Source organism: Juglans regia, chromosome 5, assembly GCF_001411555.2.
Source record: "Juglans regia cultivar Chandler chromosome 5, Walnut 2.0, whole genome shotgun sequence".
In the NCBI taxonomy this organism is placed as follows: Eukaryota; Viridiplantae; Streptophyta; class Magnoliopsida; order Fagales; family Juglandaceae; genus Juglans; species Juglans regia.
In genome coordinates, this window is record NC_049905.1 from 18,183,963 (window position 1) to 18,328,141 (window position 144,179).

Consider the following 144,179-nt stretch of genomic DNA (forward strand, 5'->3'; position numbering starts at 1 on the left):
GTCTATAATCATATTTGGTCTATTTTTATAAGATCATAATAGTTAATTCCTAGTTATATTTCAGTTGTGTTATATATTTAAGTGTATAACTCAGCCATAGTCTCACTGAAAACCATAAGATTCATTATTAGAAAAATAAAAAACTTCTTATAATACATGCTGATTCCCTTGAGGAGAACATGAATGGAAATCTCTAGACAAACTCTAGAGATTTCCATTGATCCAGTTATTTTCCCAAATATGTTATTATTATAAAAAAAACGGAAAGAGTCATAACTTCTACGAATATATTTGCTTGTTAACACATAAAAATAGACCTAATAACTTAAAATAAAAAAAGCAAAGGTAAACAACATCTAACTGTAATTTAGTGGAACTCTCTGCTCATCTATTGGCAACATCTAGAAAATAGAGTTTTCCCTTTATATTAGTTATAATCGATCTGCAATCTTAGCTATGGTTATGGTATATATAACCAGCCTAATTTGCACAAAGTGGACATTGATATTTAATCTGTAAAATTAACATGTAGGATATTCATGAGACAGACTTAGGCTTTCAGTACCTGTATAAATATGGCTATATATTTTTATTATATCCTTGCTATCTAGCTCTCTCTTTCTCTCTCTCTCTCTCTCTCTCTCTCTCTCTCTCTCTCCCTATATATATATATATATTACATGCATGCATGGTTAATTAAATCAACTATTAGACAATGCACTTCGATCTTCCCATTTGCTGATCATGTTTTCTGGATGGAGTATTGGTTTCTGATATAACAATATGCAGCATGCTATATATCTAATTTAAGATTCTAGCCAAACAACTTTACATGTAATGTCAATATATGTATATGTATGTATGTATATTTCCATACATGCTATAAATCACCGCGAAATAGACTCCATACCTTTTCCGAATACATAGGATCATCCCTTACAACTTGATGTGGGCTATATGTTCGTCTATGCCTTCCATATCACCCTCATTCATCACATTTGTTGGGGATATCAATGCCCAGGCAACCTTCAAGTAACATATATATTAGCCCCGAAGCAATCAATAGCTGAGTACTACTTATCCAATAGGTAGATAAAGTAGTGATATGCATAAATGGAGGCTGGTCATATATCATTTTTACTTGACCATTAATTTTCATTTTTTCGATTATAAACACATGCAATCACATGGTTTTAGTGTAATTATATAAATAATTGGAATACACTAAATACTTACTTATATTCTAATATATATATATATATATATATATATATATATTATCTCATGGATATTGCCGATAATTGATATATATATACTACTTATCCATGCTAGTCACATATTAATTGAAGAATATAATTAACTCTACCCAACATATTAGATATTGGTATTAAGTAATAATACCAACTTGTTACTACTGCAATGGATAATATGGCCAAAAATGGCATATATTTAGAGCCCCCCCCCCAAACCAAAAAAAATATTTATAGAATAACTACTCAGAAAACACATATCCAGCATATACAACACATATTGAATGAACATTCTGGGACTGCTCATATTCCAGGATGATACTAAGTATGCCCATTTGAGCCTTCAACAAGTGCCTCCCCTCAACCATCCCATCCTACGTACATAAACCTTCATAAGCCTCTTCATACACAGCAAGTTTCCATCAATCTAGTTTAAGGGCTTTTGCTTGACTGTTTTTAAGTAAAAATGCAGAAAGCTAACATCTTCAAGGTATGTAATAGTCATTTAAGATTTAATCTCTGTATGGAGTTCAAATAACTATATTCAGTTCTAGCTATTCTTCAAAAGGTCCCACTCGAGTTGAACCCTAAAATCATTTTTTATGAAGAATAAGAAGAAAATATACCTATAGCACAAAACCTACAAAAATTAAAATGCATTTGTCTATATATGATATTAATGTTTGTAATACCAACATAATGTTAATAGCATGCTAACTTGAAAGCAGTTTCACCCAATTTCTTTATCATAATGTCGTGTGGTTGAGATTTGGTAAAAGTTATTTGTGTTTTGGGAACTTTTAAATCGAAATTATAAAAATTTGATGTTTAGCCCTTGGTATTTTTTGTAGCCTATGAGCCGAGCTCATGAATGGAAACTAGCTAGCCTACTTTGTACCATCTAAACATTTGCTTCCAAATTGCTATTTCAGTTGAAATGAAACTACACTACATAAATCATTCAAAACAATACTACATCAATTTAATGAAAGGGAGGAAGTCAAGCACACTATGTCTTCCAAGTATATATCTTTCATGTAGATAACTCACTGGGATTTCTTGGACAGCAAACATGCAAATGCATTCATTTTAAAAACTATATTTATAATGCTTGGTGTTTACTTTTAATTTTTCAATGTTTGGCTTAGTGCTAAGTATGGATAGAAGTTAAATGGTTTGATGTTGTATATAAATGTTGACTTTCCCTAATTGAAAAGGATGTAAGGAAAGTGGTTTGTACTTTAAATGGTTTAGTAAGTTTATGCAGTTAATATTGTGATTAAAATCATTACTCCTATAACTCAATGCTTTTATTTGTATACGTTTTTTTGTATTGATTTTGTTTCATATATATTCTGGTATTGAGATTGAAAGGTTTTGAAAATAAATTGGATTGTTGGGTGCAGATTGTAGCTTCTGGAATTGAGTGCTTTTGATTGGGCAGCACGTGACTGAGGCGGGCGGGCTTGTTAGTGAGCCCTTTGAAGGTTGTGGTTAGCTGAAATTCTTTCAGACTCCAAATTGAAGGTAATGAATACCCATGCCTAATTATCTCCCATAATTTGAAAATCATTGATTTAGCTTAGCTATGCCTTTTTGTTTGTAAAATGAAGGTGTGGACAATGTCCAGTGTTAACATCATGTTTCGTATGCTTTTGGACCAAACTCTAACAACTTAGGTCTTCGAAAATGGGTCTGCAAAAGATAGAAAAGACTGTGGCTTTGAGAGGGAGGCCTAGATGCCGAGTAACCTCTGATGCCAAAGTTAGTAAATATTCTTGAAAGTTTATAAATAATTAAAGGAGTCTAGGGATTAGAGAGATATTCTCGTACCTGAGATCTGCTATTTATACTATATGTCTGGGGAGCAGACTGTGCCTGCTCCCATAAAGTCCGCGTTTCTCGTACTGTTCATTGTGTCAGAACCTTTAAATGTGGCATGTCTCTGTGACAGCTTCATAAATGTGGTATGTTGGCCAGGTGGTTGAGTCATTAATGTGGTGTGGTTCTCCGACCTTCTTCTTTCAGTTTGTCTCACCTCTGGTCCATTTATGCCTTCTTTGTCAGTAGATCAAATATGACTCCCCGTATATCATGCTTGTTGTGAGGGAAGGTACTTGAGGACTGAACACTACTCGAGGGGTCTTCAAACCGATGAGTCTCATCCCTTGCAGCACCACTCTTCCTACAAGTTGTGTTCAGAGAGCTTTCCCATGGACCGGTTTAGGGACTATTTATCCTGGACTAGGCTTTTGATCTTGCTTTTCTTTTATGCACAGGCTTTTTGGGCTTGGGTGCCAGGGGGGAATCCCCTTACATCCCGATTAAATATTGAAAATGAATAATTCGATAAAGGTGCATATGTTTCAGGTAACATTATATATATATATATATAAATATATATATGTATATATATATATATATATATGAAAGAATTGAAGATTTTTAATTAAAATATTATAAAGTTAAAAAATTATTTTAATATTATTTTTGTTTTAAAATATGAAAAGTAATATTTTTTTGTGTTTTATTTGTGAGTTTAAGAAAATTGTAAATATTAGGTAATGATTAGATGAAAAAATTAAAAATTAAAAATTAAAAAGTGTTTTGTGTTTGAGTGATGTTTAAGAAGAAAATATCTTAATTAAAATACTTGAAAATAATTGTGTTGCCAAACGAATCATCTTCATAGTTATCCCGAAGAAAAAGATAGGCTCAAACAAAAATAATTAGATAACGTGGAGAGCACGTAGACATGCCCACAAAGATGATGTTTAACCGGAATTGTTCCACTATGATTGAAAAGATGCATTATGTTTGTTTTTTTCTGCTCGATCGTCATATTCCACTAGTACTATTTGCTTAGGATCGAGGAAGGCTCAAAAAACCTTGCCACTCAAGTACTGGAGTACTCCTTTCATGATTTTTAGGTGAAATGGGGGATCACTTCATGAGATTTAGAGTATATATATAAATTAAGAATAATGATATATATAAGTCCAAAATATATAAATCTGGCGTATGCTTTTTATAAAATAGTAGACCATATTATAAAAAAAACGTGTAAAAAATTCAATTTTTCTTGATAGGCCCACATTTTTATAAAAAAAAACTTAATGCAAAATTTATATTTAGAACATATCCTAGAGTTATTTGTAAATTCGTGGGAAAAGAATTCAGATCGTTTACGTTTGCATGCAGTAGAATATTGTGCTTTGACGTACCGTACCTATAATTTTATATTAGTGCATGTATATATATATATATATATATATACATATCTGAAAGATCAGATCAAACCATAAGGAAAGATATCTTTGACAGCGGGATGCATACACACATCATAATACATTCAGGTCTTATTTGTTTTAAGAAAACATCTCATCTCATTTCATTTTATCTCATCTAATCATTACAATTTTTCCAACTTTCAATACAAAATAAAATAAACAATTCAACTTTTTCAAATCTTAAAATAAAAATAATATTAAAAAATATACTCTAACAATATTTTATTCAACTTTTTAACTTTAATCTCATCTTATCTTCGAAAACAAACGAGCTCTCAGTTGCGTACACATCTGTATATGTCTCCTTCCAATAAAAAAAAAAACAAATCTGTATATATCTCTGTGTGTATGTGTGTGTATATATATACACACCACCAGAATTCTAGGAAACACCAAAACAGAGTACAAAGTCACTCTGCCTACAAGACAAAGCTGGATGATAAATAGCCCATAAAAGCCTCCACGTCAAATATACTCTGCATGCTCTTTATTAGGAAAGACCAGTCGTGTATATTCTGTTTTGGTGTTGCTAGAATTCTGGTGGTCCAAATATACATATAGGATTGTTGGGGTTGGGGAAGGGTTTTCATGGAGTACTGCTCGCATCTCTTTGTGTCTCCAAGAATGGAGGTTCTCTGCTTCACTTCTTCACCTGGTTTTCCTTTATCTCGCAGCAAACCCCACCACTCTCCCTTCCCACCCATGATCAGAACGTTAACCCTAAACAAATACCACAAAACCCGACCCTCCAATGTTGTTACTGCAACGTTGACAAACCCTGCGCTGCAGAACTCCCACAAGCCCTTAGGGCTCACTCCTCTAATCAGTACTACGCCACCTGAGACCTCAGATCATATGCCACCCCAGTTAATGAAAGTCTCGGCTGAGTCTTTAGTGTATGAGAGTGGCTTTCTTGGTGTTGCGCCTGAAAAGTTGGCGGCGGCCGCCGGAGATGGCGGGTATGGGTTCCAGCATGCCATCGGTTACTTGCCCAAGATATTGTCGTCTAAGGTTTATGATGTTGCGGTCGAGACACCAATGGAATATGCTTCAAAGCTCTCTGAGAGGCTTGGTGTCCATATTTGGCTCAAGAGAGAGGATCTTCAACCTGGAGTATGTTCTCAGAAACAGATTCTCAAAGGCTTCTCATAGACCTGTTGACCCATTCATTTTCGTCTTTCTGAACAATAAAATGAAATGGAAACAAGAGAAGAAATTCAAATAATAAACTGACTAAAAAACTCAATAGCAAATCTTCACAATTACTAGGAGAACCGAGAAAACCTTCTTTATATCTTTTTTGTTTGTGGGTCTCCTTTTTTAATGTTTCGAAAGTAAATATGTACAAAACTGGCTAGCTAGCAACTATGATTCACACCTTACGAGTTGGGCTAGCATTACAAAGAGATTTACAGAGTAAAGTTTCTAACTAATACAAATGAAACCAGTTCTAGAAATTTCAATCATCAGGATTCATTTTGGTCTTTTCAAAGGATTCATTTATCGGAAAGTGCTTTTAGAAATTGCCCTTAATTCCTTTTTTTTGGTCTTCCACGTTTTCAGAACAGAAAATGCTTTGTGCACTGACACTAGAAAACACAGCTAATGTCTTCGAAGTTTCAAATTGCTAGGTGTTCTCCTTCAAGCTGAGGGGAGCTTATAACATGATGGCCAAGCTTTCAAGGGAACAGTTGGATAGGGGAGTCATTTGTTCATCAGCAGGGAACCATGCCCAAGGTGTTGCGTTATCTGCACAAAAGTTGGGTTGTGATGCTGTAGTTGCGATGCCCGTTACAACTTCTGAAATCAAAGTTGATGGCCCTTTCCCCTTCTGAACAAAAGCTTTTGTTTTGTCTGTTTTTTTTTTTTTTTTTTTAATTTTCGTAATCTCAATTTCTTTTGGTATTACACATGTTTAGCTGAAGACGGTGGAGAGGTTAGGTGCTAAAGCTGTACTTGTTGGCGACTGCTATGCTGACGCACAACAATATGCAAAACAGCGGGCCAAAGAAGAAGGCCGAACATTTGTACCTGGTTTTGATCACCCGGATGTCATAGCGGGGCAAGGGACTGTAGGAATGGAGATCGTGCGTCAAATGCCAACTCCATTACATGCAGTCTTTGTGCCTGTTGGAGGTGGTGGGCTGATAGCTGGAATTGCTGCCTATGTGAAGACAGTTTGCCCTGAGGTATGTGACTTGATTTCCTTGAGATTCAACGAAGCAATGTATTTGGGCTAGTACTTCAGTGGAATGCCTGAGAAACTTAAAAAGTGAAAACATAACATACTTCTTGGGTTCAAGCACCCAAGTCAAACTTTGAGTTCATGACATTTGGGCACTTTGTCTTTATGTAACACTTTCAAATAAGAAATGTGACATAATGGAAAACTTCGTTTAATCTAACCTATCAATGCATTGATATCAAAAGGATGAACAAAAAATATTATTCCTGGGTTTTGGCTTGTAGACTGCTCAAAGTTTTCTGCTATGCCATAAGAAATTGGGGTGATGCATGACAAGCTTTTTATTCTGTCTATGTACTAACATCATATATGATAACTAACTAGTATTACTCCAGTACAACATATTGTGTGAAATAAATTTGATGATTCACTTTTCTGTTTGATGGTGTGATTCAACTGAGGAGTGACTTAACTGTTGAGTACATTCCTCTTTTCCAAAGCTGGTCCTCAGCGTTTCTAAACAGACAGATAGCTCTCTTCTACTGACCTGTATTCTGTTTCAAATCTTATTTTCTTGAAGATTCTATTTTTTATATCATTTATTTGTTAGATGTACTATTCAAGACCAAATTCTTGGTTTATTTATTCATTTATTTCAAATGCTTCAGTTCCAGTCTCCTTAGTGATCAGGGATACTGAGTTACGGGCCTATAGAACAAATCCTGCTTAAGTAAAGTCATGGATTCTTGGAATTCATCGTTGTATTTATTCAATTTTTGTCCCACTTACCATGTGATACTTTTCCTCCCATTTATTTTGGCCGGTGTGTGGATCTTCTATTTACATGTGAGTAAGACCATAATAATCGCTGTCAGTAACATCTTACATGTAGGTCAAGATTATTGGGGTGGAGCCATATGATGCAAATTCAATGGCACTGTCACTTTTCCATGGGCAGCGAATTATGCTTGATAATATAGGAGGATTTGCAGATGGAGTTGCTATGGAAGTGGTTGGGGAAGAAACTTTCAAGTTGTGCAGAGAACTCATGGATGGAGTAGTTCTTGTAAACCAGGATGCTATCTGTGCAACAATAAAGGTGCCTCTCTTCCAACTCTTATATCACATGCTTTTGCATGACAATTTTCCATTGATTTTACGGTGTATTTAGTTTCTGTTGTTTTTAATATTAATGAGAGACAACATAAATTTCCTGATAACATGCTACTGAGGGCCACTGTTACCTGATATCTAAACCTGATTCAAGGTTTCAAAAATCAAGATGAACATTTAATACTTGCCTAATACATGATGGACCCAAAAATTTTTTTTGTTGAGATAAGCTCAAGTGAGCCGTGTGAATGTGATTTGCTTTTGGAACAATGTCTGTTAAAGGGTTAATACTACTTGATATGACTCATACATTGGCCAGAAAAGACAAAGAATGTTAGTAATTCTATTGAGAAAACGGAAAGAAAAAACTGAACATTTTAGCTAGTGTGCCTACAACATATCACACTTCAACTTTTGGCATTTGGCCTCCTTATTCATACAAGCATGGAGTCAATTTCTTGATTTCCATCCCTGCCACCAACCCCCCCTTCCCCCAAAAGAAAGGAAGAACGAAAAGATAAGACTAAATCAGCTTGCTAAATTTCTGGAGATATTGTAGCAACGGCATTATACAATTTCGCATACCAAAAATTATCATGGGAGATTTTGCTGCAGGACATGTTTGAGGAAAAAAGAAGCATACTTGAACCAGCAGGAGCCCTTGCCATTGCTGGTGCAGAAGCATATTGCAAATATTATGGCCTGAAGGGTGAAAATGTTGTAGCAATAACCAGTGGAGCAAACATGACCTTTAATAGACTAAGTTTGGTATCCCAACATGCTGATGTTGGTAGGCGGCAAGAGTCTGTCCCTGCTACATATGTTCCAGAGAAGTGGGGAAAGTTCAAACAGTTCTGTGAACCGGTATGCAGACAAAATAATTTTTATGTGTGATCTAGAAGCCAATTATACTATTATCTTTTAGTTCCATGGGATTTTCTGAACATAAGATCATCGGCTTCGTTTGTCTGTTTTTACAATCACCCTCAAGCAAATATTAAATAAGCTGCAATTATTGGTCTGCAATATTTAAATGATCTTGTTCGGCAAGCTGTCAACTAAATAATAGGAACCAAGATTCAATACAAACCTCTTTAGGCAAAATAAAAGTTGAAAGAAAGAGGACAGAACTTTTTGTTCCACATTTCAACTTAATCTGTTTGTCATCTTTACTGGCAGTGTCAGATTCCCGAGTCCTCCAATTTGTTGTCTATCTACTCTGGGAGTGGGAATCTCATTTGGTTGCGGTTCACACAAGTACAGACCTGATTAAAATTGTAATGTCTCTCAGAATTGAGGTTCATGGTTTGGGGGTTTGTTTACTTAGCCAGATATTTTATTGATTGAACTAATGATAATAGCCTCTTGATTCTTATCTTGTTTTGCTCTACTCTTAGTTTCGTTGTCAAGATAGAACTCTTATTAGATTCCATAGCCTCTATTTTATTTACTTTCCCGTAGAAAAAATACCACCCCCTTCTCATCCAATCATCTAAAGTTTGTCATTTCATAGGTTAGAGTTCTGAACCACCCTTTTTCGAATTTTCAGGCAGGTGATGGATCAAGCATTGAAAATGAGATTCTCTGTCGGTTTTTCATCCCTGAGAGACCAGGTGCTCTAATGAAATTACTGGATGCCTTTAGTGGCCGTTGGAATATCAGCATGTTGAATTACCAAAGACAGGTTGTGCTTAACATTCCTTTAGCTCATTGGCTTCTCAATTATACAAAAGCTCACTTGTATTTTAATAATATTCTCCAAAATGATTTGGTTTCACTCGACTGTTGTTTCTCACTAAAATTTACTTCTAAGAAGAGCATAACGAGTATATTGTGTCTGACCTCCTTGCAGGGCCAGATTGGTGGAGATTTGTTGGTTGGTCTCAAAATTTTAAGCTCTGAGATGGATGAATTCAAAGCTTTGGCTAACAGTCTAGGATCTGATTATGCATTTGAAATAAGCGATGAAACTTTACCTCTACTGTTGAATCAGTAGATATTGCACATTTACTTAAAAGAGTGCTGCTGCATGCATGTTTCATGAAGAAATCGATCTGAACTGTTATACAAAGGGAAATTAGGAACCAAGGAATGTCATTACTATCGTAAAAAATCTGTGACAAGAATTAGACAATGTAGTCGTTATTGTCGGAGGTCTAGTCTCATTCGTAATATGATGAAAATTTACCATGAAGCTTAAGATTAATACTTGAGTTGGAGATGAGCATGTTACATTTGTGGTCTTTACTCAAAAGAATGTATGAAACAGTTATTGGTCTTCCCAATTTGTTTTCATATGCCACCATAATAGTACATCAGATTCTTCATAGATGTTCTCTTGGATGTTTCTTTATTGCTCCATCTCTACTAAAATACCTCAGCATAGAGTTTGTTAACTGGCTTCAATTAATTACATTTGGAAACGTCATATATCACACTCTTCCAATCTTTCTCAATTCTATTCCATTCCATTTGAATATAAAACACACAAAAGATTATTTGGATTTACTATAGTGAGTTGGCAGTAGTTTAGATTTAGCAAACTCAAAAATCATTGTACCAATGTGGGTGGAGAGGGTAAAAAGGCCCAGTCCAAGCGGCCAAAATCCCACGATCCAAAGGAAGGGCCATCGGTCTGGTAAAGTGAAGATGACGGCCTTTAGTGGGCTTGTCCCACCAAGTGAGAGGTCTGTTTGGCCCGGCCCAAGAACAATGAGGAGTCGACAGAGGTGGCCAGGGGTGACATACACCGACCTATTAGTCGCCTTGAATCATCACCAGCACGTGGATACTAAGAAGTGTGCGGGGGAAGCTACAACCCCCAATCACTAGGGAAAAGGAAGGTGGGTGACACAAGGAAAGGCCGAGGGGATGCAAACTCTTCAAGTTCCTAGAAAATAGCTACAAGGAAGCGTGCAAAAGAGGTAACCACAACTCATTCACTGAGGAAAGAAAGGTGGGTACCGCTGTAGCAGGTTGAGAAGCAACCGAAGTGACGGTTGTGAAACAGTAGCTGTGGGAATGCATGCCGAAAGAGCAACCATGGCTCTCGCCGCAAAGGGAGAGAGATGGACTTGTCGACCCTGACTAAGAAGGCGCTAAAATGTGAGTTAGAGCTTAACACTGCATTAATTATTTCCCTTAGGGTATCACGCCCCTTGACTGGTTCACGTGCATGAGGCATGAGACACGATGGGACAACTTCTTGGGATGAAAGCAACATAACTCCAAACTACCTAATATAAAAAGCCTAATCAAGGTATGGTCAAAGACACGGAAGTTTAAGGCAAAGTAAACATTTCCTAAAAAAGGAAAATTGACTTAAGCATCGGAGGGTCCCCTGGCCGCCCCCGAGCTCCCTTCTTTACTTGTATATTAGTAGGTCCCTTGGTCCACCTCCCAGCTATCCGAGGAGTCCTCCTGGTACGTACGAAACACGTCCAAAACAGTGGGGATAATTTTAAATGTTCTAGGCAAAATTAAGCTAAAAGTCTAATAATGCTTGATACAATGCCCAACTGGTTAAGAAGACATTCATGGCTACTAAAGTTTATGGTTTTAGTGCCATATACTACTAGTACTGTTAAAAATGGAGCTTGAAGAAAAGAAGCTAGATATCCGAAAAATTGAAAAAAAAAATTGTGTTGCGGACGGCATTTAATCTATACATATGAGAGGCGTATGTACATTCAAACAAAGTCAGACTCAAGCTTTAACTGTTGATGTTTTATCAATGAATATGCCAAAATAATACATGAACACACATATGCCAACATATAATAATCAAGTAGCTCAACAAGCATGTACTATACTAACATGATCAATTTGATTAATTATAGGTATTTTTGAGGCTAGGGCAGGAAGGCTTGCTAGAAACACATGAACATTTCCCGCCATCTCCCAATAAAAACACTTGCATGTACGTATGATCATTTCTATGCTTTGGTCTTCATCTGATCTACTTTGAGTGATGAGTGAAATCACCACTTATTTCAAAAACTTAAACTGATGGGAAGTAATATATTTTATTATTTATTTTATATCTTAACATTCTCTTTCAGTAAGTGGACTCGACATGTGGAATATTTAATTAAATGTGATAAAGTATAGAGTCAGGATTGGAACTTAAGACTTTGCTCTAATACGATGTGATATCACTACTTATTTAAAAAACTTAAGCTGATGGAAATAGGTAAATTTTATTATTTATTTTATATATTACCACTTTGTTTGGGTGTTTGGTTTGCTAGCATGTCTGTATCATTAGATCTCATAATACACACACATGTATACATATCGTGTGGTTATTGTGTCATTATCTTTACATCTAGTTTCTTGAATTTGTGTATCGGGCGGTATAGAAAATAAGAAACACTCTATATGGTGAGTTGTATTGTGGTTACTTCTCTCTAATTTATGCCACCAGCATTCCAACAATAATGGATTAAGCTTATTAGCCTCAAAGGCTACTTTTGGTTTCAACATTTTTTCAAAAATCTTTTAGAAAATTTTTCAACTTCAATTTAAACATAAAACTTTCTATTTTTTTAAAATCGTCAAATCATTTACTTCTGTATCATGAAAAGAGAAAACACAAAAATAACACAATTTTTAGACGAAAAAAAAAACTCATACAAACTTTATCGAAACAACTTTAAATTTGGTAACAAATCTTCTTGAAAATGTAAGATGGAAGGGACCTCTCTTATGGGCAAACCCCTCCTATGCCGTAACGGCATGTAACGCGTGGCTTAAAGGCTGGCCTTTAAGGCCAACCATGTGAGATGCACAGAAAGATAGCCCCCCTCAAATGATTCTCTGACATTCCAAAAAGTACAGAATCTCTCTCTTTTTGTTCTCTCTTAAGAAAGTATCTAGGTTGTGGATGTGTTGTGTGTTACTCTAATTTATTCTACCTAGTACACTTTACCACCAAGATGAAATGCTTGAGGCTTGTTGGATGATTTGTTCAAGCTGGATAGACTTGTGGAGCAACTCAATAAGCTGTGCTTGAGGTATTCTGTTGTGTTCTCTAACATTGGTATCAAAGCATGTTTTTTAGTTGTTTCCAGTTTACCAAAAGCTTTTTTTTGCATATAGTTTTATCTACAATAGGTGCCATTCTTTTTGTTTTGCTTGAGTTTTTGGGAGAACTTCAACCATGAGGTTGCGCAGATTGACTATGAAGGTTTGACTCTTATAAGATGCGCTCTGACCACACGATGAAGCAATATCTTAGGGTAACGTTGACCATGATCCGCGAACTCAAGACGGCAAGAAACAACTTGACTGATGAGCAACAAGTCTACACAATGATACATTCACTACCAAATTTTTGGGAGACAATGGGCCAGAATCTAATGCACAATGAGAACATCAAAGACTTTGATGATGTCTCGCGTCACTTGGAGCTTGAGGCCGAGCGCCTAGAGGCTGCTAAGCCCAAACATTTGGCCTATATGGCTGAGTCTGGTTCACACAAGGCATCTAGGCCTAAGCGCAAGAAGTCCAAGATAGGGATAGCTACTGGACAAGTGAAGAAAGTGTCAGGAACTTCTCAGGACACGAGAGAGGCAAGCGCGGGAAGAACAAGTCAAAGTTAGAGTGCTTCAACTGCGAAAAGAAATGTCACTTCACTCGTGACTGCACTGAGCTGAAAAAGGTACACTCTGACTATTCTCGCATTGTTTTTGTAATTAGTCATGTGATGGTTGCTCATTCATATCTTGTGTGGACTGTTGATTCATTAGCGACCGAGTGCATAACACGAGATCGAGTCAATTTTGTGGAGTATCACTAGATTCTAGCTAGGAGTTGTAATATCAAGGTGGGGAATGGAGCTAGCATGGAGGTGCTGGGACTTGGTACCTACAAGCTGGACTTGCGGGGTGGCCGCACTTTATTTCTCCATGATGTGCTATACACTCTCGAGATCTGACGAAACTTACTTTCTGTAGTTACTTTATTAAGACTTGGTTCTGGGATTGTATTTGAAAATAATGGTGTTTTCTTATGTTTGGATAATGTCTTTTATAGTTGTGTTTTTCTATTAGACGGTTTTATGATAATGAGTTTGGATTATTCAAGTATGAATGAATCTATTGCTTTTTCTTTCTGCATCTGGTAATTTGGATTCATATAAATGACATGCTAGGCTTGGCCATATAGGGTAAGAAAGAATGACTAGGTTAACTAGAGAATGCCTAATAGGCAATCTCGTTAAGGTCACGTTACCCACATGTGAACATTGTCTTATGGAAAAAGTTAAGAGAAAACCGTTTGGAAAAGCCACTAGGGCATTTTATCCATTGTAATTAGTCCACTCAGACATCCGTGGTCCAATGAATATGAGGGCAAGACACGGAAGTGTTTACTTCATCACATTTATAGATGATTTTTCACGTTATGGTCATATCTACTTAATCTCCCATAAGTTTGAAGCATTTGAGTGCTTTAGTTGATATCTTATAATGGTTAAAAACTTTGAGGACTGACCCCGGACGTGACTATCTCTCTGAGTAATTTAAAAAGCTCTGTGATGGAAAATAAATAAAATGACAGTTGACGATACCAAGTATGCCACAACAAAATAGAGTGGCAGAAATAAGAAATTGAACACTGCTTGAGATTGCTAGGTCAATAATGACGCAAGCAAACCTATCAATTTCATTTTGGAGGATGCACTTTTGACTACAGTCTACATTCTTAACCGAGTGCCTCCAAATCAGTATGTTCCACCACATATGAACTATGGACTAATGAGAAATCCAATTTGAGTAACTTGCGGCCATGGGGTTCAACGGGTTTTGTTCACAATATTTCTCATAAATATGGAAAGTTAGATCCTAGAAAGAAATGTATCTTTATAAAGTATTCAGAACACTCAAAAGAGTATTTGCTAATAGGTGAATAATCTGATGGAACTATTATTGAGATTGAGTCACGAGATGTGGATTTCATAGAGGATGAGTTCCCACATAGGGGTGAGGTTGATAGGAGTTTGGAACTCCATGAGATTATAGTCAAGAGAAGGCGCTCCAAGAGGTTTAGTTGAGAATGAGGAATAAATTTCTCAAGCTCCAACAAATTGTGAGAGTGACTTATCTCCGAGTGGGAGCACACCACTTGTAAATCAACCACAACAACTTTGGTTGAGTAGAAGCATGCGTGAAAGTATTCCCCGTCATCGTTTTGAGATTGAAGGGAAAACTTTTACGATAGCTCTGCAAGATGATGATGAGCCTAGCAAAATTCATGAAGCTCTCTCGTCTTCTACTAAAAATAAGTGGATGAAAGTACTAAATGATGAGATAGGGTCTATGATGACTAACCAGGTCTGGGATCTGGTAGACCTGCCGTCATGGCGCAAGGCTATTGGGAAAAAATAGGTTATAAAGGTGAAGTGCAACTCGGATAGATCAATAGAAAGGTACAAAACTCGCTTAGTGGCGAAATGATATACCCAACAAGAGGGTATAAACTATGAGGAAACGTTTTCACCAGTGGTGAGGTTTGCCTCAATTCGCATGATTCTATCTATAGTAGCTTACATAGATTTGGAACTCTATTAGATGAATGTTAAGACAATATTTCTCAATGGAGAACTAGATGAGGAAATCTATATGGATCAATCCATGGGCTTTGTAGTCAAAGGTCAAGAGCACAAGGTGTGCAAGCTCAAATGATCTATATATGGCCTAAAGCAATCATCTAGACAATGGTGTCTCAAATTCCATCGAGTCATTTTCTCGAATGGGTTTACGATGATAATGGAGGACCATTGTTTCTATGTCAAAAGGTCCAAGGAAGAGCTTCATTATGTTTTCATTGTATGATGACGGCATACTACTGACTGGAAATGACAAATGGTTGATAGTCGCCACAAAAGAGTGATTATCTTTCAATTTTGAGATAATGGATACGGTTTAGGCAGAATACATTTTAGGAGTTAAGATCTACAGAGATCGATCAAAGACACTTCTGAGAAAGCTGTTCGACCAAAGTTGAATGACATGAGGGCAAATGGAAAACTATTCGACATCGTATCTTCAATGATGTTTGCCGACATCGAATTGTGACGCTACACATTGGTAGCAGCTAAGGTTGTAAACATATCGAAATGATTTGGAGGTAGTCAAGCATTGTTCTGAGTTTTTTTGAACTCAAGAGGATTCAAAAATGCTTGATCTGATGCTATCGAATAAGTTTAGGACATGACAATACACTTTAGGGATGTTGCTATATTGGTATTCTCTGTGAGAGATTTGGTATAGTGCTCCCATATTCCTTTTTGCAGGTGTGTTTGGTGTTCGTATAGTCTATTTGCTTGTATGAACAAAATTGAGAACGTTAGAGAGATGGAGGTCTAGGGTCATACCCACTATGTGCAAGTGGCATACATAAGATGGAGGGGTGCCCACATGGGCAAACCCCTCCAATGCCGTAACGGCATGTTACGCATGGCTTAATGGTCATGCATTATACGCATAAGAATAGAAGTGGCAATTTGCCACTTTATTTCATGGCTTAAAGGTTGGCCTTTAAGGCTAGCCATATGAGATGCACAGGGAGGTTTATATATAAATCCCCTCGGATGATTTTTTGACATTTCAAAAAGTATAGAATTTCTCTCTTTTTATTCTCTCTTAAGAAAGTATCTAGGTTGTAGATGTGTTAAGTGTTACTTTGGTTTATTCTACGTAATACACTTCACCACAAGAAGAAATGGTTGAAGCTTGTTGGATTATTTGTTCAGACTGAATAGACTTGTAGAGCAACTCAATAAGATGTGCTTAAGGTATTTTGTTGTATTCTCTAACATAAAAGTTTCTCGAAATTTTCTTACTCTTAATACAAACATATTTACATTAAAAAAATCTCAATTATTAAAGCATCTTATTTTGATTTTCTTAAGAATAAAAAACTCTCTCAAAAAACTCGATAACTCTTCACAAAAAGTTTCTTCTTATTCATATTTTTAATGGACCCCATCATTTTTATCAAACCCTAATAAAAATACATCTCAAAAACTTTCTCATTTTCATAATAGGTTAATACCCATCTTTAAAGAGTTATTCAATAGTTTAAGAAAATTTTCAAGAACATCTTAGGAAGAAATATCATCTTGAATTATAATCGAGAATACTACTCTTTATTCATTACTTTTTCATTCCAATTTTATTAATAAATATAGTATATTTTAAATAAAAAAAAATTCTATTTGAAAGTATGCTTACAAAGCACACACTTTATTTTATTAACGTGGCAAAACTTGATTTACTAGATAAGTTATTTTACTCATCATCATTGCACTATATATTTACTAAGAAAAGAAAATTAAAAATAAGCATTAATGTATGGATGATGAGTAAATAATTTTAAAATTAAAATTTCTTGTAATTAAATAAAATAGAGGGCCTAATCTACCAACTATGTAAAAAGAAGTCTTTTAAATAATTTTATAAATCAACGGCTTAAATAAAAGGTTAGAAGTTAGAAGTTAGAACGATCAACATTTCTCGGTGTCTGCCCGGAAATGGACTACAGGCTAGCAGCGCTGAAGCTGCTGTGCGCTCAGTTGAAAGACGCTAAGGAAATGGCGTCGCAGAACGCCATGTCTCTCGGCAACATACTCTTCCAACGCGCCTGGTTACAGGTCTACTTTCCCTCTATTCTTCTTCTTCTTCTTTTCTCTCTCTTCCCCAAAACGATGTCCCCTTTTTCCCATTATTCCATCTTCTCTCCCATTTGATTATGCATTTTTCTATTCTAGTAAGACCCAAAAATCAACAACATCCGTGTCTCAGGGCGTTCTGGTCTCGGCCTCAGACGAAAATGACCACGTAGGGGCCCCGTTACTTCTCGACGACGGCACCGGCGTTGTCCAGCTCGCACTCTCCTCCGCAGACTTCCGTCTCCGCCCTTGGAAGACCGGTACCTATGCCTGCCAATTTTGACCCATTTTCATTCTTCCGACGGAGCATTTTAGCATTTGTTACCCCCCTCTGTCTCTCTCTGTATCTTTCTTTCTTTGTACCACAGGGATGTATGTAATGGTTGTTGGAGGATTCATGGCACGTGCAGCTGAGCCCCCAATTATCAAGGTACCGTATGTATGATATCAGAAATGTTTTTGATCAGTATGATATCATTATTGTATATTATATATGCGTATATACAAAGTATTGCTTGAGAACTTGTATTATTTGAGATTATATAAAGAAGCATATCTTTGAATTTTGTATTATTTGGTGTGGTGGGCATTGTATTTGTATGCGTCTGTTAGAACAAACTATTCTCAGAATATTAAGAGTGCAAATGTTGCTGATCACTATGTTTAGACTCTGTCAATACTTCATATTATTTTTACCTTTATCCAACCAAATACATAATTTATGCCTGCTAGTATTGTGGATATTGCTACCGAGGTTATAGTTATTATTACTTTTTTATCCTCATACTTCATATAAAAGATGTGATTTTATGTCTAAAATTTTTCTTCTTGTTTTCTGTAAGAGAGACATTGATGTTTTGAACTTGATTTTACTGGTAGTCTTTGCTAGAAATCTTCAAGTCTACATAGTTATTCATTGGATCCTCAAGATTCTGGCAAAGTTCAATTTGATGAGAGTTGTTAACCATCGAGTTTTAGCTTGCATGAGTTTTCTCATCTGCATCCATATACAAATGAAGTCACAAATTTGTCCTGATATGCACATGAGTTGTTGGTTTTATGACTCCAATGAATGTTTATTTAAACCAGAAGAGATGTTGAACTGTTAGTATTACGATCAGGTATGATGACAGTTTGGTACCAGGTTCACTTAACCATACTAATGATATGCGTAGTGTTAGAATGCTTTCGTGCCATATATTTTAAAGCATACCTGTGATATGTGTGTGTATATATAAATATATTTGACTACTACCAGTGATATAATTATCCTAGAATAACTGATCTACATCCAAGTTTTCATCTTTTGTTACAGACTAAAAAAACAAAAAAGAGTCGCTTACTTCGTATGGTGGAACTTTTTATTTTGGTTGAAAAATGTTGTGCATAATGTTCAAGAATCTGGTGTTTAGCTCTTTAGCAGTCCCCATTAAAAGCATGAAGAAATATGAGTGAAATGGAAGACAAAAGCCCCATTGCTTTTGTTTCAAACACAAATTTCACCATGATGGCCATTGTTTAATTGGTTGATATGAAATACATGTATTTCAAGTTCACTTGAAAAGCCTTTACCTTGTCCTAACATCAGGTTCACTACTTAGTTTTAGAACACTTTTGACACTGGTCAGCACCCATCTGTTCTTCAAACTTTAGTTTTCAGGAATTCTTTAACCTCTTTTGTTCTCTCTTATTAGGCGTATCTATTGCGTACTCCCTATGCACCTAAATTCACTCATTAATAAAATATTCTGTGTCAAAAAAACAAATATCAGGTGCACAAGATTGTTGATCTTTCACAGTTCCCGGATCGAGAGGCAATGTGGTATCTTGAAGTTATGGAGGCGTATAAACTATTCTATAGGCCCTTAATTGAAGAACTTGAATGATTATGTTCGGATCATCTCGCAGAGATACAGCAAGCTTTTTTTTTTTCTTTTTTTTTTTCAAAGAGTTTGATGTTCTAGAGCGGAACTGATCAGCTTCTCACCTGATAGAATGATGGGTCCAAATCTGGCTAACAGCTAAAGTAATTACACAGGGCTCTGAATCATAGAAGAAGTGTATTATTGCTGCAAGTCCGAGACACATAATAAAAAGGGAAAAGAAGAAGCTCATCAAAGACTTTGAAGTAGTTTCAAGGTCTCATCGATATGCTTTTCGGGTTGGAACTGATTGTTGTAGACGAGCTGAACCACCCCTTCCTTGTCAAGAACGTAAGTCTGTCTCCCAGGCAGTGTTCCAAACAGATCTGCAGGCACTCCCCAATCTTTCCTCACCTTATTTCCCTCGTCACTAAGCAAAGTGAAAGGAAGCCTATATTTCTTTGCAAAAGCCTTGTGAGACGATGAATCATCACCACTAATCCCAACAACCTCAGCTCCTGCTTTCTTAAATTTCTCATAAGAATCCCTGAAAGCACAAGCCTGTTTTGTGCAGCTAGGGGACTCATCTGCAGGGTAGAAATAGACAACCACTGGCTTGCCTTTGAATTCGGAGAGACTCACAGTCCTTCCATCCTGATCTTTCAATGTGAACGATGGTGGGACCGTACCTTTGTTCACCTTGGCAAAAATGGAACCCTTCAACGAAGAAAATGAGGGAATTGGAAGAGAGGAAGAATAAGAGACCTGGAGGCCATAAAACTGAGATTGTGATGACTTGGAGAGTATTGGGAAGTTATGAGACAATGGGTGTGTGGGACTTTGAGTGGGGAGCAGAGAGGGAATAGAATGCTTTGGGAGACCGAGTGTAGCCATGGGTATAGAGAGCGCAATGAAAGGTTCTGCGATATGCCACTTCGTTTTTGTTCCCTTTATATTTTAACAATTTGTGTCGGTGTTTAGTTGGGAAAGATGGGGATGCGGATGGGGATGGGGATGGCTTGTGTCGTGGAAGATTGCTGACCCTAACCTCGGATGATCACTGAGGCACCTATTCCAGCTAGCCCAGCCGTAACTGCAAACCGCTTCGTAATTAGTTAGGGAACTCTCCATCTCCTACCAAAAGGTATTTTAAGTTTTTTTTATTTTTTTATTATTATTTTTAAATATTTTTTTAACATCCTTAATCACTAACAAAAATTAAAAAAATATATAACTTTATTAATACACACTTTCTTAATCATTAAGTAAAATAAAAAAATTTTAAAAAAAATCAAATACAAAAAGAGTAGTAATAGAATAGTAACTCTATCATTATTTTTAGTTATAACTCGGATGCTTATATATATATTATAAAAGGAGGAGAAGATCTCTCATTATTATTAAAAGGCCTCACTTTTGGTAGAAGAATACCTTATACAAACTATGCTCCAACTGACTTATTCCAAAAGAATTGAACCACTATGTACCAAGAAACCGTATACCCTACACCTAAAAAATACTCCTCTCTTGCTTTCTTAAGTAAGGCAAGCCAAGTCGGTTAGTTCTAAGAATATCTTTAAGCTGGAAAGGAAGTTGTTCAACCGAAAACCAAACATTATTGCAGCCAATTCCTCCCAAACGAGCCATACAGTCCGCTGCAGTATTAGCTTCCCTGAAGATATGGTGAAACCGAATGTTACAATCCGCACCTGACATTTTATTTCTTCCCAAAAATCTTCCAAATACCATAAACTACACATACCCTCCCTCAACCAGGTAAGCATTAGCATGGAGTCCATTTCAACAATTACATTATAACAACCTGGCTCCTTGCATTTTCGAAGCCCAAGCAGTAAAGCCATCATTTCTGCTTTGTTATTAAAACCAATTCCAATATTAGCAACAAAAGCAAATTGCAACAAACCTTTATCATTTCGCAATACACCACCTACACCCAAGTCCCCTGAATTCCCTTTACTACTACCATAAACATTTAATTTAGACCATCCCGAATTGGGTTTTTGCCATGAGATTGCAATAATCTTTTTCTATTTGGGCTGCATAATTGGTACCTGCAACATGTTCAAGATTGCCACATCTCTTCTAAGTAATTTAGAAACAGCCTTAAGTTTAATACCCACCCAGCTTATCCAATAAACAATTGCCTCATCATGTATAGCTTCCAGAGAAGAAAGAACCCAACCATCACTCATGTGCATATCAATTATAGCCTTATGCTTCATCGCCTGCAAAGTTCAAAAAAAGAAGAAAAATTAATTTCACCATAATCGACCCAAGATTGCTCAACTTGTTTAGCAATACGGGTCTCTTCCCTTTTTAACTAAGCAGAAAGCTCTAGCTTAGAGGCCAAAACCTCATTCTCAACCTCCTCCAAAAATCCTTCATGAAGCCATGTATCACCATCCTCTACTCTCGCTTCCAACCTTCTAATATGCTTCCCAATCCACCCAAAAACCTCCTTATTCCAGTTCCTAAGAACCACTTTGAGTCTTTTTAATTTAAAGGCAGGCTTCAAAAGACCCGAACCACTAGTAACCTCCTGCCAAGACTTCGAGACACACCTCCAAAAATTCTCATGAGATGTCCACATTTGTTGGAACTTGAAGGAGCTCGAGCCATACCTCAGCGATATGTCAGACATCCCAAGAATCATCGGAGCATGATCCGAGGTTCTACGGCCTAAATACTTAATTTCACAATATGGATAAAGGTCCAAACATTTGGAATTACAAAAATCCATATCCAAACGGGCCCAACTACTGCCAAACCCCATTGCCCATTACACCAAGAGAACTTATTGCCACTAAAAGGAAGATCAATAAAACCTCTAGCATAAATAAAATTGCAGAAATCCTCCATTGCACAAGGCAACCTCGGATTGCCTCCCCTTCTCTCTCTATCATCACTAATAATATTGAAATTTCCAAGAATTATCCATGGTAATTGAAGAGCACCGAAAGATAAAATCTTTGACCCTAGACACCATCGTTCCAAATATAAACACTTTGCATAAATAGTTATAACCACGAATGAAGCATCAATCAACAACGAAATCTATTGATTAGAGAACCTAAGAACAGTAACCTTCACTTCTTTTTCCCAAAAAATCCACAATTTCCCGTCTTTAATACCATTCAAAAAACACTCACCAAACCGTAAAATGTGTTGCCAATGTAAAAGCTTACATTCATCTCTAAAATGCTCTGCCACAATCAATATTTTTGGTTTATGCTTTTTCAGCAATGATCTAAGTCTACTCCTTGAGGTCTTAAGGCCTCGGACGCAATCGTGAATTCAATCGAGAAGGCATGCTAGGAGCACTAGACGAATTGTGTAACACTTGCACTTGCCAGGAACCACATCCTTCTTGAACAGTTTTGAATAAGAAAATTCATCAATTTCCTTTCCTAAATTAAGAAGCTCACCTTCACCCTCATAAATTGAGCCAGCTTTATCTCCCTCCCTAGAAAAAACAACAACTTGCAACTCATGCTCATGACCCGACAAAACCCCCGACACATCCCCCACAGACAGAGCATGTGCTAACACCAACTCTGCAGTACCTGGTTCCAGAGACCCACTAAAAAATTGTCAACAATCAGAGCCCCATCATCTTGAGCCCCATTAGATTCCCCATGCACAAAACCACTCCCCTTGCACGTGGTGAAAAGTAGATTCTCTTGGACATCATGCATATCATGCACGTTCTCAGACACCAAAACAGAGCCTAGCTCGACTTCTAAACCTCCCTTACCAACTAAGAGTTCTTTGCCAAATCCCCCATCAGACTTAGGATTTTCATTAGCATGCAAGTCCTCCAATTCCCCTCCCTTAGAAACCCCTTGAACAATGTCTTTATTAGCCTGAACCTCAAGTCTTTTTGGAACCCAAACACATCCTGACTTGCCATTTTCTTTCTTTTTCTTAACTCTTTCGATCTACTGTTTACAAGTACCTTGATTATGACCTTGCACTTTGCAACACATGCAAAATGCAGGCAAAGTTTCATAAACCACTTGTTGACAAATACTCGTGGGATGTTTTGGCGTACCAATCCAAAAGGATTGAATCAGATCAACGGAGATATTCATCAAGATGCAGACCATTTGTCCTTGTCGCACATCGCGTGGCATTATCCCTTTTCAAATACGTACCAATAGGAGCCGTGATACTTTTTAGAAAGGCTTCGTGATAGAAATTTGGTGGAAGACCAAGAAGTGTAATCCAAACTGGGGGCCCTAATCGGTTCAGACTCCTTTATAAAATCTGTAGACCACTAAAATATTCGGTAACTCACACGATCGATGTTGCAGCTCTCTCTAGTCATAGTCTTCAGAAAATACTCCTCATTCGAGAACCGAACGAACACGTTCTAGGGCCTCAACATCCCTAACACCACGGGCTGAAATCTTAATCCCCAGCGCCCATGAATGAAACCTCTGATCCTGTCTAGCGATGGCCTTTGCTGCAAAAATTTCAACACAACTACATATCGAAAAGGCTCTGTAGACCTTTCCACTTCTTCCTTTGAGAATTGAACAAAAACTTCTCCTTCCAGGACTTTCGGCTGCCTAAAAGGGACAATCACCTCAGGGATGTCTTAAGGAGATTGAGAGACAAGATCTACGAAAGACTGAGACTTGCCTGCCAACGTCGAGGAGTCAAGGGAATCCCTGACGACAGTCATACGAACGATTGCACCAAGAACACCCTAGCAGAGAAAAAAACCCTTATGAGGGAGATCAAGGGAGGAGATACAACAAGCTTAGTAACCACTATGTCAACTTCAAACACAAGATGGTGACTGGAATGACCTGACAGAACATCCCCTATATTTTTCCCTCTTGCCCAAATGATTTAACTGATTTATAAATCTCAAACATGCAATCACATTGATTTTTTGTTCTTATTCACCAGTTCTTTGTAAACTATCAGTGTCATAGATAGTTGAAGTCGTTCATAATATATTTACCCTTTGTTTAGATGTAGCAGCAGTGAAGTTTTCCTTTTATCTGGAGCATTAGCATTGGATTCATCATTTTCATCTTCAAAATTTGATGAAAAGTACATATTTTTTATAAATTCAAAACTTCTCTATCTATAACCCTACATTAGATTAGCAATTGGATTCATCAAAATAATAATATAATATTATTTTGTTAATAAAAATATTTTTAATTTATTTTTTTTCATATTTTACAATTACACTAACTATATGTTAATTAATAATTTAATTTGATACTTCAATTATTATTTCCCAACTTAAATATATGGTGGCTAAAAATTGGAAAACAATAATTTAAGTAAATAAAATAATGGTTATAGAATGTAAATAGTGAGTCTTCAAATTTAAAGATGGATGAAAATGTACTGTAGTTAAAAACTTGATATTTGTGCATATGGTGAATCCAATGCCATGATTTTAAAACTAAAATCATCAAATTTTGAAGATTAGACTCATTTAATGAATCTAATGCTAGAGCATTGGCATTGCTTTCATCAAATTCATCTTCAAAATTTGATGAAAAGTACATATTTTTTATAAATCTAAAACTTCCATATCCTTAACTTCACATTGAATTAGCCATTAGATTCATCAAAATAATAATATAATATTATTTTTTTAATAATAATATTTTTAATTTTTTCTTTCATATTTTACAATTACACTAACTATATGTTAATAATTTAATTTGATACTTAAATTATTATTTTCCAATTAATTTTTTTCCTTAACCTAATTATCCAATAAATACATTTTGCCAACTCTTCTTCTACCCAACAATCATATATACAAATTATAATGCACAATTTTTATATAATTTTGTAATTTTTATTCATGTTTAGACTTAATATATTTATTTGAGACGTAGAAAAATATTAAGTTTATAAAGAGAATTGTATAAAAAACTATGAATTCATGTGATTTTTTTTATAAGAATTCATGTGATTTGAGCAACAATATAATGAACAATTTTCTATTTGGTTTTGTTTTTAGCTTCATGTATGAAAACGACAATGTTTAGCTAGGCTCAATACATTCATTGATGTGGTCCAGCTGTTAATGTCATTCAAATAAGTATAAAATAATCTGGATAGTTATGAACAGTAAATCTTTAAATTTGAAAATAAAGATGAAAGTCCTGTAGCTCAAAGTTTAAAATTTGTGTATATGATGAATCCAATGCAATAATTTTGTAGTTAAATTTATCAAAATTTAAAGATTGATGAATCTAATACTAATGCTATAAAGGCAGTCAATGATATTAGTCATATGTGTATATTCCTTTTATCCATTCTGCATGGTAGTTGAGCATGAGTTCGGACGAGACATAGCGGCACTATGTCAAATAGACCTGTGCTCGATTACCTCAGCCTGGTGAATACTGGCCAGGTCCCTGTCTCCCATGTTCATTCGGAAAATGAGGAGCTTACAATTAATCCAAACTAGTTTATTACTTTTATTTAAAATGAAGGATGGTTAAGTAAAATTAAAATTATCTTTTAATGAAGTGTCATAATTATATTGGTTGATTTAAAATGAATTGTAAACTAATTGTAAACTAGTTAGAGGTGTATCATTATCCTATTCATTCTATAACCCTGGGGAAATGATGTAAACACATTTATAATTAAATTTCTAATAAATTATTATTATTATTATTATTATTTCTAAATAAAAAATGGTAAGAGGAAGGAGGCAATTGAAAGTGGTTTCTAGAATTTTATATGAGGTAATGTTATATAAAATCGTGAAATGCATAAGCGTAGTACAATTATTTTGAAAAATAGTATAATATATTATTAAAAAATTATTTTTTTTTTTTTATGTAGATCTCGTATTTATTAATTTTTTTTTAAAATAATTACACGATACTTACACACTCACAACTGCAATTATTATTTCTCTTTTATATGACATTTCTTTTTCAAAATAAATTCTATCCAGTCTTGGATGTGTTAGCAGAGCTACCCATCTAAGGACATATTTGTCTTTTACTAGGGGAAAGTTCTGATGATTTGGAGGAAACAGAGTTGTGTTGAAAAGCATGGTTCTTTTTTACCAGTTGTGTATGTCTACAACAAATATAATTTTTAAAGTTGGAACTTTGCACTTGTTGAGCCATCTTATCTAATTTTTTTTTATATTAGATGTCCATAAATTTGGTAATTTAAGCTAAAACAATTTGAAAGGTTGTGTTAATAAATATAATGCAATTTTATATTTTAAATATTTAAGGCATTTCCACTTCTTTTATATATAACTTACTAATTTCTTTCTTCTACATTTGATTATTACAATTAGTAATTGAAAAAGGTTGCATTAAACTACTCCACAATCAACCATGTATTGCATGAATGCACGACTATATATATATTTTTTTTTACCATTATCATGTGATAGTGCACACTGCACTTCATCAAATAGTCTTTTTTTTTATTTGAATTTCAAATTGTACACAACCACCCTCCATTTAAAACAAAGTTACGAAAAAAAAATAAAAAAATGTGTATCATTACTCTAAGACAACTTAATTATCCACCTTTCCCTTTGCACAGTGTTTTTTTGTTTTTTGTCCAAACCCAAGTGAAATGATCTCTGCTGTGTAATCAATCTACACAGACAAGGGCAGCAAATTATCCCGCCTTTCACAACTCCCTCCAACCTCCTTCCTTCGCTACAACGTATAATGCATTACACTAATCAAGCAGGTTTTTCAGATACCATGCTTCTGCCCTTTATCTCTATATCCAATTGTCCCAAGGTCGTTTCAAAGATCTACTTTCACTCCAATTCTACCATCAAAACTGACAAGGTAAAAAACTGGGGCCGCTTGGGCTTATCTGGCCACAATTTCAATGAATCTCTGGCAATCTTGTCCTCAGCTGAAATTACATGTTCCTTGCAGGATCTAGTGTTCCTCCGGGCAGTATTCTGTAAAGGAGTTTTCTCCGGTGTAGCTGTATGAGGATGTATCTCAAGACCAGGACACAAGGATGACACCTTTAGCAAATATCAATCCATGAAGCATGATGCATCATTACATCTGTCATTTAAGATCAAATATTAGCAGGTGCCTATTAGTTCAAAACTACTTTCCAAACAGAATGGTAAAATGGGCAAAAGTTAAATGGCAATGCATTTCAGAATAAATAAGAGTTTTTCTTATGAGAAAAATTTAATCAAGGCAAAAAAAGGGTATAACCCAAAGTGAAATGAAGTATACAAGAGATTCTCGTAACTGGGAAAAGTGCTAAAAGATCTTGAACAGTAGAAACATAAGAAGCTACACTATTTTGGACCATTGTACAATGAAAGAGATGACTTGAGCTCAAGTATACAGATGACTTGAGCTCCAACACTAAATTTGCGTAACCTTAAAAGCTATGCGCATTCCTTTCTCTCCAAATATATCGTAGTAAGCAAGATGGGGCCATCCACCATGATACAGAGTATTGATGGCTATCGGGTTTCCCTTCTCAACATATTGTACATTCACCACTCAGGAAGGCATAACCCAATCTATCCCAAATAGGCCAAAAACCATGTTCCATATGCTATCAACCTCGCAATGCAACAAAAGATGACCCAATGTTTCCGTGTTCTTCCTCAATATGGAATATGAAGAAGCAGCTCTACTCGTTTGGCTTCCTTACCATGTAAATAAATACCAAATTTCCAGATTAAGAAATGAAGTCACCATTGGCATGACTGGAAACCAATACAGGTACCAAAAAACACAGCAGAAAGATGGAGAAAAGTAGTCATAGCCAAAGTAAGTATTTTTTTTATAAGTAAATGATTTTATTGATGATGATAGGCATAGTCCAAGTATACAAGATGGTATACAAGAGATAAGACCTATCTAGGTTGCAGTAATGGAAACAAGAAAGTCATGAAAGTCTAGACCATTAAAATCTATAGCTATGGCCCATAGAAATAAGGTTCTAAAAAAGAAGGATCAAAGTTCCTCTATTGTCCGCTCCTTATCTTCAATTGTCCGATCGTTGCGCTCCTGCCATATGCACCACATAATGCAAATAGGGACCATCTTCCACATAGCTTTGATTTGTGGAAAGCCTCTAGGAAGTGTCCAGCTGGCCAAAAACTCAACAATGTGGCAGGCATTACCCAGGCTAACTCTATTCGGCTGAACACTTCAATCCACAAAGCTTGAGCTATCTAGCAATGTAGTAAGAGATGGTCCACCATTTCACTTGATTTCTTGCACATGCAGCACTAATCTAGTATAATTACCCTGCGCTTCCTCATATTATCTGTTGTCAAAATCTTTTCCAGTGAAGCTGTCCAAGCAAAGAAGGTTGCTTTGGGGGGCGCCTTATTCCTCCAAATTCTTCTCCATGAGAACTGATTATTTAGTGAGTGTGTGAGGGATTTGTAGAAGGATCGAACCGAGAATGTACCCTTACCTACAAGTACCCACCACAACTTGTCCGCTTGTTGTCCATTCGGTTTCTTAGAATACAATAGGCTAAAGAATTCTTCAAAGTTGCCTACTTCCCAATCTTGTGCCGCCCTATTGAAAGTGATGTTCCATTGGACTTGATCCTCCAATAACATCATGAGATCCGCTACTGAACCTTCTTGATCACATGCCACCCGGAAAACTAAGGGAAACGAATCCTTTAGGGCAATATTCTCACACCATATGTATTTTATTCTAGATCCTGAACCCAGCACAAGTTTAGTATGGCGAGTGAAAACCCCCCACCCTCGTCTAATGTATTTCCAAACTCCCACTCCATAAGCCTCATTCACCTCTTTAGTACACCAGCCATCCCACAAACTTCCATACTTGCAGTCAACCACCGACTTCCTTAGGGCTTTCGGCTCCATATTATATCTCCATAACCATTTTCCAAATAAGGCCCGATTGAAAGGAAAAAAAAAAAAAAAAAAGGCCAAGGCCCGATTGAAAGTTCTCATATTTTTAATTCCCAACCCACCAGAGGAGATTGGCCTACATACCTTGTCCCAACTGACTAGATGGAATTTAAATTCATCCCCCACACCATTCCATAAGAAATCACAATAAAGTTTTTCAATCCGGGCTGCTACGCTAGCTGGAATTGGGAATAGAGACAGAAAATATATTGGTAAGTTAGAGAGAGTACTCTAAAAGAACCCCCCATGAGAGGAAGATCCACCAAATTCAAATAAAAAATACAATCTGAAAATTCTGTCATTGCTCGGTGCAGCCTGTTGTCTCCAGATCGTTCGCTTAGGAATCTTATAACATTAAAATCCTCACCCATGCACTATGGAAGATTTGATCAGCTATGTACTCCAGCAAGTTCTTCCCATAATAGTCATCTGATATTGTCTACATTCGGCCCATATATACCTGCAAATGCCCACAAGAAATTATCTTCCACACTTTTAAAAGAACAAGCCACTGTATACTCCCCTATGAAGTCTTCCATTTTCTCCACCACTCTTTTGTCCCACATCACTAAGATTCCACCCGATGCCCTATTCGAAGCAAGATCCACCCAATCCACATAGGGACAGCTCCAAATACTTCACACAATTTTCCTTAAAATAAATTTAAGCTTAATTTCTTGTAAGCAAACTATGTCTACCTTCCACTCACGAAGCAAATTTTTTATACGAAGAAGCTTATTTGCCTCATTAAGCCCACGGATATTCCAAGACATAATTTTAGGCTTCATTTTTTTTTTTGATAAGTAAAAATATTGTATATATCAAAAGGAGAAACCAGTTACACTGAGTGTAAACAAGAAAACACCTTACCCAAAATGACCCAACAAGCCCCTAATGACCCAACAAGCCCATAAAAAACTAACCCAAAGTACATCAGACCCGACCCCAAACCTTGTTTCCCGTAGAACTAAAACTCTACCCGAACACCAACCCCAACACCTTGATACCTGTCTTCACAATACCCTCCCTTTAGACTTCCCTCTAGTTGAACTACCACCCTTAGCATCGTAATTGATTGTCGAAAAGAGACGCTGTAACTTCCTGCTTTTCTTGAAGCTTGATTTGGTTTCAAGTGTGCGGCTTACCTCAATCGTAGTAATTAGTTCGTTAAATTTGTCTTCACATCCTCCATGTGAAATTCCCACGAATTGCTGAATCTCGTTAACTTTAGGCAGGATCCAATCTGCTATTGTAGGAAGAGAGACCAGGGGAGCCACAATGTCCCCATCAACCTGCACTCCCGACTTTAGACAATCCTCTACACAAGGCACCAATTCCAAACCCATTGGTTCTCCAATAACTCCATTGGTTCTCTCCAATGGTACCGGGGTTCCCATTGAAGATTCTGGGGTGACAATAAGTCCCTTCACCTCTGGGATAATGGCGGATCCTACTTCTCCTTCAGACCTCGGCAGTACACCTTTTTCCTTCAACTCCGATCTATCCTGTGTAGCACGAGGTGAATGACATTCCATTATTGATGTCTCTATGCCAATACCCGATGTAGACCCCACCTCAAATAACCCAGATTTCCTTTTGACCCGCCATACTCTCCTGGCTCTGGTTATAGGGACAGGGCCGAATCCGATTTTCCGTTTTCTTTTTTCTAAGCTTAAAGGATTTGGGCCTATCATGTTTCTTACCACCCTGTTGCCTCCAGCTGAAAGCCGATCTATTTTCGTAGACATGAGAGTTATTGCTATCTTCAACTCGACAAGTTGGGTTTCCATCTCCTTTAGAGACTTGTGCATTTCGAGAAGCTGGTCTTGAGGTGTGATTGGCAAACCCTCCACTCTCTGATCCCCCGAAGCATGTCCAGTCTTTAGAGCTGCCGCATAGGATTGCCTCGCCACCGGGGATGTACTTGGGTCTTTCTCCAAGTTCTCCCTCCCTACCACACCACCTTGTCCTTCCAAGCCGTCACTCCCTCTCTTACCGAAGGAAAAATGTCGCAGCACCTCCCCCATCGTTCTCCAACCACTGCCCCCCTCTTCAGGAATGAAAATAAAATTCCTCCTCCCCCCACCACCATACTCCTCCACCGCCATATAACGTCCTCGAGCATTCGAGCACCGATGCGCTGTGAAACTACGTCGACCTTCCCGAACAGTGGAGAAAAAATCTTGTTTCTTATCCTTAGTACACGCTTCTATGGCCTTAGTCAGCCACTGCACTGTTGTCGAACCCAGAACCAACTTAGATATCACCCTTCGACTCCTTTCAGTAATGGCCAACATGCTCCCCTCCTTTACCAAAGTAAAGGATTTAGATTCTATAACCAGCTCCATAGAAGAACCCATACTGACCCACTCTCCTTCCTCAACAACCATTCATCATCTCAGAGATGAATCTAAAACCTTTGGGAACTGCAAGCACTACGAACAGTTCGTGCTCACTGCAAGCACTGCAGAGATGCTGCAAAACGTGCTCACAGAAGACGCCGGAGCACTCGCCGGAGCCTTCAGGGTCGACGGCACGCCCAACAGAGTTCGGGAGGTCGCCGGAATGCTCTGAGATGCAAAAACAGCGATATCAACGTCGCCGGAGGATGAACCGACGCCGGACGGCCCTCAGCGTAGTCGCCGAGGTCCGTCGGCTTTATCTGTGCCGACGGCGCAGAGTCTCGCCGGCACAGGGTGGGTGGCGGCAGATCTGGTTCTTTTGCGCTTCGTAGTGTTTTCTCTCTCCTCTGGGCCAACGCCGGACGGCCCTCAGGTAAGTCGCCCGGGCCCGTCGGCTTTGTCTGTGGCGACGGTGAGAGGTCACTCGCCGGCTAGGTGGTGCCGGCGTCCTTAGGGTTTTACTTCCTTAGGGTTTTCTCTCTCCTCGCGAAAAAAGCTAGGGCTATTAAAACAGAAGGACCAGACACAATATTCTTTTTGAAATTTTTTGAGGAAGGTCAAGAGATTTTGAAATTTTTTTTTCAAATACGAGATTTTTTTCAAATTTTTTTTTAGGCTTCATATACGAGATATTATCCCCTTCCCTTTGGATCTATCTCAACTTGACCTACCTTCATAGTTCAATGACCACGTAAGTCTCTTTAGCTCCCACTGTTTCTTGGTCCTAGATTTCTTGAACTGAGTGTGACCCACCTCTATGGCAGTAAGTAAAACCATAAATTGTTCCTCAAAGCCCTCACACTCCATCCCCACACAATGTTGAATCTGCTTTACCTTGAGTAGCACCCAATCAGAGACACTAGACTCATTTGGTAGCATACAATTCAGGGGTATGGGCTCCCCTTCTCTAAAAGCCCACTGAGAGTTCAATGGCGTCCCCATCTCTTCCTCCCCGAACATATTTCTGCCTTCCCACTAATAGTTCCCTCATCACTTCCAGAGAAGAGAAAAGGCATATGTGATCCAGTACTAGTGCCCTCGTCACCTCCAAACAAAGGAACAGTCATCTATGGAGGCTCCTCTACAGTTCCCTCGGAATTCACCTCGACAACTCCCACAGAGTGACCTTGCCTTGCTACCCGAGCCTCAAAATGCTCCACAGAATGTTGTAGAGCCTCTGTCGTAATGGATGGGCCTTCCTTGCTGTTCATCGGCATCTTCTGGCCACAAAACGCCGAAATTACAGCGCACGGTGGTGGAAAGGAGTTCATTACCTTATCCCACGCTACTTTCGTCAGGTCCACCACCGTTGTCGGCACCTTCTGGACCTCCATCGGCGACTTCTGGAACATAGTCGATAGTCCCTCAGCTGACCGTGGTGTTCTTGCCACCTGTTTTGGCGAGATTACGAGATTCCCATCGGTGGTGGGCCAATGGTCACCCCCCTTTCGGACTCTCCACACGGGCTGGGGCCCGAGAGCCTCCTTTCCCCCTTTTTTCCCCACGGGCTGAAGCCGAATCTGGTTACCCACTCTACTTGGCCCATCTGGTCAGCTCTGTCCCTCCTCTATAGTGCCCAAATTTTTACCAGATACCGGGCCTAGGCCCTTAATACGCGGCCCATCTGTTTTCTTCATTAAGTCTGTTGCTCCTTCTCCCAAGCCCCCACTAGGCCCACCTCATTCCAGGCCCACCCCCATATCTCCATTAGCTTCAACGCACCGTATTAACCAATCAACCTCCTTCTGCAGCGTGCTCAACTGTGTTTTTACGTCCAGCAATGTACTATGCACGTCCCCTATTGCTAGGGATGATAAACAGTCTGGTCGGACCGAACGGACCAACCGTTTTGGTCCACATTTTAGAGGACCGAAAAATTTCGGTCCAATCCACGGTCTAGGGTTTTTCCGGACCGGACCGAATGAAAAATAAAAAATATATATTTTTTAAATATAATAATTATACAATTAACAATATAAATTTTTAAATATATTATTAATACTTGTTAATATTCTATAAATTAACAATATTTTTTATATATCTTCATCTAACCTATCACTATTAACAATATAAAATTTTAAATATGTTATTAACACTTGTTAATATTCTATGAATTAACTAATATATAATATCAATTAATTAATTATATAGTAATTATATAAATTAATAATATAATTTTCATCTAATTTATTATCATTGACCATATAAAATATATTTTTATTGAGTTTGTTACATAATCTACATTAATAAGTCATTTAATTTAATTTAGTATTTTAAATAAATTTTTTTATTAATTATTTAAAAAATAAAAAATTAGGCCTAACCGATTGGACCGGACCGATAGCTGGTCCGGTCCCTTTGGGTGTCCAGTCAAGTCCGGTCCGGAAAAATGATGGACCGAAAATATTTGGTCCATCGCCGGACAGGACCGGACCATTTGCAGCCCTACCCATTGCCATGCTGACAACAAGCTTGCCACCGCCACCCTACCACTGTACAATACGAGGAACTGTGCCAGTGCTATGTCCGTTACCCTTCCTTGCAGTTGCTCCTCTCTGCAATTCCATGCCAACGCCCCCCTTTCAAATTTCCCAGGGTTGTTCCGCCAGCAACGCCTCCCTGTATGTGCGAATTTGCAGCTGGATCCTCACTACCGATGGTCTCATCAGTGCTACTCCTCTGTAGGTGTTTCTCCCTTTGTAGATGAACTCCCACAATGCCTCCACCATCCTTCTCCACCCACTACCCTCCTTCTCTTCAAGAACAAATATAAAATTCCGTCTTCCACCCCCACCATATTCCACCAACGTCGTGTAGCGGCTGCGACCATTGGAGCACCTCTGCACTATGAAGCTACAGTTGCCTTCCCAGACCATGGTGAAAAAATCTTTCTTTTGTCCCTTCAAATAGTCCTCTAATGCTTTTGCCAACCATCGCACAGTAAGAGACCCCAGTAGCAGCTTAGTCACCACCCTCCAACTCCTCTCTATAATAACCAAGAAACCTCCATCTTTCACAAGGGAAAAATATTTCGACTCTATCACTACATCTTTTGAAAACCCCATCCTAATCACACCAACACACCAATACCCCAACATTAGTCTTGATCCCGCCCGCCGTCATAGGCCGCCCAATCTCATCAGAGATAACAAATAATTGTTTAACTCTTTTTCAAAGTTAAGAGTATATAATCATAGGTACATTGAAACTAGCCCCAGCCAATATAGAGATTTCTAATAATTGATCAGATTTTGACATAAATCTAAGATGCTTTTATTGAAACTAGCCCTAGCAAATCTACCCCGAGATCGTGCTCTTTCATCCCATTAAGTTTCTTTTCGATTTCAACTGCACAGTTGAGTGACTTAACATTACTCAAAACATGGGGGGTCCATCAAACAAAAAATGAGCTTGATGCTCAAGGTAAAATCAGCTAATATCTGGTTCATTCTCTGAAAGAAACTAATTACCAGGCACTGGATCACACCTTTCATCCTCTCACTCTTTGTCCATGAGTGACCTGGCACCTTTGTGTTTATTGTATCACCAACTTCAAACTAAAGTTACATGAAACTGATATGTAATAAATCGCTAAGAAAACTGTTGTTCCACAAGATAATTGTTCAAGCAAAGCTTGGAATATTTCGCTTGAAAACTGATATGTAATAAATGGCAAAAATAAATCAGCATTAAAAGAAATAGAAGCTGTGTATTTAACTTGAAGCATCGCAACAAACAATATTATCAAATAATGATAGAGAGAGACAGCGTACTTGGATGATTTCCGACAGCAATCAAGCAATCTATTCACACTGACATTATCTGGATGAAGTTCACCTGCCATATTGTTCTCTTCAGCAGAATCCTTTGAAACAATCCACTGGTCTAAAATACTGATTAACCTTCTAATCTGTCACAAAGGTCAAGAGAAACAAAATATTGCAAAATAAGGCAGTTTCAGTAAGTACAAGACATGGCAATCAATATAAGAAAGATAACCTAAAGATGCATATAGTAAAACAAAAGATAGGTTATTCCAACACATAATAGGATACAGCTGTAGTTTTAGCATTTGATTTTGTGCAAGAAGTGGTCATGCCCTTGTCTTTGTCGCTGCAGTCATCTAATTGGTAATCGAGAAGAATGTCTTCAATCAGATCAGATTTGCTTGCAAGAACTGAAACATACTGAGATAGACTTGATTGACTCATCTCATTTTCTCGAACATGAAGGAGTAACCTTGCAATGATGTTCCAGAGTGCACTTTGTGCTTCTAGATCATCTGAAGCAAAAGGAAATATATCAAGGAGCCCCTGCAAAAAAGGCAAATCTGGACAGATTGAAAGTGTCAATTCTAATTCTAACAGAAGTTAAAAATCACCAGGAAATACACACACACACACACACACACACACACACACACCACACACAAAAGACAACAGCATTAGGGAAAACTTGCAGAGAAAAGACAAATTAATTACCCTGTGATATCTCTGATGCTAAATCAGTTGCGTCAGAGAGAATATTTGCAATAAGTACTGCAACAGTAACGCAAGAGTTGGCAACCTGCAGGAAAATCAATCAACTTAATTAGTTCATCACAAAATTTTCGCAATTTTCATCAGGAGAGAGAGTTAGCGTCAATAGGTATTCACTTCAATTTGCATGATACTTCTCATAGTTGCCAATTATAACTATCTTACCCATCCAAAAAAAAAAAAAAAAACCCTTCCCATATAGCCAATTATTTTCTGTAGTAAGAACTGAGTCCAAAAGTTCTCAAGAATTTTATTTTGGTGGGAAAAGACAATGAATAGTTGATACCTCAAACAATAAGCGCATTAACAATTATCAAAATACTTGAAAAGAATTAAATGACATGGAACCACAAAATACACTTATCCAGTGCTAGTATTTTTACAAATTTCAGCAAGCTATAATGTACCTCAACTTTGTCAGTGAGTTTGACCATGTCACAAGCTAATATAAAAAGTTCCTTATTTGAACAGATTTCATGAGAATGACCATCTAAAGCAGAAAGAGCTTCAATTGCACGGAGAACTACATCAAGAACTGAATACCTGAAAATTGTACGAAAATAAAGTCAAATGCAGGAAAGAAATGACTATCCCAAAAAAATCAAAACTAGTCATCAGCGTGTTTGGGATGGGGAAACTGCACATGCCCAGACATTAATTAGGTACTCAAAGACCTCCTTGACACCTCATTAGTGAAAAAAATAGTATCACTGATTATCTCACTAAAAGAATCAGGGGACAATATAAATCACATATGGCATGAATTGCAGAGAGGAGTACATATAAATCCAAGTTACAAAAATCATGTAAGACATTAGTATCTCATTGACAAAATTTGAGTATATTTGTATCAGAAAATCATATATTAAAGGATGACTAATCATCAAACACCCACTGTTTACATACCAGCAACTAGGCTGAGAAACTTAACCCTTGTAAATTGGATTATTAGACAAACTTTATTGTTGAATACATTTAAACAGAAACTCAAAACCATCATATGTCATACACAGTGCTTAAGGTACTACATGCAGATTGTGTAACGTAGATCTCGATTGTTAGTTATTGGGCATGTGCAGAAAGCCAATGGCCAGTTAAGCCATCCAGAATTGGCTCCACGCTATTGCAATTGAATTTTCTCTGTTCAGTCCACATGGTAAATTCAAATTATCAATAACAATAGCCAACTGCGCCAGATAACTTCACTATAGGTCATTTTGAAAGGCAAATTTATTCAAAGCGCAAAGGGACGTAACCCAAGTGCACTAGAAATATACAATAGGGAACACCCAATGTGATACCTCATATTAAGTAGTGACTGTAAGTGGTGCATGTGATCCCACATAGATTGGGAGAGAAAAGTTCTTGCTCTTTATAATGATTCCAATGGGGCTCCAATTGTACCATTAACTAGTCATTTTGGAGTATGGCCTAGATGTGGCTTGGTCCCTACCTTGGGGCATTATACCCAACAATAGGGATGAAGAAAATACCACAATTGCATAAATTCTAAAAATCTATAGGAGCAGAAACTATTGTGTGCAGCCACCCATATATAAACAGAGTCAAATAAAGGGCTCTACATCACTTCACTACAGTTATATATGGTAATATCCACCATGAAGGGGAATGGTTGTGGCGGTATCATCAAGAAGGGGAGTCACCGTGGAGGGAGGTAATTGACTTCAAGTATGGTAGTGCTAGGGGTGTTGGTGCTCTAACGAAGTGAGGGGTGGGCATGGTATGGGTTTATGGAAAAAAAACAGAAGGAATGGTTGTGAGGGTTTTTCCAGTCTTATTAGTTTTGCGGTTCGAGAGGGTTCTAAGATCAGATTTTGGCATGATACTTGGTGTGGTAATCTTGCTCTCGAGGTGGTGTTTCCTTCACAATATCAAATTGCTTCTAACCGGGAGGCTTCAATGTTGGATCTTTCAGACAGCTCTAATGGCCTTTATCAACGGAATGTCCATTTTATTAGAGTTGCCCAGGATCGGGAAATTGGAGCTGTTTCGGAGTTTTTAAGCTTATTATACACTGCAGTTATTGGTACTTTGAGGAGGATAGGATGCTTTGGAAGCATACTGGGAGTAAGAAGTTCACTATTCAGTCATTGTACAAGGTTTTGTAAACTCAGGGTCATCTCTTTTTTCCTTTGAAGTGTATTTGGAGGAGTAAGGTGCCTTCCAAAGTTGCTTTCGGTTGGACTGCCTCCCTTGGAAAAATCTTGACCATGGACAATTTGAGGAAGTGTGGACTTATTGTCATAAATTGGTGCTACGTGTAAGAAGAATGGTGAATCTGTGGATCATCTATCATTGTATTATGAGGTGGCAAGGGCATTATGGGACAAGATATTTAGTAGGACTGGACTTGCGTAGTTGATGCCTAGGAGGTTGGTGGTTCTTCTAGCTTGCTGGAAAGGTCTTCAAGAAAGCCCCCACGGGGCTGCTGTTTGGAGAATGATTCCTTTATATCTTATCCGAGGTATTGGCTAGGAAGGAATCATAGGAGTTTTGATTTTTGAAGACGCGGGGAGTGCTCTTTGGATGAACATAGAAATTTCTTTTACACACCTTATGTTATTGGTTTTCTGCTATTGTACTCGATGGAATTAGCGTTCATAACTTTCTTGTATTATTTTCTAGTTTGTGTACTGTAATTAGGTGTTTTCTTTTGTATACTCCATGTGTACTTGAGCAATGCCTTTTTACACGTTTCAAACTTTATCTTACCAATAAAAAAAAATATCAATTATGAATTGGACAAAGACAACAAATTTACAAACACCAGTTGAGATACGTGCCATTAAGTTATCACTTAACCTCTAGATCCCTAGTTATGAACCTCTAGATCCCTAGTTATGTTCTTTTACAGGTATTTAGCATTATTCAGGGAGAATATTATTATTATTTTGTTCTCCCATATCTTATGTGTGCTTAATTGTGATTTTTTTTTATAAGTAATACGAGATTTTATTAATGCAAGTAAATAGGCATAGCCAAAGTACATAGGAAGTATACAAGCGGAAACACCTAAACACAAGCTAGGGACTAGGAACTAGTAAAGTCTGAAAATATAGTAACTGAAGGATAAACTGAGAAGAAATTACTAATACAATGAAGTAATTGCTTGACCAAACAATTGCATGATACAAATGTGTCACCCATTTGGGGGGAGAGAGAGCGAGAGCGAGGGGGGGGGGGGGTTTAATGTAGCCCTTGTGTCACCCATTTGGAAACAGAGTGAATAAGTACCTTTCAGGAATTCTTTCACTTGTTAATTTGCCCATCTCAAAAGTCAAGAGATTAATCAATATGCTCGGTAAACTCAGCTTCATCAAAGGTGGAAGGAGAACATGCACAACTTCCAGCTGACCTTCAATGATGGCTAATAATAGTCCAACACTCTGTTAAGAAAAGGAAGCCTCTTTCAGCCAGTGAAAGGTTTATTCAAAAGGAAATCTCTAACTCATTGAAAAGTGTATAAACTGTATGTTGAGCAATGTTTATTCCTCCAAAGCATTGTAGTTTCTAATCGACCCATAAATTCAATCTAGAAAGCTAGCTTTTCTGAGCAATCTCCAGAAAACACTTTCATATGTAGCTTAGAGGAATTAAAATGGTAGTTAAATTTTCTATGGTGTGATTTCGGGTAATATTTTGTTAGTCATCTCGTGTTGGAAATCATATGCAGTTAAATGCTTATCTTTTGACAATTGGTTAAGATTTAGAAAGTTTAAAAGAGACAAGTGTTCAAGAATTTTAAAAATTACTTTTAAAGCATGGAAAACTCTGTTTGTCTATTTGTATATGCAATTTATTGAAGAATGACCTAAAAGAATTATAAAACCCAGAAACCAACACCATTATCCAAGTTATTCAACCTGTTTTTAACTTCTTCTTTTTTAATCAGTTCAACCTGTTTTAACTTATTGTTGGGTTCCAATAAAACAAGTACTGGTAAACAGGGGAAAATTAAGGATTAAATAAAAATAATACCACAACATGTTAGGCCAAGAACTCTAAAAGTAAATTTCAGCAATTTTAATTTTTCTTTCTTTTTTTTTTATGACGGGGGAACCACCCCACGGCAGAGCCCTCAGGACTCACCCATAAAACCTAAACCCCCAAGGAGACTAGCACAACAACCCCCAGGGAGACTAAACCTAAAGATATCATACGTTACTAAGTTAGCATACCCAGAACCATTTTATTATTTTTTTAATAAACAATACAACTTTAACGAAAGAGTAGAGGGGTGCACAATCTTGGTGCACAAGAAGTACACAAAATGAAACCTCCAATAAGCAAAAAGAAGAAAAAGAGAAAAAGTCTTTGAAATCTAGAAAGCTAAGGGTTGGGAACTAATATGAGCAGCCATCCAAAGATAGAGAGTGCTTAATACTGAAGCTCTTAATTTTGTCGCCATCCCTCCCTTCACGGTCCTCAAAAGTTTGGTCATTACGTTCTTGCCAAATGTACCACCTTAAGCACAAAGGGACCATCTTCCAAACTTATAAATTTCTATGACTTCCACAAGGACATCACTAAGATGCGAACAACTTCACTCGCTGTGGCATGAGACCCACTCGACCAAAAGTGCCGGACAATGCTGACCATAATTCTCAAGAGAACCCACAATGTAACAAAAGGTGATCCATGTTTTCCCCCTTTTGCTTGCACATAGGGCACTAATCTACTGTTACAATGTTCTTCTTCAAATTGTTCATTGTGAGAATTTGTCCCAATGCGACCACCAAAAAATAAAAACTACCCTCAAAGGCGTCCTGTTTCTCCAAATACATTTCCAAATAATTGGAGAACCAACAGTAGGGATGAGTGCATTAAAGAAATATCTCCTTCTTTTTTACAAGTACGCAAATTTATTAAACCACATAATTAGGCATAGCCCAAGTACACAACGAGGATACAAGAGAAAACACCTAATTACAAACTAGGACCGGGAAAAAGGCAGCATAGAAATCATGAAAACAAATCCCATCCAATACAATAGCCGATGCCCAAAGTAACAATGTATGGAAAAAAAAATACTAAACCCTCCCAATGAATGTTCTCTATTTTCAAAACAATGTCCGTTCCTCTCATTTCATATACACCACATAAGACATAATGGCACCATCTTCCAAACAACGGCAATTTGACGATTACCCTGGATTCCTCTCCGACAAGCCAATAGATTCACCACCCTTTTAGGCATCACCCATGCAAAATACCAAGCCTATAAAAAATCTCATCCCACAGAACTTTTACCACTTCACAATAGAGAAGAAGGTGGTCCACCGATTCACCATTCCTTTTGCACATAAAGCACCAATCCATGAGAAGTATACCACGCTTTCTCAAATTCTCTATAGCCAGAATTTTCCCATGAGCTGCCAACCAACCGAAAATAACAACCAAAGAAATATCTGATCTCAAAGATCTGCCTTTTGGATGGGATCAAACATATTTGGTCCTCACCACCGATTTCTCCACCTAAAGGGAACAACTTGGCAAAGAACGAAGAGAAAAAATTTTTTTTTTTTATAAGTAAGAATGAAGAGAAAACCTTCATCTCCCAATGTTGGACTGATCTACTAAAGTTAACATTCCAGTTGAGCAATAAAAAACATGCATGTGCTTGTAATCGAAGCCTCCCTCCATTGTAATAGACAGAACAATATAATATGAATTTGTTTTGCTCTATCCCTTTACTCTTTTTCTATGTTACTGGTGACAAACTTCACAAACTTAGCTCGAGTGGAAAGAAAGACCAAGAGCCCTTTATCTTGTGCGTCGAACTAACCATGGTCATCAGAAGTCTTAACTTATAATCTCTTAACTTTCTCCAAAATTCAGTAACCTTAAAAGCTTCCACAATTCTCGATGAGTGGGTTTTCTCTCTCCTTATTTTTCTCTCCGTACACATGAGGAAAATGTTGTGTTTTCCCATTGGTTTTCTGTTGTCGTTGGTTGAGACCAGCATTTGTTAGCCTAGAGTTTCCAGGATTTTATGAGTAGTTGTATTGTGATGGGGTCGAGTAGGAATGTTGTTATTGATAAGAAATGTTTTGAGTTTATGAAGATGAAAGCAAGGTGGTGGAGAATCACTGAGAACAGTTGTCGCGCTGTGAATCATATCTTCATTGAGCAAGACTCCTTGGGGTGGCTGGCTGGCATGGTGGAGGAAGGTATAGTTTCAGAGGGTCCCTCTGTTTTCATCAGGTCGCGTAGAATTGGCTCTCAGGTGTTGGTGATTCAGAGACAACGCAACTCTTATGGGAGTTTCTTCTCCTTATCAGAGTTCGGTCAAGAGAAACAGAACGGCTTACTAGTGATTCCGGACGAGAGGAAAGGTGTTGGTTGTAGGAATTTTGGTGAGTTGTTGAAGGAAATTGCTGCAACTGCAACTTCCTTTGTTTTGGGAAGGGATAACAGAGGGAACCATCCATGAACGCTGCCTCCTCTGCTAACATAGGGGCATGAATTTTTTTCTTCGTACAAGGAGGCTCTGTCTCGAGCTCCAAAACTTGCAGAGGGGTCAGGTCCCTTGGTGAAGACGCGGCCCTGTGAAGAAGCAAGTGTACGCAAGCCTTTGTCGGGGCCAAGTTTGGACTCTTTGTTGCTGGCTTTGGCAGAGATGGAGACGCAAGTGGGTGGTTTAATACTTAATATGGGTGTATTAAAACGCTGCGTTGAGGAGGGACTTCAGGGGGAAAAGATTTTTGTGGGGGGCCAGGGTGAAGGCTTCCTTAATGGGCCCGTGTATGAGTCTGGGCTTGAGGGGAAAGGAATTGTTTCTGGTGGGCCTCAATTGCAGGCCAATTCCCCTATTCTCCAGCAGCCCAATGAGTTGGCAAATCCCGTAGCCCAAGGCTCGAAGCCTGTGTGGAGACACAAGGATGCCCACAGAGAAAGCCCAGTGTCGTCACTACCATTGATGGTGGGTCAGGTCTCCTCGTCGGTGGTGGCGAGTTCGACAGTGGTGGTTGTGGGCTCGCCGGTGAGTTATGGGATGCCTAAGGTGGTGTCGGTAGGCTTTAGAGTTGATGATCCGATTCTAAGTACCGCCGGAATCCCTGCGTCGGCGACTCAAACATCGGCATCCCTGAAACAAAACCCGACGGCTTCCCTAGCGTCGGCAACTAAAACTCCAGCAGCCACTGATATGCCATCTCATTCTACGGAAGCTCTCGATGAAGCCAACGGCCCTGCGCAAGCTTCATTGGAACAAGGGGGGGCTTTCGGATGGGCCGCCACCTTTCGTGGTGGCACAGAATTCGCCGCCAACATGTTATGGCCTAGTTCCCGACCCTCTGGTGACAAAGACTCTACCGGTGTTGTCCCAAAATCATTTGTTGGATGTGTTTGAACTTTCGGGCCTAGCAGTGGCACAGACAGAGCCGCCAGCTCCTTCTAGGCTGATTTCAGCTCCCTTGGCTGCGAAGGCAATAGCCCTTGCGTCGGAACAGGTGGTAGAAGAACCCTGTTTTTTAGAAAATACTGGTTCTTTGATTCTGTTTACGGCTAACATGGATGGAGAGGATGAATCTACTCCACTTTATTCCTTTCATCACAATGTGTCAGATTGGGTTATTCGAAGAGCAATGGACATTAAGCACATGATAGGAATTTCTTATGGAGATTTTGAAGCTGAATTTATAGCCTTACTTACAGCTGTAGAGGCTATGAATGCCCAAGCGAAGTCCGATCAATCCTTGGCTTCGGCCAAAAAAAGGGAAAGAGAACTCAAAAGGCTAGATTGGGCAATGAAAGAGGATGGAGGTGAGAAGAGTTCTACTCGGGAGCATAGTAAGGGGAGAGGTAAGATGGTTGTCCCATGAAGCCAAAAATAATTTCATGGAATGTGAGGGGGCTGCATGATCCTAATAAGCGGCTCCAAGTTAGAAATTTACTTTGCCAGTGGAAAGGGGACATCATATGCTTACAAGAGACTAAGTTGGAAGTTATTACTAGACAAGTAATTCGCAGTTTATGGAGAGGACAACATATTGGGTGGTCCTACCTACCATCAAAAGGTGCTTACGAGGGAGTTTTAATTATGTTTGACACAAGGGTGGTGGAAAGGGTGGAGGAGTATGTGGGTGAATTCTTGGTGTCATGTTCTTTTGTTAATTTAGAAGATGGCTTTACGTGGGCTTTTGCTGGGATTTATGGCCCTAATATTGATTTAGAGAGAGATTTTTGTGGGAAGAACTGGCGGGAGTCACTAATTGGTGGGGGCTACTGAGTTGCATAGGGGGGACTTTAATACTTCTCGCTTTCCAAGCGAGAGGTCCGGAACTTCTTGCATCACTCCAGCTATGAGAGATTTCTCTGACTTTATTTCAGAACAGGAGCTCATGGACATTCCACTATTATGAGGCACTTTTACCTGGTCCAACAACCGTGATTGCCCATCATGGTCAAGGATCGATAGATTTTTGCTAACACCCGATTGGGAGTCACACTTTCCGGATGTGGCTCAAAGAAGATTACCCCGTTTATGTTCTGATCACTTCCCCATCATTTTAGATTGTGGAGGCATCCATGGGGGTAGAAGGTATTTTAAATTTGAACATATGTGGCTTAAAACTGACGGTTTTGTAGACAGGGTCAGACATTGGTGGACTTCCTATAGTTTCCAAGGCTCTCCAAGTTTCATTATGGCTAAAAAGCTGAAAGCGCTAAAACAGGACCTGAAGCAGTGGAATAAACAAGTTTTTGGAAATCTGTTTCAGCAAAAGTACTCTCTTTTAGAGGAATTACAAGGCTTGGAAGGTGAGGAGGAGGCCAGATCCCTTTCTGATCCTGACAAAATCCGAAAGAACCAGATAGTTTCTGATCTTGAAAGGGTTACTTTGATGAAGGAGATTTCATGGAGACAGAAATCAAGGGTACTCAGGCTTAAGGAGGGGGACAAATGCATGAAATTCTTCCATAGGATGGCTAACTCTCACAGGAGGAACAATGCTATTGATACACTGATGGTAGATGGGGCAGCTTCTTTGGATCAGACAGTTATCAAAAACCACATTGAACAATACTATCAACAATTATTATCGGAAGAGCATAATTGGAGACCGAGAGTGGGTGGTTTGTCTTTTTCCACATTAGACCAGCACAGTGCAGGGTGGTTAGAAAGGCCATTTACAGAAGAGGAAGTGGGCAATGTTATCAGAAGTATGGCAAGTGATAAGGCTCCCAGTCCAGATGGGTTTACCCTAGGTTTCTTTCAAACTTGTTGGGAGGTGGTCAAGGAAGATAGTATGCAAGTCTTTCATGAATTTCATTCTAATGCTAGATTTGAAAAGAGTCTCAATGCCACCTTTTTAGCCCTCATTCCTAAAAAGGTGGGATCTAGGGATGTGAGGGACTATCGTCCCATTAGTCTTGTGAATGGGATGTACAAGATTCTATCCAAAATTTTAGCAAATAGACTATGCTCGGTGGTGGAAAAACTAATCTCAAAGCCGCAAAATGCATTTGTCAAAGGTAGACAAATCCTTGACTCGGTTCTTATTGCAAATGAAGTATTGGATGGTCGACTTAAGTCTAGAGAGCCTGGGCTACTTTGTAAGTTAGACATGGAGAAAGCTTATGATCATGTCAACTAGAAGTTCCTTCTTTATTTACTTGAAAGATGTGATTTTGGGGGAAAATGGTAGAAATGGGTAAAATTTTGTATCTCTTCAGCTCGTTTCTCCATCTTGGTAAATGGCTCTCCGGTGGGTTTCTTCAACTCCTCTCGTGGCCTGGGACAGGGAGATCCGCTCTCTCCTCTACTTATTTTATTTGTCATATAAGCTCTCAATAAGATGATTGAGGGGATGGTGGATGGCAGGTTACTCCATGGTTTTTCAATAGGGAATGGTGATCTTAACATTTCACATTTGTTATTTGCTAATGACACGCTTATTTTTTGTAGTGCACACCTCAGTCAAGTCCAAGACTTGAGGGCGTTACTCCTTTACTTTGCAGTTGTGTCAGGATTGAGCATTAACCTCGCTAAGTCGGAAATGGTACCAGTGGGGGCCGCCCCCGATGTGGAGATTTTTGCTTCTACCTTGGGATGCAAGATATCTTCGCTTCCTATGAAGTATCTTGGTTTACCGTTGGGTGCTTCTTTTAAATCTGAAAGGATTTTGAATAATGTAGTCGAAATGATAGAGTGCAGATTGGCTGCTTGGAAGAGGCTTTACTTGTCGAAAGGTGGTAGGTTGACTTTAATTAAAAACACTCTTTCTAACTTACCCACCTATTTCTTGTCTTTGTTCCCGCTTCCTACAAAGGTGGCTAACCGAATTGAGAAGTTACAAAGGGATTTCTTATGGAGTGGATTGGGGGATGAGTTTAGATTCCACCTGGTTAATTGGTCTACAGTTTGTATCCCAATCTCAGGGGGAGGTTTGGGGATTCACCACTTACCAAAATTCAATCAAGCTCTCTTGGGTAAATGGTTGTGGAGGTACCAAAATGAAAGGGAGGCTTTTTGGAAGGCGGTTATAGATTCTCAGTTTGGGGAAGCTTGGGGAGGATGGTGCTCGAATGAGGTATGAAACACTTATGGAGTGGGTTTATAGAAAAACATTAGGAGTCTTTGGGGGACATTCCGAGAACATGAACATTTTGTTGTGGGCAATGGTTCGCGTGTCCGTTTTTGGTTTGATACATGGTGTGGTAACCATTGTCTACGAGATACCTTCCCTGCCATCTTTGTCCTTGCAAGAGTTAAGGAGGCATCGATTGCCTTTCTTCATTCTTCAGTAAATGGCGCCCCTCAATGGAATATTGACTTCATTAGGGCAGCCCATGACTGGGAATTGGAGTCTTTTTCGGAGTTCTTTGTGGCTTTATATTCCGCAAGTATTCCAAAGGGCTCCGGAGACAAGTTGCATTGGAATCATTCTAAGAAAGGTATCTTCTCGGTCAATACTTTTTATCAAAAGCTTACGAACTCCGATTTGTCTATATTCCCGTGGAAGAGTATATGGAAGACGAAAGCTCCTTCTAAAACAGCCTTCTTTGTCAGGACAGCGTCTTTGGACAAGATTCTCACCATAAATAATTTGAGGAAACGACAGGTCATTGTCCTAGATTGGTGTTGTATGTGTAAGAAGCAGGGAGAGTCGGTTGATCATCTGCTTTTACATTGCAAGGTGGCTAAGGCTATATGGGATGATGTCTTCTCAAGAGTTGGACTGTCTTGGGTTATGCCTTGGAGATTGGTGGATTTCCTCGCAAGCTGGTCAGGACTACACGGAGATTCTCAGGTAGCAACAATTTGGAGATTGGTACCAATATGCTTGTGTTGGTGCATTTGGAGGGAGAGAAATGCTAGATGTTTTGATGATCAAGAGAGAACAAGGGACGAGCTTAAAGTTTTCTTCTTTCCATGATCTCCTTCTTCCATGATCTCCTATGGGCGGGGGCTATAGTTTGTAACAGACATAGTGTCCATGATCTTCTTCTTTCTATTGTATCCTCTAGCTAGGCATGTTTTCATGTATACTTCATGTGTATCCGCCTATTTCTATGAATATATTATCTTTGATTACTGATCAAAAAAAAAAAAAACCTTTATGAAACTATTGGTGACGAAACTAAAAAGGTATGAGTTGAGAAAATAAAAAAGACGTTAGAAAAAATATAAGATACAACTAATTTTAGATGAACAATGGAGGGAGCTCTGGCAAGGAGGGAGATGCTGCCACTACTCTGAAAGTCATTATTAGCTAAGTAGAAAAAAAAATCATTTAATAGCTCTAACTATCATTTCCTATATGATTTATTTTTCAAATAAAGTAATATACTATGGAGGAGTGGATGATGTACCTAAACAAGAGCAAAGCTCCTTGTTTCTAAACTATATATCATAGTAGATGCAGAAATGCACACACATTTACCAAAATGTCTCTAGGAAAATAAATCACAGACAATTTGCTACCTTTTCGATGAGCTGTAAATTTAAGGTATTTTCTGCAATCCATAAAATACGGCATAAAATATGTTCCGACTGCAATGCTTCAGCCCAAGGAATAGGTTCACAACTTTGAAGACCCAAAGTCAACAGCCTGCACAAGAATATTACCATAAGAAAAGTATACATATTTAAACAAAATAGAATATTTTACATGCTAGGGTGACATGTAGCTATGTAACACTGACTAACAATATTATAGGGTGTGAGTAAGGGCTTCATGACTAAATTACTGTAGAAAAATAGATGATTCGTATGACAGTGCCAAACAATATTTCAAGGTCTGATTAAGCACTTTGGCATCATCCACATGGGAAAGAAGAAGGATATAATGTGGGTCTCAAAACCATTATAGTTAAACATATGAAAAATATTTGATATGATTGATGCAACACGTAAGAAGTGACTCAAATACCGCCACCTGCGGAAGATTGAAAAGAAGACGTAGGAAAAAATAAAGATTATTTTCATTAAATAAATGTTATTTTAAAAACAAAAGAGAGAGAGAGAGAGAGAGAGAGAGAGAGATGAATATTTTTTTTTTTCATTTTTATGAAGAGGAACCCGGAGACCGTGTACATATGTGTCTTATACCCCGTTAAACCCACAAACCATGCAAAAAGAGGCATATAATCTTCCAATAAAATGTGGGAAACCAGTGAGTACTAATATGCACTTCTATGTTTTGTCAATCAATCGAGAACAAAGGCTGTTTCAAATTTTTCACCAGAAGATATAATGAATGCCAAGGAAAAGAAAATTCAAGAGAGGCATAAGACACTGATGCACATTGGCCACAAGTTACAGCGTAATACATAGAAGTCCAGGTAATTACAACTTCATACCAAACCGAAATGAAGCATTATGGCACAAAATATGCAAGTTGATACCAAAAATGGTACTAAAACCAAAATCTGAAAATATTCAAATCAAAAGACTAACTATGGTAATTACAAGTGTATATGACTATATATTACCGGCAAGCTTCGCATAGGCATTGAGTGTCATCTAAAAATAATTGATCCACAAGTATCTCAACCAATCCATTTGTAGACACTACATGTTTCAGCGGAACTTCATGGCAGGCAAGGTTTCCAATAATTCCAAGACTGATCTCCTGGAGCATTAAAATCAAGGATATCCACATGAAGCAAATTTTTAAAATTCCAAGGCTAACAGTTGACCCAAACACAGAAGCCAAGTTAAAAGAGGGAAGTCAATGACATTAATGAATCACGCAAAAAGGGTTTTGCAACAAAGTTGATGTGTGGTTTACCTTAACTCGCACAGATTGGGAAACTAAAAGGTTGGCTAAAAGTACTTCAAGTACAAGATTTTCTACCTGCACAAATAGCATACTAGATTATGGCAGGAACGAATTCATAGTTACATCTCTAGCAAAACGTTAAACCACAGTTCAGAAGCCTATTTCAACAAAAATTAATAATTTGTGGGATTCTTGCGAAAGAGAAGGGTGGTGGGAGGTGGATATATCAATACAATTCACCACATCTTTGGGTAAGATTTTTAATGACCATCATCATCACCTCATAATCACAAGCACAATCAAGAGTCCAAGACTTTCGAGGAGTCACAAGGCCAGGCGCTAGATTGTACTTATAACTAGCTAGTTCTTTAAATCAAGTTTTATTTGTTTAGCACCATGGATGAAGGTAATAATGACGTGACATGTAATCAGAAAATAGAAGGAAAAAAACATCACGATTAGTTAACAGGAGAAGGTGAAACTTGAGTACCATGAGTTCTGCATTAGTTTTACTTGCAGCAAGATCCCACAAAATGCAACCATACTCTTCCCAAGCTTCTTCTCCTACCGAATTACTAGGCAGATTAAACCCATGGCATGACTCTTCATTTTCTCCTTCTGTTCGAGCATTTTTATCATAATCCTGAACAATGTTCATGCTCTCAGACGTATTGTTTGATGAGTTCAGAACTTCATCTCCATATAGAGAAGCTGAACTTTCTTCCACGTGATCATTACCGGCTACTTTACTATCAACACATGCATCAACGCCATGAGAAGTGTGGTTATCACTTGCATTGGTTGGTAAAAGTTTCCGTATCAGAGAGATTATATAACCAGGATCAACTGTAGTCGAGATCTCGAATAACTGCATAATAGAAAGAGAAAGGAATCAGGGTTTGAATCTGAAACATTGTTCACCAAGGTTGATTTTGACGCTCTTAAAGTGAATTTATATTCTACAGAAATTTAAGGGCTGATAAATATGGGTGATTATGTATTGGCAACATCCATATCATCTCATTTAGAACTTTTTTTTTTTTTTATAAGTGCGGAGTAACTCTAGTACACAGGGTCTTATCATCTCATTAAGTTGGAGTGCCAAATAGTACTACAGTTAGTCTCACAATCAAGGGTTCCAATTTCAGATTTCAGCCAAGTTGAATGCATACGGAAAAATTCATGCGAGCATGTGAGCTTTAATCACAATGTACTGGTATGTCATGCACCAAACGTCAGGCAAATGACATCATATTAGAACCAGCATATAAATCTAAGCTGCAAATAGATTTTAATAATGAATATTTTAGACAAACACCAGGTACTCACATCATAGAATGCCCTCTACAACTCGTTTATACAGCAAGTAAAGCACAATTACGAGCAAAAACAAAGGGGCAAGAACAGTGAGGTTCGCTGGAAACGTTAACCACAACCGTCATCTATAAACTTTTGTGAGAAATGAACCAATGAAACCCTATTTACAGACTCTAAAGCCTTTAAGAAAGAGGGGAAAAACTAAAACACGAAGAATAGCAAAATTCAACAAACAAAAAAAGGAACCGAGTGAAATCAGATTTTTACCTCATCAAGCGGAGCAGACGGGTGATGTGCCGGTGCATCAAGTCGTGGTTCCCATTCTTCTTCATCGATTTCTTCTTGCTCTTCTATAGCGGCTGGTACCGTGTCGAGCGCCATGGAGCTTATGGTTATGCAAAATACCGACCAATTTTACTTTCTCAAAATGACGCGACCTTCACTTTCTGACGTGTGTCTGGCGCATTTATATTTACGGGTAAGAATATAAAATATATATTATTTCTATAAAAAATAGTTTTATTGAGAGGAGAATATTAAAACAAGGCTACATTCTTTTAAAAAAAAAAAAAAGAAGCTATAAAAGATGTTGGATTAAAAACGGTCAGATATCTAATCGTTTTTTAGTGAATTTTTTGAATCCTTCGCTGAATCGGTTCAATTAATTGATTGATTAAGACCAATTCAGTTGACTGATTTAAACCGATTCAAAATTATATTTATTTTTAAATTATCTAACAACTGAATTTTTTATTTTAATTTTTTGTACAAAATATAATAGAACTAAATATTTATTAACTTTTTCATCATTGTATTCAATAAAAATCGAAAAAAAAATTTACAATTGAGGTTAAATATATAAATTACATGTTTATTGAAACTATTTAGATTCATATCATATTTTTATTGAAACTAGTCAATAAATTTATATTTTATACATTATATTAAATGCTTGAATTTCATTATATGAATTTTAATACATTTTTATCAACATTAAAATAACCGATTCAGAATTGTCATGAATTATTTGATTCAATTTATTGAATCACCCGATCCATTGAATCGGTCCTTTCTCGATTCTGAATTCAACCCCGATTTTTCTAGCCTTGGAGTAAAACTAGATTGCAGTGAATTTTTACGTTCATTTCATTTTGGTAAATTTTTCTTTCTCTTCTTGGATGTTTGGATGAGATTTTGAAAGCATTGATCAAATTAAAACTAATTTCAATTATTAATTTAAATATTACTCTCCGATTAGGATTTGTTATAAGTTTTATCCCGAATAATATATTATACAATTCGTAGATAAACAAACATAAGATGTGGACAATACTAAATGCAATGTAATTCACATCTTATGTCTATCTTTATATGAATTATAGAAAGTCTTTTGGACAAAAAATTATAAGAAATGTCAATTTTATCTCACTTTCTTTCTACAGTCATCCTCTTCCCTTATTTCAATAGTGTAGAGCCAATGTATTTGAAAAGGCTATAAAATTTAGAGATGTCATGTTTTGGAAGGAAGCCATTGATGAAGAGATTAAAGCCATTATGTCTTAAAATATGATGATCAACAAAATTTGTCAACATATTATATCAAATGTCTAATTTATCATAGATTAAGGACAATAAATTTCAAAGTTGTTTGTAGACTTTAATTGAAGTTCTATGTGCATCAATTTAATCGTATGTACTAAAGTTAAAGTAAATACAATTCTATCACTATTTTAACTTTTAGGGAAGTCTCCTCTTTGTTTTTCTCTTGAGTGAATATAGTTGGAGTTTTCAGGAAAAATACATTGCCTCCCCCATGGAGTAAGAGTGTCAAAAGTCTCTAATTAGGACGGGTGATTACTAAGGAAGGGATGGAGGGATTGGAAGAACTATAGGCCCTATTGAGGCTAACAGAAGAGGAAAATACGACAATAATATTAAATGGAGGAATAGTGGAAGAAGCACAAAAGAAGGGAGATATGAGTCTGTTGGGCAAGTTGTGTCTGAATTGGTCAATACGAAAAGAGGTGATAGCTTCGACTATTGCAAAAATATGGAAGATTAAGATGAGTAGACCGGCAGTCTTCCACGAATTTGGTCCAAACGTTTTAATAACTTTAGTTATTCATGGCAATAAACAGAGGGTGATGGAGGGTCATCCATGGCTATCTGATAAAGTCTTTTCTTCATAAAATTGTTCAACGGTTTTACTCAACCAAACAAGATGAGTTTTGATCGTGAATCTTTATGGGTTCAACTTCATGATTTAGCCCTGGCATGCATGAATAGGGACTGTGGGGAGCGGATCAGAGGCACAATTGGCAAGGTAGTTGAGGTGGATGTTCCAGAGGATGGAATCTGTTGGGGCCAATACCATAGAGTTAAGATTGAAATGTCTCTTTTGAATGTGAACGAGATTAAGATCTAGGTTCCACTAAAATATGAAAAGTTTCTAGGATGTGCTTCAAATGTGGTTGCATTCTACATTGTGAATGAGGATGTCAAAATAAGGGCCAAAGGGGTGATACATCAGATGAAAGTTTTAAACAGTTCAAAACATAGCTACGCACAAATACAAATGAGCTAGACAAAACAATCAAAAGAGAAAGATGAATGGTGGTTGGGTCAAAGAAACCGCTAGAGAGGGGGGGGAGGGAGGTAGCAAATCGAAAACCAATATCGGGTCAATGGTGGTGGTTGACAGGATCAGAAAACTGGAAAGAGAAAGTGCAAAGGATGGGACGAGAATCATGAAAGTATGGAAGGTATGATGGACATATTGAATTTTGGGGAGGGAATGAAGGAATTGTTACCTATTAAAGATTTAGAGTATATTACGAAAGAAGGCCAGGCGACAATGGAGGAACAGATAGGAAAAATCTTTGAAGGAGCATGTGGAAGAGATTTGTGGGCGAGAATTAAGGAAGTAATGCAAATGTGGGCCGGGGAGATGGAAGGCCCATAAACAAAACAAACAAGTTAGTGAAAGGAAGTAGGCCAAAAAAAAATCAACTATTGAAACAGAAGGTGCAGTGGAGAGGAAGATGGAGAAGAATGAGAAGGAAACTCAAACTGCTCATGATCAACAAAATGAGCTGATTGTACATAACAGAGGTAGCTAGAAGTAAAGAGCCAGAGAAAAAGGTACAACTTTTGTGACTGTGAAAAATTGCTTTGCAAAGGAGACATTTGATTGATGAAGATAATGATAAACTATTACTAGAAATGTCTAAGAATACTAGATTGGGAATGGGGAAAGAGGATAGCAATGGTACTAAGATATTGGCGGGGGTTGTTAGTCAACCTCACCAAAAGCAATGAAATCTTTAGTTGGAACTGTCGGGGGAGTGGGAACTCCCAGATAGTTTAAAACAACTCCCAGATAGTTCAAGACCTTCATCAGTTAGTGAAGGATAAGAAGCTCAACTTAGTTTTTCTCATGGAAGCTAAGATTAAAGCATGTAGATGAGTGTTTCTAAAAAAAGACTGGAATTTGATGGGTATTTTGTAGTTGAGCCTATAGGAAAAAGTAGAGGTCTAATCTTCTTATGGAGGTAGGATGAAAGTGTTGCTATTTTGAATTATTCAAGCATACATATCAATACGTGGATCAATGATGAAACAGATGGATCAAAATGGCTTTTCACAGTATTCATTGGGCACCCTGATGCAAGTAAAAGAAGAGACACTTGGAAATTATTATCATCTTTCAAGCCTTCAAACCAAATGGGATGGTGTGTGATTGGGATTTTAATGAGATTGCATCTCATGGGAAAAAACAAGGTGGTAGACCTAGAAATGAAGCTCAAATAAAATATTTTTGAAGGGCTTGGGAGGATGGAGAATTATATGATCTGGGGTGGAGATGGGCAACATATACATGCAGTAACAAACATAGTGATGTGTCTTTTACTAAAAAAAGGTTGGATAGAGAGATTGAAAACACTTGGTGGTTTGAAATGTACAAGGAAGTGTGGGTGGAAGGTTTGGTTGCTAGAAGCTCGGATCATAGACTACTTATTCTTTTATGTAGCAATAGGGGTGTAACCGGTCTAGTTCGGTCACATTTTGGACATATTTTAGAATTGAACCGGTATATGCCGGTTTTGAGATTTGAAGAATCAATATCGTACCGGACCCCTATTTTACCGGTTTTGGACATATCTATATGCACAACAGATTTGTAGCATACCAATTAGTAAGTTGGGGGATGAAGATAGACTGATATGGGGTCATACAAAGGATGAGAGGTTTTCTGTTAGGAGTGCCTATTGTGTGGATCAAACCATAAGAAAGTCAAGACAGGGGGAAACTTTAAGGGAATGTGAACAGGAATAGAAGTGGAACAAAACATGGGAGCCGAATGTACCAAGGGCAATGAAGCAATTTCTACGAAAAACAGGAAATAGTATCCTTCCGACCAGATTAAATCTAAACAACAAAAAGATTATTGATAATCCTCTTCGCCTCATCTGTCAAATCAAAGATGAATATATTTTTCATGCTCTCTAGTCTTGCCCTACAAAAAGTGATATGTGGGCTGAAAAGGTAAACCCAGTTCAAAAGTGGTCGAGCAAATATGAGGATTTTTTACCACTTTGGGAGAGGATGTACCAAAACTTACAAAAAGACAAGTTGGAAGAGATATCATCTATCCTAAGAATGATTTGGACAAGAAGAAATCAATTCATTTTTTTAAATAAGTTTGAAAGCCCAAATAAGGTGGTGCAGTCTGCTTTAACAAGCTTAGAAGAGTTTCCATCGGACGCAATTCATGCAACAAGGGTAGCAAGCTTTAGAGGGGCAAGCAGAATTGGAGACCACTAGAGAGGGAAACTATTAAAGTAAACTTTGATGTAGCTTTAGATACAAAAAAACAGAAATTGAGAATTCGAATCATAGCAAGAGACTACAAGGGGAAATTCTAGTGTCCCTTTGTGCATAAAATACTTTGTAGGTCAACTTATTTTAGCTAAATGCAATGCATTGTGGAGGGCATTGGAGTTGTGCCAAGAATTAGGTTTCAAGGATGTTGTCTTTGAAGGAGATGCTCAAGTCTTAATCATAGCCTTACATAGCAAAGAAGATAACTGGTCTTGGCTTGGGCAGGTCATTGAGGATATGAAATGTGTTCTCCTGAACAGACTAGACTGGACAACTCACTTTATTCATAAAGAATGTAACGTGTAGCTCATAAATTAGCAAAGCTGGCTATACAAAAGAAATGGGAGCAATGTTGGATTGAAGAATGACTAGTAGCTATACAAAGTCTTGTATTAAGTGACATTGCTTGTAATGATTGATCTTGATGAAACGAAATGATATTGTTTTAAAAAAAAAAAAGTAAATACAATTATGAGCGATGTTAATCGAATGACGAATTTTTTTAATAAGTAAGAACGAAGTTTTATTAAATCAAATAAATAGGTGTGGACTAAGTATACAACAAGTATACAAAAGTGAACACCTAATTATAATTTAGGAACTATAAAAGATATAAGGAAATCATAAACACTAGTCCCTTTGAATCCAATAGTTGAAACCCATAGAAATAAGATGTGTAAAAAGAAACTTCTTAATTCATCTGAAGAGCGTTCTCGATCTTCAAAGCTTCAAGCGTTTCTTTCAATCCAAATGCACAACATGAGACATAAAGGAATCAAATTTCATACAGTAATAGTATGAGAATCATCCTAGAGATCTTTCTAACAAGCAAAAAGATCCACAACTCTCTAACCAACACCCAAGCCAACTTACTCCTTTTAAAAATTTCATTCCTAACCATATTTTTAAATTCAGCTCCGGTGTAGTACCCAGTACACTATACATCATTGTTCCATTCTATTCCAGATTTCGGTTGAAATTTGCATTCCAGACCAAATTCCATTTCAAACTGTTTGAATGGCAATTTTATAATTTTCTTAAGTTTGTATAACATTTTTATAAATTTCAAATATATATAGAATTCATATAATTTTAAAATCTAAAAGGCATTTTTATAGTTTTGATTTCTTTGTAACTTTAAATATGCTCCCTCATTCTCTATTTCTTTAAATCTCATGATTTTTAATAATTTTTCAACTTTTTCTTTTTGTGTCTCAAATTAAATTTCTGATTTTTTAATATTATCTTTTAATACCAATATCTCTATATTTTTTGTTTAGTGTTTTCAACTTATATTCATTTTATGTACACCGGAACACGCCGACATTAAAATATTTCATTCTAATGCTTCAATTTGAATAATCACCGAAACAAAATTTAAAATATTTGCCGATAACACCCTTGCTACCTCGCAATGAATTAATAAATGAACCATCAATTCACCACATTCTTTTTGCATATAGCATCGATCCATAAACAATAAGCTCATGCTTCCTACTTTCTAGAGTTGTCAATAATTAGGATTTCCCCAAGGAAGATTGTTGAAACCAAAGAAAGCAACTATGGAAAGCATTTTACACCTCCAAATATGCTTTCAAGGAAAAGAATTACAATGTGGACAAGATAAAACTATGTACATGGATTTAAGAGTGAACTTGTTCCTAGAATAGGTCCAAATCATCTTATTCACCTCAACCCTGTCAATACATGTTGCATAAATAAAGAAATTGATTCCCAACATAAATCTCAAATAACAAAACAAATTTATGATTAAAATAAAATGTCAACATAATTTGATTTTCAAGACATTTATCATAACTAGAATGATATAATTAGAGGGCTTATATACGGTGGTTCATCTTCACCTTTCCTTTTCCTTTTCTTTTATATATATATAATGATGCACTAAATTAAAGACAAAGATGCAAGAGAAGGGAGTGAGTTGCCTAGTATAAAAATGTTATTTTATAATTGTAGTGCTAGGAGGGAGAGGGGGTAAAACAAAAAGAAACGAGCAATACACCATAGATTCGGGGCCATACTCTTTGGCTAAACCATAGAGGGAACAACAAAAAAAGATTTGATTTGAGCCAACAAGTGGATTAATTGGTTGCGACATTAAATAACAACTAGTAGAAAGACATTGCAATCGACTATTATGCATTCTGTAGGAGAACTCCACTTTCACTACCTCTATGTTCTTATTTGGATAAAACAATAATATAGTGAGATAACTAGAGATAAACTGTAACAATCATCGACAACACCATAGGAGGACTGACCACTATATGGGTGTGTGGGGCATCAGCAAGAATGGGGTATGGAGAGGATATCTCGACCGGTTAGCCCCCAAAGTGGGCCTGGGCCCTTACCAATAATCAAAGCCTGTATCATTACCGAGAAGCCCAGCTCAATACCAAGGGAACCCAACCCATAGCCAATACCGACTGGACAACTATCCAGTTGGTGACAAAAGATAGAAAAGGCTATCATTCAAATCTGCTAAGAGATGAACCATCATCTCTTAGTTTGAATTCAAATAAAAGATAACTTTATTCGAAAAGAGAACAAAGATAACTCATGAAGCTCTATATAAAGGAGGGATCCAGGTAAGTAAAGGGATGGAATTACTGTTGTTATTATTATTATTATCTTGAAGTCACTGACTTAGACATCATAGATGTTCCCTCGAACCCCAAGCTCTCTACTCTTTGGTTGCTGGTAACCGTGAGGTGGTGGCGGTGAAACACGTCCACAACAAGGTAGGTCTGGAACAATCTGAAATTTGACCTATGAATTTGCCAGTATTGCACGTATAGTCGTTGAAATATCATAATAGCAGTGACGCATGGAGCTCACATGTGGTTGGGGCGGCAACATTTCTTGGCCCATATTAAAGATTGATTCCTATAAGGAGTGTAGTTTCTAAATGTGAATGTTATGTACGAGGTTGTTTGGAAAATCAGGATCATGTCCTGGCCATAGGTACTTTAGCAGCAGAAATTTGACGCAGAGCATCTTTGAGTTTGGGGATGCCTTATAACCCATCCAGGCCTTGGAAGAATACTATGGAGCTTTGGTTTCGACGGGACTCACATTCATCCCAAAAAGGTATGTTGCTTGGTTTGATTCCCATTATTTTAATGTTGTCTCTTTGGGTGTGGGGGTGTAAGGCTCGTATGGAAGGGAAACATGGTTATGTGCAGTCGTTGTGGAGTGCGATCAAAGCTGAAATTGCATGGGTAGGATTACGTCTGAGGGCGAGTAAAAACTTAGATAATGGTGACGCTAGAATATTGGAGGCCTTCTCAATTCCGCTTAAATCTCCTTTACGTAAGCCGGTTTGTTTGGTAAAGTGGTGTAAGCCAAATAAAGGGTAATTTATGTTGAATGTTGATGGGAGTTCGTCAGGCAATTCGGGTTGCATGGGGGCGGGGGGCCTTATTCGAGATGATTGAGGCTATTTGAGGTTGGCTTTTGCTAAGGAGTTGGCTCATGACTCTAATAACGAAATGGAACTATTAGCTCTTTATTATGGGCTGAAACGCTACAAGGAGTTGGGTTTGCAAAGAATTGAGATTGAGCTTGACTCTTTACTTGTTGTTAATTGGCTGGCAAAAGGGAGATGTGTCATGCGGTATCTTGAAGACTATTGGGATGAAATCCAAGAGGTCTTGTCGAGTTTGCAAGTCAAGATCAACCATGTTTATAGAGAAAGAAATTCAGGAGCTGATTTTCTTGCTCGTATGGCTTTGAATCATTAGTCTGGTACGTGGATAAATTTTGATGATGTTTCGTAGAAGTTCAAAGGTATTTTACAGGTGGATAGATTAGGTCTTCCTTCTTTGAGGTCTTAGGTCTTCAGAATAAGCTGCGTTTACGCTGATTTGCACTCACGTTGCATTCACGTTGGTCAGCAATGTTTGCATTCACAATGATTTGCGTCACGTTGATTCACAGCTTCACTTTACATTGAGTTTAGGCTTGTTTAGTTTTTTTTTTTTTTTTTTTTGGCTTAGGCTTGTTAGAATTTGTTTTGGTTTTGGCTTATTTTGACACTTGGTTTTTGGTTAGTTTATAGAGCTTTATCCTGTAAGCCCCCAAGTGTAATGATGTTACCATAGTTCATCCGCCATAAGTGAGGGCTTATTAATAAACTTGAGACGATACCGCTATGTGTGTGGCTACCGGTTCTTCCAAAAAAAAAAAAAAAGTGTGGTGGTGTGGTGCATGTATGGATTTGGTTGCTAGAAGGCACTATCAAGCATTTTTTGACCTAGTAGAGAAAAAAAAAATTAAAAAAATAAAGAAAATACTATGAATATAGAGAGTATAATGGGAGATGGAGAAGAGAGTAGAGGGGGGAGGAGGTTCCTCAGTCCCCCAAACCGAAGAGGAGGCTTTTGGATTTTTAGGGATAAGATGGAAGAAATTATTTAGAGATTAGTTAGAGAGAGAGAGAGAGAGAGAGAGAGAGAGAGAAGGGGTCTTGACCATTTTATTCATGTCTTAAAAAAATTGAAATACTTGACGCATTGGATGAAATATTGAAGGATGGAATCATATATATTGACTAGTATAATCAAATGTTGAAACGTCATTCATGTCTCTTTCCTAATGTCATTAAAATTTTTCTCTCATTGTCCTCGAGTTTGGTATAGGCATCACATCATGTTTTCATTTAAATTTTTGAAAAAACTCGACAATTGGCTATAACTCCGATGGAGCAGTTCTTTTTCTTCTTAAAACTTCAATGAGAAATGATTAGTCCACAACAAATTTCACAAAGGATATATGGACTAAGTAAAAAATCTTTTACTAAAAATCAATTTAAGTGAAACATCTCGTATTTGCAGTAGGACTCAACTTCAAAACTCCAATTTCTATCTTCATCTTGGCCATTGAAGGATTCAAACCTGAACATGCATGAGAACTCTATGATGCTCCATTTGATGCTTTTGTTGTTGGCAACCAAGCGTGGTGGTGGTTCTTATCGATGTTGACGGCACATCCATGCTTGAAATGCTTGGTGTAGATTAGGAGGAGAAACTTGATTCCCATTAGATAAAAAGTGAAGGTGATCATAAGTAGGGTTATGCATAAAGGGCCTTGGCCCGATCGGTCGGAGAGACCCAAATTTTCCAACCCGAAAAAACACGGGTTCATCGGGTTAAAAATTAATACCGGGTTTTATACAAACAACCCGTTGAATCCGTCGAAACTGAACATTGACGAAGACTCGAAAATGAAAACATCATCTCAGACTCTTTTCCCCACTGCAACCCTAGTCACTGTCGTCGTTCTCTATCGCCGTTCGCCATCACTGTCTTCTATCATTGCATAAGTGTGTTCTCTCTCTCTCTCTCTCTCTCTCTCTCTCTCGGTAAGATTTAGGTTTTCTGCTCTTGGGTAGCCCGTGGGTCGAAGAGGGAGTGGTGGGGCTGAGGATGTGTTTGAGACTTTGGGTCTGTTGCAGGATGAAGGGAAAGAACATGGTGGGTGTTTTGGCCGGTCTCTCTAAAAACAATTACTCGGTGTTTTTTGTTTAGAACAAGCTCGTTAGGATTTACAAAGAATTTATATTTTCCCCCAATGTTTTCAATATGATCTTGAAGGATTTATAGGGTCAGATGTTGCACTTCAAGGCCATTTTAGCTAGGAAATATTCATTTTCACTACAACCATCAATGCAGCAAATTTCTCACCACCAATGTAGCCATTTCCTCAGGCTAGCGTGGTTCTTCAGCCTACTCAACGGCAAAGCAAAATAAAGTTGACCAATGTTGGAACAGAATACTCGAGTTGAAACTATGGAGATCGAATGTTGGAACCCTAGATCTGGGAACAAAAGACTCAAAATTGAAGATGATGAATTGGAGAAGGCAACCGGGTTGAGGTCGTGGGCTTTGTTGCAATGTCTGTTGTAGGCTGGGCAGGGAACTGTGGGCTTTATTTGCTAAATGTCGGGTCATACGGGTTTGACCCGGATCTATTTTATCCGGGTTGGATCGAATGGAGTTGCTGCCTTAATTCGGGTCGGGTCGGGTCGGGTCCTACATAAAGTCTAGTAAGAGACTTATATACTTAAAACTTATACAAATTATTAATCTTTGAAATTATAGATAAAAAAAAATGTATCTTAGAGTTACATGCTATTGCTATTTAAAAGAGAGAAAAAAATATATGAAAGGATGACATGTCAACATCTCACTAGGTGGTGCGAAATTTGGATTTGCACTCGCAATGATTTTATGCGGTTGTTTTTTTTGTTCCCTCGAGTTTCATTGATAATTTGATAGAGAATAATCAATCGAATTGGCAATTTAGGTATCTAATGTTGAGTTGAGATGGAAGTTAGAAATTGAATAAAATCTTGTTAGAATATTATTTTTTAATATTATTATTATTTTAAAATTTTAAAAAATTGAATTGTTTATTATATTTTGTGTGAGAATTTAATGAATTTATAATGATGAGATGAGTAGGTATGTTCATCTTGATCTAGTTTTTTCCAACCCAGTCTTGAAACCGGATAACCGAGTTTCGATTACGGGTTGCGCCCCGGAACAAACCCGAGCCAGTTTCTGCATAGCAAAATCTGGATATACCATAACCGGATACCGAAATTTAAAACCCGGTATCAGGTTTTTTTTTTTTTAAATACCCAGTAAACGACGGGTCCCCTCCCTCCCTCCCTCCCCCCTCTCTCTCTCTCTGGTTTCAAAGAAGCCCTAGCCTCCCTCTCTCAGTGCCGATCGAAGAAACCATGTCATCCTTGTAATCCCATCATCCTCATCGCCGACTCGCCGTCGTCCTCGTGACTCCAATGTTTGTTCTCTACATTTTATTTTGATTTGGGTATGTTTAATTCTTAAATTTCATGATTGAGCTTGCAAATGTTTGAGACATTTTATTTCGGTTTGGGTCTGTTTTATAAGGCCAATAGAAATGCTTGTTTGTGCCACTACTAATCATTAAACTTGACTCACACCGATTTTGTTTATTAAATAGATTTGTTCTTGAATATGAATTTATGATTGATTATTAAATAATACAACTTACATAATACTCTACGTAATTCAATTAATATTTGTGACTAAGTTCGTATAAAACTTGGCTTGACCAAAAAGCTCGCCCGTATATATTATAACACATAATTTCGTGTGTATTGCAATATATAAATGTAGGTATTATATGTGCATTATATCATATATATATATCGAGTAACAATATATATTAAAAATATCCATTAAACATCTATGTGTGTATGCATATTCATATATACATTCATATATATATATATATATTAGCTATAAATATGATTATAAGTACAACTTATGATATTGTATTAGTATAAATCTTGGTCTTTGACTAATACATATAATTCATAATTTTGATTAATTTTATTTATTATCTCATTTATTTATTCGTGTATTTTTATACAGTTTTTAGCTATCATTTTTAAATTGAGAAAATAAGAAACTTCAAAAAGAATATTTTGGTCTAGTTTGTTTTGATACATTGGGGGAGGGGTCGAATCTATGATCTCTATTTTGAAGATGTGGGTCTTTGTGGGATCAGACCACAGGCCGTTGGCAATACTTTGGTCTAGTTGAACCAAGCTGGTTTCGATTAAGCACTCAGCCTGATTACAATTCGAATTTCTAGTCGAGTTTAAGTTGGATTTTCTATAAATTGAGTTGAACTCGACCTGAATTTTTGAACCGGACTCTCATGCAAGCTGAGCATGAGCTGAATTTTAAGATGTTTGAACCGAGCTTGAACAAACTTAACTTGTTTAGGGGAAGTTTGGATAGTGAGTTGAGTTGAATTGAGTTGAGATGAAAGTCGAAAGTTAAACAAAATATTCTTTAAATATAATTTTTGTTTTAGGATTTGAAAAAGTTAAATTATTTATTGTATTTTATTTTGAAGTTTGTGAAAATTATAATGATGATATAAGATGAGTTACAAGACTTTTTGTATCCAAAACTCCCTTAAATTTGACTCGAATATAATTTTATTTAGAATTAATGAGAGATTTGGATAGTTAGTTGAGTTAAAAATTGAATAAAATATTATTAAAATATTATTTTTAATATTATTATTATTTTAAAATTTAAAAAAATAAAATTATTTATTATATTTTATATAAAAATTTAAAAAAATTATAATAATTAGATAAAATGAGTTTGAAAACTTTTATATCTAAATCGGGCTTAAGAAAGCTAGTGTTTGTTTGGAATGCTTGACCCAAGCAATGCCGTCAATGCCTAGGACGCACGGGCTGCACTTTTTTTTTTTTTGGGTTGAATAAAAAACAATCTTGTTCATAACTTATGCATTACAATGTTTTCCAAAATTAATACATTGCATAATCAATTCAGGACCCTCTTCGATTCACACAATCTCTTGTTCACAAGATAGGTTAACTTTGATAGTTGATGTGCAGCTTGACTACCCTCTCTTTGAACATGTTGGATTCTCCACATCTCTCTGCCATGGAAATTGGAAAAGAGCCTTAATTGTTGTATCAAAACCATCCATTTATACACACCCAAACACAAGTAGAGATTCTATATAAGCGGTTCAGCAATTTGCCTACGTCTACTATAGCGAAAACAATATATTTCAAGGTATTTTTTCAAAATATACAAACTCTAACAAAACTATCTCTACACTGCAAATGGCTTCTTCTTTGGCTTTCCCACACGCTAGTTTCGTTTACAACTGATCTCCTTTTATAGGAGAAAGCTTAGGAGACAAACTAATCTACAGCCATCGCCATTGACAATTGAGGCATTGTTGGGAGACAATTCTGATATTTTGAAGACACACTTAAATGCTTGAGGACAAGCTTAATTTATGGGGCAGCTATACAAGATAATTTCACATTCATATTCACACTTTGGGTTGATATTTAACATTAATATATTCTATAATCTTGAGCAATCCTCTTCATTCCTCGGGCAGCGCCTATTTTGTTATTTTTATTTTTATATTATTTTAAAAATAATTTCTTCCTCTTATGTCATTGGTCTAAAATTATGAAATTATGAAAGTAGAAAACACATAAAGTAAAAGAAAATGACAGATATATTATATGTAATACTTTTTATAATCTTTTATACAAGTATGTTTTAAATGATAAGTATTTTTGTAAAACAATTTATAACAATAACATCATGTTACATAAATATCTTCATTTTAAATAGTTGTATAAAGGAAAATGATACTATGCCGCTTAAGTTTGTCTCTCCAATCTAATTGCTCAACTATTTTCTTTTAATTTTTTTTATTTAATAGTTAAGGAAGTAATAGTGTGTTGATATTTTTTTTTATTTTTTTAAGATGTTTAAAAAATATTTAAAAAAAAATAAAAAATATATAATTTACACTAAAGGCACATTCAGTGAACAAACTTGGATGACATAATAGAACTACCCTTATTTTAATATATATTCTTAAAAAATTAGTTATTATCCTCCGTCGTTACGGGTATCAAAATGATTCGTACTCGAAGGAATTATAATGAGAAGAATATATAAATTTTATATCTAAAGGAAAGAAAAATTAAAAAAAAAAAAAAAAAAACCGAAGAATACACGTGAGGTCTGTAGAGGCGCGAGCACGAAGCAAAATCTGAGCCACGAAATAACGGTCACTTATTCCTGATGCCTTTTTTTTATTTTTTTTCAAAAAAATAATAACTTAATCGCCGTGTGATCGTTACAGAATCAGAGATCCAATCTCCATGACCGTGCAATGGCTCTGACTCCTTCATCCCCCTATCTCCTCCATTTTCCCCTTCACTCTCCATCCGCAACAACTCACCACCTCCTCTTCTCCGACCTCGCTTCCAGCTCCAGCTTCTTCCAGTCCCCATGGGCGCCGTCGCACAAGAGCAAGGTCTCTGCGATTTCTCCGATTGTGATCAAGGAGGCCTCTTTGTCCAGGGTGAAATGCATATCGAAATCAACGGCGGAGGAGGACCGGTTGATCGAACGGGAAACCATAACCAGTTCTGGCGACGGCGACGACCCGAAGGCCCCGCACCAGAGTTCAGTGCCGACCACTGGATCGATTGGTCCTCAGAAGGTGTCCACTTCGCTTAGTGAATCTCTTTCTCTCGGGATTCGCGAGCCAGTTTACGAGGTATTGTTCTTTCCAGCCTTCCTCTTGTCTTTTGCTTCTCCTTTATTTAATCATGCTTACAATAATAAAGAATGCTTACGCAACTAACAGTTATCTTACCTGTCCATATACGAGAATCTTTCCAATGATTTCAGGAAGAGTGTTGAAGAACTAAATGTATGGCTTAAAATGAAGCGTTATCTAAAGGAATACTAAGAAAGATGAGCAGAAAGGAAAATTATTAGGTGCTTTCCTAGTATGGACGACATGACCTACTATATCAAAATTATAACCCAAAGAATAGATTTATGTGGTACGGTACCCAAATAATGCTATAAGTTTTGAAAACAACGCTTTTCCTAGAAATCACCTAACAACTTCAAAGCTCAAAGCGCATAGTCAGAATGTAGTTCACCACCCATGCACTAAAATTCAAACAGAACTGCATAGGTGAAATTGCAAAGAACACATTTTTTAAGACATTGATTAATTTACAGTATAATCTCCAAATCTTGATATAGCTACCAAAACAAGTTTAAATGCTAGAAACAATTTATATGCCTCAAGGCTCAAAATTCGAAGTTAGGCCACAGTCCCCTTCACTTAGAAATTAATATAGAATTATTCTATTATCAAGCCGATGTGAAGAGCACATCATTCACATTACTCAAATGGTAAGATTTGATTGGTAAGATTCAAATTTCAAAATTTGTCTTCCAAATCAAATTATGCTACGTAAGCAGTATGTAGTGTAGAGGTCTTAGAATAACAGTACTCATTAATATATAGTAGCAGAGTAGAAAGGTATGCTTGCCAAGATATTGACATGTTCATGCTGTGATACATGACATGGATGAATATTAAAACAGCGGATTACTGCAACTTGAAGGAAATCTAAAATCAAATATGTGTAGCTCAGAATTTTTAGACACCAAAAGAAAATGTAATACTCAGGAACACTTGACTGAAGGTAACACCATTCCCATTGACGTTACGATGATACAGACATAGACTATAGTTCTCAAAAAGAAATCTTCTGAAAGTGCTTTGAACCAAACCAAAAGAATGAAATATGAGAACTAAGCATTGGATGCATATAATATTAGGAAGAGGATACATCCAGCAGTCTGTGGTTTGTACGTTTCCAAGAATCAAGGTATTATCTACTTAAACTGTCAAACACACATAGGTACATAATCTTTTTTCTGATAAGTAAGATAAATTTTATTAATATGAAGTGTTTATCCCAGTATGCAAGAAGTATACATTTTTTTGATAAGTTAAGAGGAAGGAATAAATACATTACTCACTCAACCAGCAAAAGGGATGTCTATACCTTTCATGCATGCAAACCATATTAAATCAATTTGTGTCTCGTATTTTTCCTGCATTAGTACTAGCTTTATCTTCTTGGTTTTGTTTATTTTATTATGTATATTTCACTTTGAGCACCATGTTAATTTTCTCAATTTATGATGTTTATTAATGTAAAAAGTATTTTTTTCTCAATGACTGGTCATTCTTCATCATATTGCATAGCTCCTAGTATTTGTTTTTGATAAATAATTCAAGTTAAAGGGGCATAATGTAAGTACACAAGGTGTATATGATAGAAAGCACCCGATTAGGAAGGAAGAAAACGATAGCTAGGAGAGCCTGATCTACTATGAGCCAACATCCATACACAACATTTTTAGAACTGAGTTAAGCCCATCCACTGTCTTCTTGCAATCTTTGAAGTTCTGTACAGTTTGTTCCATCCTCAAGCACCACGTCAGACATGAAGAAACAAGCTTACAAGCTTCCGCACTTCAGTAACTCATGTTCTTTGGCTGGTTGGAATACCTGGGCCTACCGGTGGGGCTGCCCCAAGGACTGCAACAATATGGGATACGGTGATTGAGAGGATTGAACGTAGATTGGCTGGTTGGAAGAGATTGTACTTGTCAAAAGGGGGTAGGATCACTTTAACCAAAAGTACTCTCTCTAATCTACCAACTTATTTTCTATCTCTTTTCCCTATTCCATCAAGCATGGGGACCCGAATTGAGAAACTGTATAGGGAATTCCTTTGGAATGGCATGGTGACCGAATTTAAATTCCACCTTGTCAATTGGAATAAGGCATGTTCCCCACTTCCCTTGGGAGGGTTGGGTATTAGAAACCTAAAGATTTTCAAAAGGGCATTACCTGGGAAATGGTTGTGGTGCTATAACACAGAACCGGAAGCCTTATGGAAATCAGTAATTGACCACAAATGTGGAAGTGTGTGGGGTGTTGGTGTAGTAGAGAGGTAAATGGGCCCCAAAAATTGGGGACTTGGAAGTACATTAGTAGGGGATGGGAGGTGTTTGTTCGTCACACTAGATTAGTGCTGGGAGATGGTTCTAAAATAAAATTCTAGAGTGATATATGGTGTGGAAACAATAGACTAGAAGATTTATTCCTTTCAATTTTCAGGATTGCATGTGAGAAAGAAGCTTCAATGGTGGACTTTATGGTGATTAGTACAGTGGAACATTGTTTTTAGTAGGGCGGTCCAAGACTGGGAAGTTGGTAGCATTGAAGAGTTCTTTCAATTGTTGTATTCCGTGAAACCGAGCCTCCAAGGAAATAACAAGTTGTGGTGGGTACCGGCTGGTAAAGGCATATTTTCTGTTCGCTCGTTCTATAAGTCTCTCACACAGACCCCAGAACATTCAGTTTCCATGGAAAAGGATATGGCAGAATAAGGCACCTCCCAAAGCAACCTTCTTTGCATGGACAACTTCATTGGGAAAGATCTTGACAATAGATAATCTACGAAGACGTGGGGTGATTATACTAGATTGGTGTTGCATGTGTAAGAAGAGTGGTGAAACAGTGGATCATCTTCTATTGCATTGTGATGTTGCTAGAGCGTTATGGGTTGAGGTGTCCAGTAGGTTAGAGATAGCTTGGGTTATGCCCGCTACAATGGAGGCACTTCTGGCTTGCTGGACCACTATAGGAGGTTTATCACAAATCAAAGCGGTGTGGAAGATGGTCCCTATTTGTATTCTATGGTGCTTATGGCAGGAACGAAATAACAGGACGTTCAAAGACAAGGAGAGATCTTTTGAGGATCTTAGATCTTTTTTTGTTAGAATGTTATTTGTATGGGCCATAGCTATAGACTTTAATGGCTTAGACTTGGCTGAATTTCTTGTTTCCTCTTCTTCATCCTAGATAGGTGTTTTCCTTTTGACCATCTTGTGTACTTTGGGCTATGCCTATTCTATTAATATAATCATTTACTTATAAAAAATAAAAAACTCATGTTCTTTGTTCTCCAAATAGCTAGTGACTCATGACCCTTTGGGGCATCACCCAAGCAACTGTCAATGGACAGCTTTGCTGTCCATATTTGTTTCCATATTTGTTTCCTTGATTTACTCTTCAGAATCATTAGCTTAATAATTGACAGATTGTATAGGGATAGAATTAGCATATACAACGTTATTTCCATGTATAGAATCCTTCCCATGTATAGAATCCGATGTACAGTTTATATATTGGAGGGAAACCACAAGGCCGGACACTTTTGGCTATTTTCACACAATATTTCGACCTATCTTGACATGGTATCAAGAGCCGTCTCCTAGTTTCTTCTCCTCGACAATTTTTTTTTTTTTTTCGCTTTCTCGGCAATCCCGTTTCGGGTCTGGTGGTTTCGGCACTTTCTGTTGTTGGGTGGCTGTCGACGCAGTCTTCTCTAGCCTTTCGGTCCTTTCTGTGGTTAGTTGCTTGTCGGCGCAGCACTCTGGTAGTGTTTCCGGCGTCTCTGTGTCTTCGTAGTTGCCTTCGCAACTCTCTGGCAATTTCTCGGCTCTGGGCTTCTCGTTGTTGTGACTTTCGGCTTTGTCTGGGTGGCTGTAGCTTGTTCTGGTTATTCCGTTTGGGTTCTCAACTTCGTCTGGGTGCAGCTTCTCACGTGGGATTTTCTTTCTCTCGGCTTGGTCAGTTTTCTTTTTATGTTCTGTGGCTTTCGGCTTCTGTCTTGATTTTGTTTCTTGGAGAATTTTTTGGTCTCGGTTAAATTCCCTTGCTATTTCCCTTGCTGTTTCTGTTTCTTTTGCTTTGTCTTGGCTTCATTTATTTGCGATGGACTCTGCACCTGCAAATGGGTTTACTCAGTCAAGGTTCGCTCTGATGGAAGTTTGGATCGTTATAAAGCTCGGCTTGTTGCCCTTGGGAATAATCAAGAATATGGTGTCAATTATGAAGAGACCTTTGCTCCTGTGGCTAAGATGACTACTGTTCGTACGATCCTAGCTCTTGCTGCTTCCCATGATTGGCCACTACATCAGATGGATGTCAAGAATGCTTTTCTTCATGGGGACCTTAAAGAGTGTATTTATATGAAGCCGCCCCCGGGATTGTTTCCCTCTCCGACCTCCAATGTATGTAAACTTCGTCGTTCTCTTTATGGTCTCAAACAAGCTCCAAGGGCCTGGTTTGATAAGTTTCGAACCACTTTATTACAATTTTCCTTCAAGCAGAGCAAGTATGACACTTCATTGTTTCTTCGAAAATCAGACATGGGTATTGTTGTCCTTTTGGTTTATGTTGATGATATTGTGATCACTGGTTCCGATTCTGCTTTACTTGTCCAGCTCAATACTCATCTCTCAGAATCTTTTCATATGAAAGATCTTGGGTCTCTCACATATTTTCTTGGTCTTGAGGTACATCGTAGTTCCTCTGGTATTTCCCTCAATCAGCATAAGTATGCTAGTGATTTGGTGGCTACAGCTGGACTACAGGAAGCTCCCTCTGTCGATACTCCCATGGAATTAAATGTCAAGCTTCGTAAAGAGGAGGGTGACTTACTTACCGATCCCAGTTTATATCGGAAGTTGGTGGGTAGCCTTGTCTATCTCACTATCACTAGACCAGATATTTCCTTTGCTGTACAGCAAGTCAGCCAGTTTCTTCAAACTCCCCGTCATCTTCATTTGGCTGCTGTTCGTAGGATTATACGCTATGTTCAGGGCACTTCTTCCCGTGGGTTATTCTTTCCTGCAGGCAATTCTCCTCGTCTTGCTGCTTATAGCGATGCTGATTGGGCTGGTTGTGCTGATACACGTCGCTCCATCACTGGTTGGTGTGTGTTCTTAGGTGATGCGTTGATCTCTTGGAAGAGTAAGAAGCAAGACAGAGTTTCTAAGTCATCTACCGAGTCTGAATACCGAGCGATGTCTCTTGCTTGTTCCGAGATTATTTGGCTTCGAGGTTTGCTTGCTGAGTTAGACTTCTCTGAGATTGATCCTACACCTCTACACGCTGATAATACAAGTGCTATTCAGATCACGGCTAATCCTGTCTACCATGAGCGCACCAAGCATATTGAAGTAGATTGTCACTCTATCCGTGAAGCCTTTGAAGCTCGTGTTATCACTCTTCCGCACATTTCCACTGAGCTACAAATTGCAGATATCTTTACCAAGGCTCTTACTCGTCATCGGCATTGCTTCCTAAGTAGCAAATTGATGTTGGTTGATCAACCCGCATCAATTTGAGGGGGGATGTCAATGGACAGCTTTGCTGTCCATATTTGTTTCCATATTTGTTTCCTTGATTTACTCTTCAGAATCATTAGCTTAATAATTGACAGATTGTATAGGGATAGAATTAGCATATACAACGTTATTTCCATGTATAGAATCCGATGTACAGTTTATATATTGGAGGGAAACCACAAGGCCGGACACTTTTGGCTATTTTCACACAATATTTCGACCTATCTTGACAGCAACGACATAAATATTGAACATCGCAGCCCAAATTCTTCATGTTACTTCGTAGTGCAACAATAAGTGATCGATTGCATCACCGCTCTTCTTGCTCATGCAACACCAATCTAGTACTGATATTCTTTTTCTTTTCCCCCTCAAATTGTCCATAGTAAGGATCCTCTCCAGTGCAGCTGTCCATGCAAAGAACGCATCCGTAAAGGGGCTTTGTTCCTCCAAAGTACTTTCCAAAGAAAGAGTATTTGTGGGCCTTAATGCATGATAACAAGTGCTGACCTTGAACCTCCTCGTTTTTATGGAATCCGTTTTATCTTGTCCTTGTCAACACCTCCCATTCTGGAACAGTACAATAGATTGAAGAATGATGAAGAGGACTCCAATTTGTAATTGTTTGCAGCTCGGATATAGGTGATATTCCATTGGCTAGTATCATTAATGCATTGCCAATAGTTTCCCGCCGATGCATCCTTGTCACAAGAAATTCTGAACAGCTCCAGGAACATAACTTTCAATGGCCTATCGCTGCACCAAATGTCATGCCAAAGTTTGATCTTAGACCCATCACCTACCTCAAATCTGATAAAGTATGAGAAGCTCTCCCCATCCCTTCCATATATTTCTTCATACACCAACGCCATAAGGACCATCGATTTATATGCTGCATACTTAACTTGCACTACTTCCCATAATGCTTCAAAAAGTACTTTTGATGAAAGTTAGCCTTCCTCATTTTAATAAATAGAGTCGCTTCCATCACGTCAAACTTCGGTTCGTCTTCTGCACAATGGCAGCACTCAATACAAAGCTGCCACCCTAGGCCTACATTCCAAAATACTAGCCAATTTGTCGATTATCTTCAATGGTCCCCATAGGAAATGGTTCTAATTGGCCAAGTTAATCTTCAATTTGGATCTAGTTTCAAGGCATAATAATAGGCAGCATAAAAAAAAAAAAAACTTATCTGCATTATCCTCAGCAAAAATCAATGTATCATCAATGAAAAGGAGATGTGATACAAAGCAACTCCTCCAATTTCCATAACTTTCCAAAATGCTTGTTGGGAGTCCTCTCTCTACATCCATAGTCAACGTTCTGCTCAACGCCTCCATGACAACTACAAGCAATAAGAGAGATAATGGATTCTCCTATCTCAAGTCGAGAGCTGCAAAAAAAGCCAAATAGAGAACCATTGATCCGAATGAAAAACTATATTGAAGAAACAAAATGTGCTATCCACCTGCACCATTTCTCATCAAAGCCACATCATTATAGCATACCACAAAATTGGGTCATAGGCCTTCTCTAGGTCCAGCTTATAAGGTATTCCTAGAATCCCTGATCGTAGTCTACTATCTATGCACTCATTGGTGATAAAAACTGAATCTAGGCTTTGTTTCTCCTTGTAGAAAGCATTTTGAGTTCTAGAAATGACCTCTTTCAATGCCATTTCCATCTTATTAGCTAGCATTTTGAAAGTGACATTCATCAAGTCTATTTAACAACCTCCTAAATGTTTGAAAGAGCGCAAATGAACACCCATCGGGTCTCGGAGCTTTGTCACTGTTCAAATCTTTCAAAACTTCTACGACCATATCCTCCCCAAACTCTTTTTCCATCCAATTGGCCTCCTCCCTGCCAGTAGAATCAAATGTCAGTTTGTGCTATGCCTATTTCATTCGTATCAATAAAATTTACCTCTTATAAAAAAAAAGAATCAAATGTCAGCCCATCCACCTTGGGCAGCCAACTAAATTGTTCATAATGGAGATTACACTAGAAGTGTTCCATGTTCTCATTGACTTATGTGGGATCTGTATAAATTGAATCATCTACCATAATAGATTCAATGATATTATTTCAGCAATTCAAATTGGCCACTTTATGGAAGAAACTGATATTTTATCACCTTCATGTAGCCAAATTGCCCTGACTTCTTTTTTGAGGATGAGGAAACTTGGAGACCATGCAAATGCAATTTTTCTTTACCCTGTTAAATCCCAAACCCGTGTGACAGGGCCCACATCACAAATTGCTCTCGACTTCCATCTCCAACTTCATGTGGTCCTTTCCATCTGTAGGTAGTCTCCTTTCTCAACTCTTCTGTCTTAGACAAGGAATTTTCTTTGGCTAATTCATCAATTTCACGTAACTCCGCCATAAGAATAATTTTTCTCCCCTTCACATGGCCAAACTTGTCCTCATTCTATTTCTTCAGCTCTTTTTTCAAAGCTTTCAGCTTGCCCGCCAAGAAAAAACTATGGGCACCATAAAAGTAATCTACTCCATCCATCATTTCACCTTGTGTACAAATGCTTCAGCTTTTAGCCGCATGTTTCTAAACTTGAAGCATCCTTTGTTTTGATCTACATCACTGCAATCAAGTATCACAGGAGATTGATCTGATAATAACCGAGATAGCCATCCCTTATAGTTTTCATTATTGTTGTAGGGGTGCCGGTGGCCTTAAATTCCATAGCATTCGTCATGCTCTTATTCTATTGGAAACCCTGAGGCTTTGGAACGTACTTTCTTTGCTTATTGTGTTAAGTATATGTAAGTAGCCCAACATGTCCTATTTGATTTTGACTTTAGTTGGATGTCAAAGAAACACCTCTTTTTTCCTTTTAATTGCTCCATGTTATCTGTTACATGAAAGAAAAAACATTTTATGTAAGTGTTGTCATTTTTGTTGTTTTCCGTCCTGTAGGTGCTAGAGGTAAAGTCAAATGGGATGGTATCCACTAGGAAAATTAACAGACGCCAATTATTGAAATCAAGTGGTAAGGAAATTATTCCAGAAAGGCTTGCGGTTTTTTTACATGTTTGGATGTAGTAGAACTCTTTTAGTCTTATTTGATTGTGACGCTACTGACTTCTCTTTTTTCTTCTGCCATATGTGTACCGCTTTCTTGAATCCTGATTGAAGAGACCTACCTTTCACCTTTACATACCTAGTCTGGGTTGTGGATTAGTTAGTCTTTCTAGTAGTTCTTGTTTGTTGCAACATAATATATGCTTCTTACTGTTGCATAATAAGTCATGAGGCACAAACACACAGAAATAGAAACACACATAACTTGAAATTATGGTGTTTGTTTATGTCCCTTTACTCCTTTTCCTCTAATGGGTATATTAATTTTTCAGGCCTTCGTCCACGAGATATCCGAAGTGTAGATCCATCACTGTTTTTAACAAACTCGATGCCTTGTTTGCTGGTATCATGTCAATTTGTACTTTTAACACTTCATAGTAATTCTTTTTAATGCTTGTTGCTTGAATTAATTGGACTTGCCTTAGCAGCTTTGCCTTTTGGCTGGAGTTTATACCATATAATGACCTCTAAGTGATTTTATAGGCAAAATGTACTCCTGCTTTTAAATCCAGACGTGGTTTGATAATGGGCTTTGAGTATTGTATTAATTGTTTGTTCTGATATCTCATACTATAGTAGTAAGAGAAGATGAAGTGAATATTTCTTTTCATTCTGTGAACAAATACATAATCTGACACACTTGAGATTTTTGTATCTGCAACTCCACATGTTTTGGGGTTACGAAACAAAAAACTACATGAAGCCATCATTGTTTTGATGAACTAGATTGTATTGCATTTATATTCTAGTAGAGCAATTGGGTTGGGTTCTGTTTGTGGTTCCATAAATTTCTATTGAAGGCAAAAATAACCAGACAGGACAAAGAATTTATTTCTCCAACAAAGGCATAAGGCCAAAATTTTGGAGTGCATCAATGGAAAAACTGTTTAAGGGGGGTTATCATGAAGCACAACTAGACAATCAAAGGTGGATGGAATGGTCAGTAAATATATCCCCAATAACTTCAGCTTTCTTTTCTATGAAATAGGCCTCTCATTAGGTGTTTTTGTTGTATACCCCTCATATTTTTTGATTATGCCTCTTTCTCTTAGATTGATCATAAAAAAAACTCATCTTACTTATCAAAAAATAAAAAATAAAAAATAGGCCTTAAAATTTGCAGATCCATGGATCCGTTAGAGAATGTTATGCATCAAGATGAACATACTCATTGCCGGATAATCTTATCATGTCTTTGTACGTTTCTGCATGTATGACTGAGGTAGTAGGCTTTTGAACCTGTTTTGACCATGTCATTGACAAGTAATTAGAAGAAAGTATTGTTCTCACAGATAGTACTGTGTTGGCTAGGGCTGTGTAAAAAAGTAATCGGACCCTTATTTTAATTGTTCTTGCTACAATTTTTTTTTTTTACAAGTATTCTTGCTACAATCGATATTCCCCAAGTCATCCATTCACCATTTTTCTGATAGGCAGATGCTCATATCACTTCCTAAAAAATGCTTCTTCTCTGGTTCGTATGCTAGGTTCGTGAGCATGCAATTCTTTTGAATCTGGGCTCATTGCGAGCAATGGCAATGCATGAGTGTGTCTTTATTTTTGACTATAACAGGTAATCTTATCTTCTGGAACAGGGCATTTATCCTTAGACTCAGAGTTCTCATTTTGATTTAATATAGTCAAGAATGAACTGACATTTGTGGACTTGCATATTTTGATAACTTGAAGTAAAGGAGGGAAGGCCTTCATAGAAACCTTGCTGCCTCGGTTGGACCCCAAAAACGGGCATGGAGGACAATGTATGCCATTTGAAATTGAGGTTAGTTTGGTCCTTTAAGTCCCTGTTTTTACATGCTAAAACATAACATCACTAAATAATCTGGTTCCCATTGTGATTATACAAAATTTTCACAATCTTTTCTTTATAGCATACTGTTTCAATTATTTTTATAGATTTGAAAGTTAGCTATATCTATATATTTGTTTTATCAATTATCGACGTGAAAACACCACCTGCACAGAAAGATTTTCCTCAACGTAGACTAACCTGCTAAACTTTTCTTAAACTTAATTCTTATAAATGTATTTAGCATTTCAACTAGCAGATACAGAAGAGACAGTACATAATACATGGGTTAAGAGAGAGAAGGAATGGAAAAGTTGATTAGATACAAGGAGCTCGTGATGTGGAAGTTTATTGGATATAGAAATTTTTATATTTAGAACATCTCTGATTTAAAATCTATTTGTACTCCTTCAAGCAATTTCTGCTTGAGGATCAAATTATACAGTAGTGTCATAGCCAGCATGAATCCACAAATGATGAGTTAGAAGTTCGCAACAAGGTGAATGGCCTCCTATATATGTTGCTTTTATCTTGGTTGGAAGTTTGCTGTGAGGTTATTTGAATATCTCAATCAGCACCTCACTTGCTGGAAGAAACATCTGCCACTGAAAGAGAGAATATCACACCAAATCAGATTGGCGAGCCTTTCTGCTTAATCTTCATTTTCTAAATCCCATTAAAATTTGGAAAAAGCGTCATAGTTCCTATAAGCCAAAAATATATAAAGCCCCCCTTAAACTACCATTTAATTTGCAATTACCCCCCGCCCCCAAAACTCTTTTCCCCTTTAAAAAGACAAAATTACCCTTGAGATTCTTAAGATGACAAAATACCCTACGTAACTTCAAAAGAAATAATTTTTTGAATAAGAACTTGTTTTCATAAAAAAAAAAATTATTTTTTAAATAAGCTTTTAAAGAAAAAAAAAATTTTAAAAACTTTAGAAATATTTTTTTCACTTTTTTCTTTAATTTTTTTCTAACTTTTAGTTTTTTTCAATTTTTTTATTGTTTTTTTTCTATCTATGGTACTTATGTCTATGGGGTAAATTGCAACTTTTTGTCGTTTGAGGGAGTGATTGCAAGTTGGTTGATAATTTGAGAGAGGGCTTTGTGTATTTATCACTTATTGTAATCAGAAATAGGGGGGACGAAAAGCAGAGCACCTCTTGGATTGAAACAAATAGTCCCTCAAGCTATAGGAGGTCTGAAGATTAGAAGTAATATAGGAATGATGCCATTTCTGGAAAGGGCTGTGGAGGCTTCCTACAGAACCTAAGTTGTAGCATGCAGTGATACACAGCAAATGTGTAATGGTTGCCAACTAGGAATGGGAAGCCCATCAGGTGGGAATGGATGACTCGTTAAACTGCAACAGATGTTATCTGACATCTGTCAAGTGATTCTCTTTCTAGTTCTCTCAGTTTCTAGTTTGGACGTAAGTGGGACGGTTATATTTTGTTGCTACTCATTAAGGCCCAATTTTCATCCCTAGGATTTTAAATTCACCAGATATCATTACAGCTATGTCCTCTAAAGATAATAAGCGCAACATTAGTCTTCCCATTCTAAGGCCAAAGAAGATCACCAATTTCCTCCTCATCGAAAAGGGCATTACCAAAAGGTTTGGATTAGGTAAAGAGGACAAAGTCTTTTTGGATTAGGTAAAGAGGACAAAGTCTTTGTGTCATTTATATACCTGCTGGACCGAACTGGACAAATTACAAAAGGTAGACCTCGATATTTAGACAGGACAGCCTTGATGATCAAGCATATGATGCATCCAATATCCATGGCAATGGGTATGACCTTCACAACTTGAGGTCTTTTGTGCATATGTATTATCTTATTATGGTTCATATTTATAACCTATGATTATCTTGAATCTTGAAAAGATTTTTTTCTTTTATTTTAGGTTGTTGAAGCAGCATTGCTTTCACGCGTACAGTGTTTGGAGCAGAGATTAATCAATTTGGAACCTCGTGTGAGTATTGAAACATAGTGAGTATTCTTTTGTTTTGTTTCTTCTCATACGTTCTTCTTTTGGCTCCTTTGTGTGTGTGGCTGGTTTGGGAAAGAGTTTATAATAAAGCTTAGTAATCCTTGTAATAAAACTGCAGATGTATGACCTATTGCTGGTGCAATTTCTTCACCTCATAATAGTATTCTTTTTTTTTCAAAGTACCTCATAATAGTATTCTAAAGTCTTTTTGAAAATGCATTCGAGTAAAAAAAAAAAAAAAAAAAACAAAGCTCTCTGGATTTGTTCTGAAATTAAACAAGCTTCAACATTAAGATAAGAAATCTGTAATGATGAACTTTGCAGATGCAATTATTTCTTGTTTCTTCGTTGTAAGGATGACGCTCTCTCTCTCTCTAGTGGCCATCCAGTGAAATATGATCAGTAATCTGCCATTTTCTTTAGGTACAAGCTCTCCTTGAGGTTTTGCCAAACCGATTAACTGCTGACATATTGGAGCAGCTTCGAATTAGCAAGCAAACATTGGTATTACTGAATTCACTCAAAATGGCTTGCATGTGTTTTTGCGGTGCTATTATTTAATGTACTGTCTATTTTGTATTTTTGAAGGTTGAATTGGGCTCAAGGGCTGGGGCTCTCAGACAATTGTTGCTTGATCTTTTAGAAGACCCTGAGGAAATACGTCGTATTTGTATAATGGGAAAAAACTGCACGCTTAAGAAAGGAAATGATGAAGTGGAATGCTCTGTCCTCTTAGAGAAGCAGATTGCTGAGGGTAAGCTATGTAAATGTTTCTTTCTTCATACTTTTTCATTAGAAATGGTTCAAGTGCATATGCAATTCATAAGTACAGGTTTTCATTCCATTTGATCCTGCTATATGCAGAAGAGGAGGAAGAAATCGAAATGCTTCTGGAAAATTATCTTCAAAGGTTATTTCATGGTCCATTTCTAGAGCATGTAAAAGTATGTCTGGCATATTTTGTATTTTGATGCCCAAAATAATATGCTTCATGTATAACATTTTGGGATATCTTAATTGCTCAATTATCATTACTTTCTAATAGAGAGAGATGCTGACTTAGAATCTGTGTCTTACTTTAGAAAGCCATTGTTTGACTTGTTTTACACAGTGTATACATATTATTAACCAAAAAAAAAGGCGGGGACAGCAACATAAAGCTAGTCTCCAGACCCTCTTATTTAACTACATATCTGGTTATTTTGTCAATTGTCAATATCAAAAATACTATAAGATATGGAATTGGTTACTCTGGTCAGTGTTGGGCACATTAATATATCTGGGCTAGAGGTACTAACCCCTATTATTATTCCTGAACAGCACAAATTTTGCAAGCTAGATAGATATACTTGATTATTAATTTAACCTAAGCTAGTTAATTTTTGTACAAAATGAAACATTTGATTTTTTTTTCTTCCAATACGTTTTAGTTAGTCTTTAGCCTGTTAGTGAACAAAGTTGTTCGATCTTGGCCAAGTCCATATAATGAACCTAAAATATTTTCCTTTAGCTGCACCTGGCTGGAATGTTCTGAACTATTATTGCTTTCCATTTTGGCCCACTTATGAATGTAAATAAACCAACATAGAAGGTCATGCTTTCTACTTTAATGAGAAGTCCAGATTTGACCAAGAAAATAATTCCTTGTCAATAGGAACTTCTGAGAAGCTGCTAATAAAATGGTGCATCCTGAACTTTGTATTACTTTGACAACTGAGCACAAGTAATTGTTGGTTGATGAGGCTAACTTTTAATTGCATTGCTTCATTTACAGATGTGAATCTTGTCATGGTCAGGCTGAAAGGCTTCTTGACTCTGCAAAAGAAATGGAAGACTCAATTGCTGTGAATTTGAGGTTGGGAGAACTGGTTCTAATCTTTGTGTTTTGTTTATGTGCTGTACAATTCCATCACCAATTTTAATTGCTTCTATTTATCAGTTCTCGGAGGCTTGAGGTTAGCAGAGTGGAGTTGCTTCTCCAGGTTGGGACATTTTGTGTGGCAGTTGGGGCTCTAGTTGCTGGTATGCCTTTGACGTGCAATAAAACTAACATTATGCTTACATTAATCACATTGTTGTACAAGTTGCTTACACAAAAGGGGATTGTTTTAGTAACTATATACGGTAAGTATTACACTCTTCTTTGCATATAGCTGTTGCATCATCTAACCACCCAGGAACTTGCCTTGCGTTTTATAACAATTTACCCTGATAGAAGCCTCTCCATAAACTTCTGGTCTAGAAACCTTTTTCTTTTACTCGGTTCTAGGACTAGAAAGCACTTCTGATATAGAATGGCAGGATCTCAATTTGCACGTACAATTAGCATATAAATATCAACAATAGGAACCTTGGTTTTGCAAATAGATTGTTAGAGTAACTTATCAAAAAAAAGAAAGATTGTGAGTTGATGACTCAAAACAAGGTCGTGAAGTGACAGACTAGTTTCTTGACCAAAACATCATGGTTTTCTACTCCGGTCCTTTTTTCAGATAACTATTGAATTTTTTTCAAAGAGCACAGAAAAAGTGTGGCATCCTAACACACATAAGTATACAAGAGTAGCAAGAAAAAAACTCATATTAATGTCTAAATCTTTGGAAACTCGAACCCTAACATATTTGAAAAGGCAAATTACTGCAATCTAATCACGGAGTTCTTAAATAAACAGAAGCTTCAGAAGTTCAGATCGAAGATCAAAACATTATGTTCCTCAAACATATAAGCATTCAGTCTCTCCAATTACACACATAGGTAAGGGTACAGCATTCCCAATCATGATGTTATTATGTTCCTCATAATGCACTCTCCAACGAGACAGGAACTCCATCAGTAAGCATGACCCACATTGCCCCCAAGAGTGAGAAAACATATAAACAGATTTCTCTCAACGTCCTTCAAACAATGATAATGTCTAGAAATCTGATTTTATTATCACAAGACCTTGAGTTTTTTTATCAACCCTTCTGATGCCATCAATTATGGTAACATGGAGTACCTGTTTTCCCAATGAGAGAACAAAGAATGGACTAATTTCTAAATGGTCATATAAAAAAACATTTAAACAAAATTATAGGGGAATAGGGCTCATTTATTGAAATCCTTTTGGTGTCAAAACATTATCAATCCAATCTCACTTAAATCCATGAAAGAATTACTTAAGTTGAATGCTTCAGAATGTTAAATTTCCAACTGTCAGCCAAATTGTTGAATTTTGAAGTGGGATGTTCCATGCACTGCCATGCTCAAGACATTGTTTACTGCTTGCAGGTATTTTTGGCATGAACTTGAGGTCCTATCTTGAAGAACATGTGGTATGTTGGTTTCTAAAGTTTGAACACTTACCGTTTTCGAGAACACAAGCCACTTCCCATTTGCCTGCCATTCACTATCTCTTGGACATGTTACTGCTCCCTTACGATTCAATTATATGCAGTTTGCGTTTTGGCTAACAACAGCTGGGATAATTGTTGGTGGTGTTGTCGCATTCTTCCTCACGTACGCCTATCTCAAGGCAAGGAAGATACTGTAAGCCGAAAATCCTTTCCATGTGCAGGTAAAGATTCAATTCTTTTGTACAAATACTGTTAGTATGGTTTTCAAAAGTTCCTTAGAGCAAATTTAAGCCCGTGAGATCAAAATGCTTTTGTGGTATGAGCACGTAGAATGTAAACACATCTCTTGTCCATCTACAGAATGACAAGAGCGTTCTGTTTCAGCAAATTGATAAAATCATGCATGCAAGAGCATTCAGTTTGCCCAATGAGAGAGTGATTTCCAACACGATCCAGATTCCCTTAAGCTGAATGAGGGAGGGGCCGTACTCTGAAGGGTAAGTGCATGTGCATTATTATGAAAGATTAAACTAAAATTATTCGTGAAATTATTATTGGCATTTTGAGAAAAACTCTCCCCCATGAGAATGAACGATGCAAGTCTTGAAAGTGGAACCGACTTGAAATTCTTGGTGAATGAAAATTTATTGGGTATTAAATGGAATAAACACTGGAATCTATTGGGTATCGAGAAATGTTATTTATCATCTTCACACCATACACAAATATGTGATTTGACATTTTTGTCCTTCTATTTAAACACACGAGACAAATCTGTGGGAGTTATTCGATAATTTGTTCAAACCAAGAACGTATATTATTATTAAAAGTAACTTTGTTCTTATTATTAAAAATTTTGATTTTTTTAAATAAAATTATAAAATTAACAGTGATATTGTTAGTATGAAACTGCATAATAGTAAAACACTCTTCTTCTACTCAAATACTACACAATACGCTCTAACTTTATTCATCAATTTTTACATTTATTGCCTTAGAATTAGAGTCGATCTAGCATAATAAATAATGAAAGAGGGTGTATTATAAATGGCAAGTATGATACATGCAGGCCAATAAAGAACAAACACGTCATCTTACACAATAAAATAATTTATTATAATATTAAAAAAATTATATAAAAAATGATGATAAAATATAGAAACATATTTTAAAATCTCAAAATTATTAAAAAAATATTAAAGCTCAAAAATAAATAAATAAATAAATAAACTTAGTTGGGGTGATATGAAACAAAGCCCATGAAGAAGGTTTCGGGGTTGTCTTATTGGGCTCAACCACACTACAGGCTCATAACCAGATCCTATGGTATGAATCCCAACATATTTCCAAACAAGTTTCCACAATGTTAAAGAAAAAAAAATATATATATATATATATATATATATATATATATATATATAGAAATGAGCCAAACAAGCTGATAATGCCATCAAAATGTATTCTGTATCTATATTTGTTTCAATGCAAAATTGGTTTTATGTACAGTAACCGTCTTTATCTTATTACCCAAAAAGAAAACAGATCATGGAAATCTGTCGTCTCAAAAAGAAATTCTTAGAAACCATTTTCGATCAAAATGGAAAAATGAGCACAAAAACCAACAAATATCTGTCAAAAGAAAAGGGAAAGATGCAAACACAAAAAGGACCACTCTGAAAGCAAGAACATGGAAGTTTCCTCAAAGACACGCATGCATTACTTTGTTTTTTTTTTTTTTTTTTGAGTTAAATGGAACAAGAGCAGGCCGTAACAATTTGTTTTCTAACATTGAATTGTGTCACATGCGTTAATTAGTATGGACCGGTGTTAATGCCAAATCACACAACAGGTCGGAATTGGAGAAAAATTCATTTTCGACCTACTGTGGCTACCCGGGCCTCGATCAGTGTCGTATGAAGTCCATAATGGCGGTCTAGAGTGGTGGTATAGTGTTCTTACATACATCCATAGTAGTGAATAGGAAATAATACATAACATGTAAATAGAGATGCAGACATACAGATTTACGTGGTTCGACATAGTGTCTATGTCTACGGATTGTTTGGAAGGAAAATCTACTATAATATGAGTGTTTTACAGTCTCTCATGATCTCTCATTTCTCTCTATACAATGAAGTGTCAGTGATCTCTTTACCAAAAAAAAAATTATCTCTAGAGCTCTTGTTGTGAGATCAAAGATGACGCTCTGTCTTCTTGCCCTTGTTCCTCCCAAGTTTGGAAGTCCTATTTCCTCATATCTCAAATCTCCTTTTATTATGGCCCTGTCAATGGTAGGTGAGGAAGTCAGATTTATGTCACTCCTCATTTATGTGTCTAACTTGTTTTCTCCCATTTTTCCTATTTTATTGTAGCATTATCCGTGGTAGGTGAGGAAGTCAAGTTTATGTCACTCCTCATTTACAAGTCTAACTTGTTTTCCCCCCTTTCTCATTTTTTTCCCCCCTCTCTTTTCTCTTCCCATCTTACATGTGTTCTTCCCTGTCCCTTCCTTGCCTCCTAATGGGTGGCTCTTTAATGAACTAGGCTTGGTAATTGGTATATCTGGGCCTATTATTTTTACCCAATTCACGAAATATTAGAGATTTTGAAAGTTGAAACCCATTTTTAAATGAGAAATGTATTAGCCATAAAGAAATATCACAAAAGTAAACATATACATTGACATGATTTAATGTGATAAATTAGACTGTAAAGTTACTTCTATTACAAAGTAGATTTAACGTATCATACGAAATCATATCTTTTTAAATAAGTTTAGGAGAAGAGTAAGAAAATGTCTAGAGAGCCGAACTTTCAGATTTCCATGCAAGTTGTAAATACTTTTGAGAAAATAATTTTCTTTTAATAATTTCATTCATCACACATGGAGCTCCTATATAGAGTAGAGAAATCCTTACAAAGAAAAATAACCGTATATGGTAACATTTGCCTTGATAGCCACACTTCTATTCAAGAAAGAAATTAATTAATTAATCTATTAGAAAATCATTTTGCTTAATTTAAGCAAATTAAAATATTGCTACCTAGAATATCTCTCGTGGGGTAATTAAGTAATTTACCTAGGGAAACCTTATGTACAACTATGTGCATAAAAATCAAGACTAATTACGACTGAAAATACAATATTATTATAGTATAATCAAGAGAAGAAAATAAAAGTTCAACCATTTGTATCTCATCTATAAATTTAAGGTACAATATATCTTAGTAGTTAGATTAAAACGCGTGTGACATAATATGTTGCAATCAATTCATTTTTTGTTGTGAAAGGCTACCAAACATGGAAACTAAGAGACAAAGACATCTTGGAGTGAAGATCTCACTCGGTTTAGGATAAGCTTGTCCAATATAGATCGTGATATTGCCCTTTCGAGTAATGATAGGGATACAACTATCTTTTATATATAGTTTTTTGCAACTTCATTTTAAATGAGTAACATTTTTATGAAATAATGATACTTTTATAACTCTTTTCTATAAAAATGAGCTTCATTTAAAATATGAATATGAAATAGTTGTAAACTCATATAAGTTCGAATATCTTTGTATTTTTTATAATATTATCTCTATATTTAGAATGAAAATATAGAAAATCATGTTATTAATACTACTCATGTTACTTGAATCATTATGAATATAATCATTGATATATGTATATACAAATTTTATAAAAATAGTAGCAAAAAGTCAATGTTTGTTTGTCAATATTTGTAAATATAAAGTTATAAAATACCATATAAATAATTTATTTTATTTAAATAAAGCATATCATGAACAACCTCGAACTTGTTTGAATAATAAAAATGCAACTCAATGAAAAGCTTGACTACAAGAAAATTGCTCATTTGTGAATAGTTATTTATAGCGAAAATGATTATTTCATGTCAAAATAAGTCTGTTTTGTTGTACATAGTCGTTATCGTCGCAAATAATCCGTCACAAATAATTGTTTTTCTTGTAATATACATATATATATATATATATCGAGTTCATCTTATTTATAGCAACAGGAACAAATTATTGAGATATATTTGATTAAGTTGGGTTTTTCTTGTGCGCAAATAATATTTAAAAAAAAAAAAAGCCTTAGCACGATCAAAATAAGTTGAGCTATTTGTGTCTTTATGATTATAATGTCAAAATCAAGATGAAAACGCGTGTTACATATATAATATCGCATTCACGAACTTTTGTTGTGAAAGCCAACCAAACATATATGGAAATTAGATAGAGAGATATTTTTGGGAGAAAAGGAAAGGAAAAAACTTACAAACTTGATGAATAGAATACAATTCTTTTGTCACTATTAATTATATTAATTCTCAGGCTTTAATGGATTTAATTTGGTTGTGATATGATTGTTGCAGTTTCATGATATTGTTGTTTAATTAGCTGTGGCTTAAGACTCCGTTTAAATTGAGAGATGATCTCATCTCATCTAATCATTATAACTTTTTTATATTTTCAAACGAAATATTATAAACAATTCAGTTTTTTCAAATTCTAAAATAATAATAATATTTTATTCAACTTTCAATTTTCAATTTTCATCTCAACTCAACTCTTAATCCAAATGGGACCTAATTATTTATTAATTATTTTAGGTTGTAGAGTTTATGAGAATTAGGGGGAAAAAAGCTTTTTATGAGCTTTTTTTTTTTACCAATAAAATATATTTGGCCAAGCTTGTAATTTTAGATCATTATCAATTATGATTCAAGTCATTGGTGAGGATAGAATAAATGATCAAGAGATTCTTACTATTTTTCTTTACTTTTTATAATTCATTTCTTCGTTTAATAATAATAATAATAATAATAATAGGAGATAATTATTAAAATGAATTTTAATTTAATTAAACTTTTTTGCATGTACAAGAAAAGAAAATATGCCCTGAAATTGTTGTTATATTTCTTATAAATTTATACAACTAATTAGATATTATATATGAAAAATATATTTCTCAGTTTTCTAGAAAAAGATTTGCACTAATTGATGTGGATAATTAATTAAAAGACATTTGATAACAAACAGCTGTCAATTTTAGCTAAAACATATATAAACGAGAATATTAATTTTGTGGGACAGAGATTTTGTGAAAAGGATAGCATGAATTATTGAAATGATGCTCAAAGAAACTTTGATTATAAGAAAGAAACTAAGAGAGATATCCCAATCATAGCCCAACTCCTAACAAATATACATCATTAGGCCGTGAGACTTGGATTTTTGCAAGTCTTCTGCAATTTTATATATTATTATTCTTCTAATCATCGTATTCTCGATATCTCATAACGTGACATTAAATAATTAACTTTCTAGTAAGAGATTATGAATAATTTATAATTATTAAATATCACGTCGTGAGATGATAAAAAAATAATGATAAAAATAATAGTAAGTAACATTACTCCGATCTAATATATATTGAATCGAGAAATGATAAACTACCAACTCATTACTATTCTTAAACTACTATTGAATAAAATAATATTTTTTTAAAATTTGATTTTGCTTTTTAGTTTTGATTTGATGTACCTAAAATTTGAAAAAATTATATTTTATAAGAAAATAGTAGACAAATTATAAATGGGTTGTTAGTGTATCATTGCTCGATTGAATCGCGTAGTTTGATGACTTTTGTTGCTAGTTTCCTTTTATCATTATGCACGAACTAAATCATTCAAATATATCTCATCAGTAATAAATAAAAATAAATAAATAACTAAATATAAGATAAATGATATTGAAATATTAAGGTACTTGTTGGTGGTGTAACCAAAGTAATATTTCAAATATGCTTAATTTTAATAATGTAATTCCAACTAAACAATATATACAAATTTATATAATTGATATATATTTTAAAATATAACATAATCCAATTTTTTAAGGAAAATGCTTACATGCCCCATGAGTTTGTCCCTGATCACTCATGTATTTAATTTATTTTTGGTTAATGGTTAAGAAAGTAATTTTTAGTATATTGGTATATTTTTTTATTGTTTAAAAATATTTAAATATGTTTAAAAAATATGAAAAATAAAATAAAATGTGAAATTTATACTAGTGGACACGCCCATCGGTCAAAGTTGGACGGCACACTAGCAACACTCATTTTTTAATGGTAACGAAAAATCTAAAAATATCTCTATCTAATCTTTACAATCAGGTGTTTCTAATTTATTGTCTTAGAAAATTAAATCACTCTCTCCTTCCTCCATGAGACCTCTAAAAACTATGAAAACAGATACCCCCACACGTACAATAATACTAACCATGTCCTAATTCCCATTAAAATATATGAATAAGATGTAAAAATGCAGCCAGCAAAGCAGGCAGGTTGGTCGATTAGGAAGAGGGAAGAAGAGCTTTGCCTTTAATAATTTGACCTTATTTTATTTTATTTTATTTTTGGGTCATCTTTTGGCAATTATTTAGAAAGTAAAACGCCAAGAAAAGTAAAATGTGAAATAATTATGCATTGGGTGGTGAGAAAGTGCTGAAAGCAAGTGTCAATTTGCATTTCAAAAGGAAGTGAGGCTGCTAGGGTCTTGAGTTTTAACCATTCTTCACTTTCTACCCACAATTAATTGCAAGGAATAAGGAAAATTCATACCTTTTATTGCCGTATCAATTTTTCTTTTATTAAGTTTCACTTTTTTTAAAAAAAAATTGTATCGGATTCACACATCGTAAAATTATATCCAATATTATATCAAATATTTTAAATATATATCAATAGTCTGATGATCTGATAACATATGATCGAATTCTCCAAATAAAAAATCTATGTTCGAAACTCCAACCTTTATATCTGTTTGCATAAATGGGGATACAATATTACAAATGAAGAGGCAAACTGGATTTGCCATTATAGAAAAGAAAATTAGAAATGGACTTTTCTCTTTACAGAAAGGATAATACTAGCCTTCCTGTTGGGCGCTTCCGCTGGAATTCTTTTTTTTTTTGTTTTTTTATTTTCTTTTATTTCTTGATTAAAAAATATTTTTTAATATTGATGTGATTTTTTTTAAAATATTAAAAAAATGTATGTAAAAAAAACAAAAAACACACATATCAAATGCACTAGCGGAAGTCCTGCAGTGACTCTAAAAAGATCCTTACAGAAAACATTTTTTAATATAAAAAATGTACAATAATAATAAGACCAGATTGCCAGATCACCTAATTCAGCACAAGTGAGGTTTTGTTTCTTTTATCCAGACAAAAAAAAAAAAAAATCGTGAGGTTCTGTTCTCTTTGGTGTAAGAAATCATACAGCCGACAGGTTTGGAGTTTGAAAAGTTTTATTTATAAGTCTATATATAAAACACTATTTGTATTATTGTTGATATCACAAAACTTAGCGTTTGAATAGTGAGATGAGATATGATTATTTTAAATAAAAATTAATTAAAATATTAGTTTTTAATATTATTATTATTTTAAATTTTAAAAAAATTAAATTATTTATTATATTTTATATAAAAAATTAAAAATTTATAATTATATGATGAGATGAAATGATATATTTTGGAAATAAATTTTAGAGATGAAGAGTGTGTTTGAAGTTGTAAATTGTATTAATTATTTGAGTTTTTACTAAATAAGTAAGAACAAAGGAAGTACGAACATGCATGATTGCGCAGTTCACCAAACGGGAAGGAAGACACAAGGAAACTCGATCAAAAGTTAAAAAAGTTAAAAAAAAAATTAATAATTATGCTTATAATACGAAGCAACGTAAACATAATCCATGCTTTTCTTTTTGAACTTCTGTTATCGGCTGTTGTCTGTCTTCAACCTTTCCTTTCTCTCTCTCTCTCTCTCCATGAAAGAAGATGAAAGAAGAACACGTACTTCAATCTTTGCCTCCTTTTTCTCTGCTGAATTTTTGAACTAAGTTTCGCCCTTGAAACATTCTTTTATGTATCTTGCATATGCGTATATCAATCTGACATCCGGATAAAGCTAGGAGAGAAAGAGGAGCTGCGAGAAATGGCGGCCAGTGTTCCCGCGGGGATTCTGATCGCGGCGGCACTGTTCCCGGCTGCTTTGGTGATGTGCGGTTTTCCCGCGGCGCTGAAGCTGGAGAGAGCCTTTCCTACTGGCCAACGAGTCGAATTGAGTCAACTCAGGGCACGGGACATGGCCAGGCATGGAAGAATGTTGCAGTCCTCTTCTAATGGCGTCGTCGATTTTCTGGTCGAGGGTACTTACGATCCGTACATCGTTGGGTAATTCGATGATAAACTCTATTTGTGTGCGTGTGGATTTTTTTAATCTTATTTTTTAATTCTGAATTATGGGTTTTCTTTCACTTCTCAGTTTCTTTTGTTTCTGATGTGATAGTGTTGGGGCAAGTTTGGATTTCCCGTGAATTTGATTGATTTTGGAACATGGGTTTTAATTTTTAAGTAGATTGCTTTTGTCTGTTCTGTTATTTATCGGATTCTGATGTCCTATTTTCGTTTCTAAACTTCTTTTCTGCTTCTTATCTATTTTGTTAAAGATTCCTCTTTCTGAATTTGTATATTGTTGTCTTTATCGGTTGTCTTCTTCTTCTTATTATTATTTTTCTGTTTCTTCGTTAATAGTGGTCCAAGAATTCATGGACTTTAGGTACCTATTTTCCTTTTTCTTTGGCTTAATTTTGCTTCGCCTTCGGTTTTCTGTGTTTTCTCTCTAATTTTCAGGACTGATTTGTTGATCTTTTGCAGGCTTTATTTTACAAAAGTGCATTTGGGTAATCCTCCAAGAGAATTCTATGTGCAGATTGATACGGGTAGTGATGTTCTGTGGGTCAGTTGTAGCTCCTGCAATGGTTGCCCTGAAACGAGTGGACTCCAAGTATCACTTCTTATTCATATTCTTTGACATGGTTCAAGTCCTGTGGCTTTCTCTAAACAGTAGGAGCATACTGCTATGAATTTTCAATACAACTGTTTCTTTTTCTTACAGATTCAGCTCGACTTCTTTGATCCTAGGAGCTCATCAACAGCTTCATTGATCTCTTGTTCAGACCAAAGATGCAGTCTTGGAGTTCAATCTTCAGATGCCATCTGTTCTAGTCAGAACAATCAGTGCGCATACACATTCCAGTATGGAGATGGCAGTGGGACATCCGGCTATTATGTATCAGACTTTTTGCATTTCGATGTAATTCTTAGGGGTTCTGTAACCACAAACTCTTCGGCTCCCATTGTCTTCGGGTGAGCTATCTTTTGTTTATCAAGCCTAAGATAGTAGGAGTATTCTTTTATAACTTTGAGCTTGGAAGTCATGACCTCAGATGGTGGATCATGAAACAGGTGTAGCACCTCGCAGACAGGAGACTTGACAAAGTCAGATAGAGCAGTTGATGGAATTTTTGGGTTTGGACAACAGGCCATGTCTGTCATCTCACAACTTTCTTCACAGGGAGTGTCACCAAAAGTATTCTCCCACTGCTTGAGAGGAGATGATGCTGGTGGAGGTATATTGGTGTTCGGGGAAATCTTGGAGCCCAATATAGTTTACAGTCCACTTGTCCCATCGCAGTAAGTTCTTTTTCCTTCAAATCTACATCTCATATTCAGCAAATCTCAGTGAATTTTTTTATTTTAATCCAAGTTATATTGAGCATGATGTAAATTTTATGCAAGTAATAGTTATAGGTTTTTGTTAAGACTTTTTCGTGTGTTTCCACAAATTTTGTTCTATAAGTCTTTTTGGTAAGAAGTTTATAAGTTTCAATTCAAAATATATTTTGCTCCTTTGACATTCACACCTTTTCTAAATAAAAGATATTTAAACAGGTAGCTTTTTTGTATTTTATGATCAATGGTGCTTTTTCTCATCTATGTGATTCTTAACAGTTTTTAGAAGCGTCAAATGTATCTTAACACTTTCTTTTTTATTATTTCCAAATAAGATTATTGTTAAAACAGCATGAACTTCATAAGTATGTATTGGAGGTCATATGGTTCACGTTAGTTTAAATTATAGAGATTGCTGCCTATTTGGTATTTAAAAGATTCTTTTTACTAAAATATGTATAAACAGGGACTTATCTTAAAGGTTGGATGAAAATATGTCATTGAAAGACAGCTGCAGCCCACATGATACTTTTTGTCTTTCATTGCATGTTATAACCAGTAATTGTTAAGATCGCCCCTTTCCCTTGAGTTTGTGATAGTTTGAGGGATTTTAATTACATGACTTGTTTGTAATTTTTTTATTTATTCATGAATCTGAAAAGGGGGTAGAATATTTTACAACTTTGGCTGCCATGTTGCTTAATATCCCAAGTAATTCATGCAGAGGATCCTTTTTTCCCCCAAGTCTGATTAGGCGCGACTTGACTTTACAAATTAATGTGACAGAATATCAGCCCACAATATATTCTTGAACTTTGAAAATTTTTTCAAAAAACCTTACCTGAGATTAGGTATAATGCTTATGATGCCCTAAATACTGATTACTATGAATCAGGGACCATTGAACTCTCCATAGCTAAGCTACTCGAATAGGTTCAAGTTCTTTAATTGATTGGATAACTATCTGTGAATGAGAAAAGAACAAAAAGGATGGTTATAGGATGCTCTCAGGATGCTGATTTGATGTGTTAATTAATCAAACCGTCCAATTCATTAACCATCCAAGATACGTCGTTCGTTTGATCCTATAGAATTAGTATGAGAGTCAAGCTATAAGTTTCCAACTTTGTTTCGATTAGGTTCACAAACAAAAAAGGCACAGACACCTATAAGTTATTAGACTTAGAACTGACAGACAAACAGGGATCTTGTGCACCATTCTACCTCAGATTCTTAATATTCTTTTCAAGTTCATTCATTAGGAGGAGAGGATTAGATCAAGCCCATTACGTGTAAGCTTCAAACCCACCTATAATGAGTACTCTGAAAAAAGTACCTCTGGACATGATCTACTATGGCTTGAAAAATAAATAGCTGTCCTTGATCTGCAGGGGCACAGTCCTTGATCAATTTATTGTTCTTCCTCTAAGTTTGACTACAAGGAGTTAGTTTGCAAGAACTTTTGAGTTATAAGCCACTTGAGAACACATATTTAAACATAAATCAGATGCCAAGGCTGATCATAACTAACTGTTTAAATGAGGAAAAAAAAAAGGGAACAACCTATATTCTACACCGATGGCTAGGCACTTTTCATGGACTACATCGTATTATAAAGAGGATATAAAATAAGTCCAATTAGACAAATGCTAATATTGTTCGACTGGAATATACTAGTGAAACCAAAAGAGATGGAGAAAAAACCAGTTCAGGGAAAAAAATTTAGGGACATGTGGAGTCTGTAGTTCTCCTGAACATTCAATTTTAAACAGCATTTGGAAGTTTCAATGCAAACATGATATGTTGAAGTTTGCTTTATCTCCCCCCTTTCTGACAAGTGCTTCAAAACATTGGATCATACAAAACTTGACTGCAGTCGATTTACTTGTCTGTTCAAAATTTCAGGCCTCATTATAATTTGAATCTGCAAAGCATTGCTGTCAATGGCCAAATATTACCAATTGATCCAGCAGTATTTGCAACATCAAGCAACCAAGGAACCATAATTGATTCCGGGACAACTTTGGCTTACCTTGCAGAAGAAGCTTACAATCCTTTTGTCAGTGCTGTATGTTTCTGTTGAGCAAATTCTCAGTATTTAATTAATCTATTTAGAATGCTATTTGGGCATTTACAGTAAATATTTTGAAACTGCAAAGTTTTTACTGGTCAACATGTCTTTCTGGTGGATGAGATCACCGTATTTCTGGTCATGAGTGCTAAACATACCTATTTTGGAAAAAAAGAAAAATTATAGCATGTTTTTTTCTTGTCATGCAGATAACAAATGTTGTTTCACAATCTCTGCATCCTGTTCTTCCCAAGGGAAACCAATGTTATTTAATTACCTCCAGGTTCACTTCTGATTATATCATTTCAGTTCCTTCTTCCTAGACTGCTAGTCTTTTCATGTGATCTAAACTATGAAGTACATCTTTTACATGTGTTCAGTGTCACCGATATATTCCCTCAAGTTAGTTTAAACTTTGCTGGTGGTGCATCCTTGATACTAAGACCTCAGGACTATCTCTTGCAGCAAAATTCAATCGTGAGTTTTGAAGTTTTGATTTTCCTTTTCTTGTTTCAAGCTTTCAATTGTTGAGGATTAGTCTGGATATTCTCTTTTGCATAGAAATAAGAGGTGAATTGGAGTGGGATGCAATTTGCCCTATTTATTTGAACAATCACTTCCATTGATTCCTGGTGCTTGATTATTTGGCTGTATGTTCTATATCGTGCTTTAGAAAATGTTTAGATTGCAAACTGTGACCATTCAACCACTTTTTTCATTATCCACTTAAGTGGGAAAATCAACATGCATCTATTCAATGCAAGTCCCTTGCTATTTCATGCTCTAGAAGACGTTTAGAATTCAAACTGTGACTATTCAACCACTTTCTCCATTATCCAATTAAGTGGAAAAATCAACATGCATCTATGCAAAGCAAGTCCCCTGCTATTCCCAATCATAAATCCATAATAACCCAAACCAACTTTGAAACTTTGTTGCATTACCAATACATAGTTCTGTTTCTATCTTGTCACAACATGCTGAATAATGGCTTGCTGTTTTGATTCTTTAAATTTGGTGAAATCTACAGGGTAACTCTGCAGTGTGGTGCATTGGATTACAGAAAGTACAGGGCCGAGGGATAACAATTTTAGGAGGTATGAAGACTGACCAGATATTTTGCTTTAATCGATTACTTTGGCTGAGCAACTTAATTGGAATGTAAGCATTCTGTCAATCAACAAAACCTTGAACCTTTCCTAAAACCTAGAGTCAATAATATTTCTTTTCGAAACATGGTATTTTATTAGATCATAGTAGACATCATTTTGCATGAAGATCTTGCACAAGGTTTTTGATTATAGAACCTTACTTGATAATTATCTTTAAGGATGACTGAAAGCCTAATATAATCAGTACTCGGTGCATATTTTTAGCTAGTCAAGCACATAAGCGTGCCCCTGAATCTGCTGCTCTAATCTGACTTCTGCATGTTACTGGATAATTTCCTTTTCCCCCTTTTATCCAATGGGGGCTGATTTTTTATTTGTTAGAAACACAGTTATTTTTTCAAATCTTATTTACAATCCTGTTATTGACATTAGTTATTATATTCTGGATTACTCTTGTGCTCCAAGATAACAATATAATCATCTCTTTTGCAGACCTTGTCCTAAAAGACAAAATATTTGTTTATGATTTGACTGGTCAACGGATTGGATGGGCTAACTACGACTGTAAGTTTCAATATCCCATCTGAAAGGGGCATTTGGATGCCCTATGGGAATAAAATAGACAATTTTCCTTAATCTATGAACTGAACACATAACTAGGTAAAGAAAGACACAAACTGATTGTGATAAAGAATTGTTTTTGGAAAGAAAAATGCCATGCCTTCAAAGAGAATTATATAAAAGGAAGCTTACAAACTGACGTGACGTGACGTGACTTGATATGATATATAATATCTACTTTATGAATTAATTTTTTGTAATTCTCTTTGTAGGCCCAGAATTTCTCTTTTGGAAAACAATTGTATAAGCTAATGATGAGAAGACCTGTTCAAATACTATGTGGAATGAGAAAAAAATAAAAATAAAAAGTAAAAAGCTGGCTCATGTTATATGCTTATAACTAGCTAGGGTTAGTCCAAATGCCCTCTCTAACTTACGTGAGTCGATGCATATAAAAAGTTCTAATTCCTTTTGAATTCATCAAATTAGGTTCAATGTCTGTTAATATTGAAGCAACAATGAGTGCTGAGAGAAGTGAATATGTCAATGCTGGGCAGCTAAGTGATAGCAGTTCAGTGCAGAGTGAGCCTTACAAGGAGCTAGTAATGAGCGTAATTGCTTTACTAATGCACATATCACTCGTCGTCTTGTTTTTGTAGCATATTGTGCAAAAGGTCCTTGTACTTGGCATTCTTTGTTTCATTTTTTATATATTCCCTTTCCGGTTTATATTATAGCAATCGGCAAGACCATGTTTTATTGTTAGAAAGTAGATTGTTGCTAATTGTAACTGTACAGCGTGCAATAGGTTTGTGGCTTTCTGAATATTTATTCATCAGCCTCATAGAATTGCACGTTCCTCGGTTGGAGCAGGCAGCTTACTCCATTTGCAGCACTTGTAAATTACATTCTCAACCTATTACTGGTTTAATGGCAGATTGGATTTATACAAACATGTCGTGTTTATGAAGTTGCATATTCTTCATATCATTATCTTTTTCCACATGAAAACATGGTGAATGCATTTTATTTTAAGGCATGCTTGAAGCCTTGTTATAATAACACAGACATAACTTCTTTGGGCTCCTCTACTATCGAACATTATTAACAAAGTTGTTTTACTCACTAGTCAGTGTGCAGACTGCAGGGCATAACTCTTACATTGCTGACATGTCAAGATTTGATTTGCAAGAGTATTTAATTTTAAACTTCTAGTTTTTATATTTTCGTTCTTTGTTATGGAAATTACTAGAACAACCACAGAAATTAATGTAGCCAGTTTTATGAAGCAGGGGATACTATTCTAAACCTGATGGTAGTTTGCTGCCTAGCCCTTTAACGGCTTTCATTCTCAATCAAGTCGAAACGGATGTTTTTCTAACTGTAGTATCAAGTATGCTGTTCTATTTGATCAAGTGGCAATGATCATAAACCATCTGAGAATGCACACATGGATCTCATGTGCCCCCACGCTCTTCTCCAAAAATTCTCATAAACCATCTGAGAATGTACAGGACATGAGATTGGATATCCAGATCATTTCGCTATAGATATTTCAAAACAACCCATTAATGAATTAGTTCTATTATATATAGTCATTTTTGTATACTTTTTAGACACTCCACTAATATGATTGGTTAAAACAGTTATTTTATATTAAAAAAAAAAAGTGATACAGCCAATCACAATAATAGAGTGCACAAAGAGTACGCAAAAGTGAATTTTTGTTAATGAATTTGCTCTAACAACAACTATCTTCATGTTGACTGCATATGGGACTGAACTAATTACTTGGTACTATTCATCAATTTGGTTTTATTTTCTACTGACCTGTTTGTTTATTCAAGTATACCATCCATTATTCTCTCTCATTTAATGATGAAATTATTTTGAAGTGAAATAAATTCTATTTATGATTGGAACGCTGTCCTCATTTAATATGATCAACCTTTAATATCGTTTATATTTTACATGATTATATACATAGCAAAAGATAAATGCAATACAAGAAATGTTATAACATGACCAATTTCTTGGCATATGTATGGTACATCAAATGAGATAAAGAAAATAGTTCATAAGGCATGCGAAGGATATTCAACTTTTCTTTCACAAGGGAGTTTCATATACGACATTAACGTAACCACGTCTCAAAAGATATAGCAATGCCAGCATGCATGCAGTTAACACCAAACATGAATATTAATATCAATGACGCTTGCACTATTCATTTCAATAGTCTAAAAGCCTTTGCAATTGAAACTATAGCCTATCCCCATTTAGGTATCTATCTAGCTATACAAAAAACCGAAACCCGGCAGATCCAATGCTCTCCATTTTTCTGTCCAAAGCACTATACCTAAAGACAAAACTGTCGCATCAAACGCTCTCCATTTTTCAGTCCAAAGTTTTTGCAGTGAAAATTACCTTTTCGCGACCAAAAACTTCATCCAAAAAAAGCATTTATGTTCTGGTTATGAATGTAGCAATAAAACAGTAGGTTCTTTAACATTATGTAGGTCTTTTAACATTATGTAGGTCTTTTAACATTATCCCTTATTAGAGGAAGGGTTCGAAACTCTGTCCTACTCTTACTCCCACTTATAGAACCCATGTCTGATGTACTCTGATCACCCTTTGGTTGTGTTTGAATGTTGAGCTGAGTTGAGTTATTTATAAATAGTAGTCAGTTGAGATGGTAGAGTGAGTTTTGTATGGTCTACTTAAGATGAGTTTAAGGCTGCGTTTGGATGTTAAGTTGAACTCAGTTGAGCTCAATTCTTTATGAATAGTAATGAGTTGAGTAGTGGAGGGAGTTATGTAGGGTACATCTAAACTGAGTTTAAAGTGTGTTTGATGTTAAGATAAGTTTAGTACTTTTTAGGGGAAGTTGAAAAAAGTTGTGGGTCTCACGTATAAAGATGTGTTAAGTTGAAAAAGGTTGTAGGTTTCACGTGTAAGAAGATTTTAAGTTGAGATGAGTTTAGTAATTTGAGAATTGAGTATTTGGATGTTAAACTCAGTTTAAAATTAGACTAGACTCAGCAAGCTGAATATTACAACCAAACGGATCCTAAATATGTTTGGATGTTAAGATGAGTCTTATATGTATTTATGGGAAGTTGAAAAATATTGTGAGTCCCACCATTAAAAACTATTGTTCACCTAACATTCTCTTGTCACTGCGTGCCAAACCTGTAAAGAAAAAAAGCCATTGTTAAAGCTGCACTTGCAACCATGAAAAAATGTACAACACGTAGTTGCACTTACAGCCATCATTTTTTACGCAAATAGTGAGTTACATGTTGTGGGGTCCAACTGATGAAAAATGAAAGAAAAAGTAAGATGTGTGTTTGTCAGTTGTGGGGCCTAGATGAGTTATAAAGGGAACTGCACTCATTTGTGGGTAAAATTGTGTTTTGATGTTCAAGGTAACCTAAAAATAAGCTGAGCTTAGCTGCTCCCTACATCTAAACGAGGCCTAATGTAATGACATGCTTGAAAAGCTACCAAATGGGCATAACATGTTGGAGAAACTGTGTGTGTATACATATATATATATATATATATATTAAAGATAGTTGGGATTTATTATTTCTGATTTATTATCAGTAATCACAAAGAAGATTAGTATTGTTTTGTTCATCTGGTCAGAAAATTCTCTTTACGCCTAGATGACAGTATTTGAACAATTCATATATGTAATTTTGTATTAGAGTGAATTAGGTACCCTATCCCCAATAAGAATGATTTGATTCATAAGCTTAGTAACGCAGTAATCTTCTCCAAGTTTGACCTGAAATCAGGATTTTGAAAAATCCAGATTTGTGAATCAGATAGATATAAGATTGTCTTTACTACCCTATTTGGACATTATGAGTGGATTGTAAGACCTTTTGGACTCAAAAATGCCTAACATTATGAATGATATTTTCAATTCATTCACCAATTTCACTATTGTTTATATTGATGATATCCTTATTTACTCAAAATCTATTGATGAAAACTGACAATATTTGCATTCGTTTTTAGATATCATTCGACAAAATGATCTTGTTGTCTCTGTTAAGAAAATCAAATTGTTCCAAACCAAGATTAGATTCATTGGTTATAATATTTTTGAAAACAAAATTCGACCTATTAGCCGTGTTATTGAATTTGTTGACAAATTCCCCAATGTTATTCTTAATAAAATCTTAATCATTTATTCGATCATCATTATAAGAAGGAATATCTTGATCAAAATGTTTATCAAATCTTAAATGCAGTAATTGTTGTTTAAAAGAATCATTTTTAGATTTGAGATTGTTAATCTCAATTTTAAGTTCAACAATTTCTTTTTTAATAAAAATAATTTCACGTTGTAAATCAATGGTAGAAATTTCTTTGAGTTTTTTATTTTCAAATCTTTCCAAAGTTTCTTGAAAACTAATTTTTGATTTAGAACTTTCAGGTTCTTGGCAAACCATCGTCTTCTTGAGCTTATGAAGATATTCTTCTTTGAGCTTAGGATTAGTAATCTGATAAATCAAAGTTAATAAAGGATTTTCTTATTCGTCAACTTTGGTTAAGACATTTAATGTTTTACCCAAATGTTTGCGACAAGAATCATTACAACCAAGTTTAATATTTGGAGAATCAGATAGTTCAGTTTCTGAATGATAATTAGAATCACTTGAACTGAATTCATTGATATCAGATGATTCAAGGGATTTTGATTCTAAAATTCGAATAAGTTTTTCACGATCATTGTCATCAAGTTTTAATTGATTAAGATTTTTTGAAATTTACTGGGTTTTCTGGTGCAATCTTTGGAGAAATGATCATACTTACCACAGTTATAACATTTTCTTTCTAAAGTATTTTTGGAAGTATTTTTCTTATAAAAATGTTTTTTTTTTCTTATAAGAGGAAATAGGTTTCTTATAAAATTCATCACACTTAGTATAATTTTTCATAGCGTGAGTTTTGTAATTACTAGATTTATCAAAACGCTTGTGCTTCTGTCTAGAATGAGTAATTGGAGAAAGGCCAAATTGTTCACAGAAATTACTCATTTCATATTTAGGTTTCTTACTATTCTTCATTTGTTGACGAATCATTTTTTTTTATCATTACACATACTAATACCAAGTTTATTAATTGTACTGATAATATTACCAAAAGTGTAATCATCATAATTAAGAAGTCTCGAGATATCAGTAAGCTCATCCTTAACTTTATGAGCAAATAAATGAGGTAATCCATCAATGAGCTTTTCTTTCTAGTAGGGTTTGTGACTACCATCCCTAAGCATAACTTTAGAAAAAAAAAGGTTTTGATACCATCTATAATCAGACATTTGACGGCATCTCAAATTATTCATATAATCACTAAGATGATTAGTAATGTTGGAGAGAGTTCCAACAAAATGTTTAAGGATAGTATAAATTAAAGTATTAACACCATTAGGGATACCCCTTCCTATGGTAGTATAAAAAATAGGTAAGTATCCTAGACCTACTTCTCTTGATTTACAATTTGAAGAAAGATTTTTTTCAAATCCAGTTTTCTATTTCTTATGATAAATTGTATGAGTTGAATATTGATGAACTCTTTGAACAAGAAATTCTCAATATCATGATAATAACATGTTGGAGAAATTGTGTATATATTAAAGATAGTAGGGATTTATTATTTGTGATTTATTATCAGTAATCACAAAGAAGATTAGTATTGTTTTTTCCATCTGGTAAAAGAATTCTCTTTACGCCCAGACGACAGTATTTGAACAATTCATATCTATAATTAGGTTAGAGTGGATTAGGTACCCTATCCCCAATAAGAATGATTTGATTCATAGGCTTTGTAACGTTGTAATCTTCTCCAAGTTCGACCTGAAATCAGGATTTTGGCAAATCCAAAAATACAACTCTCTTTGGATAATTCATATCTATAATTTCAGGTATTATATCCCCAATAAAATGATTTGCTTCATAAGCTTAGTAACGCAGTAGTCTTCTCCAAGTTTGACCTGAAATCAGAATTTTGACAAATCCAGGTTAGTGAGTCAGATAGATATAAGACTGTCTTTACTATCCCATTTGCACATTATGAGGGGAATGTAATGCCTTTTGAACTAAGAAAATGTCCCTAGTGAATTCCAAAATATTATGAATGATAATTTCAATTCATTCACCCATTTCACTATTGTTTACATTGATGATGTATTTATTTACTCAAAGTCTATTGATGAATACTAGAAACATTTACATTCGTTTCTAGATATCATTAGACAAAATGGTATTGTTGTCTCTACTAAGGAAATCAAGTTGTTCCAAACTAAGATTAGATTCATTGGTTATGATATTTCTGAAAATAAAATTTGACTTATTAATCGTGCTATTAAACATGCTTCATTTTCATCTGCTTTTAGTACACCTTATGATCTTTATGATAAACTCATTACCTTCACCCAAGATTACCCTGCTTCAAAAACTGATTATATTAAAAAACTTTTTGTCTAGAATCTGTTTTACGTTGAACGAAATTGGTCTATGTATACAGATCATTTAAAACTGCTTCTAGTTATTTTCCCCTGATTTTCACTGGATTCTTGAGAGTCCTACTAAAAACATTTAATACTACTCTGCTATCATGTTCCAAACAAAATCTATTATTATTAAACTCATTTATGATAAGATTGATAAAATCAAATTGAGCTATCATAATGCCTACATCTTGAATATTGTTACAAAAGAAAAATAGGGAACCCATCCCTAAACTTCAAAAAAAACTCCCTCATTCTGATATTGTTTATTGTTACTACGATTACATTGATGTTTTGTTCAAATTCATGCGATTCCAAACCCCCAGAGATGACACACTCTTGGTTTCTTAATTTTGACAAGAAATTCAAGACTGATTTCCCTCTTTGAGATAAGTTCCTCGCCCATCCGATAAGTCACCTCGCCCAACCGAAGCATAAGTCTTCTCACTCAAATCTGCTGCTCCTCGACCAAATCTTTATCTCTTCCCTCCTACTTTGCGCTGGTCTATTTTCTCTAAGTAGTCAATTGCTTTTAACGTCGCATCTGTCAACTGAGCCTGATCGGACTCAAATCCCCCTGCATTAGCCTTTCCAAGTTGGAAAGAAATCATCCTCGAGTTCACGCCATCGTCGAAAAAGCATAGGCTAAGGTGTTTGACGTTGAACACATCCAAAGTTCTCATATGGTTGGGAAGAAGTAGTCTATATGCATTGTTGTTGATCTTTTGGAAAACTTCACAAGGTCTAATCTTCCTATCCATCAACTTGTTGTACTCGCCAACAGAAAAATGATCACGGGTTAGTACAGCCCAAACAAGATCGCCATCCTCAAAAAGTATATGGTGACGCCAATTTTCGGCATGGACCTTGTACTTTGCATTACTCGCTTGAATTTCTTGTTTGACTTGGTCGTGTACTCCTCGAAGGTGCTCTGCCATCTCCTTGACCTTTATGTTTAAGCGACCAATATGTGGGACAGGGACCAAATCAAGGATGCTCGGATGATTCTGACTGTACACAATTTCAAATGGACTCAACCGAGTAGTCTAGTTCTTGGATCGATTGTAAGCTGGACTCAATCGGGTAGTCTGGTTCTTGGATCGATTGTAAGCTGGACTCAACCGGGTAGTCCGGTTCTTGGATCGGTTGTAAGCAAACTCCGCCTGCGATAAGGCTTTAGCTTAGTACCAGCCAAACTTCTCAGGAGGTTGCCCAAACTTAGATTCACCATCTCGGTTTGCCCATCCGTTTGGGGGTGATAGGCACTACTAAAGTTTAGCATCGATCTGAGTTTTTCCCACAAACTCTTCCAGAAATTACTTATAAACTTTGTATCCCGTTTCGATATGATAGACCAAGGAACACCATGCATGCGAGCAATCTCCTTGAAATTCCTTTGAGTGATCCGGTTGGCGTCCATGGTCTTTCTACAAGCTACAAAATGGGTCATCTTAGAAAATCGGTCGACCACGACGAAGATTGAATCCATGGCACGTTGGATCCTAGGTAAGCCTAAGACAAAATCCATACTAAAGTCAAGCCACAAACCATCAGGTACAGGTAATGGAGTATAAAAGCCAGCATTGGTGAAGGTTCCCTTTGCTCTCTGGCACACGAAACATCTCACCACATATCGTGCCACTTCATTGGTTAACTTGGGCCATTAGTAATCTGCGGCGATTAAAGCCAATGTCTTTTCTCGCGAAAAGTGCCCTTCATCATGCAATTTCCGTATAATGTGCTCTCTCAAGGAACAGTCTGGAATACACAACTGTAGGCAACGAAATAAAAATCCGTCATGCAAGAGAAAATCACTTCGTCTTCCCTCAGTTACTTCCTTAAGAATCTTTCCAAAGGACGGATCTTTGACGTATAAATCCTTGAAAGTTTCAAAGCCCTCCACTGTAGTACTAATGGTGGTGAGGAGTGCCACTCACCGGCTTAACGCGTCTGCAACCTGGTTCAAACTTCCCAATTGGTGACTCGACAAAAATGTGAACTCCTACAAGTATGCTACCCCACTTAGCATGCCGCCTGCTTAACTTGTGCTGGCCATTGATGTAATTCAGGGCCTCGTGGTCAGTGATAAGGATGAACTCCTTTTGTACTAGGTAGTGACGCCAATGCTTCACGAACTGAACTATGGCGTAGAACTCTAAATCATAAGTCGAATAATTCTTATTCGACCCTGACAGCTTCTCACTTAAAAAGGCTATTGGCTGCCCCTCCTGACTCAAAACACCACCAATGCTAACCTCAGATGCATCACAATTGATTTCGAACACCTCATCAAAATCTAGAAGTGTTAAGACTAGTGCCTCTGTCATCTTCTGTTTGACCAGTTGAAAACTGACCTCTACCTCCTCAAACCACTGAATGTCATGCCCCTTGAGACTCTCATTGATAGAGGCAATCAAAATGCTAAAGTTTCTGATGAACCAGCGGTAAAAGGATCCAATCCATGGAAACTCCTGACATCGTGCAAGGTCTTAGGTTTGGGCCACTCTAAGACCGCATCTACTTTGACTGATCTACATTAACATCATCAGTAGATACAACAAAACTAAGGAAAGTTACAGAAGTAGTGAAGAAATGACACTTCTTCTGATTGATGAATAGACGCTCCATTCTCAACATAACAAAAACAGCTCGAAGGTGATCAAAGTGTGACGCCCATGTCAGACTATAAATAAGGATATCGTCGAAGTAAACTACAACTAATTTCTTCATAAAGGGCCGTAAAACCTTATGCATAAACGTCATGAATGTACTGGGTGCATTAGATAGCACAAAAGGCATGACCATCCATTCATACAACCCATGTCACATCTTAAATGCCGTCTTCCACTCATCTCCAAGCCTTATCCTGATCTGGTGGTATCTGCTTTTAAGGTCAATTATTTAGAAGACCTTAGAATTGGAAAGTTGATCCAACATATCATCCAGACGTGGAATGGAAAACATGTACTTCACTGTGATTCTGGTGATTGCTCTGCTGTCAACACACATATGCCAGGATCCATCTTTCTTTGGTACCAACAGGGTAGGGACTACACATGGGCTCATGCTCTCACAGATGTAGCCCCTCTCTAATAACTCAACCACCTGACACTGCAACTTTCAGATTCCTTAGGACTAAGGCGATATGCAAGTTGATTTGGCAAACTCGACCCTGGAACAAGGTCAATCTAATGTTGAATATCCCTCATAGGCGGCAACCTAGGAGGAAGATCTTCTGGCATCAGATTAGAAAACTCTACTAGTAGCTTTTGCACCTCTGCTGGTAAATTTAGGCTCATGTCTGTTGCACTATTCGCACAAGGCAGCAGGGCTTAAATCACATCTTCACGCTCAATCTCCTCTAGAAACCTAGACATGGAAAACAGGTTAGTACTAATGGCTACCAGGGTAGGATTGGTTCCTTCCTCGCGAGGTGCCAACACAATCTTCTTCCCTTTGATACTAAAGGAATACATATTCTTCCGCCCATCGTGAATAACAATACGATCATACTGCAAATGTCTGCCTAACAATATATGACAAGCATCTATAGATACGACATCACACCAAGCATTATCAAAATATTTTCTGTCGATTGAAAAAAACACTAGGCATTGCCTATTTACTGTTACTTCATTGCCTTTATTCAGCCATGATAATTTGTACGGCATGGGGTGACAATCTATCTTCAACTGTAATTTCGAGAAAGCCTCTTCAGACACCTTGCTCTCACAACTACCACTATCAATGATCATCTTGCAGAATTTATCGGCCACTGTGAGGTCGTGTGGAAAATATTGGTTCTCAACCAATCGTCCCCTGAGTCACCCTTGGGAGTCAGTAGACTCTTGCGAATGACCAGGGTTTCATAACCATCACCATACAACACGCCTCCATCCTCATCATCATCGTACATAGGCTCTCCAGTCTCCTCGATTTCTTCTACCACTTCTTCCTCAATTAGGAGATTCTTTCATTTATGATTAGCAGGCTTCCTACATCAATCGGTCTATGTCCTTGTTCACCACCTCTGAAACATCTAATATTAGAGTTAGAACTCTAACCCTATGGTGGTTGCTGGGCGGGATGAGGTTCTTGAGGGCGAATTGCTCGGCTATTTTGATCGATTCTGATCACTGGCCTCATGTTCTGTTGTTTCTCCACTGCAGGTGCACGCTGGTATGCTTGAGAAACTGTCCAGAACGCGTGAAGGCTAAGGACATCTTGTAAGGACTATCGTAATACGCTCAAATACCACACCACCATCTGCTTTTCTGTCTCAGATAGATCATTTCAGACTATCAATTTATAGAACTCTTCTATGCTATCAATTGAGACTTCCTTATAATAAAAAAAATTCGCTCCACTTCATTCAACCAATCAATGAACCCTTATGCATGTAACATACCAAAAAACTCAGGCAGATCCACTCTGAAACCGAGTTCCCCATGACACTCCTCCAGACTACAGTGCTCTAGAATAGGGCATGGTTGTGATACGGATTTGAAACTGGATTCAAACTCTTGATCATAAGTCTGACCCTCTAGGTTTGCGCCTCTAAACACTGGGATAATTATGCTATTTGCCTTTACAAATCTGCAATCATCGCGTCCTATACGTTGTGATAGCGGGGAGGGATTTTCCCATTCGGAACTTGTCCATGTCGACCACAACCTCTACCGCTAGCCATGAAAACTGAAGATAATTCACCCTAGGAAAATGCTAAAGCTCTAATGCCAACTGACGTTGGACAGAATAGAAAATTATTCTAACGGCTAGCTAAACAACAGAATCTAGAGATTGAGATTGAGAAAATTCACAAATAGAGAGAAACTCGGAGATAAACTCTGAGATTAAGGTTTTAATATAACATTAATCAATCATTTATGAAGCCTACAAGTCGGGCTTAAATAGTTAACGAAAAATGACAAACCTGTAATTAAAGCCAAATAATAAAATACGGAATAAGATAATTATGACTTAAGATCTAGCCTAAGAATCCAGAATAAAATCGTTACTAAAGATAAATATTACCATAAAATAAAATTAACCAAAAAATGAAAGAGTTGACTAAAATTGAAGCTTTAGAGGTGAAAATTGTTGATTTTGGGGTCGAAAAATGCCCCACTAGACAAAGCTTGGTAACCACAACATGCGCGTCGAAAAGAGCTTTCTGAGGGATAAGTCGCCACTTCCCCTCTCCCAACCAAGAGATAAGTCGCATCTTCCATTCGATAAGTCTCCTCGCCCATCCGATAAGTCTGCTGCCCAAATATGCCGCTCATCGCCCAAATCTTTATCTCTTCCCGCCTACTTTGTCCTGGTCTACTTTCTATAAGTAGTCCAGTGCTTTTAATGCCGCATCTATTGGCTAAGCTTCATCGGTCTCGAATTCGAACTTGGATCCCCCTACATCAATTAGTAATATTTAGCACCATATATTACGCATCTTTAAAAGAGTTCGTGAGGCAGACAAGTGTTATTTTCCATGCATGCTAGCTATGCGTTTTACATGCCTCCCTCCCTCAATCAATCATTTGTGAAAAATCAAAACCAGGAAAGAATTGTTAATTGGTCTATTAATTCTTTCCAATTTTCACATAAACATAATCAAAATAGAGCAGTTTTGGATCTTAAAATGGAGTTAGTTCGTTATTGGTTCATCAAGTGGTGGGACAGATATCCCCACACACAGGATGTCATTGATAATGTTGCAAAAGATTTTCCTCAAGCTGTTCAAAATCTCAAAAGCATTGAGGAATTCTCTGCTGTTAAACAATAAACCTTGCTTGAATACTCAATTACTTAGGCCATTACCTCTACTAAACAAATTGCTAAACCTACTACTTCCTCTACTACAACTGAAAAATCAAATAGATTTTCTAAGTCCAAGAAGAAGTCTATTCTTCAAGGTGTCCAGAAAAAAGATTTGATTTATTTCTTGAAGAAGTCCCTCCATGACAACAATGATAATTCTGATGATGAGTCTAAAGCTTCCTCTCAAGCCTCTGTTGACAATACTAATCCTTATGATAACATATTTGAACATGATCCAGAAACTACCCCAAGGTTATCCAGTGATTGATCCCCCATCCAAGAATGATGAAATTATTGACGTTGGTACAAGCCAACGAAAAATGCTAAAGACCCCCGATACCCTTGATTCCCGCTGATGGTTCCTACAAAGACAGATTCCTTCTAATTGGACTCTTGTTTTTTAGTAAATTTCCTATGGTCAAATGAATAGTAAGAAAGTAAAATTTATTGTTCACTACTATTTATTGTACTTGTATTTACTATTCACTACTGTTAAGTAGTGTTAAGTACTGTTCACTACTATTGAAGTAATTATAAAGGCGCCTCCTTGATCTATAAAAAGAGAACTTGGCTTCAGGAGAACAACACTTATTTTCCTCCCATCTCTCTAATTTGATACCACATGTTTCTTGTCTAACCTTTTTGATAATATTTTGTAAGTTATTTAGAATAAACGACTGTTTCTACTTACATTCATCTTCTCTTTATCATTATTTCCACCATTTCCATTTTGATTCCGGTTATCTGGTTCTACTTTTATTAATTCCAATTATATGGTCTTGCTTTGAATTTATTTACCTACACTATCACTCTAGTTATCTGGTTCACTCAAGTTATCCGGTCCATACTTCAACTTCAGTCATTTGGTCTTTTTACTACTATCTTTCCACCTCTTTTGAACTCCAATTATCTAATCCCTACTTCAACTCCAATCATCTGGTCTCTTTACTACTTATCTTTCTGCCCCCTTTTGGTATCAATATATATACATTATATATATATATATATATATGTGTTGGACTCTTGTATAAGTGGAGTTTGAAATTAAATACTCTTTATCTACATAGTAGTAGATCATGTTACCTAACGGTGGCTCCCGTTCGCAGGGCCACCTAACATAAGGCCAAGCGCTAGCCGTCGACGACAGCTACATTCACGCCTGCCACGCAAGCAAACTCATACCGATTATAATGCATCATGTACTTAACCCTTAATGCCAGTTCAATAATATCTCTCACTTGATTTATTTTAATTCAAGTACCTCCATGCCACTAATTAATTAAGTTATCTAATTACTATATATCAATGCAAGAACTAATTAATTCCCTCTTCTTCTTTTTAAAGCCAAAGCTAGCTTGCTAGAATTCATGTCCGGATGCTATATATATCTTGAGGAATTAATTAGCTGTTTATTGGTTGCATGGGGTATAACTTACTCCTTTCTTCCATAAGAAAGCTCTTATAATTATTAATATAAATCAAAGGGGAAAATAATTGGTTAGTTGGCATTTTTACTTGGAAAATGATACTTGACCCCATTAGTTTGCCCCCAGCTTAAAGTTACTGCTCAAGTATTTTATTTTTTATTTTTTATTTTTTATTTTTTATTAATGATTAAGAAATTAACTATTAGTAAAGTGGTGTATTTTTCTTTTTTTTTTAAAAAAAAAGTGTTTAAAGATAGTTAAAAATTATTTGAAAGAAAAAAGAAAAAGTGTGATTTGCACTAATTGTAAATTTGAGGGGACAAACTTATAAGACTGAGTAGAAGCACCCTTTTTACTTTATTTTATATATCTTGCTATTGCTGCTCCAATCCAATATTGTTATTTCATTCTCAAGCAATGAGCACGTTTTCTAAATACTTACAGAAATTCAGATGATCATGTTCAGATATATATATATATATATATATATATATGAGGTATATATAATAACTTTATACATGTTTTCCCTGCATATATTTGAGGATAATACCCAGCATTAAATTACAGGTTTTGTAAAGATCAATGCAGCATATGATCCATTCATCTTTGTATCAACTGTTCCAAAATTCTGATCTTTTCGGGTCCTAGCTAATTGGTAGATTCAGATGGAGGCCAGTTAGTGTGAATTTGTATTGAATGCAAGTATATAAAGCTCAGTTAATGTTATGAAAATTTGTTTTTTAAGTTAGTTGAATATAAAATGGAGCCATATGATTGTAACAGGTATAACGTACGCAGCTTGTTGCTGTAATTTGAACATTTATAAAAAGAAGACCTATTTTTCCGGTACAGTTGAAATCCAACAATCCGATTGAATAGCTCACGATGATGGCTTGAGCATTGATGTGGTGCTCGGATGCTCATCTATGAAGTTAATAATAAATAAAGCAAATAAAATATAAATAAAGAGACAGACACAATGACCTATCATAGCTCTCAATACAAATAAGAAAAATAGGAATGAAGGGAGGTTGAAGAAGATGCTTTCCTTCTAAAGATAAAATATCTCCTGTTAGAGATTATCTCCTTTTATAGAGGTCTCATTCATTCTTTAGAGTAATTAAGTCCTACTTGTTTTATGTCACTTTCACCTTTTTATATTTGCATCAATCTCTCTTGACTTTATCTCTTTCTGATCTTATCTCTTCCTTCTACTTTTGGTAATGGGTTGGAACCAGTTCATTTTATATCTAACCAAGTTTTAAAAAAGGGATAAAAGAATTTAATAGCAAAAAATGGCAAACTCAAAGAGTTAAATTCTTAAATTCTTAAAAATTCATAATTAATTTTGTGGTGCAGTCCCACGAGGTGTTTTGGAATAGCATTATTGCATGCTCTTGTGCCCATACAGTTGTTAGATACGACCGGCGTGTAGTCGTCCATGCCACGTTAGACGCATATTATTATTATTTTTTCATTTCTCTAAACGCACATGTTCTCTCTCATCAGCGCTCTCTCTCTCTCATCAACTCTCTCTATCTCTTGCTCCTCGGGTCATTCGGGTCATCTCTCTCTCTCATCACCTCTCTTCTCTCACAGCTCGGTAGTATTTCGAATTAGGAGGGTTTGGGATGAGTGGTTTCCACGTCAGCCCTGTTTGCACGCCGTTTGCAACAGGCACTTGCAATAAGCGTTTTTCATGCCCATAAGTCATGGCATGAAATAGTGTGAGATGATTAGGAACATGTTTCCACGTCAGTTTTTTTTTTTTTTTCTTGGGTACAAAAGTAAAACCACCTCGATCTTCTTGAAAGAGATCTCAAAAGATCATCTTAGTCATTGATTCTACCCAAGTTAAAATATAAGTCTACACTTGAACTTGAAGTTGGGAGTCCTCGTGATCAAATTCGATTGGGATTATGTCTCCATCTTTGTTTTATTTATTGGCTACAAAACCACTTTTTCTCGAGCTGCATGGATTTCTAAAGATCACCTTAATCATTGAGTCTTGCCCAAATTAAAATACAAGTGATCTTAAAGTACTTGGGAGTCTTGAAATCATATATATTTTCTCACCTAACCCCCCACCTGTTAAAAAGAGTTACTGTCTTTATCGACTAGAATTTTCATGGGCAAACCATCTAATAATCATACGCCGAGATGTTGTTTTGATTTTGATATTATATAATAATAATAATAATAAACAAAAGCCAAGCCCTAGTCTTTTGACATGGATGGATTAGTGTTGAAAATTTGTACTCTTTTGCTTTATATATAAAGAGTAAGCACTCAAGATCATAGTGAGTTATGGATCTATTTTATATGGAGTACTTCTACTAATAAGTCGATGTAAAAAAATATATAATTTATAGTTTTATACTATCGACATGACATGATTTAATGTGTAAGAGATTTGAATTTTAAATTTCTGTGACAAATCAAGTCTTTTCATGTGAACGGAATAGATGAGGATTTACTTTACACACATACTCACAAATATAAATTTTTATTTTATGTATATGGATTAGGACGTGTAAAGAGTAAGGTAGGGATTCATGCACGTAATTAATTAGTACTATTTAGCACCATAGATTACGTGTCTTTAAAAGAGTTGGTGAGACAGACAGGAATTCCTCAGTCAATCATATTCTGGAAAATCAAAACCAGGAAAAAATTGTTAATTGGTTTATTAATTATTTTCACATAAATGTAATAAAAAGACATTAAGATATAATTTACTTTTGATTGTCCGTGTGAAAAGCAAGCAAAACTAACGGCAATAAGGAGGAAAAGCAAGAACAAGAATGATTACGTGGGCTTACACTTTTTTATAAGGAAAAGTTTGAAAAATGCTACAAAATCTTGAGGAGAAGGAGAAGAACATTCAACTTTTCTTTCACAAAGGAAGTTCATGTATGACATTGTAACTACGGTTCAAGTGTACATAGCAATGCCAGCAGTTACACGAACATGGATATTTATACCCAAAAGTCTAAACGCCTTTGCAACTGTTACTACTATAGCATATCAACATTTATGTACCTATAAAATACACCGAAAACCCGGCATATCTGAGACTCTCCATTCTTCGTTTCAAAACACTGCCGAAACACCAAAAACCGTCTATTCACTAGTCTCCATTTTTAATTCCAACGCACCAAAGAAGGAAGGGGAGCACATATTAACAAAAAAGTTGGAAACAAAAGGGGCTTTGAGCTTCATCATCCAAAAGGAAGTTCTAAATAATTTAGCAATAAAACATAACATCTTTCACGTTATCCTTGATTAGAGGAAGGGGCCGGAACTCCATTGATCTGCTCTCACTCCCACTTGTAGAACCACTGTCTGATGTCTCGCCCTCGATGTAATAGCGTGCCCGAAAAGCTGCCAAGTGGGCATAATATGCAGGAGGAACTGCATATGCAATTATCCTTTCAGGAATGATACTCCAATGGCACAATTTACATAAAAAGGAAAAAGAAAAGAGGCAAAAAGATCAAACCTATGGAAACAGATCGAGTGCACCTTGCATACCTGAAATGAAAAGGATGTTCAGCTGAGTTACAAAATCAACAAAACAGAAATACTTTACAATGGCCTTGTATGAAGTCATATGAACAAGGATCGGAAGGATTTACGTGTAACATAAATTGTTTGTTAGCATTTGTAAGGCATCTGCAGTGAATCGATTCTCATCATACAAGACATGGTAATGAGTGGGCCTACTAGTTCCCTGCAAATGCAATAAGAATGAAAACTCAAAATAATTCATTTCCGATAAACACAAGTCTATGCATATGCATCAAAACAAATTCATGACGTCAGCTGTGTTTTAAGTTAATGCAACCAGATGACCCTAGCTTTACCTGAATTCCGGCATGGCTGTTAAGGTAAAAGTCAAATTCTGTCGGATGACAAATCTTGGTATCAACAACAGTACCTGGACATTGAGATTTAACGAGATCAGAATTAAATAAAACAAGCTGTAATTAAAAATAGCGAGACAACCCAAAAACCTGGAAGAATGTTGCCACTCCTGTCCGTCTGATCACGACTATTATGATTCATAGGGAAAAGGCGTGTATGATGTCTTTTCTGCACTACAACAAAGGTAATTGGAGGTAGATATCCCTCCTCTAGAGAGAGACAGGCCTGGAAGAAAAACACTTTCCAATTAGAACTGGATATGTCAAAAAACAACAAACTATTCAATTACATAGAAAACATGACCATCGTTTTTATTTCTATAACTTGTGACAACTCAATCAGAAATACAAGATTATTGTAACACACAATATAAAATTTAATTAATGATTTTGGAACGTCTCAAGTCCTTGTGACAAATTTCATTAGATAACCAGCTGCTGAGGAATTCCAGACCGACACATCTCAGCAAGATATATAATACCTTTCTTATTGCATCAATCTCATAAAGCAGAACTTGACTGAACTGCCCTTCACTTACGCCATCCCTACCTCGTAAAATAAAACAATATCAGATCAAGCCTAAAAAATAGGTAAACTTTTAGCAGTCCAAAATAGACTTCACCTGTAAAATATAATCCTGTGGGGTTTATGTCCAGTTGATCTTCTGAATGCAATAAGTAGTTCTCTGCAAAACAACCAAAGGACAATAAGAGAAGAATTAAAAAATAAAATAAAAAATTCCTTCCCCATAAGCAATAAAGCACATGCATGTTGACTTCTTACCGAATCATTCCTCCATGAACTAAACCCCTTTGAGGATCTTGTACTGATTTATAGAGATCATGTATAATTTCTTCACGGTGAGCTTGCGAAGAGAAAATTCCTCTATACCTAGTAACCTCTGGCCAATCCATGGAAGCCACTACCTGTGATATATAATTTAATACAATCTATGACGCCGTTTAGTACACAATCTATATTTATATATTATGTAATTTGAAACCTATGACACCACATCATCCACTCTCCAATTACATTATATTAAATGCAAACTAAATAATATATGCCACAAAATTAAACTGATATGATACATAAATGTCATAAAATTAAAGTTAAAAGAGTATAGAACATAGTAACCTCATTACTTGATGATACTACATAAAAAAAAAATGGGTTCATAAAAATGAGCCTCTCAGTTTTTTTCTTGATTTTTTGTGTTAGATGTTATAAATAAATTTAAAACATATTATATATCTTTAAACCAATTCTAATTTAAAAATTTCTGCACAATTATACATGTTATTTTCATGAATATATTAAAACCATTTCCATAAGCCAAAGGTCTAAAGATCAAGTAAAAATAGGGATAAAAAACTACAAAACATACCGCTGCTATTGAAGGACTAGAATCCTCCCCTGGTTGTGGATGCGTCACATCCGCACCAAATACAATTGTAGGACGGTCTGTCAAGAGAGGAATGTTTCTTTGAATAGCATCATGTAGCACACTGTTACGTCCCCCAACCTATAAAGATTGAACCCAGTTGAAAAGTGGAAAAAAACCCTAGCATTCGACAGGAATAGCCAATCAGAAATCATACGGAACAAACCTTCACATTAATCTTGAGGGATACATTCTCAAGATACTGATTATTGTTGGGCTTCGATGCCTGCCTGGGCTGACAGCACTGAGAAACTATTCCGAGTTCAGTTTCACAAATTCGTTTAATTTTCCCTGTGAGCAATGAGTAATCTTTTAAGCCAAGGAAACAAATTCTAATCATAAAATTGGAATGCCAATTAACTTACTCACCATACGACCCCTTGATATCAGGCAAAATAATTATCAACAGTTGGAGTTGCTTATTTGCCACACCAATTTTTTTAAATTGTTCCACACATTGTTTGTGAATATCCATGAGAGCCCTCTCAATTTGACCAGATTGAGCTGAACGTATGGGAACCAAGGGCTCTGGGTTGAAAACCTGGCAGATATTAAAAAGCGTCTACAAAGTCAATAATCTGGATTCAGGACAAGATCTACACATCATACAATCAAAAGTAAATTATGAAATCATACCATTCCTTTGCTGCTGCACATATTGATCAATTGGTCACAGAAACCGTAAGGCACATCCCTGTGCACTCGTGAAGAGAAGCTCACACATGTCCAGAAGTCCACTTTACCACCATTGATCATTTTCTACAATATCGGCAATTCCAAAGAATAATCAATTATAATATAGGTATGCAAACAATTTCATTAATAAAAATAATAGTTCCCTTTAAAATATAAGATAATATGACACCACTGAAAATTTGGAAAAATGCAGCATAGAGGTTCACTCTTTTGTGGATTTAAAGGTCCACACCTCAAAATGAATTTTATAGAACTTCCATACTAATTTGTGTGGGTCACAATTGCCAATAAGAATACTACAGAGCCCTACACCTAACACCCACCCGTGCATCTTCCGCGCACCAGAAACGCACAACATTTAATAGTCACGATTTGCTCACAAGTGGAACAACAGAAAAATCAGTTATGATGGAATGGTACCAATTCCAAAACAGTTAATATTTATTTAATGGCTATCCAGACCAACATGTGGCTATCTCACCTTGTTCATCATGTTCCACTGCCCCATCCTGGGCTGTTCCCTTGGCTCTCTACCAGTATCATGGTATCTAATCTGCAAAGATGGAAGTGACAAACTAAACATGAGAATATATGATTGCCTAAATAGCTCAAACAAACATATTTTGACCAAAAAATACCATTGGAGATGGCAAAACTCGAGCATCAAGCACTGCCAGTTCATCTTTTACTTTCATACCAAATTCCTCGTTTACAAGCGCGTTCCCACTAAAATTATTTCGATTAACCATCTAGCACAGAAGAAAACTACCCATCACAAACTTACTAACAAAAGGAGGTCTACTTTCAATTTATGTCAATAAGCGAAATAGCATTTCGACATACCTCCCTGATACTACCTTCCCTTTCATGAGGCCGTTGGCAAGTTGCTCTTAACAGGTTAGTTACTTGTTTTTCATTTAATCTCTTAGAGTACCTCTGTCCAGCAACAATCTTACAAAGCTGTAATTCAAAGAAAATCCTTTGTAACCAGAGATGATAACTATTCCTGATGTTTGGCAGGGGAAAAATTCTTTCTATGGTAATAATACAACCTCCATGGGCAAATAAATAGGTTTTGCATCGCTCCCAGCTTGAAGGGCAGGCAACGACACATGCTGAAGCCCAATATTATATTTCTCACGAAAATATTGAACAACCGACTTCTTTGTTTTCTTGTCATCCAGAGTAAACCTGAAGGAAATAAAAATTACAAAAATAATTACCAAGAGAGAAATGAAGGCACCAGAAAGAAATTCAGAGAAATGAGACAGACAGTAACAAACAATAATGGTAAGTGGTTCCAGCATTGTAGCTATCAGAAATACAACTTCAGTTAAAGAAAAAACACCAAAGTAAAGCTGCTGACAGCAACTAAATCAGTCACCATTAAGTCATTCTTTCATTGTTACACATACACCCCTTCATGCTCACATAGACTAGTTTTTATCAAATACATGGTTGACCAAACTGCTTAGTCTGAGCAAACCTAATACATGGAGAAAAATAGTTTCTAAGAGCATTTGGAGAGAACAAAAGAAACAAATATCTTAAGGAGATTGATATAGAAAAAAACAAGAAAAATACTTTCTTCTAGATTTTACAGAAAATCAGGCCACTTCATTTTTCTACAAGTTATCGAGAATATTATTGAAGAACTAACTAGTTTTATTTCCCATTTTTTACATATAGTAACATCCTGAATGAGTATTCTTTTTTTACTAGGTCCTGATGCAGATTGCACCTACAACATTACTCATAAGTAGAGAAAGGGGGAAGGGGGGCATAAAAGCACAGTAATACTCACATTAACTGGCTAGTTGGTTGCGCTGATACCCCAGTCACTTTGTATCTTTTGGTATACTCCGTATGAGTAAGTTCTACCCTAATTCCTCTAAGCGCTTTTTTAATCTGGGTATCACAAATGAAAGATATCCACTTCATGAACCATGAAAAAATCCATTAACAAACAATTGTAAGTAAAAGCATTCTCAAGCAAATAGGAGAAACAAATGTGAAGATTGTATATGTAATATTCTAAAAGTTTACACAATTACAACGCAAGGTATATAAATATACGTAGTGGATGGAAGGGATACTTTTTTTTTTACAAGTAGGATGGAAGGGATACTATAAAAAAGGAAACAAGAGATAAATCCATTTCCTAAGTTTATCTCCAAGAATATCTGAAATGATTCTGCGAAAAAACTCCCATTTAGATTCACGGCTGACCATGTTGCATCTTTCATTGAAAGTCATAATTAAATCATCAATCACATCATATAGTGGCAAAATAACCTTCAGACGATCCTGATCAGACAGATGCCTTGAAAAATTGAAATTAAAATGTTTTGCCACAAACTCTGTCACGAGAATTGATTCGTAGAAAGCTCGGGCAGACACATCTGCATCATTACAATCATATATAAGAAGCATGCAAACATAAATGCAATTGCAATTGAACAAATAATTTAGTCAGCATAGATGCCCAAAAGAGACTTTAGAAGAGGGAATCAATACCAATATTGAGAGAAAGCCCCATCTGGGTTGGCCGAAGACTCTGATAGTAGCCTCTCCAATATTCAAGGCCATCACCCAGATCACCTTTCCGGCCTAATTCTGGAGCAAAAAAGGACCTCCCGACAACAGTATACCTATAGTCAAATTTCCACCACGTTCGTACATGTGAGAGGTTTCACATTTTCCGCAACTGTAAATGCTTATGAGTAAAAGTATACGAAAGGAAACAAATGCACATATTCTAAGAAGAAACGGCAGATTACCTCTGGGATGGTGCCTCTCTAAGGACCACATCAAGAACTTGTATTGTCTCTTGCGGAACATCCAGCTGCCTACCACGTAAAAACTCCCGCAAATGATGAAGGTCGGAATTAGAAGCCAACTTAATTGCCACCCTAAATTGTCTTTCTTTCCTGAGTGTTGAGGAGAGCAGAGGCTTTCAGATAAAATGAAACTTAGAAAAACAAAGTCACAAACCATAAGATTTACTAAAAACACATTTTCGGGCATGCCAAAGAAAATACCTCGCTGAACCGGATGGGGCAGCTCGGGCAGCTCGATCATCATTTTCAGCTAACTTGACAACAAATTCCTTGGATTCAAATGGAAACGGACCTGCCACATATAGGCTCTTCCTGCCATCATAAGCGGGCCTTCGCCTTCCCAAATGTGACTCACCATACAACTCAATCAATTGCCTCATTACATCCCTGTTGATTTTCTTAGATGTAACTTCGGGCGTTATTGACACCTAAAGCAATAAAACAACCATATCATGTATGGAGGGATTAATGCTTGATAACACTAAAGAAAGCAAAATAAAAATAACTAACATTTGTTCAGCAGAAACTAGAATGGCTTTGACCTCCAAGAGGAATATACAATAAAATAATAATAGCAAGCAAATATCAACTCCATAGACAGACCACTTTTCACGTTGCCACAAATGCATCCCACATCACACGCTTAGAATAAAAATGTCTTCACCCAGAGGATAAGTATAGATCTAAAACACTGTAACATCCGGGTAGAAGACCCCAACAGGACTGTTAATAATGTAAATTGGAAGGAAAAATAAATCATATCTCAGCCAAAGTCAGAAAACATAAAAGAGGAGAAATAATTGAAGAACAGAGGCCAAAAAGCAGGGAAATATAATAGAAGAGACGGGGTGGTGAACAACAAAATTCATCTACAAAAAATGTAGGTCCACCAAGAGGGTATACCGACAGGCCAAACGAATAGGAAGAGTTTACATCGGGTACGGTTACTCACGTCGTAATGGTAGAGATTCCTGTCTGCCACTTCCACCAGAAAATGATTTGCTCGGACGACGGTTTTTCTACCGGCGGTACCGTATCCCGGCCTCTTCGGACAGCATATGGCCTTCGAAGAAGTCGGCGGCGCCGGAGCCTGCAATGTTAGCCGCTCCATGACTTCACTGCTCGGAGCAGCCGCCGAGATCGCAATTGAGTCCGGTGGCGGAGCCGAACTCGATGACGAAGAAGAAGCCGACGCAATATGAACCGACGGTGAAGGTGCAACAGGATAATCAGCCGCCTTTGGAGGCGTAGGCGGAGGTGGATTGACCGGTATTGAAGAAGTCGGCGAAGGAGCACCACGGCCTCTCCCTCCTCCTCCTCTACCCTGACCTCCTCCACTGCCACCACCACCGCCTCTGCCTCTTCCACCGCCTTGCTGAGACGATGAAGACGCCGGAGATGGTTGGTTCCGGCGAGATTCGGGCTGCCTGCCACCTCGGCGTGACATTGTGACTCACGGATTCAAAATCTGATCAGAGATAAAGGAAGAACCAAAAAAAAGGCGAAAGAGAGAGAAGGAGCGGGTGGGGGAGTGTAGACGAGATGAGAGTGAGGGTGTTATATAGAGTCAAAAAGGAGAGAGAGAGAGAGAGAGAGAGAGAGCGAGAGAGGGAGAGGGAGACTTCGGAGAGGGTGCAAAAGACGTGGGAATATGGATTTGTTTATGGACGGCATTACCGGCTGCGTGCGAGACCACACCGGTTTGTTTCTCTTTCTTCTTCTTTTTTTTCCTTTTTTTTTTAACCTTAAAGTATTTTAACCGAATCCCTATGAAGAATGGAAAAAACAGATACATGAAAATAAGAAAAAAAAAAGTTGTTATCTATACTTACCATAAGTGTTAATACGATATGGTAAAAATTTTTAAATTTAAATCAATACTATGATGGCATGATACATACGGTCCGGTTTTTTAAATAAAAACTCCCAATCCTCCGTTGTAAAAAAATGAATTTTAATTTTAATTTTAATTAAGAAAAAAAAATTAAAAATATGCGACTACGTATAATATTATATATAAAATTGTGGATACATTTAACATTACTCTAAGAAAAATTATATTCTAAATTATATGTAGAGCACACTTAATAAATCTTATTATTTAAGATTTTATTATTTAACTGATATATAATATATATGATTTGTTTTACACCCCTCTTAAAAATGGAATAACTGCGTAAATAATAAATGCATGGAGGAGGACACTCATCCAGTAAAACTCTCTTGCGCCTATCAGGTATTCCTACCAATGTGTTAATTGATTTAAATCAATTAAATTCGAGTCGTAAATGAATCAGTTATTATTGACAATTAAAGACGAAAAATGCTATAGTCACCTCCGATTGAGTCTCGACATTTTTTTTTTTTTTAATTTAATGATTAAGAAAATATTTTTTAGTGATATTATTGTAAATTTTTAAAATAAAATAATGAATAATAAATATGTACTATTATTTCTAGTCACACTGCTGGTTTTCAAATGATCTGTGAATATGAATAAAAATAAATAAAAAATTAGTAAATAGTAATAAGACTATTTTACTTATCAAACACAATCTCAGACTTGAATGTGTTATATCGATAAATATATTTGAATTGATAAAGTTTGAAATTAAAAGCAGCATTGTTCATTGTAATAAACCAAATCATATTGTGTATCAAATAAACAAGTTAGTCGGGTCATCGTGTAAATTACACGGCTCAATTCGATGATTCTGTCACCGGAATCAATTCGAGTCTATAAGGAATTAACTCAAACTCGATAGAGATTTAGGACTCGTTTGGATTCGTAAGTAATCTCAGCTCATCTCAACTCATCTCAGCTCATCTCAACTCATCTCACTACTATTCAGCAACTTTAACTCATAAATCTCACTACTATTCACAACTCATCTCATTACTATTCACAATCCATCTCAGCTCATCTCAGCTCATCTCAAATCATCTTCGAATCCAAACGTCTCCGATTCAAAAATGAGTTGAGATGGTTTGTAAATAGTAGAATAAAAATTAAATTATTTATTATATTTTATGTAAAAATTTAAGAAAATTGTTTTAGAATTTAAAAAAGTTAAATTTTTTATTATATTTTGTATAAAAATTTGATAAAAAAATAATGTTATTCATCATCTTAACTTTCATCATCATTCTATCATTTCATGATGTGTCATTAGATGATTAAAGATTATTTATTATATTTTATTTATAAACTTATCATCTAATACCATGTCATAGAATGATAGAAGTTATGATGATAAATAGATTTTCTCATTTGAAAAATAAAAATAGAGAAGGATAATGCTAGAACCATCGCTTGGGGCTCCCATTTGGAAGCTCTTGCTAACTCATTAAAAAATATTTTTTTAATCATAAAATAAAAAAAATATTAAAAAATATTTTCTTAATCACGAAGTAAAATAAAAAATGTTATTAATTTTATTTTATGATTAAAGAAATATTTTTTATTTTTTAAAATATTAAAAATTATTAAAAAAATTTATATAAAAAGAATTAAAAGAAAACAGATAAAAGAACTCAACCATAGCTTCTAACGAGAGCCCAGCGATGCTCTAGCATTATTCAAACTGAGAAAAAGAGGGTTAGAAAACAATCCTTCCGTTTTTTGGGGAAACAGGTCTACTTTGGAAGGAGAGATCCCATCGGGAAATGCTCAATATGGCAATCTCCGATTCCTTTATCGACCGGAGTAAATGAAGAAAAAGAAAAATTACCCAACAGGACAGGAGCCATATAGACTAGCAGGAGGCGGCGCAGCCTCCAGAACAGATCATAAAGACGTCGTGACGAGTCAACCGTTGATTTCTAGATAGAGAGGTCGTTGGATACACAGATAGTTGCTGCTGTAGCCTGTGGGCCCTAGCTCAAGGTGTGACTACTTTGTTTATTTAAACCGTTATATTTTTTTATTAAATTATTTTTTCTTCAAAACATGGGTGGAACACTGGGACGGTGGGTCCCCCAAAAGTCCGTACGGTGTTGCCTGGTATTTCCACGATCCTGGGTTCTTCTACGCGTACGGAAAAGTGTACATTCTACATTTAAATAATTAAAATAAAAAAGTGAAAAAGCATAGACAGCGGATGATAAGTTAAGATTATAACTTATAAGTATGTCGTTTGTTTTGAATTATATGATATGAAATGGGATGAGATAAAATTAATTAAAATTAAAATTAAAAAATTAAATAAAATATTATTAGAAAATATATTATTTTTATTTTAAAATTTAAAAAAATTAAATTATTTATTTTATTTTATATAAAAATTTAAAGAATTATAATAATTAAATAAAATGAGCAACTGATTCTTTATACTTTGCCGAGAAAAAGATATAGGAATATAATAAGACAGCGACATATGAAACTATGGGATTGGGGAGACCACTCTTTCCGCGAGTTTATAATTTCTTTTTTTTTTTTAAGATTTCAAGAGATAAATGTGTAAAATAAGAGCAACCTTATTACCAAATTCAGAGATTTTTTAAGAGCAACCTTTGTTTTAAAAGCAACCTTTGTTTTTAAAATATGTATTAATATATCAGAGATTTTTTTATAATCTGTACGGCCCTACGGGGGTCACATCATTTTTACCAAATTCCATAAAAATTAATTGCTTAAAATTTAGAAAAATATTAACCTACAATATTTTGTACAACACATTATTTTACAATATGTTAAATGAGGGATATTTTTATAAAATATTATATAAAATATTGTAGGTATATCGTTACTCTAAAATTTATTCTAAATTTTAAAATTCTCAGAAAAAAATCAACTTACCTACATTCAATAATAACTACTGTTCTAGAAGGCGTAGGGAGGAAGGAACTTATTCCTATAGGCAAAAGATGGGGTCCATGATACAGAGTGAGTCAATGGCGTTGTTGGGTTTGCTTACTTCGAGTGGGTGAGGTGGGTTTTCCTTTTTTCTTCCTTGGAAAGTTTCCTGGGATTAAGAACCGAAAAGAGAAAGAAGGCAAAAAGGTGGGTCCTTCTTTTTTCTGCTGGCCATGACCTGAGCCGTCCGTGCTGGAAAGAGCGCGAACGATGCCTCAGTGCTCACTTTCACCGCCCGCTGCACGCAGGCTGCACCGCGCACCTCTGCTGTCCGGACGACGTTATCTTTATGCATTCCCTTTCCACGTACCAGACCAAAAACTCACGTGCATATACGAAGTCATGCTTGCATGTATCCACGAACACGTCGTCTTATGTTTGGATATTGAGAAATTTTAAATGATTTATAAATAATAATAAAAAATAAATAATAATAAAATAATTTGAGATAATCTCAAATTAAAATCACTTTACAAATTAAACACAACCTAAATTACAAAATTAAATTATATAAAAATGTTAGATTTATTGACATATCTTATATTAAAAAAATTATAAACTTATATAACTTATTATGATATGTTAAAGTTATTTATAGTAAAAAAATTAATTGATATAGTATATCAAGTCATGTATATTTATAAATTTATTTTTATATAATTTTTTAATAAATCGAATATTTTTTTAAATTATGAATATTGATACATATAAGGGTGCTGCTACACCTATCGTATTTATCGAGAAAGTCAATTTTTTTTAAAATATTTTTTAAACTAGTTAAATATTTTGTTTTTAAAAATAAAAAATAGAAATTCATTTAAAAATATTATCTTAATTATTAAGTAAAAAATAAAATAAAAATAAATCAGTAAACATCCCCGGTAAGCCAAGTATTATTATTCTACGTGTAAAGAAAAAGAACAACGAGAGAATCGAACAAGTCACTTTTCTTTTTGTCTTGTTAAGATATATACTTCTTATAACACGTTTGAAATATATGCTTTTTGAAAAGAGTCTCTCACGACTTTTTTTTTTTTTTTAATTTGTATAGGTATGAAATTTGAAAAAGAATAATTTTATTTTAAATTTTTACATCATTCAAATAATATAATTTGATTTAAAAACTAAATTTTAAAATTTAATTTAGGGTATAAATTAGGCTTACTACTTCCTACCATCCATTTACTACTTATGCTATTTTTTTTAATATTTTTAAATTTGTTTACTTAATGGTTAGGCTTCGTTTGGATCATTAACTACTCTCAACTCATCTCAACTCATCATTACAACTTTTTCAAATCTCAAAACAAAATATAATAAACAATTCAATTTTTTCAAATTTTAAAATAATAATAATATTAAAAAATAATATTCTAACAATATTTTATCATCTCAACTCAGCTTATTTTAACATCCAAACTCAACCTAAAGAAGTGACTATTAGTGAAATTATATTTTTTTTAAATTTTTTTCTTAATGATTAAGTACGTTAAAAAAATTAATTAAAAAAAATTTAAATATACTATAGAGCAGTAAAAGAATAATAGGATGATAGTAAGCACGTTATTATTCCTTAAAAAAATATACATACTTTTAATGACACAATATATCGCCTCTTTCCTTCAAAACTCTGGAAGGGGATCAAGTCATCAAACGAATCCATTAGTACTGAGATATTTATTTTTTGAACAAGATAAGAACTTCAGTAATAAAAAGAGTGAATACAACACAAATGTGGGGTCTTTTGCGTTGTGTAAAGGACAAAAAAAAAAAAAAAAATGTAACTGTAGCTTTTTTACAAGATTGCATCCTTTCACGTTGATAGATGCTGTCTGTCGAGTCAATTTGTGCATCCAAATATTCGCAACGAGAGATTTTTAAAACCTGTCCATTTGAGAGTCCAGCTACGTTTCGCCAATGATGAGATGATCTATAAATAATAATAAGAATAATAATATTATTAAAATATTAAATAATAATAAATAATAATTAAAAAATAATAATAAAATATTAAATAATAATATATTGGTCTCATTATCCAAACACAACAGTCTACGACGTTGAGACTTAAGATGAGTTGAGTTATGAATAATAATATTTTATATGTTTCATTAAAATGAGTTTAATTTTTTTAAATTGAGATAAATTTAATTTTTTAGGTTGAAATGTATAAAGTAGGTTGAGATGAGTTTAAAATTTAAAGTTTAAAGTTGAATAATAAGATAAGATGAGATAGTTTTAAATGAAAATTGAAAATTAAATAAAATATTATTATAATATTATTTTTATATTATTATTGTTCTGGAGATTTAAAAAAAGAAAATACTAGATGTCTCACTGGGGGCTCCCGCTGGGGTCTAGTATTTTATTTTTATGTATTTTTAAAAGTTTTTTATATAAATTTTTTTAATAATTTTAAATATTTAAAAAAATAAAAAAATAATAATATTATTAAAAAATATTTTCTTAATCACGAAATAAAATAAAATATTATAAAAAATATTTTTTATAATTTTTTATTTTATTTCGTGATTAAGAAAATATTTTTTAATATTTTTTTAATTTCTAATTAAGAAAGTGTTTTCTTAATGTTGTTTTAAATTTATTTTATTTTTTTAAAATATTAAAAAATCTATATAAAAAATAACTTAAATAAAATACATGTAAAATAATACTACACCCCAGAGGGAGCCTCCAGCGAGGCTGTAGTATGACCCTTTAAAAAAATTAAATTGTCTATTATATTTTGCATGTAAATTTGATAAAGTTATAATAGTAAGATGAGATGAAATAAAACTCGTTAACATTGTGTTTCGTACGTCTTTTAGCTAGATTCCAACAATTCAGGTATTTAGAATTGAGCTTGCGAAATTGAGGAGAAGACAACTGGGAGAGCGTGACCTTGGGGTCGGGGAGTTTCTGATGCCAAAATTACATGTCTTTTGAAAGTTTGTAAATAATGAAAGAGTCTAGCGATTAGAGAGCGTTTCTTGTACCTGAGAGTTGCTAATTATATCAGGAGTCTGGGTGACAAATCCCTATGGAGTCTGTGTCCTTTAACTATTCATTCTGTCAGAGTCCTTTAATGCTACGTGCCTTTGCGACGGTGTCATTAATATGACATATAGTTCGGGTAATGGTGTCATTAATGTGGCGTGATTCTCGATTTGTCTTGCTCTGCTGGCGTCCTTGATGGTCCGTCAATGTCTTCTTATCAGAGAATTGAGGGTCTCCCTTACTTCCCACCAGTTATGCAGAGTGCAGACAAGTATTTAAGGGCTGGATGCTGTTTGAGAGATCTCCAAGATAGCGAGTCTTATCTCCTTGTAGTACGCTCCTTTATGGAGATTGCGTCCAGGGGGCCTACCTGTGGACTGGGCCGAAGAGCCTATTCATTTTGGGCTAAGCCTTCATTTCTTATTTCCTTAGTAGTCATTCTTAGGCCTGTTGAGACGAATGAGAGAAAACTCCTTACAAAACTGTTTCTATATTCAAATGGGGCCTAATTTTTTTATAAGAAGTTATAAAAGTAGCGAGTCTTATTAATGATTGGTTTGAGATGAGTTGGGTTTGATTCAACAACCAAAACCTTAACATTTTTAATGTGTAAAAATTACTAGATATTCAATTTAAAAATATGGATGATGTAGTAGTTTCATCCTATCTCAATATGTTATATAAATAAAACTTTAATATAAATATCAATTTTAATTGGAGAAATGATATTTATAGTTTTAAGGGTTCAAATTTCGTACACTTTATTTGAAAATAGTGGATAAATTTGAGACTATATGAATTCCATTTTTATTATTATTTTTTAAATGTGTGCAAAACATACATATTCTAGAAATGTATTTAACATTACTCTTTTAATTGATATAATATTTTAAGACCGGATAAAAATATCACATATATGTACTTTAAGAATATTATCTTTAGTAAGAAGAACAAATTTTCAATCCTGCACGTTCAAAGTGATGCAACCATGGAAGAATGAATCTTAAACAAAGAAAATACGTTAGGCACTTTCTTTTGATTTTTTTTTTTTTTTTTTTTTCTCTCAATGAAAAAGGTACTAATATTCTTTTCTTGCTTCTGTTCTTCTTCCTCTATATTTCTTTTGTTTTGATTTTTTTTTTCATACATTTTTTTATAATCTTAAATATTTTAAAAAAATCACAATATTATTAAAAAATATTTTATTAATCATTAAAAGAAATTATCAAAACTCATATCGTAAAAGGATAGTGCTAGCTGGCCATTCAGTATTTATCATTAGACATATTGCTAGTTATAAATTTGTTATTCTTTTTCGTTTATTTTCTTTCAAATATTTTTTTAATATTCTTAATTATTAAAAAAAAATTTACTAATAATTATTTTCTTAATTATTAGATAAAAAATTAAAATAAATTTGAACTAACATATTCCATTAAAAAAAAAAAACTCTCGACAGAAATAATTTTCAATTACTTTAACTCTGTGGCTTGAATGCTTCGAAAAGGACAAGCAAAAGATAAAAACAAGAGGTATATTTATATAACGCTTCCAATGGATGATCGGCGCATGCAGCAGAGCAAAGTCATGCATGTGGTGCCTCCCAATACCACGACTTCGAGTCTTTTGACGATGTTTCTATGAAAATGTAAAAGAAAGAAACCAACATTTCTTATCCTTGTTTCGATTTTCCACGATCAATGTTTGACTGATGGAGACATGAAACGCGTAGGAATTAAAGTTCATCTGTCCTCGTACTCTTTTAATCATGACCAATTATCTACTTTATAATTTCTGACATTTTTATTTGTCTTTCAAAATTTAAATTTTTAAGATGTATTGTATTACATGTATTTTTAATTTTACATATAATACTCATTTTATTAATTTTATTTTAAATTTTAAATTTTGATTCGGCATATTAATAATTGATTCGCAGAAAAATAAATTATTTTTTATAAATTTTTATTAAGTATAGTTAGTATTTTATTTAAGATAACTGATTATTTCACACAATAAAGATCTTGTAATCGAATTCTAATTCTATACTTTATTGCATTTAATTAAATATATCATTTGTGGACCAAACTCTCATTCACGTGATTAAGATATTTCATATATAAATTATATAATAAAATCTATCTTTTCTATTAGTTTAAAATTTTAAAATAAATTATAATTTTACGTAATAACAGTGCAATAAACAGTAAATTTTTTATATTGTTTGCTACAAATACTGTAAAATAGAGTATGTGTTTTTAAAATTTATGTGAAATGTAATATAATAGAATATGGGTTAAATTTAACTAATCAAATTAAATGTTATAAACAAACAAGTTAATTGCTTATGAATACACATAATTCATATTATTTATAATTATAAAACATGAGATTGTGTTAATTAGATTAGATCAAATATTTAGATTAATTCAATTTACTTATATTAAACAGCTCGTAACAAGTTAAAACAAATTATGTTTGAATAATTCTTGGTTTATTAGATCAATACGTGAATAACATTACACATTTAGTTTATATAATCAAATTATTTTCTTTAATCTGATAATTCATATCCATACCTGAGCATGATACCAATCTGCTCATGATTTTGAAGGATTATTACTGTGTAATAAATATTATTAGGGAAGATAATATCAAATGAATAATTTAATAATATAATTATCATATTAATTAATTTATTTTTTATAAATATTAAATTAAGAGATTTAATTTGTAAAGGTGCACTTTATTTTATTTTAATATATATTTTTTGATGATTAAGGATTAATATTTTATATTAAATCCCAAGAATAACAAAGATGACACTTTTATTTTTTTTATTTTTATTTTTTAATTATTTTTTATATATCTTTAAACATTTTAAAAAAATTTAAAAATATCAATTTATTAATATTCACTTTCTTAATTATTAAATAAATAAATATTAACCAATCACTAGCATTCTTTTTTTATTATAGAAAAGAAAAAAAAAATCACAGATTCGCAATCAGTTTATTTGTGGTGCACATTGATTTCAAGACTTCCAAGTTCCAATTAAGTGCAGACTTGTATTTAAATTTGGACAAATCAATTGATTAGGATATCTTTTGAAATCTTCCTCGAAAAGAGGTGGCTTTAAATGTTACAAAAAACAAAAAACAAAAAAATAAAGACCGAGACATACAAAATTAATTTATAAAAAATAAATCTCAAGTAATTAATAGTAATATTTTATTTGGTTTTGAATTCAAATTAAATAAACTTCAAAATAATAAAAATATAATGTTAAACAATAATTATATTTATATATAATTTTACCATCCCCCATTTCATTCATGGCAAAAGATCTTATCACCTATATAATGTATTTGGAATCTTTTAATTTTTTATTATTATTTTAAGTATTTTTTAATATATTTTAATTTTTTAAAAAAATAACAAGTAAAAAAATAATAAAAAATAAATGTTAGGAGATAATAAGCATGCGTGGAACTTTGTGTGACAATTTATATATTATATTATCTGGAAATAGTTGGAAACCGGGTAGTGCTTTCTGCCGACGTGACAAAACAAAAACAAAAAACAAGTTTTTAAATACTTGTTATGGGAGGTTTTGGACTTAATCAGCATCAGACATGGAAAGAAGCCAGACACATTCTCTCCTTACAGACCCGATTTGTCTGTTGTTCTTGTATTTGTGCCCCCGACATTTCTGGATTCTCGCGAGGGACATGCCAATCGTTTTGGGTTAGTTTTTAGAGATCGTGGAGTAAGAAATGATTTTAAATTTATTGAATAAAATATTATTAAAATATAATTTTTAATATAATAATTATTGTGAGATTTGTAAAAGTTAAATTATTTATTATATTTTATATGAAAATTTAAAAAAATTGTAATGATGATATGAGATGAGTTGAGAGTATTTCTGTATCTAAACGGGACTATAATTGTATGATTTAGGGTATGACACAACTGTTTTACATATGTTTATTATATTTTGTATGAGAATTTGAAAAAAATTGTAATTATGAGATAAGATGAATTGAGAGTATTTCTGTATCCAAACGGAATTATAATTGTATGATTTAGAGTATGACACAACTGTTTTATATATTTTTAAATTATTTTATTATTATTTATAAACTATTCATTATTATTTACAAGCTATTTATTAGAATTGTAACTGGTTCGGCAGTCTAGTTTTATACATTTTTTTAGAATTGAACCTATATACACCTAATTTTAAAAATTTAAGAATTGATATTGGGTCGATTTACTATTAAAATCGAAACTTCTGATTTTTTCAATTTCCATCCGATTTGGTCCCATTTTATGAATTATTTATAATAATAATAATACGATATTTATTAGTTTTGTAATAAATTTGATCATCTTATTTTCTATTATCTTTGTTAAAATCCAGAAAAATACACTCATTAGTGGCGCTCATTAAGTTCTCAAACATGCCTGAGATTTTAACAAATGCTCGTTAACGGGCACTCATTAACTCGACCCATTTGAATTTAAGATTTTAGAGTTGGACGGTGCTACACTCTATCATTAGCATTAGGTATAATTGATTTTTTTTAGTTATTTTTTTATATGTATTTTTTTAATACTTTTAAATATTTTTTTAAAAAAATAAAAACTTACAATATTATTTAAAATTACTTATTTAATCACTAATTAAAAAAACAAAAAAATCAGCTGTAAGAACAAATGGTGGGAGTATCATTTTTCTTTAAACTGCATTTGAATGTTGAGCTGAGCTGAGTTCTTTATTAATATTAGTGAGTTAAGTTGGTGGAGTGAGTTAAAAAAAAATGTGGAATGAATTGTGTGAGATTCATCTAAAATAAATTTAGATATATTTAGATGTTAAGATGAGTTTAATATTATTTATAAAAAATTAAAAAAAATTATAAATTTCACGTATAAATATGTATTGAGTTGAAAAAGATTATGAATTTTACGTGTCAAGAAATTTTGATTTTAAATCAATTTAATAATTTAAAAATTAAATTTTTAAATATTAAATTTAATTTAAAATTAATCTGAATTGAATTGATATGACTAAACGAGATCTTAGAGTTATTTGTTGGATTTTTGTAATAATTTTGATCCAGGTTTTTATGATATTAAAATCTAAAACTATAATTACGTAAATGCTCTCGGCGCTCATTAAATGCTCAAACATGCGTTACAGAGGTGATTCAATAAATACTTCATTACTAATGCAACCATCATCTGACAACATGGTTGCTACTGCATGGTACTTTACTCTCAAGTCAATAAAAGCCGTGCAGGACTCAAACAAAGCATTCTTGTATGGCAGAATGGTTTTAGAACCTTTCCATTTTAGACCAAAACACATTCTACAAAATTTGTACATTTCTGTTTTCATTCCAAATTTCAGAGCAGAAGTTGTTCTACAACGATTGGTATTTCAAAAGTTATTCATGTCTTAAAGGATTCTCATCCCGTGCCTAAATCACTATTGTTCGTAAATTATGGAGAAAAATTGAGGGAGGAGGACCCATCCCATTCTCTATTTTAGAATTTTGATTTAGGAGAACTACAGTGACATACATGACAAACTACTGTACATCCACAAAAGCTCTCTCCCATCTTCAAAGGCTGTTGGTCCCACGTGTTCTCTTCTCTCTCCACTCTCTATTGCCTTTTTTGACGTTTCCCTCTATCGCACCGTAGCCACCATTGACGGTGATTTCTCTTCATCGACCCAAATATATGTAAGTATTTCCTCACTCTCCCACTGCTATTTTACTCACTGAAGCCCCCTTCCCGGGCTGGATTCATCATCTCCACCGCATGATTTTGCATTTCCTGTGGCTGAATTTGATGCATATAACAACTGTATTTTATCTCCTTACCATTGGGTCTAACTTTGGCTTTCTAAATCTTTAATTTTTGAGACTTGGGCTTACGATAGTTCTCTTGGGTTTGGCATTTCGATTCGATCAGTTGTGAATAATGATTTTGAAAGGCCATGACTTATGATCTATGTTACTTTTCGACTTGTTGGAACTATGCATCTTTTGAGCCTTTTCTTTTCGAATCTGAGTGTTTGGCATTTCGACCGATTGTTTGTGATTCGAGGGGCTGTTGGTTATTCACTGTACTTGACATTTCTAAATCTTCTTTTGTAATTTTGGGGTTGTTGGTTATTCACAGTACTAGGCATTTCGAATAACCAAGTTTGTGATTTTGAGGTTGTTGGTTATGATTTGTGCTTGACATTTCAAAATCGTCCCTATCTCATTTATAATGCGGAGAAATAGGAGATCACTCATCTGAAATCTCATTCGAAATATATTCGAGAGATATATTGGATTTTCTGCGAAATAGTCGTGGAAAAGGTACTCGTGCTCTTGAATATGATCACAAGGATAAACTTACGACGTTGGTTACCATGATGCCTTGATGACTCTCCCTCAGCCTCGGCATTAACAACAACATCCAACTTATCTTCAGAAGACAAGTATGTGATCAATTTGTGAAAGAAGGAACAAGTCATTTGATGAAGGGAGTTGGAGAGGGGGGAATGTTGAATTTCGATTCTTAGATAAAATGAGACTTAGAGTTTTTGAAAATGTGAATGCAAGCAAAATACGTATTAATAGAGAAAAAAAGTTACCGTTACATATATGACAAAAAATGTTATTATTAGAAAAAAAACAAAGTTACCGTTAGAGAAAGGACAAAACATGTTACCGTTGGAGGTAGAAATTCAAAATGTTACTGTTGTACTATTTTGCAAAATTGTTTATCATCAATACGCGGATATGTATTACCATTAGAGAAATTGAAAAAAATATTACCGTTATATGAAAATGAAAAAAATGTTTCTGTTAGACAAATGCAAATAAAATATTACTCAAGTATATATGCGAACAAAATCATATTAAAAAATACCATTGCGTTGGAAAATGCACATTAAAAAAAATTATTATTTTTAATACCGATGTTGGATTGAAAAATAATATTGAATCCAGTATAAAAAATCGTATAAGAATTTATAAAATTATTAGAATATGATATTTGAAAAGAAGAAAATAAGACAAAAGAGTTATGGTTAATAATGGAAATGGAAGTAAGAAAAAAAAGTAATAAAGAAAGAAAAGAAGAATATAATTTTAATAGAATAGAAAAATGATAGGGAATGAGATGCAGAATGTTTTTTAAAAGAGAAACGCTTCTGGCTAGTGTCTCCTATAAATAGGTCTTTCGGAGACCAATAAGGAGCTGCCACGTAAGGGTTCCTCAATTGTGACAGTGGGGACGCATAGCAGGGGATCATGTGGCTTCCTTCTCTCTCTCACGGGAAATCCCTAACCTACAGCAAGTTATTCTCAACTTGAAATAAGAGCGCAATGTCTACGAAGTATAAACGATTATGTCATTGAGGTTTTCCACTACATCTACCCAAAAACATTGTCGTAGAAATCCTTTTGCGGTTGCCGGTCAAGTCTTTGGTACGATTCATGTGTGTAAGTAAATGTTGGTGCTCCCTAATCTCAGATCCCCGATTTGCCAAATCGTAGTTCCGGCGAACATCTGAGCGCTCACAAAGACTTCTCATATCATCTGGTTTTGAAATTCGATCCCTAGATTGTGATGCGCCATTTGAGCACAATACCACTCCTAGTGTACTCATCGTTCTTTTCCAGAAACGGGGTCGTTATGTTAGTAACATTTGGTCTTGCAATGGTCTTGTTTGTGTGGCTCTATATAGGCATAGAGATTTCTATATATGGAATCCTTCAACGAGAAATTACTAGAAACTGCCCGATCGTGGTATTTCACTATGTGGGCACATATATAGGCATGGGTTTGGATATGATCCATCCACTGATTACTACAAGCTTCTCGTGGCCAATTTCCAGAAGCCTCATTCTCGGGAAAGTGAAGCCAATGTTTTCTCTTTCAAAAGAAATTCATGGAAGAGGATTCTTCGAGGCCTCGACAATCCAGGTATGGCGGACAATTGAGCAGGGATCCTTCGCAATGGGTCTATGCATTGGCGTCTTCAAATGTGCTGCGAGCCACTTTTTGGTGATAAAATACGTAGGTTTGATTTAATCGGGGAGAAATTCCACGAAATGCCGATGCCCTCCATGGACTTATTTGGGAACTACAGGTATGAATTCGTCAGTACTTTGAGAAATCTTGGAAGGTGCCTGTGTTTTAATGTTTCTACAAGTGGGCTACATAAGTGGGTTAATGGAGATACGAGGAATGATGGAATATGGAGTCATAGAATCCTGGGCATTAGCCAATGCTTAGAGTTGAATATTTTCCGGTAGACTTTCCAGAGGTAGTCAGCTTGTGGCAATGAAGAATGAAATTGTTTTGAAGAGAAGTAATCTTGACAGAGAGATTCTTGAATATGTTGAGGACTTCAATGGCTTTGACTCACATGTTGATTATGCAATTATGTTTGTTGAGAGAGGGCAAGAAGGAATTCGATCCCCTATTTGCGCGGTGCTCAATTTTATTCATGTGCCCCTTACGTAGCCAGTTGTCATTGGTCTCCGATATATAAGGTTTATAGGAGACACCTGTAGCAAGTTATTCTCTTTTTAAAAGTGAGTAAAATTTAAGATAAAATTATATGAAATCACTTTTAGCTAAAATTTAGGAAACTGAATGAGAATGCTCTTAACTGCAACAAAATGTATAGACCCAAAATTGCAGGCTTATTAAGGCCTCTTTTTTTTTTCGCAGATGAGATGAGATAAATTGAGATAAAAGTTGAAAGTTGAATAAAATATTAGTAGAATAAATTTTTTTAATATTATTTTTATTTTGTAATTTAAAAAAGTTGAATAATTTATTTTATTTTGTGTGAAAATTTGAAAAAATTGTAACGATGAGATGAAATGAGAATGATTGTGAAAACAAACAAGCTCGAAAAACTGCCATCATCACGATTTTCCATACCCATACTTTTCATAAGTCAGTGTCACTCGCTGCAAATAACAAGCCAGGAAAGCGGAATCAATAATATCATCCAGCGAAATAAAGGGTGCTAGTAGGATCATCATTATTATCCTAAATATATCATAATCATCATGTGTTATAGATCGACTTCGATATCTCTAGGTGTGGCAGCAGGGGCTATCCCCCCGCCCCCGCATGGACGGGCGGGCTACCTTGCACCACACATGCGGGGGCGGGGCCCTTGCCCCGCATGAAGGACCACTAGGGGGGGGGGGGGGGGTAGCACACCTAGATATCTCTTATCTATGAAAAATGATTAGATAGTTCCGAAATAATTCTATCACAAAATGCCATACCATAAGCACTAATTTTAAATATAATGAAATAATGTAATTGGATGAGAGTACCATATGTCCATATTCCGAGAGTACCGAATAATTACTCCTGATCTATAACCATTCTAACAAAACAGCAAGTTGAGAAATTGCATTATCCATACCTCATTTCTCTTCCAAAAGAAGAGATGTGCAGGAAAGAAGGGATGACAGCTCCTCCTCATTAGCCAAACCAAAGCCTTGCCATCTTATTCTACCAAATTTGTCGAGAAGAAACATATACCTGCAGAGTGAAAATGACAACAAATGGAAGTTTGTAAACTAATAACTTCATCTGGCTCTCCACTAAATAAGCTAGGCAATGGAAATCTTTTGTACCCGGTGAGAAGGTTCAGAATTTTCAGATCTTTTCGGAAGTAATAATGGTCACCAAATGAATATACAATTTGCTTCTGAACTGCATCCTTCCCTCCATGATTAGATTTCTTCATCATCCGAAGCAGCAGCTGCTTAATAGGGTTCCAGCATAAAAACCAAGAGTCTATAAATGACACCTGCAAAAAAAAAAAAAAAAAAAAAAAAATCATTGATGATCTAAATATAAAAAACTCAAAGTTGTCCACTACAAATTACTAGAGCATCCTCAACATAACAACAAGACATGCAATTTATTATATCCTAATGTTTGATACTTGTTAACTAAAACCAATGAAAATTTTTGTTACTTAAAATACATTTCTATCCATCAATAATGCACACCCTTGTATCTCATCTCGAATGAGCCAACCATTTAACAGAGTCTACCTGGAATCTTTTGCTTACAAAGTTTTTTGGACAATTAACTTTGCTTCCAAAGTTTCTAAATATATTTTTTTCCAAAGAAACTGGCTGCAGTAGAATGGTAGTGTCAAAATGGGTCTTTAAACAAAGCCCTTATAAGTGTCTGCACTCTGCATTACAGGAACCTTCTGTACTAGTGTTATTTTGGATGTTTAATTGTTTCAATCATATTGCTGCTTTAATGTTCTGATCATTAAGTCTGTTTTCAAAGTCGTACAGATTGTATGCAGGAAAGAAAACCTAATGAACATATCAATCATTTCATGTGCACAAGTGACAATTTGATTGAGAAAATACGGTCACTATCCAACAACTCCATTGAGAAACAAGGGAAAAAAATGTGGACATAACAACTCTGGCACTTAAGTCTTGCAAAACATCTATTTTTTTTTACAAAATGGATAATTTCATTAATAAGAACAATAAGCATAGCCCATGTACACAAAACATATACAAGAGTTGTCAATTGTCCTCATTGCCATCAGGACCACTAACAACAGATACAAGAAAGTCGTGGACACTTGGTCCACTAAAATCTATCGCAATTGACCACTTAAATAAAGTGTTAAGGACCACCAAGGGTGGTGGCTCAACGGTCCTGGGTTACTCCCATGGGTTTGGCATATACTTTTTTTTTTTATAGGTAATCAAAGATGTTGTATTCATAGAAATAGGTAAAGCCCAGGTACACATGAAGTATACATGAAAAACGCCTAGCGAGAGGTTACAGTAGAAAGAAGAAAATCATGAACACTAAGACCATTACAATCTATAGTTCCCGCCCAAAAGAACAATAACTTAAAAAAGAAAACTTTAAGCTCCTCCAATGTTCTCTCTTGATCATCGAAACATCGAGCATTTCTCTCCCTCCAAATACACCAACACAAGAATATTGAGACCAATCTCCAAATTGCCGCTACCTGAGGATTGCCCGTATAGATCTCTCCAGCTTGCGAGGAAATCCACCAATTTGCAAAGCATAATCCAAGACAATCCGACTATTGAGAAAAAATCATCCCATATAACCTTGGCCACCTCGCAATGTAAAAGCAAATGATCAACAGACTCCCCATGCTTCTTACACATACAACACCAATCTAGGACAATAACCCGTCGTTTCCTCAAATTATCAGTAGTGAGAATCTTGTCCAAAGATGCTGTCCAGACAAAGAAAGCTGCTTTTGAGGGAGCTTTCATCTTCTATATACTCTTCCACGGGAACATTGACAATCCGGAGTTTGTTAGCTTTTGATAAAAAGAACTGACAGAGAAAATACATTTCTTTGAATGATTCCAAAGCAACCTGTCTCCGGTGCCCCTTGGAATACTAGCAGAATATAATGTCGCAAAGAACACCGTAATCAACTCCACCTCCCAATCATGAACTGCCCTAATGAAGTCAATATTCCATTGAGGGGTGCCGTTTGAAATGACCAGAAGATCAGTGATCAATGCCTCCTTTACTCTAGCAAGCGCAAATATGGCAGGAAAGGTATCTCGCAGACACAAAGGTTACCACACCAAATATCAAACAAAAAACGAACACGAGAACCATTGCCTACAATAAAATGTTCATGTCCACGGAAGGACCCCCAAAGGCTCCTAATATTTTTCCACACACTCACTCCATGAGTGCCTCGTATCTCCTTCGAGCACCATCCTCCCCAAACTTCCCCAAACTGAGAGTCTATAACAGAATTCCACAAGGCCTCCCTTTCATTTTGGTACCTCCACAACCACTTACCCAACAGAGCTTGATTGAATTTCATCGAGTGGCGAATCCCCAATCCTTCCCCAGAAATTGGAGTACAAACAGTTGACCAACTAACCAGGTGGAATTTAAACTCATCCCCCAATCCACTCCATAAGAACTCCCTTTGTAACTTCTCAATGCAGTTAGCCACCTTAGTGGGAAGTGGGAACAAAGATAGAAAATAAGTGGGTAAGTTTGAAAGAGTGCTTTTGATCAAAGTCAACTTACTGCCTTTCGACAAATAAAGCCTCTTCCAAGCTGCCAATCTGCGCTCCACCCTTTCAACTACATCATTCCAGATCCTTACGGATTTAAAAGAAGCATCCAACGGTAAGCCAAGGTACTTCATAGGAAGCGAATATATCTTGCATCCCAAGGTAGTAGCTAAAATCTCCACGTCGGGAACAACCCCCACTGGCACTATTAGGTCTTGGATTCAACCCGAATATGGATTCGCTTTAGACTATTAGTATTAGCAGCCTAAGGATTCATTGCATTCCCTAGTAAGGTTGGGATCTAGGCTATGGTTCTAACTCAACTTGAGGGTGCGTTTGCACTTCCCACCATCTAGGCTCAATTCCTAGCAGGTAGGGTGCTATTATGATCATGCCCAGGTAGGGGGCGCCACCTTTGGTTGCTCTCCCTCCTACCCCTTTTGATAAAAAAAAATTGAGTGTTAAGAAAGAAGACTCTAAGCTCATCCATTGTCTACTCATGATCTATGAAGCTTCCATCATTTATTTCTCTCCAAAGGCACCACATAAGGCATAAAGGGGCCATCTTCCATATTGAAGCAGTTTGTGGATTGCCATGTAAGACCGTCTAATTTGCTAGAAAGTCAACCAACCTTGTAGGCATCACCCAAGCTAATCCCACCCTCCCAAAGAAGTTGTCCCATATGGTTCTAGCTACCTTGCAGTGTAGAAGCAGGTGATCAACAGTATCCCCATACCTTTTGCACATGCAACACCATTTCTTCACAATGATTCAACATTTTCTAAGTTGCTATGATAAGAATCTTCCCCAAGGAAGCTGCCCAAACAAAAAAAGCTGCTTTTAGAGGCACCTTAGTCTTCCAAACACTCCTCCAGGGAAAATCATTAGTGCAAGAATGGTCCGGGCCTCATAGAACTAATGGATGGTGAATTTTCTTTTGTTTTTTAGGAGCGCCAGAGAACCTATTCTACATCCCCCCCCCCCCATTCTAGTGGAGTATAATAAATTATAGAACTCTGTGAAAGCATCAACTTCCTGATCTTGTGCTGTCTTGGAAAAGCTGTCATTCCAAGAAGGAATACCATTGGAAAGTCTGAGAAGATAAGCTATTGATGCCTCTTGCACTCTCGCAATCCCATAAACTTCAGGAAAGCTTCCTTGAGGACTCTCTCCACACCCTAAATCATGCCAGAATTTTATTTTACATCCGTCACCACCTCAAAGCGAGCATCTTGAGAGAAAACCTCTCGTCCTCTTCTTATATGCTTTCACAAGCCCACCCCATGTGAACCTTGCATCTCGAGCACCATCCACGCCAAGCCCCACTGAACTTTGAGTCAATTATAGCCTTCCACAAAGCCTCCCTTCCTTGTTGGTAGTGTCACAACCATTTCCCCACTAGAGTTTGGTTGAAAACCAGCAAGTTGCAAACTCCCAACCCTCCCCCTGAGATCAAAGCATAACTTTGCCCAATTCAAAAAGTTAAATTTGAACTCATCTTCCATCCCTCCCCCATAAACATTCACGTCCTAGCTTTCTCTATATATTTGACTCGCCATCTTTGGGGGAGCAGAAATAAGGAGCAAAAAGAAATACAAATACAAATATAAAATATAATTCTCCTGGCTGTGAGGTAAAATATGACTTTCCACATATTGCCATCAGGATATACAGTATTCATGGGAAGGCTTCAAGTTTTCAGCATGCTTAACCAGATGGTGAAGGGAAGTAATTGGAGCAATTAGAGAGCCAACAAGCCCTTGCTTCTTCTCAGAAACTCTTTTTGCACATTTATATGCAACTTTAAAAACAGATGGTAAAAACATTAACTGAGCTATACTTGCATTGAACAGAAACTTAGACTGACCTCCTGAATCTACAAAGATTGGAAAAGAGAACTTGGGCACAATAGATACAAAGATGAAGGGATCATATTCTGGATTAGATCTCACTGATCTTACAAAACCTGCAATGTTGGCTATTGTCCCTCAAATACAGGGAGAAGTTATTGAATGAATCATATATATAAAGTTTTTATACCTCATATAGCTGAACATCATCTGAATTTCTGTAAGTATCTAGAAAAGGTCCACTCCAAGAATCAATCATTGCCTGTCAAGGAAATAACAATGGATTGTAGCAGCAACAGCAAGATAAAAGAAATTAAAAATGCCAACCAACCAATTCTCCCCCTTGATTATTAATAAAAATTTTATTAGAGAACAAACAAAGGAGTAAGTACCCCAACCAACCAACCAAGTTAATTTTTGGAGATATAGGATCTGGGCAATTCTAGGCTTTGGCTTAAAAAGAAGAAGAGGAATTAGTTCATTCATTGATACTTTAGTTAGACAACTTAATTAGTGGAGTTACATAAAACACAATCAAGTGAGAGAGAGAACTGAACCGTTATGGGTTAAGTACATAATCGGTCCCTAGATTTTACAGTCATCCTTTTGCTCCACAAGTTATAAGTTTAATAATTTTGATCCTTAAAGTGGTAACTATTCTCAATTAAGACCCTCTGTCAGATTTCCGTTAGAAAAAACATGATATGTCATGCATCGAAAATTACTCAAAAAAATTCTAAAATTAGTTAAAAACTGAAAAAATAGAGATAGCCTATGCAACCATATATTCATCAACCACTAAACATATCACATGCCTTTCCTCCATATTAAAAGGTGTCATACAAAACATCAAGAGTAAGAAGCATATCCAACTTGTTGCATTCACTTACAACAAGAAACAGCAACCAGAATTTGGTGCAACACCTGCTATATTCGTGCACTGCACAAGAGTAGGTAAAGTTCTATACCTGGGAATTTGCTCGGAATGAAAGACATATCAAAGATGCCTTTGGGAGGGCTGCTTTGTCAGCAGCAACCATATCTCCATTGGAAGTGATGGGGAGCTTCAATGTTTTACCATCAGAGTAGTTCACTTCTAAGCCAGGAAACTTCATGGCTGCCACTGCAGGAATTATAATTTTATTTGCCGTTGCAATCTGCATACCACACATAGGATCAAACTAGGCATATTACTCACACCAAAAAAATGAACTCTCTGGCTATCTCAGCACACTCTGTAATCATCCCATGTAAGCTACAGAAAGTGATTTTGAAATCCTTTCAAATCTAATATACGACCACATCATTCCACCTCTACCCCTACACCAATACACGATACAAACCATTCCTTCAAGCAAACGGATAATTATTCTCAACAAAATTTTTATTAGCCCAGCAGAAGATATGGAATTGTGTGCTCTCTACGTACCTTACCACCATGTTGATTGAGCTCTGAAATATCCGCAAAGTATCCCCGGTTCATCTCATCTGCACTGTCCTAAATCACATTAGCAATTACTTCAAGAATTTTCACATAGAAATAGTCTCTAAGAAAAAATAATTAGAAACAGGAGACTCACAGTCGAGCACGCTCTTTCTCGATTGCCGCCTTGTTTCCCAGCTACAGTTAAAAGTTTTTTTAATCAAAAAGAAAGAACGTAAAACACAGTTGAAGTGTTAGCTACTGGAAGAAAATGACGAGGAAACGAAAAAAAAATTTAGCTTCTTTAGTTGTCTTGATTTTACATTATTTAAAAAATCAAACGGCAAAAGAAAAGAAACATGAAGATGCCTGGTAAATGTCGAAGAAGCGAATGGAGGACCCTCGAGCCAAATGCTGTGAAGGAAGCAGGAAGAGCTTCTCTTGGTGCCTCGAAAGCCGAGCACTGAGCACCGAAGATCGGGGTATCAATCGCTTCAAACTCTGCATCGTTGCGTTTGGGTGGGTAGTTAGGTGATCTCAGAGAGGTGACTCTCTCTCTCTCTCTCTCTGTGTAAGAACCCTGCGACGAAGAACTGTACTCTGAACAATAGTCTATCTTCTCTGCAAAGTGCAAACTGGGGTTCGCATAAGGCTTGGCTCGGGCAACACTACCTTGACAGTATGGGCCTATTTCTTATAACGTGGAAAGGTTCAGTATGTTTGTATTTGGGCTGGACGTTTGTATTTGAAAGCAAAGTGGGCTTACGTGTTAATGGATTACTTGGTGGGTCAATATTTTCTGATCATTCCTCTTCTCTTTTGTAGACATGTTTTATTATAGAGAAATTCTACATGAAAGTCTTATACCATATACCTCTATCTAATTAATATGTGATTTATTATTTTTTTTCATTCTATATTAATGCTTAAATATGCCTGTTTAAATTAAAAAGACAAAAATGACAAATCACATGTTAATTAGGTGAATGTGTGTAATGTAAAACTTCCTTTGTAGATAGGAGTGAAAACTATTCGGTCCGGACCGGATCGAAATATTACTTAATGGTCGGTTTTGGTCCTAGTTGTATGGAGATATTGGGAATTGGTCCGGTTTCGGAATTGAGTTTTTTCACCCCAGATCAGACCGGACCAACCGTATTTGATGAGTGTACGAAAGTGCACTATAAATATCCCATTATTAGATTAAAATGCTAAAATGTTAATTGAAATCATTGGAATTAATGTGTATTCTTGAATTGAGTTTCTATTTACTTTGGGATAATTCTAAGCAGATTTTTATGTTTAATTTCAGATTCTATAAAAAAGCAATTCCAAATCCATTCAAATTCAAAGGATTTTCAAGTGGGCAAAACGTTGGAACAATCTAAGAACTTTGAACGAGTATATGACTCTTCAAATAAGGATAATGATGGAGTTTGAGAGTAATTCAGATCAGAGTCCAAAATGCGCTAGGAGACATAATGAACATACTTTAGTATTTTAATCATAACTTTCTGCTCAGATATTGGATTGATGCGAATATTGATGTGCTGGAAAGCTATCTTAAAGGGCTACAAAGTTATCTCTAATAAGGATTTCCAAATTCAAACTCCTGAAGTGCGTACGTGGCTATCAAGTGGAGTCATAAAATTTAGGCGATTTTGTGTACGAAAATATGAAGACATTAGGGTTTCTTTCCTACCCTATTTAAGCACATGATTAGCACAAAATTGGGGAGTTCAAAAGAGGGGAGACGACTCAGTTTGAAGGAGGAAGATTTGAAAGTAATTTCCATGGCTGCCGTTTGCTATATTTTTCTCTTGAGATTTTTGTTGTCCATTACATTTATGGGTAACTAAATTCTCAAGTAGGGCTAAGGATGAACTTGCACAGTAGATGATATTATTAATTTATCTTTAATTTGTGTATTTGATTTTCAATTACGAAAACTCTTTTGTTTTATCATTCTCAATTTATTGTTAATGTTTTATTCTCTGAATAATCATAGAATTTATTCTATTTATAGATTCAGTCATGCTTTTTCTATTGAATGGATTGACTCTTTGATTATGTTTGGATCAATTAATTTTCTATATTGATTTAATTCTTTACTGCAATATCGCTTCCTGAGTATATTGTCGTCGTTGGATTTTCTCAATAGTGATAATAATTTACATATTTTAAAAGTAGTGAATGATTTTTCAAAGGGTTACATTTGGTTTGATCTTGGTTTATAAATCTATACCTTCTGATTGAGAATATTAGGAATTGAGGTTCCAATTGAGTTATTCAATGAATTAAGAATAATTAAAATATCATATTTGTACAAAGGATTCCCGACGCTTTACTGTTTGTCAAACTTGAGTACTTTTTCCGTTAGTCACTTTGTTTCACTTTAATTTGCATTTAAAATTAATTTTTATTTTCCCATTAATAATTTAATCTATTTCTTTAGTTTATTTGTTCTTTCTACAATTCTTTTAATTTGTCTCTCTGTAGAATCGACACCTCAAAACTGTGCTACAACTACCGCATTATTCTTTGGGCGTAATCAGTATTACATTTTAAATATTTTTTTATGAATTATATATATTATTTTATATAATAGTTGCACAAGTGAATTATGTAATTTTCATCTAACCTATCAATATCGACAATGTAAAATGTAAAATATATAATTATTAACATTCTATCAATTAACTAATGTATCATCTGACTCATGATAAATCATAAATTTATATTATTATATGCAAAGATACATATTCTATTTTTTTCTTTTATTTGGAGTTTTGATGATATTGTATTTTTCAATTTTACTTTCTCTATTTTTTTAAGTTTTTAACTTTATTATGGACAATGGATGGATATGGATAATTTTGATAAATTTTTCAAATTCCTTAAGGTTATTTTTTTCTAGGGGTGGAGGCCAGCGTGCTCACACTTGACGGTCGGGGGTCCCCATTCGCCCCTGACAAGGGCATGACGGTGGGGGCAGGCGGACAGGTGGCTGGGACCCACCGTCCACCCTAGACTGAGAAAATTGAGCTAGAAAAAGATAAATACCCTTTAGTTCTATAGCAACATGATGGAATCACGGTTGATATTCAAATTTCATAGTCTTGGTACAGTGATATGCTCCATGAATATATACTTTGGAATTTTTTTCTTGAAAACAGCTATACTCCATCCTTTTTGCCACCATCTTTTCATTATCTTCTAATATGATATTAAATGATTGTAAAAACAATTTATCATTCATTATTTATCATCCAATGGATGTCAAATAAGAGGATAATGAGCAGACAATA

The 144,179-nt window shown here is 35.6% G+C and overlaps 8 protein-coding genes across 10 annotated transcripts; 4 read left to right on the forward strand and 4 right to left on the reverse strand.

The window, feature by feature from the left end:
- The first annotated feature begins 4,917 nt into the window (after window positions 1-4,917).
- LOC108985026 (threonine dehydratase 1 biosynthetic, chloroplastic-like) lies at window positions 4,918-9,958 on the forward strand. Its single transcript, XM_018957160.2, has 7 exons — window positions 4,918-5,653; window positions 6,172-6,351; window positions 6,460-6,729; window positions 7,618-7,824; window positions 8,454-8,702; window positions 9,388-9,522; window positions 9,691-9,958. Exons 1-7 carry the CDS (start codon window positions 5,129-5,131, stop codon window positions 9,832-9,834), a joined length of 1,710 nt encoding a protein of 569 aa, XP_018812705.2. The 5' UTR covers window positions 4,918-5,128; the 3' UTR covers window positions 9,835-9,958.
- Window positions 9,959-17,342: 7,384 nt separating this feature from the next.
- Window positions 17,343-19,863, forward strand: LOC108985028 (recQ-mediated genome instability protein 2). The gene is made up of 4 exons (XM_018957163.2): window positions 17,343-17,493; window positions 17,645-17,771; window positions 17,880-17,941; window positions 19,284-19,863. The coding sequence occupies exons 1-4, from the start codon at window positions 17,374-17,376 to the stop codon at window positions 19,395-19,397; spliced, it is 423 nt and encodes a 140-aa protein (XP_018812708.1). The 5' UTR covers window positions 17,343-17,373; the 3' UTR covers window positions 19,398-19,863.
- LOC108985027 (peroxiredoxin Q, chloroplastic-like) lies at window positions 19,534-20,316 on the reverse strand. The gene has a single exon (XM_018957161.2). The coding sequence runs from the start codon at window positions 20,265-20,267 to the stop codon at window positions 19,626-19,628; it is 642 nt and encodes a 213-aa protein (XP_018812706.1). The 5' UTR covers window positions 20,268-20,316; the 3' UTR covers window positions 19,534-19,625.
- Window positions 20,317-26,811: 6,495 nt separating this feature from the next.
- On the reverse strand, window positions 26,812-51,245 carry LOC108979246 (protein saal1). Its single transcript, XM_035690309.1, has 11 exons — window positions 51,073-51,245; window positions 49,979-50,356; window positions 49,498-49,563; window positions 49,199-49,338; window positions 48,189-48,315; window positions 39,497-39,648; window positions 36,649-36,784; window positions 36,185-36,269; window positions 35,759-36,033; window positions 35,477-35,613; window positions 26,812-27,442 (listed from the first exon to the last, which is right to left on the reverse strand). Exons 1-11 carry the CDS (start codon window positions 51,184-51,186, stop codon window positions 27,412-27,414), a joined length of 1,641 nt encoding a protein of 546 aa, XP_035546202.1. The 5' UTR covers window positions 51,187-51,245; the 3' UTR covers window positions 26,812-27,411.
- Window positions 51,246-65,403: 14,158 nt separating this feature from the next.
- LOC109001084 (magnesium transporter MRS2-11, chloroplastic-like) lies at window positions 65,404-82,040 on the forward strand. Of its 2 annotated transcripts, XM_018978216.2 has the most exons (15): window positions 65,730-65,841; window positions 74,044-74,147; window positions 74,302-74,374; window positions 74,739-74,809; window positions 75,954-76,039; window positions 76,156-76,246; window positions 78,188-78,256; window positions 78,698-78,778; window positions 78,863-79,028; window positions 79,139-79,184; window positions 80,049-80,129; window positions 80,214-80,296; window positions 81,545-81,588; window positions 81,711-81,830; window positions 81,970-82,040. In XM_018978216.2, exons 3-14 carry the CDS (start codon window positions 74,326-74,328, stop codon window positions 81,804-81,806), a joined length of 963 nt encoding a protein of 320 aa, XP_018833761.1. In that variant the 5' UTR covers window positions 65,730-65,841; window positions 74,044-74,147; window positions 74,302-74,325; the 3' UTR covers window positions 81,807-81,830; window positions 81,970-82,040. The 2 variants fall into 2 exon arrangements, with proteins under 2 accessions (XP_018833759.1, XP_018833761.1); XM_018978214.2 differs by lacking the exon at window positions 74,044-74,147 and having other exon boundaries at window positions 65,404-65,841.
- Window positions 82,041-89,389: 7,349 nt separating this feature from the next.
- On the forward strand, window positions 89,390-95,908 carry LOC109001083 (aspartic proteinase-like protein 2). 2 transcript variants are annotated; one of them, XM_018978212.2, is made up of 10 exons: window positions 89,390-89,870; window positions 90,354-90,483; window positions 90,595-90,845; window positions 90,945-91,172; window positions 93,117-93,279; window positions 93,492-93,565; window positions 93,663-93,759; window positions 94,313-94,379; window positions 94,887-94,958; window positions 95,445-95,908. In XM_018978212.2, the coding sequence occupies exons 1-10, from the start codon at window positions 89,632-89,634 to the stop codon at window positions 95,612-95,614; spliced, it is 1,491 nt and encodes a 496-aa protein (XP_018833757.2). In that variant the 5' UTR covers window positions 89,390-89,631; the 3' UTR covers window positions 95,615-95,908. The 2 variants fall into 2 exon arrangements, with proteins under 2 accessions (XP_018833757.2, XP_018833758.1); XM_018978213.2 differs by having other exon boundaries at window positions 89,397-89,870; window positions 94,313-94,443; window positions 95,445-95,557.
- Window positions 95,909-111,625: 15,717 nt separating this feature from the next.
- LOC109001082 (protein argonaute 5) lies at window positions 111,626-119,259 on the reverse strand. Its single transcript, XM_018978211.2, has 22 exons — window positions 118,588-119,259; window positions 117,837-118,063; window positions 117,576-117,725; window positions 117,313-117,446; window positions 117,091-117,197; window positions 116,600-116,703; window positions 115,848-115,986; window positions 115,639-115,755; window positions 115,434-115,544; window positions 115,277-115,348; window positions 114,736-114,858; window positions 114,469-114,640; window positions 114,266-114,390; window positions 114,043-114,180; window positions 113,439-113,581; window positions 113,278-113,340; window positions 113,137-113,200; window positions 112,745-112,880; window positions 112,595-112,668; window positions 112,367-112,461; window positions 112,231-112,262; window positions 111,626-112,142 (listed from the first exon to the last, which is right to left on the reverse strand). Exons 1-22 carry the CDS (start codon window positions 119,080-119,082, stop codon window positions 111,976-111,978), a joined length of 2,988 nt encoding a protein of 995 aa, XP_018833756.1. The 5' UTR covers window positions 119,083-119,259; the 3' UTR covers window positions 111,626-111,975.
- Window positions 119,260-134,368: 15,109 nt separating this feature from the next.
- On the reverse strand, window positions 134,369-141,523 carry LOC109001081. The gene is made up of 8 exons (XM_018978206.2): window positions 141,241-141,523; window positions 141,029-141,069; window positions 140,878-140,941; window positions 140,417-140,605; window positions 139,639-139,710; window positions 135,168-135,343; window positions 134,954-135,072; window positions 134,369-134,483 (listed from the first exon to the last, which is right to left on the reverse strand). Exons 1-7 carry the CDS (start codon window positions 141,376-141,378, stop codon window positions 134,955-134,957), a joined length of 798 nt encoding a protein of 265 aa, XP_018833751.1. The 5' UTR covers window positions 141,379-141,523; the 3' UTR covers window positions 134,369-134,483; window position 134,954.
- Window positions 141,524-144,179: the final 2,656 nt, after the last annotated feature.

Coding starts and splice junctions, on each gene's coding strand:
- LOC108985026 (XM_018957160.2), top strand. CDS start 5,129: ATGGAGTACTGCTCGCATCTCTTTGTGTCTCCAAGAATGGAGGTTCTC. Junction 6,730..7,617: donor TGAAGACAGTTTGCCCTGAG/GTATGTGACTTG, acceptor TCTTACATGTAG/GTCAAGATTATTGGGGTGGA. Junction 8,703..9,387: donor TCAAACAGTTCTGTGAACCG/GTATGCAGACAA, acceptor TCGAATTTTCAG/GCAGGTGATGGATCAAGCAT.
- LOC108985028 (XM_018957163.2), top strand. CDS start 17,374: ATGGACTACAGGCTAGCAGCGCTGAAGCTGCTGTGCGCTCAGTTGAAA. Junction 17,494..17,644: donor TCCAACGCGCCTGGTTACAG/GTCTACTTTCCC, acceptor TCCGTGTCTCAG/GGCGTTCTGGTCTCGGCCTC. Junction 17,772..17,879: donor TCTCCGCCCTTGGAAGACCG/GTACCTATGCCT, acceptor TTTGTACCACAG/GGATGTATGTAATGGTTGTT.
- LOC108985027 (XM_018957161.2), bottom strand. CDS start 20,267: ATGGCTACACTCGGTCTCCCAAAGCATTCTATTCCCTCTCTGCTCCCC.
- LOC108979246 (XM_035690309.1), bottom strand. CDS start 51,186: ATGGCGCTCGACACGGTACCAGCCGCTATAGAAGAGCAAGAAGAAATC. Junction 49,564..49,978: donor AAACTAATGCAGAACTCATG/GTACTCAAGTTT, acceptor CTATTTGTGCAG/GTAGAAAATCTTGTACTTGA. Junction 35,614..35,758: donor CAAATGCTAAAACTACAGCT/GTATCCTATTAT, acceptor CCTTTGTGACAG/ATTAGAAGGTTAATCAGTAT.
- LOC109001084 (XM_018978214.2), top strand. CDS start 65,452: ATGGCTCTGACTCCTTCATCCCCCTATCTCCTCCATTTTCCCCTTCAC. Junction 74,375..74,738: donor CCAATTATTGAAATCAAGTG/GTAAGGAAATTA, acceptor TTAATTTTTCAG/GCCTTCGTCCACGAGATATC. Junction 76,247..78,187: donor GTATGCCATTTGAAATTGAG/GTTAGTTTGGTC, acceptor CTTTTATTTTAG/GTTGTTGAAGCAGCATTGCT.
- LOC109001083 (XM_018978212.2), top strand. CDS start 89,632: ATGGCGGCCAGTGTTCCCGCGGGGATTCTGATCGCGGCGGCACTGTTC. Junction 89,871..90,353: donor TACGATCCGTACATCGTTGG/GTAATTCGATGA, acceptor GATCTTTTGCAG/GCTTTATTTTACAAAAGTGC. Junction 93,566..93,662: donor TGTTATTTAATTACCTCCAG/GTTCACTTCTGA, acceptor ACATGTGTTCAG/TGTCACCGATATATTCCCTC.
- LOC109001082 (XM_018978211.2), bottom strand. CDS start 119,082: ATGTCACGCCGAGGTGGCAGGCAGCCCGAATCTCGCCGGAACCAACCA. Junction 114,181..114,265: donor CCCTCAAGATTAATGTGAAG/GTTTGTTCCGTA, acceptor CAATCTTTATAG/GTTGGGGGACGTAACAGTGT. Junction 112,263..112,366: donor ACAAACAATTTATGTTACAC/GTAAATCCTTCC, acceptor TTTTCATTTCAG/GTATGCAAGGTGCACTCGAT.
- LOC109001081 (XM_018978206.2), bottom strand. CDS start 141,378: ATGCAGAGTTTGAAGCGATTGATACCCCGATCTTCGGTGCTCAGTGCT. Junction 141,070..141,240: donor GCTTCTTCGACATTTACCAG/GCATCTTCATGT, acceptor TTTTAACTGTAG/CTGGGAAACAAGGCGGCAAT. Junction 140,606..140,877: donor TCAATCAACATGGTGGTAAG/GTACGTAGAGAG, acceptor TGTGGTATGCAG/ATTGCAACGGCAAATAAAAT.